General features: G+C 39.4%; 1 protein-coding gene across 1 annotated transcript; it reads right to left on the bottom strand.

Annotated features, from left to right (window-relative positions):
* Positions 1-6,296: 6,296 nt before the first annotated feature.
* pappaa (pregnancy-associated plasma protein A, pappalysin 1a) lies at positions 6,297-93,769 on the bottom strand. Its single transcript, XM_053340026.1, has 22 exons — positions 93,379-93,769; positions 86,315-87,422; positions 78,313-78,458; positions 77,749-78,042; positions 77,182-77,374; positions 76,762-76,883; positions 67,614-68,115; positions 58,793-58,921; positions 58,556-58,647; positions 56,135-56,331; positions 38,926-39,036; positions 38,273-38,408; positions 37,931-38,144; positions 34,267-34,441; positions 26,767-26,950; positions 25,557-25,758; positions 25,131-25,365; positions 23,501-23,651; positions 23,023-23,138; positions 19,535-19,606; positions 18,392-18,490; positions 6,297-6,401 (listed from the first exon to the last, which is right to left on the bottom strand). The coding sequence occupies exons 1-22, from the start codon at positions 93,767-93,769 to the stop codon at positions 6,297-6,299; spliced, it is 4,974 nt and encodes a 1,657-aa protein (XP_053196001.1).
* Positions 93,770-110,642: the final 16,873 nt, after the last annotated feature.

Here is a 110,642-nt window from a genome sequence, read left to right as displayed (position 1 = left end):
TTTTCCACCTCCCTCAACAAACTGTTCCTTTAAGCTCAGATCCAGTTTCTTTCCAGTCATGCAACATTAACTGCACTTTAAAAATCAGTAGCTTGATGTTCATTCTCACAAATTAGGCCATTAACGTCATTGGTGTGCCAGGAACAGCACTCACATTTCCATGCCAATGTATCAATGATGGTTTAAAGAATGAGTTCCTCTTGTATAACCATTTTTTGTGTTGAAAGTGCTCACTATAAATTTGTGGTACCTCAATGACTTCCAGAAGAAAGTTACTCTTTAGAGACGCACAGAGGTTAAAAATATCATGTTTATAGCGATGACCAAAATTAGAAAATAAAAATAAAAAATAAAAAAAACTTCAAAGAACTGACCACACTCATTCAGTTTATGTTCACTTTAACCAGTGTTTTATTTCTACACAATAAATGACAGCAAAATGAACATGATACTCATCTTTATGACTCTTCCTTATGAAAATATAGTACACATCAGACATGTTTTGCCATGTACCAGAGCACCAAAAATATATATAATTGCAACTGTGAAGACAGAGAGAAACATTGACTGAAACATAAAAGTCCAATCTGTTGTATATGTGCCTGAAAAAGTGCATACTGTGTTAAAACCAAAGAGAGAGGAGGCCATCAGAAGGAGGGAGAGACTACTGAGTCTGATGGCTACCTTTACAGTGTTGGTGAAATTATCAGCAAACTCATAGGCATAGGAATAAGACTCAACAATATACAGTATAAAGTAAGGAAAAATTAAAGCTGTTGGTTGGTGCCAGTTAACTAAGACAAATTTGAAATAACGTCTCAATGCATAATAAAGATCAGTCAAGTTTGATTATGAAGATCGATTTCACTAGACTCTTAAGACCCAGAAATGATCATTATGACTTTATTCATCTTGACAACAAATAAATAATTTATGACTCAATGGATAAATTCATGGTTTAGACAACTGACAACAGTGCTTGTACTGAGCCATTATGAACAAATAAATGCTGACAGCGAGTGGTGTGGTAAAGCATCACAGGTCTTTTTTTTTTTCTTTTTTTACTGTCTTGCAGGTGATACTTTGACACAATGCACAACATATTCACGGTTCATCTCTTTGTATAATAGTTATGATAAAAATCAATCCAAGAGCTACTCCCAAACAGTTAGTACATTGTTTGCAAATACAATCATCATATAATATTATTATTTACATCTTAAAATATATTTGTTGAGCAATTGGGTACGAAACATCGCAGTAATACCACTAGATATCCACGTAATATGTAAATACACTTTTTTTTTGTACTTCCCACTTAGAAAAAAGGACAGTTCACCTTTTTTATTTATTGAGGGATTAGGAAACAGACATATGTGGACCATTCTATAACCAGAGGCCTGTGAGAGGTACTTCATGTGTTACAATACACAAAGAAAATGTCTTACAACAAGATGGCACATCAGTATTTTTCTCCACAATTATCTGAGCAAAAAACATATGGGCTTCAGACACTCTTTCATATACGCCCTGTCACTTTGTAATGAGTTAGACACCACAAAGGTTCTGCCATTTTTAGACAAGCAATACAACAACCAGGTGTTAAATTAAAAACAAAGGAGTGACTGTTGGTGGAAAATGTGGAGAGGTATCAAAGCCTGTCAAAAAAGACTGCCATACAAATCATATTAAGTGATAAGCTAGGCTCTAGGTGAGGAGAACTGTGTTCCTTCAGCCTAACTTCAAAAGGCTCTGTAAGCTGGGCAAACATCCTCTCCCATTTTCACAGGGCCAGCTTGACCCTGGCCGCCCTGTGCAGGCATACCTGACAGTGACAGATGAGGCAGTGTGTTGAGGATTGGGAGGGTGGAGGTAGGAGGTAGGAGGGGAGAAGGAGGGGTGGTGGGAGTCCCAGAGAGGGATGGCTGCCACCCCCAGGAGAAACTCTGACTCACTGGCCTCGGCTTGTTGCCAGTCAGCGCTGGCAACCCCTGGTCCAGGGGCAGCCTCTGTGAGTACACATTTTCACACCTGGACAAATACCTAGACAGGCCAGGAAAAGCAGCCCACCCATCCCTGCCTCTCTCCTTGCCCACCTTCTACTTTTACCCCATCCAAGAACACTCTATCTGGGGCACAATCGACTGCCTTCTGACCTCCTCTCCTTATTTTCCTTCATTTTGATGCCTCTCTTTGCCACTTGTCCATTTTCTCCTGCCCTCAGCCAGCCGTGTACATATATTCCTTGTGCCTTACACTGGCTCTCAAAACATAGTTTGCTATATTATGGATTTATGTACTTGACCATTATATACTTGGTTCTTTTTTCCACAACTCTTTGTATGTATGGCTGTGTGCATTTAAAAGAAAATAAGCAAATGAAGAAAAAAAAAACTTTACATTCTGGTTTTAAAGGGGAAAAAAAAGATACACTGCATCAGCAACATTTACACATGTGGTGAATCCTCATTGGATGCAAGCAGTGTCCATCTACACTTAATGACCAATGAGACAAGTTTGTGATTGCGGGCCTGAAGTGTACTGTACGTCTGATCAATGCTTGACAGCAACGATCCCAACAGATTGTGGTGACGGAGACAAAATGACAGTTTTGACTCACAACCGATAATGTTTTGTAAGAACAATGTAAAAAATAACTTACATGGACATTAAATATAACTTAAAAAAGTATAACACTCTCAATAAATAGTTCTACTATTTACACCATTGTTATGAGACGCAAAAATGTCACTAAAATACCAAAAATATAGAAGCAGCAAACATTACAGGCATGAGGTACAGCAAGGGATCCTGTGATGACTACAGTAGAGAGGTGATGTCCTCATCCAATGCGCAATCTTATATTTCCTTCCATGAATATATTGATTAGCTATGGCTTATGGGTACCTTCTCCAATGTTAAGAATATAATTTTTCAAGTTGACATGCAGTCACATTCTGTAGCCTGTATCCCTTTCTGATAGCAATAACAATCAGTTGTTGTATCCATACATTGGCTGATGATACAAGTAATCATTGAGGAGGATATTTCTAAGTTAGTCAAAGTAGGTGGAAGCAACAAAGGGTTATAACTCAGTATATAGAATGAAAGGAAGGATCCAATGACAGATTTTGGATTCATCCATTCAAATGGCTGGAATGGCATTCCAGTTACTTCAATGGCAGATGATGAACCACAGTACTGCATGTCATTGGTATAGTGTAGTGATTGCAGGTCAGTCTCTCCCCACTGATAACAGTTCTATGTAAAGCAGCAGTATCTGGAGTACTAATATTACATATCATTTTATAATATCAACATAATACAAGTCTTTTTTTTTTTTTTTACCAGGGCTATATATTTTTTTCATATAAAGTGTTAAATGCAATCTTTGAAGATGATGTAGCCGTTAGAACGTCCTTACAAAGTTTCATATTTCATAAAAGTTACAAAGTCTCTCAATAGTCCCTTTTTGATAGGAATTTCTTCATTTAAGCTTTCCTTCTCCTTTGACATCTCTTGGTTTCTCTGCCAAAATTTACACCTTTAACCTAAGATGATGTATTACACAAACATCAGGGCAAAACAAAAGACAAACAATTTGCAGTCAAGCCAGACCTTAAATATGTGACAATGTTTTATACATAAAAAGCATTGGTGTGTACCCTATTTTGGGGGGATTTGAAGCCTCTGTGGACAATGGATGGGGTTGGATGGATATATGGTTCATAGTGACAATACCTCCCTACTTAAATGACAACATCGAATGCAAAGTCAGTTTAGGTTGGAAAGGAGCATCTAGTGTGTGATACAAATAAAACACAAATGAAAGGAAAGCTAATAGCAACACAGGGAGTCAAATGACTGAATATCATACAGTTTGTTTCAGATCACCATTCTGACAATAGCAGCTTCTAAACATTTTTGAAAAGATATACTTTTTTCTTCTTACATGGCAACTAAAAAGTGCAGTAACTGAGGTCAATTATACAAACACTGATTAAATATGACATGTTGTAAAAATGAAATACATGAAACAAAAAAAAAAAAAAAAAACTAAAAACATTTCAACGCTCCTGTCCATAAAGAACATATAGTAATATTTACATGATTTTTTTTTGTTTGTATTTGGTGGAAAATAATACCTTTTGAACTTTCTCTGTATTTTGTGGTTTTGTCTAAGTTGGTTTTATGACATGAAATTGATCTTATGTTGCCACTTGTACAGCTTGCTGTGTATCATGATTCCCCTACTGATGAGAATGATCTGTAGCAGCCTAATATGAGTCAGAGGGACCGTGCCATTGGCCCAGATGAAATGAAAAGTCATAATCATGCTGATTGTAACCACAATTATGATTGCAGCCAAATTAGAGCAGCAAAATTTGGACCAATATGCCAAGCAGCCTTCATTATCAAATGTGCATTAGAAAAAACTAGTGTATATGTGTCTGGAATGAAGAATAACAAAGTACAAAGCGATGGTAGCAGCCATATAATCTAATAAAGTTCATTGGTGGGGAAGGACACCCAAGTTCACAATACTGAAAAGTGCAGAACAGCCAAGTGCACTTTTTACTGCAGAGACAAACATAACTGTTAAATGAATTACTTAAACACTAGACCCAGCAGAGAATCTAAGGGACCTTTGATAATATTGTGACTGCAAAATGCTGTGTTGACATATACATCCAAATGTCATTTTCATGTACAACGTTGTTGCCTGCAGAGCTACAGCTGAGAGTCCAATATGACTGGGAAGGGAGAGAACGAAAGAGATGTGTGTATTATTTGTGCGTGTTTGTGTGTGTTAGTATGTGTCAAGATGTGGTCTTGTTCCACCTATACGCATTCTTATGGAGAGTCATGGCCTATATCCAGCCCTTTATGTCTGTACTCTTGGGTGACTGTGCTGTGCTGTGCTGTACTGTGCGATCAAAAAAAGCCACAGACTCCTGACACGTATTGACTACATTCTGAACAGGGCTCGGGTCATTTTATTTTCAGTTTAAACATTTTGAATCAGTGCTTTAAGTAACAAAGTTCTCATCAAGCGCCATGAGGGAGGAGTTCAAACTGAAACTAAAATCACCCCAACCCAAAGTGAGGTGTTATTGATGACATTCTTCGTCGTGGTCAATGTATGTAATATGTTTCTTGGGCAGCTGGGATGGATGGGAATAACAAGTGAGGTTCTGGGGTTCTTAGTGCATTTCATATGTGGTGTAATCAACATGTATTCTGTATTCATGTGAGCTGAAGGTATGTGTACTATCAAGCAAGAGTGAATGAATGCTGTAAAGAGGTACTGTAAGCAGCAAGGCAGACAAAGCTGTCAAACCCTATTAGATATTAGAATGTGAAGATGGCGAGTAGCAGCAAACACAGTAGCAGAAGCCATGCTAAAACGGTTTTTAAATATGCATTCAGTATTTTGCTTGAAGGAAAATTGTTTCTGTGGTTGGTCAACAATTATCATACAATTATGTGTTTCATTTTGGCTTGTTGTGTTAAATCTGTGGCTTGAAATGTAACAATATGGCTGTATCATTCCCCACCAAGCTAGGTATAACCTCTATAGCCTCTGGTGTGCCTATGAAGGAACACATGTTTACTGAAAAAGACAGAGATACAGACTGTCTGACCAGTTTGAAACCAGGAATGATATAAGCACAAACTTCTAGCCCCTCCAAAACGGTGGTGGACATACCTTCAAAGTGTCTAAGGATTTTTTTTTTTTAACATTTGTCTTAATTTCCTTCATATTTGCAAATCATAGATCCAACAACAACACAATCCCCCATTTGCACATTTTGATTTACCTTTGGTTCAATCATGTGATTGTAGAGCAAGGTCACACTGAAGCCAGCACATAACTGAACAAAAGGCATGCTACCTAGGCTTGGTTATGTTTTTGTTTACTTTTTTTTCTTTTTCTCTCAAAAATGTCTGTTTCATTTATTTTTTCCTCCTTCCTGTATATGTTTTTTTATTGTTTTTTTTAATGATGGTATTGCAGGGGGGTTACTTTCCTTTTTAGCTGAGAAATGACGTCTTCCATGGAGTCTCATGAGTCCCATCCCTCTTTTCTAGATCTTTCTATCATGTGGTGGTGGAGGCATTTTAGCTGGTTGGGGTTGCAGTATGGATGGAGAGGTATGCCTGTTAAGCAGCATGTGCAGGAACTTGGAGGCCGAGAAGAGGATGAAGGAGGGTGGTCTACCTCGGCCACTCTGGCTGTGTTGTGTTGGAGGAAGGGTCCTGGGACATTGAACAGAGGTCCCTGCACAGGTTGGTCACCCCAGGGAATGGACGTGTTTATCCTTTCTGTTCTCAATAGCGTTGGGATCCCGACAGGAGCACTCATCCCGTATGTCACAGGACATGGGGAATGGAATCACCTGAGCGAGAGAAACAAAAATACTCACATTTATAACATGTAATTGCATGTAACTCTATAAGCCGTTGGCTCAATCAGTGCATGTATTAAAAACACATATTGGGTTATTGGGTTGTCAAAGGTGGTTTTCATCCACAATAACTAAGTCAAGTATCCCTTAGGGGACAATAAAAGCAACTGAACATAACTTTAAATTTCAAATCAAGAGGTATGAATTCTATCTGGCAAAACTACCTGATTTGTTGCCTCAAAGGAACAATTTGCAATGTGATTCACGTCTGTCTTCACTCACACAAACATACATATTGTTCTTTCTCTCTCTCTTTCCTCATAGCATGTGGTCCAGATTCTCACAGATATCAAACAAGTTTGAAATTGAAAATGGCATGGTTCTCGTTAGATTATTTGTCTCATTTTGTATTGGATACACAAACTTTGTGTACAAAGTGTACCAGAACTCAGAGCTAATCAGTTAACACTGCATGAACCTTTAGTACTGTTGGTATCTTACATTTCATACACATATATTGCATGTAGTGTGTATCATTGAGGTCAAAAATGGTGGTACATTCAGCATTCATAGAAATGTATCACAGTCTCAGAAAATCAGAACAATTGATATCCCAATTCCTCCATTACTCTGATGTCAAAGTCAAATATTTGAAAATAGAACAGGAAAGATCAGTGGCCACTGCCCCCGGTGTTTGACGTCAGTGGTTAACGTTGGAAATGCATCACCAGCAACAGCTGCTGCTGCCTTGTCTGCACACCTCTTGGGGGGCCTGCTTCAGCTGTTTGGGTACACAAAGTGTGTCCCCCATCCCTCGCCAAACAAGGAACACATGTGGTCCAAGTCATGGAAGGTGGCTAGCAGATCAACAGCATGTCTGCATATGTATCCTGGTGACTTATCAGATCAATCTGTTGGGGCCTGTTGCCGGTGTCATTTTTTCTTATTACCGTTACATGGTATTGCTTTTTTGGCACAATGGATCCCAGTATACAATATAAATGTATCAACAATACTGGCAACTGAAACCAAAACCAATACTACTGTAAGTTGACAGTCTAGCTCATGCCAAAGACAGCTATTAGTTCAATGCTATTAATGAGAGTTATGTGGCTGCTACTTTCCAGGGGAGGGTCTGAATATGGAGCAGCTGCTGTATAATTACACATACTACTACTGCAATGCCATCAAACAAATTGCATCATCAGCTAATTCTATCTGGGAGGGTAAGTCAGGTAATTACTGAATGCATTAGAAAAGAATGACTAAGAAATCCCATGGAATGGGACTTCGAAGCTGACTCACTTTCTGACTGACTGACTTAACATGATTAAATTCAAGTTCATCTTGTTATGCTGGATATTAAAGATAATCTCATTGTGAGCTGTGATAGGATGCTTAATGAAGACTAGTTTAGATTTTTTACTGATTTGCAGACAAAGTATGATTTCTTTAAATTAGCATATCCATTTGAACTGCTTTTCAGCATATAAAAATGTGTTGTTCCTCAGATTGGGAGAAAAAAGTCTACAATGTTGTGTGGCAAGAAGTATATAGCCTATTTATTCATTTTAAATTTAGATTATCTAAATATGACATTTACACCTTTATTTATAGTTATTGAAATATACACTAATACATTTTAGGATGTGTTAACTTAAAACATAAAACCCTTAAACCTGCATTAACAACAGAAACATGTTGTGAACTTTTTCAGTTAATATGGAAAACTTTTTGGAAAACAGTTGCTTATTTACACCTCCAGCAGTTATGGAACAACATTATCATTCATTTGGAGTCATATTTCTGTCCACCTGGAGAATGCAAGTCCAATATTCCCTCTTTTAGCACTGTCTTTGTTCTCTATCAATTCCTGGGGATATATATGGGTCTTTAGCTGCTAAATGCTCCACTATGCTCACCAGCTAGTCGCTAACTGTTTTCCTGCTGTTTGATGTTGGCTTTTTTATGACTTTTTTCTATGAAAGCAGCTGGCTTCTGTGGCCAAAAACAATGCTTTGTGAGAGATGAGAAACAGTACACTTGCAGGCTTGACAGCAAAACATTGAGCTGAAACTAGCTATTAACCCCCATAAAGCTGAGGGGAGCTGCAGATTCAAGTGATAATTCTTTGTATATTCATCACTACAAGTCACACTTCTGACATTACATGTCATTTGATACAATGTTAGATTAAATCATTGTGGCTATAGCTGTAATAATAATCATAATAATAATAATGATGATGATAATAATGATAATAATAATAACAATAATAATAATAAATTTGTATATACATATATATATATATATGTATGTTGCTGAAGTTAGTCTCTGGGTTAGTCTCTGGGTACCAGTGTAAAGTAAATGCCTAAAATGAAAGCAGGTATAGTTGGTGTTAAATGCTACAAACAGGAAACACCACCAGTAGTTTGTGAGAATCAGACAGCCAGCCAGCCTGTGGAATGACATGGGGGAGCATGCTAGTCACTGAGGAGCAGTGACGCAGGCTCCCCTTTGAAATGGGGTATAAAATAAGTTGTTTGTGTCGGGGGGTGTTCCTAATGTGAGGGCCAGGTGGGGAGTGGGCAGTGCCCTGACTCCTCTGAGAAAATGAGGCCTACATATGATGACTTTACAAGCCCAGGGCTGGACACACTTCATAAACAGCTGTCAACCGCGTGACTCACGCGTGTTTCCTCTGTGGCATTTTGAAGCCAAGAGCACAGGACTCGTCGCTCCTACCTGACCCTTTCCTAGTTTAATTACACTATCTCTCAATTTCACACTTTCACTTTGTCTCCTTTCAGACTCTCTTAGTTCTCCTTAGGTTATTACTCCTTACAGCACACTTCCCCACTAACCCTCCCACTTCCCCTCTACACCTCACCTCCCCTCCGAGGCCACTTCTGTTTATCTCTCTATCTAGAGAATGATGGTGGGTGGCAAATTTGACATGGTTTCCTTTGACCTTGACCTCAAGGGTGGCTGGGCCAGCTGCCACATCTGGCCCTGACTTGAGGTTCTCTCAGGGTGGCTGGGAAATGGGACTGGCTGGCCTTGTGGGCCTGGGGGCCCTCATGCTGCTCCATGTCCCAGGGCTAGAGGAGGGCTGGGGGAGGACACCCACTAACTGCAACATGAAAGCCCTTCTAAAGAACGCAGACCTTGTCAGAGCCCCATCCTTCCATCTCAGGAACAGGTCAAAATAACACAGAGTTCCTCTCATTTCTGTGTGCGCAGTATGTATATGTCAGCCTGTGCTTAAAGGGAAGAAGGTGTTTAAGAGGCACAAGACAGGGAAAACGGTAACTGGCTGACCTAACCTTCAGAGAAACATAACACACTGTTCATTAGTAGGTAGCAATGGTTATCAGATTGAATGATACTTAGTGACATTTTCTCAGTCTTCAAATTATATCAAGAGACAACTTTTGTGTTCTAGGAATGTTTTCATGTAGATGAATATATACATATATCAATAAAAAAAAAGTATGATTTTGTTCACATGAGTCAGAGCCCATACTCCAACAAACTCATGCTAGAGTCACTTTTGCATGACTGGTCCATCACTTGGTCATGTCAACTATATGGGCAAAACTTGAATAGATGTCTAAATGAGAGATGGAAAGAAACAGAGAAAGAAGTATGTTTTAACAGATGAGGTTAGAAAGGGCAACTTAAGAGCAAAATAACACATTAACTGTGTTTGGCAAAATAAGTGCAAGCACTTGGCATCTGCTAACAGCTAAAGCGATAAAAAACTGTGGGGAGTGCGTCCCCACTGGTGTGTAACTACCTTTGCTCAGCTGTGTAGAAAAGCCCTGCTCCACCCTTCACATTACCCTTCCTTCCCCTTCCAGCTAAATGTATTTTGCGCCTCCACCATCAACCTCCACTCCCTCCACATACAGGAACTTACACACAGAAAAGTTGGGATTTAATAGGAAGCTATTGCATTCTGCTGTTTGCATTGCAGTGGCTTGACTACAAAAACGAGAAAGTAAGAAGGTAAAAAAGCGACTCTCAATGCCGTGACCAAGAAATCCCCCTGCTGCATGTGCGGGCGCCTGCCCCTATCTGTGCCCCGGCCCTTTCCTTCCCTTTAATTGCCCTGGCAGAGCTTTGGCAATGGGAAAGTCAACTTAGCTGCCCTCAGATGTTTAAAAAATAAGGGGTTGTTGATGGCATGTGCTTTTGGCATCCAGTTATGTGAATAATTGATATAGAACACGTTAAAGCAGAAGATTAAAGGCTTTCAAATGTTGAGAAATAGGAATTAATATTATCCCCAACTGATAAACATCTATCTATCCATAGCAGCTGGAAAAGATGAAGTCTGTTCGAAATTGTGGATTTTGTAGGAATGCGTTAAAGGGAACATATCATGCTTTTGTGATTTGATGTTGTTAATATAGTGTTATGATGTTGGATGACTATGGTGAACATGGTTAAAGTTCCAAAACTTGAGGTTAACGTATGCAGAACTGCAAGTCAAAAGTCCAGGCTTCGGCCTTTTCTAAATGCTTAACTTTTAATGTTTTTTTCTACTTTGAGAATAGGTTGATGACAGTCTGTTGCGCGTGATCATAAACATCCATCTTTTCTGTAGCCTTTGTTTCAATGTTTTTTTTGTTTGTGTTGTCCACTCTCATATTTTGGGTCGGGTTTTGGCTTGAACATGTTTTGATATTTTTGAGAAGTTTCAAGTAAAGAGTAAGAGAAAGAAGTGAAATTCCACTACTGCTGTTTGTTTACATAGCTGCTCGAAGTAGCTTCCAGTTGCTAACCAATCAGAAAAGATTGTGCTCATTGGTAGAGGGACCTTAAAGAGGCAGAAGCTAAAACAGCCTGTTACAGACAGAGGCTGAACTGAGGGCCTGTGTAAAGAGTCAGTATGAGTTAAATGTGTTTTTCAAACTAAATAATGAAAAGATATTCCAGTAGATCCACAGTTACAAAATATAGAACTGTAAATGTGCATAATATGTCCCCTTTAAATGTAAATCTGGTAACAGCCAAAACCCAGAAAAATGTAAATTGTAATTTAAAATGTAATTTACATTTGCATCTATTTTTGAAAGGAAGCAAAGGTTTTTTTTCTACTTGAAACCAACAGAGAAATAAGTGGTCAGTGGTGGTTATCACGGACCATCAGTTTAGACACAAACATCAATCATGACACATTGCAAGTCACGTATTGAGCATACTTGTGCCAGACTGAGACTTGTAAACATGGTTGAGTGACGGGGAGGGATCCCAAGACCCCACCACCAACGCAGACAGAAAAACATAGACACATTTAGAAAAAGTTGTTTTGGAGGGGCCAAGCCATATAACTATATAATCGGTGCCCTCTGCATACTGCTGCAAGATCCAAGAAAGGAATTCCTTCCAACCAAGGGGGGTGCGGGTGTGTGTGTGTGTGTGTGTGTGTGTCGGGGTGGGGGGGGCTACAAAAAGGGTCTTGCGCAGACAACCCTCACAAAGGCAAACTCCATACCCCTGCCTCCTCTCCTCCCTGCCTCTCCAAATCCAGCCAACAGCTTGCAACTATTAAGGGGAGATCCTGTGGTGACCTTACGTGCAGCCAGTCCTTGCACCTTCAAAGCTCCTGTGGAATAATACACAGCAAGTCGTCCAGAACTCCTTAATACACAAATCTTTACCAAAATACAAGGTGAGAGCTGCATTTGCTGGGAAGGGGAGAAAAAGTAAAGGAGCAGCTGAGTTTCATTGCTTTTCACAATAGTGCTTCTTTTTTTGTCTGGATGAAACACTAAGTTGACAAGTAGGAGGAATCTGGAAAACTTTAATAATTGATAATAACCTGACTCCTACAAAAGTTTAAGCTAGTTTGGAAAAAGTAGAAATTGCTCAATAGTTGTATCTGGAAGAAATTTTATTACATTCCTAAAATTATGATTTTTCATATTAAACTGTTGAATCATTTCATATTTGTGCAAAATGGTGTTTGATGTTGGGAAACAGTTATAAACAATCATGCAGCTGCTGTGAAGAAGTCACTGAAGCATCATCTGCTAAGGAGGGGTTAGCAGATGTTTCAGCAGTGTTATATTTCAGTGGACATAAGACATAATGATGGTATGAGCTTTTTTAAATAAATAAATTAACAAATGAGGCAAAGGAAGAATGATTTAACCTTTGGACAATTTTCTGTGAGACTAGATGATTAGGAGAAAATAGTCTGATGTAAAATTTATTTTTGGTCCTATTAATTTTTTCACCTCATTAGTGAAGAGCAGGGGGGGAGGGTATAAGGTTTTGGATGAGGTAACAAATAATAGGCGTGTGTCTGTGTGTGGTTTTATAGAAGGCGTAACATCGCTGTTCTTACGCACTGTGTCACAACACACTGGGGACATACACTGAGCAAGATTCCCATTGATTCACCAGACGTCTTTCACTTGTGTTTGGTGTGTCCGTTCATGAGCTGTATGGCTGTGTGAGTGTGAGTGTGAGTGACAGAGAGATTGTTAGTAAGAATGAAAGTGAGAAATAGACACTGTGAATGAGTAGAAGAAAAACTGAATGAGTGAATGAATAATTTCAAACCTTTATTGAATTTGAAGCCAATAAAGATGTATTAAATAGGTATGGCTGATACTATCTTACAATATTTGGATTGTCAAAAAAAACAACAAACAAAAAAACAAAAAGACACACGCACTAAAAGACCGAACCAAAAATATTCTTTTTAACTTTATGACTTTTCAACCCTGTCTTAGGCATTCAGCCCAAAGCCCATTTATTCCTACTAAAGATGTAAATCTTTAAAAACTGGTCATAAATATATAGTTTCATTTTTATTCATTTTATTGCTTTTTTTTCTCTCCATGAGATTTATTGACAATCATAAAAAAATATACTGTAAAATATCACCAGACTGTTAATTTAAATACACTACGCTGTTTAAATACAGGTGTTTTTCATTTATGTCCATTTGAGAGAGCAGATCAGGCTCTAATAGATGTATGGTTTCTAGAACACTTAGGTATCTTTTACTCTACCTCTAAATGTGAGTGTTTTTTATAATCAGACACTAATATTTTAGGTGTTTGATGGAGTCATTTATCAAACTTTACCAAATAAATGCATGAAATCCAGCCCAAAATATAAGTTTATAAATGCATTATTTGAACATTCATTGAACTTATTAATGTGTTCTTAGGTGAGCAGACCTGTTAAAGATATAGTAATGACACAATATCTGTGTATAAAATAAATGTTAGGACAAGCAATAAATGATCATACTTGACATGGATTGATCCCCTCTATGACGCAGACAACAAATTCTGTGACAACAAACTGTGTTAAAGAACAATTAAACAAGTTGGGACAAAGTCTTCACTTGTGGTCTCGACAAAAACACTGACTTCCCGTTAAAGAGGAAAACACTGGCTGCCTTTGTCACCCATCAAGTCTATTATTCACCATCTCTGACTAGAAGGACTGTCATAAATGAGTTACAGATTCCTTTTGTCATATATTGTGTCATTTTGTTTTGCTTTTAGAGGTTTTTATGCAACTGCGTCCTTGGTTGCCTGCCACGCATGTGTTCAGCTTGGGGAAAATCAGAATCAGGTGCAAAATACCCTGTTTCTGTTTTGACTGAGTTGATCAAATAGGGATGACTATGAGGATAAGTTTTGCCCAAGAGGAATAAACAACTAAATCCAAATGCCTAACCAAGCACAAGTACCCGAACAAAAATAAATATGGAGAAAATTTAAATGTGGACGAAAAAAAAAATCTAAGTAATGCAATAAAAAAAAAACAAAGTTGTCGAGAAGATTGTCTGATAAGTAATTTAAAACCTATATTTAGGTTAATTTGAGTTTCATGGAAATAGCCTATGTGTATATGAGCCGAGGCATTACGCTACATGTGTACGCAAGCAAACAGCATTAATTAGGCAATGAATTTACAAACTAACAATCCAAAGGGATTATATCAAACATCTTGCTTTTCCTCAGCTCCCATATCAATTTCCCAAATCAGTTTCATTCCTTAGTGTTTCCTTTTTGTTTCTCACCCACAAAAACCTTCATTGACCCTTGCTTCTGGCAGCTGATAAATCAAATTATCATTGGCTATTTCAGAGCAATTTTTCGTATCTTTCTGAATCATTTCCAGTGGACCTAGAAGTGGAAAACACCGTCCAGACTGTTTTCTTCATATAATGCCAGGGCAAAATGCCTTCAAGTAGGATTTGGGCAAGCGGTCTGGAGTTCTTGAGCCTAGGTGATCCACTTACTTTATAATACTGAGGCCACCCACTGAAAATAACCTTTTTTCAGTTAGGGATGTCCCAAAGAAAGTTTTTTTAATCCAGATTTGAGTCCTTTAATATTGAGTCAGAGTACACAAATGCATTATAACTACTTAAATGTTAATTTAAGTCCACCTTCATTTAAAAATGAAAATGTATTTTTCTTATTTCACTTAGATGCTTGAGCTCCACTGTGCAGTCTGATGTACAGCACCAAAAGTGTGCATACTTCTCATTCAAGTAAATGGTAAGGTGTGTTCAAACTTTTGACTAGTACCGTGTGTGCACAGTTTAACACTAGAAGCCTGTTTTCACATTCATCTGCTGAAAGTAGAAAGTTTAAGGCTGGCAATTTTCTGTGTTTTTCTTCATGTCAACAAATCTCATGTTGTGAGCCAAACCAACAATGAATTGATCCTATTTACAAGTATTGTGTGTGTATCCAAGTCCTGATATGGTATCTTACTCCTCTGTGCTGTAGACCTCCGTTGTTTTTCAGAAACTATTCAAAACACGTCAATGAGCCAACACTGCTGCAATGGGTGACATGTTAGTTCATTATGAAGAGTTTGGAAATGTCTCCAAAGACTAACAACGGTAATCATATTTTCAATCTCCAGAGAGTAGTTCCGTGTAAAGCAGACACCACTGTGCATGAGCAGGAAAGCAGTTCCATTTAGAGCACTACATGTTCATGCATTGTAAATTACTTTATTTATCTATTTATCTATTGTTTTTGTTTTGTTTTTTGGCTGTTGTTTTTTTGTTTGGGGGGTGGGTTCTTGAGCTCATCCTAGCCCCTTTTTGACCAAAATTTCAAGAAACATCAAAGGAATTTCATTTCATTGCACTTACGCCCAAACAAAAGATTTTCAGTCAAACTGACCAAGCCTCTTTTTGATGTAAAACATAAGAACTAAATCAAACAAGACCCATAGTCTGCTCTCTTCTCACCCAACTCCACCCCTCGTTGCTGAAGTAATTCAATGGAGTCTATCCTCCCTTTGGGGTCTGTCAGTAAAAGTGAGTTATGCAAGTTTTGGCTGAGCCCCTGGACTGGATTGAGGCCAGAAGATGCAGAGATGAGATAGCGTCAATCAACAGCAGTGAAACCACTTCAGGAGTGAGGTCACTTCCCAGCGGGCTGCTCACTGACTTTCCTGCTGCTATTGAACTTAGGATAAAATACTTTACATCTGATACTGAAGTTATGAATAAAGGACAAAAACAAATCATGGACCTCTGAACCTCTTTTCAGTGGGAGGTGGGTAATATATGTTTATAGCTGAGTAGCACAGAGTCACAAATATATGAAAAACTGTTATTTGGCCTGTTAGACTCTATTTCTTCAGAAAATTTTTTTTAACCTGACATCCAGTAATTTGTGATCATTGCAAAACATATCAGTGATCTTAACCCTGCACAAATCAGCCTTCTTCATAATTTACTTGGATCAGTCTGTCATGTAGATTGTCAGAAAATATTACTTCACTCGTTATTTTTTATTTGTGTAGTTTTATTACTCATTATTTCTAATAACCACTGGCAGACTATAGTCAAAACTGCACATGGGATAGACACAAGAAGCTTTATAACAGCATAGAGACCGTTTCATGGAATATATACACATTTTTTAAAATGTGTATATATTACTTTTTCATTTTTTATTTAGGGGTCTGCTATAGCTTTGATATTAGAGGGTATTTTTTCTGTTGATTGGTGTCAAAAAAGCCTATTTTAAATTCAATGTTGATCCCATGGGATGTTAAAACTTTTTACAGGCACTGAATATATTTTATAAATATAACACTGCAAGAAGTAGCGTTGCAATGATTAGTTGATTAATCAATAAGCCAATTGTAAGACAATTAATCAGCAACTGTTTTGATAATTAGTCAATTGTTATTCATTCATTTTAAAGCAAAAAATGCCAAACATTTGATGGGTTGCTTCTCAAGTGTGACAATTATTGAATATCTTGAAATTTTAAACTATTTGTCAAACACAACAAGCAAATTGAAGATGTCACAGTGGCCTCTGAGAAATTGTGAATGCCAATTTTTCACTACTTTTAGTGATTAATCAACTAATCAATAAAATATTCGATATTTTAATCAATAATGAAAATAAGAATTAGGTGCAACCCTGATATGGGACCATTTGCATGATGAGCACTTTACTTTTTTATCATTTAAGTCCTTTTTTCAACTACATGTACTGTAGTAATACTGTAGTTTTACTTATGGAAGATTTTGAAAGTAGGACTTTTACTTGTAATAGTATGTTCAGTATTGCTACTTTTACTTAAGTCAAAGGCCTCTTCTTCTCCCCCCACTGCTTTAGTTAGCCATTTATACACATGCAGGGTCATGGTGTTCCCCCACATCATCATTATGGTAATAGACATACTCTTACACACTAGACCTTGTTACTCTAGTGAGGACCATGCCTTGATTATCCTATTGCCAGAAGACTGGCAGACAAAGGTTTACATATGGAACAAATACTGTGATAAATAAGATGTCTCCGGAAAACTACTGCTTTCAGATTACAGATTATTTCTGTCTTCATGACTCAGGACTCGAAATTGCATAAATAAATTCTTTGAAAGAAGACCGGAAGCAATCACGGGATCTTTGATTGTACTCTGGAAGATGGTGAGATGTGCCTTGTATGTCCCAAAAGAGGAAATGAAGAGGCTCTCCAGTCAGACACACTGACACAGCCAGTGAGACACATAGACTGCAATATAAATCCAGCCAGACATACAGATGAATATGCCAGGAGTACAAGAAAAGTCCCCTGCCAGATTCACAGAAAGAGGCCAGGCCAGAGAAGCAGATGCTGCAGCACAGAAGCTACAATACACTTCCAATCAGACCCCTTGCCAGCTGGCTAGAATGAGCCAGACAAAGTACCTCCCTGAATTAAGAGAGTTAGTACCACAGGGATGACCAAACTTTCTGACATGCGCAGCTTAATTCTATGAAATGTGACACGGCTGGTTGAGTGTTGACAAATTTTAAAAATATATATATAGTGTTTAATCTTAAAATGAAGTAAACAGTATGGCAAGTTCTTATAGTCAAGACACTCATTGTATACTCTGTGACAGATAAATTGGGTTAAAATTACTGCCCACCTTTTGAGTAGTGGAAAACTTCACGAATACAGGTACAAAAATACAAATATAGATGCTGTATTACACACGAGGAAATTGAACACCACAGAAAAAAACAAAGACCATTGATGAAGTCTGAAAACTCCCACTCTCTTGGATATGGAATCAGTAATCTGTCTACCAGTAATCTAAGTTTGGACACAAGGCAAAGAAGGGAAGAATCTCTTTAGAGATTGTCCAAGACCTGAAATACAGCAGTTTTCAACAGTGTATTTATTTGTTATCTCAATAATACATGCCTTCTATGTGTTTAAATTATTATTTATAAATGGAAAGGCTTGATTATGATAATGATACAATAATGAGAACATAAATTAAATCCAAGTATGTTAGGCACAAAAGAGAAAACACTCATATGTGGGAAGTGGGATTTATTCCTAAACTGTGTGCGACTCCAGAGTTGGGGAGCAAACATTGACTGTTGATCAGTGTGACCAGTACCAAATCCAGCATCATCTCTTTGTCTGAGGGGTGATATTTATTTTGAGGTACAAGCATGACACTAACCTTCTTGGTCTTGACAGTGGATTGGCAGCAGTCTCCTCCATCATAGTTACAGAAGGCTCTGTTGTTTACTGAATCACAGTAGTTGTCTCCCATGAATGGCTATACATATATATGGAGAGAGAGCATGTCAATTAGACAAAAACACACCAAGACGAAGGTGTCATATACAAAACAGCTATTAATCAAGTTTATCTTCAAAATAATTGATAACGGTGAATTAGTGCAGAAATCCTTTGTTCTGGTGGTAGTTTTCTTTTGTGCATTCCACGGCCTTTTAGAAGTCTCTGGATAAATTTGCTGATGAATCTGATACATTAAATTTCCCTCATCTTTCAATGTGACTTTTTAAGCCCTTAGTGGGCCAGACCTGTAAATCAAACTGAGGACACCATAAACTATTCACTGCACAAAACACTCCAATAAGGTGATTTATAGGGTTGGCCCCACCCTCTCCACTTGGGTTACCAATCAGGTTATCCAACTGGCCTAAACTGAGCCGATGACATCATCCTTCCATGCAGTGGAGTGGAATTCCTTCACATGTGAATGCAACATTTTTAGAGGAAAGACAGTTTTAGCCCATGAGCACATGACCTCAGACCGACCTGGAAGTATGCTAAGACTTGTAAATTCAAATATTCTGACAAGAGGTTCAGCCTTCACCTACAGGCTGATCTAAGTGTTTTACTTGTCCTATATCTGCCAGTATGCGGTCTGTTTAATCTCTAAACTAAAAGTAAAATGAAATAGCTATAAGTAAAGTTTCATGAAACTACATTTGGAGGTTACTAAACTAGTGATTTGTTTGAAGCTAATAAAACATTTTGGGTGCGTGTATTAAGCATGTCCATCTGTATGTGTTTTGTATTTCATTTTGTTTGATTGTATTTGCATTTGTATGTATATTCACCATGAAAGTACAGCATAGTATTGGCCACAACAAGTCAATTCCCAAATCTGGCAAGTATTTGTATCAGGCAAATTTCTCAGCACACCGTTTAGTTAAAGTAAGCTTTCTGTACATGCACTTCATGTATCTAAGATCAGTCAATATGGTAGGATTAAAGTGTTAAAGTCACATGTGATAGATGAGACCATGGTCTACATATTGAGGGGAAAAAAAGATTTAAGAAAAGTCCATACCTCGCATCCCTTGATGCAGTGGAGCAATTCTGGGTGTGGATACCACTTCAGTCCCATTGTACAGACAATACTCTGTAAGATAAAAAAAGTTGAATTAATGAATAAATACTAGTGCATTCACTGCAATTCAGTCCACATAAGACTAACTCTAACCAAAGTCATGGGGCACCTTTTAAGCATGCACGCATGTACGCACACACACACATGTGCGCACTTTCATTGTGAAGTCTTCTTTGATTTACACTGACCTTTCTTCACCTTAGAACAAAGCTGAAAAATTGATTTTGACAAGATATAACTTGATAAAAAAGGGTGTTTTTTATTACTAAGTCATGGCCCCTGGAGGGCAAAGAGTTGAGAGCAAGATAGAGAGAGAGACAGAGAGAGATAAGAGGTATAGAGCAGAAATGTTCTCAAATATCTTTGCAGAATGTGTGGAATCCCATCCTGTTCTCCCACTGTGCTCTTCTTTGAAATGCAACAGAGAACATTTATGCTCAGGGGAGGTGGGCATCAGCATGCATTGAATGTGTATTCATGTAATGTGTAGAACCATGACAGTGCATATGTTCACATGACTCTGGTATGTGAGCATGTCTTCATATTGTGTGTGTGTGTGTGTGTGTGTGTGTGTGTGTGTGTGTGTGTGTGTGTGTGTGTGTGTGGAATAGGGACAGTTGTATATGAGTTTACTAAAGCCAGCAGTCAGAGAAAGGTTTTGTTAACAGCATAATTGTGTTGTCACCAGACTTGCATAGTAGTGTGCATGATCAAAAGTGCCATGCACAGCAAAGGACTGGCTGACCTCAGATAGTCCATTTCTCAGACCCCCTGTGTCCCAATATCTCACAAAGTTGACGTGCTTTTCTTTTGTTGCTGCAAACTAAGGTATTTTTCATTTCAGTGTTGTCAGCAAATCAATGCAAAAAAGAAAGATGGGAGGTTGAAGGTGGAGAGAAAGAACAACATAACATCTGAGGACAGCTGAGAGCTACAGGAGCAACACTACTACTCCTATGTGGTGCAGAGGAGCAGAATGCAGGGACGTCTGTGGTGTGTGTACTGTGTGTTCAGTGGTGAGGAAAGTGATGTGGTATGTCCTTATATAGCGGAAGATTAAGCACATTATATTGTCTTAGAACTGAAACTTTTTGCAACTACTGTACTTTTATTCTCTCTTTCTTGTTCTTGGCTATGATGATGTCATCCAGAAACTCCTTCTCTTCCTCTCTCTCTAATTTTCTCACTCTCACTCTTTTTTTCCCCCTCTCTCAGCAAGGCCGTAAATCATGATAATCCATGATCGTGGCCTGGCCTCACCCTCACTACGTATGGGATCCTCACCCTCTGAAGCCTCCCCGGGGCACTGATACCACATAAAAATAGATCCCTATCTCAGCGCCACCACAGACGAGGTCATGTCATATAGACAATGACTAATTCCACAGCAAGCCTGACAGGGTAATTTTGCTGGTAAAGGGAGAGGAGGGTGCTGGGGGCACAGAATCGTCAGAGATAGAGGGACAGGAAAAAGAAGAAGAGGAGGTGGAGGTAGAGAAGCAGGAGAGAATTCTAAGTGGGTCATACTAAGAACCGAAATACAACTGGTTTAAAGGTAATAAATCATCATTGCTTATTAAGGTGGGTAACATTAACCTCCGACTCAGCAAAGTAGAACTAGAAAGTGTATTTTGGGGACATGGATTCTTTTGTGGACACTGTATGAAGAATCCCATCCAAGAGGGGAGTTTAGAAGTACTATATGTTATGATATCTAATCCTATCTACTAGACACCTACTGTTACTACAACTTGCCATTGCAATGATTGATTTCTTTCTCGACCACAGCAATCTACTCCTGGTCTTGTTTCTTAATACCATTTCCAAACAGTCCTGTGCATTTTCTCCTGCCCTCTGCATTTTTTAATTTTTATCTTATAATGTATCTCGACCATTTTCATCTGTTTTGATTAGTCCTTGGGAATGTATTGCTTTTTCTGTTGCATCTATATTGCTATTGTTGGAATTAATTGAGAGCGCTATCAAGGTGAACCATAAAGGATCATCTAGCCTTATATTAGTGGCAGTCTTTGTGATTGATTTCTGTCTGCTCAGCATTAGTGTGTCTGTAATTATTATGTTTACTATTGAAAAAAGGTGCTTATGTGCTTGGGCATGTGTGTGTGAGGGTATGTCTGACCATCCTTGCAATGCCTACATATATCAACACACATAGCTATTAGGACAGGTAATGGCACAGGAAAAACATGAGACATGCAACAGTGCATACCACCTGTAAGAATGTTATCTTCACCAAGACTTCTAACCATGGTGCCACTGACCTCCTCTAAAAAACACTCACCCTCCCTGAAACTCTCACTTTCACACCTTCTCTTCTGACTTCTCCTATGGAATCCACTGCCCCAAACTATATAGCCTCAAGTCTAAAATTACCACTGAGCACAAATCATATCAATTACACAAATCCATGAAAAACAGATCATTTCATGTCCATGTGGTCCAACCCATCCCTCTCTCAACAGCCACCACAAAAAGCTGCTGACTCAGTGTGACTCTAAAACAAAACAAAAGAAGTTGTAGGGGGAAAAATACAGCGAGAAACACAATGTGTTCCTTAACTCGGCTGTAGCTTCACTTTTCTCTTTCTCTAGTTACAAAACGTCCTCCTTAGTGTCCTCCTCTGACACTAAAGCTTAAAGGACATTCAGCTGATAAGCACTAGAAACAAACTGAACATCATTAACAATAAAGGTACAATATATGACATTACTAGATGTCAGCAAACAACAATTTACTACATAAAGATATAGTGAAATGATGGCATCCTGAGCAGAGAACAATGAGGCCTGAATGTCATCAATAGCAGTTTATTACAGTACAATTAGAAGAGTAGGTGTAGTCTAATATGATACCACACACACAGACACACACAGACAAACACACACGCACACATTCCTTGCCACTATCTCCACCTGTTGACCCCATCCACAAGCTTCATAGAAATCCTAAACAACATCATTGCTGTGTGAGTGGCAGCCCCAAAGGGACATGGTACACAGGCCTCTTTTAATGACCTCTGTCAGTATAACCCCTAACCTCCAATCATGTTATTTTTGGTAGCATGACATATACAAGATAAATTAAATTTTAAAAGTGGCATGATAATTTATTTGAGTATTGGGACAACATTTAATTCCAAGAGGGAAATGCCATATTAAAGGCGGGTATGCAAGAGGACAGCACGTTTTTGCACTTTGAATCAAAACTAGGCTAAAAATGATTGAATGGTTAGTTTGCTTCTAAGACAAAATCTCCATGGCATTAGGCACAAAGACAGGCACAAGATGGCATTTTGCATTGTGGGTGATAGCGCCAGGATGTAGACACTAAACGTGAAATTCCTTACAGAAGGGTTGTGGATCACAGAACTTTGTGAAGTGCGTCTGTCAGAGCTCTGTGCAACTCACCTTGACTTTGTGCGGGTTCCTCCAGTGCTCCTTAAGTACACTTTCTACTGTCATGTTGCTAGGGAGGATCACCACGTCGTTGTTACTCTCTCTGCACGTCAGCTCACACTCCTCACCTGTGTGTGTGTGCATATGTGTGAGCAAGAGAGAGACTGAAAACTGAAACCACAGCTAGATCAAAGATCTTTCAAGTCAATGCAAATCTTTTAGCACTGATTCCTCCCTTCCCCTCCATCACATTCAAGTGACTGTGACACTATGTGATATTCAAAGTGCTAGGTTACATAACTGTGGTTTAGAGATTTTGTTGATTCTCATTAGGAACAAATTAAAATGATTATAAGCAGTACAAACTGAAAAGGAATGAGTAATGCAAACAATCAGGAATAATAGTACATTCATCAAAAGCAGTGGGTAATAGGAACAATGGAACATGACAGAATTGTAATTATGTAACAATAAATTTGTGTATACAGACCTATGCCGTGTCCTCGCTTGCATGAGTACTGTAGGCTATAATGGAGGTTTTGAGGTAAAGAACACTGGCCTTTGCTGTGTGGGCATAAGCGGAACGACCCTGTCCAGTTTCCATCCTTCCTACAGCGGATCACATTGGACCCTGCAGTGCCCTGAAAATAACACATATATTGATATATAAATATTTATGCACACACATGGACACACAAACACTGCTAGACCAAGGACACTGAGATGGCATCTACTGTAGTTGCAAAGGGGGAAACACAATCCATTTTTTATCAGGCATCCAACCCACAACGCCTGAGAGGCAGAACAGATTAAAAGGTGTATACATTTCAGAAGTCTGTGGCGGCAGGACTATTCTGGAAATCAATAGCAATCTAATTAGCATGGCGTCAAATTGAGTAGGGCTAAGGGAGACAGGGAGAGAAACAGGCATCAAGAGACAAGCATTCAGACAGTGAAGGCAGTGTAACAAGTATCTGGTAAAACATGGTGAGGATAGTGAGTGTTTTGGGGTTTTTTCACTCATTAATTCAGCATCTTATCATCAGCTATCATAATATATAATATACCTATATATTAGACAAGAGTGTAGATCTGGAAGCTAAATATCCAATAAATGAAATACGGATTGTCTTTTACCCCTTGTACCTCATTTAAAAGAAGTGTTTCCTAGAGTTCCTAGGGACAAAAATGTCTGTGTCAAATATTCATTCATTTTCAGGATTTTAATCCTTTGTTTGTTTACATATAACAACAGGTTATTTTTTAAATTCACAAAAAGTGAATTATATTCCATATACTAAATGCAAAGTGAATTATTATAAGGGGGATTATCACAGTCTGGGAGATGTCAATGATTAGTAACAATGTTGATTTTGATGCATTTTTGATACATTATTTTTTGTGCAGTGTCAGATAAAAAAACTCCCTCTGGCATCCTTAGGGACAAAGATGTCCCCATTGAAACCCATTAAAACTACATTTTTTGATCCCCCTGCCAAAATATGTCTCTTTCATGTATTCCTGTGTTCTGGGCTGTCATCTTAGAGTCCAGAGAGAGAGAGAGAGAGAGAGAGAGAGAGAGAGAGAGAGAGAGAGAGAGAGAGAGAGAGAGAGAGAGAGAGAGAGAGAGAGAGAGAGAGAGAGAGAGAGAGAGAGAGAGAGAGAGAGAGAGAGAGAGAGAGAGAGAGAGAGAGAGAGAGATATTTAGGTATAATGCTTTACATGCAGTCCTGCAACAATGCATACACACATTTACATACACACACTTTTTTTTTTGATACACACATACACACCACTCTCTGACACCCATAGAGTCGTTTTTTGGCAGAGGGGCTCAAAAAATATATTATAATGGGTTTGAATGGGGATATTTTTGTCACTACAGGTCTTAGAGGAACTATTTTGTCTACACAGTGAATTATAGACCTGTAACTGTATAAGTATGTACAATTATTTTGTACTCATGTGCTATCAACACATGTAGAGCCTAAAAGTGATAAAAAGCAAGGAGGTGTAGAGGATAGAAGAAGAGAGAATGTCGACTTTTTATACATATGACAAAAAGGAGACAAGCACATAGGTAAAACAAGGATAGAAAGAGAGGAAAGAGATGGACAGACCTGCTTGCATGGAGCGTGCAGCAGCCTCACCGTATGGGCAGAGCCTCCTGTGGCGGCGATAGCAGTATTACCAACAGGATCAGAGCAGTTGAGTTTGCAGACACTGTCAAAGCGGAAGCCATCGCTACAGTGATAGGAGCCATGAAAGATGGGAGGCGGGGGATCACAAGTCACTGGCTCGCATGCCCCCTCTAACCAGCTGCCATCCTCTGTGCACTGGCGCTTAAATGCACGCCTGAAGAGATAGGAGAAGATTAGCATATAGTTGTAGATTTGTAGAGGTTTGGTGGAAGTTTTTAAAATAAATATAATTTACATGGAACTGATTCCAGGTCTTTCTTTCGAATGGAAATATTTTCTGATGAAGACTGAAAGACTTTACGAACCAAATAAATTAACCACAACAGTTTGTTTTTCTTTCTTTACCTCTTAGGTTTGTTGGTGACATGGTAGCCTGGTTTGCACTTGTATTTGCAGAGTGTGCCCACTTTGAGGCCTGTCTCATTGCAGCGCTTAGTCTGAAGCACAGCATTGGGTACAGGTGGAGGGGCTGGGCAGCGAAGCTCACAAAGAGCCTCAGGGAAGGACCACAGACCGTCTTCTAGGCAGGTAAGAGTGTTGTTTGTACCTATAGATGAAAACATTCAGTGTTGGTCAATGAAAAGAGATCAAAAGTAGACAACCCTCCAGAAATAGAGGAAAATGTGCTGATTAAAAGGACAGAATATTAAATGAACAGTTATTAAATGACCAATACAAATATTTTGATTACAAATAAGTCACTGAAAACTAAATGAATGAAATAAATCAGACTTTCAATTATTCCAATGTGTACGTTATGAGGTTTTTCATGTGAAATGTGAGGTGAAATTGTGTCAACATTTGAAAAATAATACACATGCATCTATCTTCTATCTATGTATAAATGACAGGAACGTCTGTCTGTCTGTCTGTTATTCGCATATCTCTCAAACTGTTCATCCGATTGATTTCAAACGTGACAGCTGTCTTGCTATGGGCACGAGTTAGTTCAGTGCCAAGTTTGACGTTGTTTGGATAAGAAATGTAAAAGATCTCGATAAATATATCAGTAATAGAAGCACACATTGATTTGAAACTGAAAAGAAAATGTTGAAAATGTAAAAATGAAAAGATTTGCATGAAAACAAATCATTTATTCAAATTACAATATCAAAACTTGGAATTTCAGTTTCAAATCACTTTTTCGAATGAATAAAACATATGACCCTAATTAGCTCCATAATAAGGCAGCGGAGCTTTGGCAGCTAAAATGTGAAATACACTTCAGACCCTCAAAAAAATGGATGAAACTGAAAACACTTTGAATAGCCCAGGCTACTTTGTAGTAAAAACACACACAAAAACTGATTTTGCACGGGAAAAATTCCAGTATCTTAATCTGAATTAAGTTTTTGAGACAAACAACAACAAAATAGAATTAACTTATTGAATTTATATACAGTACAGTCTGCCAGTGCAGTTGACTTTAAAATCAGTTTTGCCTAATCTCATGTAACCTACTGTATAGTTTTTGGAGAACATGACAAAGGATCTTTCATGGTCAGTCAAAATGCATATCTGCATACATGTATGCGTGATCCCCTATGCATCTCACCTACGAGCTGGGCAGGTTCTCGACACTGGAAAGTGCTCTTCTTGCCATATGTAGTGCCCTCAGGGAAGTTAAAATGGGCAGGATGAACATGGTATTTGTCTGGCAGACCACAGTCCACAGGCTCACATGACACCTGCTTGTTCCACTTGCCGTTTGCACAGGTTATAGTGACTGAAGAGTCCGACTGAAAAACAAGACAAGATATAAAGTTAGTGTCAGACCACAGACACAGACCTATCACAGTCCTATTGTGAAGTAGACGATTCACACAAGCATTCAATTGTGCATTGATGTGACAGATTGATGTCCAAAACACATCCTATAATTGTTTACCTCACAAAAATGACTACAGCAATTCAGCACTCACTCCAAGAAGTCTCTAATCAGCGTGTAACCCAACAAAGCTCGATCAGGCTTAGCTTACTATATGTCAGTAAGCACCACAGGCTACTCAGCAGCTCAAGTAACTGCTGATAGCATTTGTAAGGTCAAGTCATGCCACTCAGACAACTGATATCCAACAACTGCACAATCAGCCCTAACACAAAACAGATTGACTTTGGTGGAAGTGTGATAACTTCTGAGAAACAAATACAGATTGAGTGATTCTTCCACAAGTGGAACATCACTCTGTGAATTTATCACCTATCTTAGTGTAGTTCCTGTGTGGTCAGGATACTTAGAGAAGGGTTATATTTAGTCAAAAATAAAAAATCTTGACATCTGATTTATAACGCAATCACTCAGTTTTGTAATCTAACGCAGCAGATGGTTTGTTACACAGAACCATCTGAGAAGTCAACCATGGAAACTGTTTGGAAAAGGGCAGGAGCTTCCAAAAAGTACTTGGCGTGTACTTGGCGGGTGATTGGCTGAACTATCTGTCAATCACTGGCTATCACCATCTTACCTTGCAAGGCAGCTGGATTCACAATGCTGATTACTCCAGACCACCTGTGGTTCATACACAAGTACATAACTTGAAGCCTGACAAGATGGATGCTCATATGATCTTGTGATGTTGTGAATCTAGCTGCCTTGCAAGGTAATTAATTTAGCTGTAAGCTGAGAAACAAAGAAAATGAAAGAAAAAGTCGTTAGGTGGCTGTTGCCCAAATGGTAAAATAACACACACCAGCTTTGCAGACAAATGTGTGCCATGAGTTGTTGTTTTTTTTTTCTTCTTGTTGTCTCATTAAGCTGATGTCATTAGCTAGGCTGCATGGCTTGGTGATTGACAGTAGTCAACTATGCAGTTGCCTGTCAAGAGAAAAACTAAATTCTTCCAGTGTCCCTGCGTAGGCTGCTCAAAATCAAAGCAGACTGTCTCACTTTTTCAAGCCTACAAAGTGCATCCTGTGTGATTGGGCCCTTACATGTTGTTGGAATGTGGGAGGAAACTGGAGAACCCAACGGAAATCCACATATGGAGAGAACATGCTAAATCCACAAGAAACTGACTCGGGACAGGAGTCAAACGCAGTCCCTTCTTGCCCAGGGGCAACAGTGGTAACTTCACTCAACTATGACCAACAAAGACAATGGAATGCCCAAAACTACAGCATGATATACCCAGTATAATAGATTAACATCCCTTCCCATTATGGACCTATCATAGAGACAAGCTCTTGATTAGAAACAGCAGCTTCAGGTTACTGCTGAAGGAGCTGTGACCTCGTAAGGTTTGACTGACACTTGCAAAGCGCACATGTTCTGCATTCATTTTGTAGAATTGTGTGTGTATGATCTCAGTGTTTATACACCGGGTACGCATATAATATGTGTTCCTAATCAACAGCAATAAGATCAAAGTGAATTAGTGAAGTTAACATTTGCTGGTATGTGAGTTTGGACACAGAAAAGGCAACCAAAATGGTTCCAAATTTTTCAAAATGACACTCTATTATTCCTAATTTTTTAAGGGCTCACCGGAAAATTTTCCTGATCTTAGGTCTATTTTCTATTACAAATAGCTCTGATTCCTGTAAATTATTTGGCTTGTGGTACGATATTTGCAGAGATGAGACCAAAATGGGGAACCACTGCATCATCCAAACCTCAACTGTTTTCATCCTCTTCCATTAAATTGCACCATGTAACACAACAGGAATGCTTAAATCAATTGCAGTGCCAAGAAATCTCACAACAAAGCTGTGAGAGCTCAATCATTTTGACTTTTCCTCCTCAGAGCAAAAAAGGGAAACCTGTGTTTTTACCATGAATTACATCTTATCCCCCCTTTTTCCTCACTTTAATTACACACATCTTTTTAAAGATTGGCCAAACTTTAAGGCCACACAAGCTGGACTCAGTTAGCATTACGTATCTGTTGCTTCATACCCCCCTCTCTCTCTTCCCATGTAGTTCTATCTTTCATCTTGATCCCATTATATGATACTGCATAACAGTATCAGGTTCCCTCAAAATAAATAAGCTTCTTTCATATTTGGATATCCAACAAAGTAACATATGCATCGCATGTGAGTGCCTGCTGAAAAATATCTTGGTGTAGAGTTGAATGAGTCAGTAATGAGGGGAAGTTGTGAACTAAGTCTGCATGGAAGAAATGTGGAAGGATCTATTTAGTGTTAATGTGTTGACTGTAAATATGTGTGCACGCAAATGGAATGTTAAGTAAGTTTGTGAAATTGTGTATGAGTGTGTTAAGTTACAAGTTTTGCCCATCCTAAAACATGTGTGTGTAAAACTGTGGTCAAGTGAACAAACGCAGATGCACACAAACACACACAAACACATTTACACTTAAGTACATCTGCCATGAGCTGTTTTTGCATTTAATCACACATGTATCCGCAAGTCTTTAAGTATATACCGTATAAGGTTGTGCGCCTGTGTGTATGTGTGTAAATGTGTGGGAATTTTCCTTCCTTTAAAAAATTTACAGCTGACTATTTGTCTTCCAGTAGCGATTTTAACAACCTTTGGCTACTCTGCCTAATTCAAGCCAGGCAGACTAACAGACAAATGAACCGACAGAATGACAGCCTCTTCCTGAAACCAAGGCTTTGAATTACCTTGGATAGCACACAAACAGATAAGCACATGCAAAATGTATAGTAAAAGCACACAGTTGTACATTGATACGTAAAGTTATTATAGTATTGCTCAGTGGAATGAAGTATGATTTATTATTGTCAAGTCCTCATGGAAAAGCCTTTAAGAAACTGTTTTGGAGAACAGAAATCTGCTTTACCTAGAAGGAGAGGGGGGTTTTATTTGCTTGGAATATGCACATTTTCTGAAAGAAAAACGACTCAGTTACAGAGTTACACAAACGATTCTGGAGAAGAATGAGTTCAAAGTAGTAACATGCAGCTGGGTGTTACAGAGAATCTAACAGTACTTAGAAGTAGTCATGCTTCTAAGTACATAAAATTCTGGGAGAGTGTCTTTTTTTAAATGATAATCACATCAGCCTGGACCATGTGGATTTCAAACCAACTTGTGTAACAAACCATTATTGGATAGCTTTTCTTTTGAGTGGAAGAATACGATTTTGCTTTAATGAAAATGATGTTTTTCCGAGAGAAACTCTTTACTACTTCATGAGCTCTGGACTACTCTGATGTGTTCTATATGATTGACCTTTCTTTCCTGCAGAGCAACACACTAAAATTTGGATTCACATGCTCTTTCAGAACCTCACTAATCACTTACATCACATACAACTTTCACATACAAGCTCAGCATCCATAAAGTCAGCTACTTGAGGAGCAGCACGGTAATCATCTTTAAGGGCTAGGCCTGTGCTTTAATAACAACAATTACATCACCTTCGTTCACACAAGTTTAGGTTGTTATAAGCCTATAAGACTTATAAGGGAAAAGCCCTGTGTAGTCCTGATGTGGCATGATCATGAAAGAATAGAACTCAGACATGTAGAAACAAGATGCCTTTCTAAGACCCCTCTGTGCAATTGATGGGAGGGTAAAAAAACACATTTAAACATAGTCAGATTTATTTTAAACAGTAACAAAGCAAGAAAACGACAATCCCACACATATTTGTAAGGGGGCACAATGCACATACACTTTAACCATAGGACCGTTGGAAGCTGCCACAGTTAACCAAGTAAAGTCAAAGGCCAGGTGCCTAAACCATCACTATACTGTATCTGCCTTACAGTGAATGCAAAACACAGATTATATCGATAGAAGGGAAAATGATGGTCAGTGCTATCAGTGGTGGAACCGTATGGACTTCCTGCACTTGTTTGATTGCTGATTTACATTTGGAGCAGAGGACATAGTGTTCACTACCTCATTTCCTTGCTTGGACACAAAGGATGTGAGCCATGGGTGAGGTCTTTAAGGGTATTTTCAGATGTGGACTGAAAAAAAAGTCAATATTTCTCTTAATAGCTCGTATAATTATATTGGAGATAATGGCTAAAATTATGACAATACCAGGATATTTCTTAATGTATGTGTCTAACAGCCAGTGAGATCAAGTGCAGTACATGCATAGTTCCTGGGCATAAGTAGCTTTCAGAATGAGGTTCATTCACTTTGACGAAACCTGAAGATTCGAAGGCCATCTACTGATATCGAATTGGGATAAGGCAATCATATAGAAAGCAGAGAGTGGTGGTTTGATGGGCTTGTTATAATATGCAAGTTTCAGTGAACTGGTTTATGATGGACAGTAGTCAAGCCTACAAGGCCTGTTAGAGGAAATGCCTATGTCAAATAGAACTGACTTTTTCAGTGCCAGAACTCAGTGTTCCCTAACCACTTCAAAGAAAGAGAAAGTTATGGAAGACAGACAGCAATAAATCACACATATACAAATCAAACAAGTGAGGGAAACAGATTTGTTCCGAAGATAGCATTATCTAAGAAGGTGGTGTTCCCAGAACCACTTTGACATCACTGAAACAAGAATGTAATTGACTAATGAAAGGAGACAAGATTGTGCTTCACCCTGCACTTTTCAACCTTAGTGCGGAGATGTGTGCCTTTTCAAGCACTGGCGGAAAAAAGAAGGAAATGTATATGTAAAGAGGCACACTGCAGGGTAAAGGAGAATCTGACAATTTTTCTTTTTTACTCTGTTATACATTTGTTGTTTCGCTATCGTTGTTGAACTTCAAAAGTCCCTTCACTTTTTATGCACATTTTTCATCTATCAGCCCATTTGAGGGGGAGATGAGAGCAGATGTACCCTGTGAATCTGGCCTGATCGATTTATTGCTGGCATGTTGACACGTTCCAATAAATTTTTTTAGTCGTTTGATCTAGAATAAATGTTCTCTGTGTTTCTTTCAAATCTGTATTTGTGCTATTATTCCTTTTTCTGTCCAGATTTGTCCTGAACGGATTGGATTCTGTTATGGTAATTATAAACAACATTCAGTCTGCACATCTAGTTTGCAGCCTCAGCTTTTTTTATCAATGACGCAAGCAATTTACTTTACTTGTACTTATTGACATGTACGTGGCTGAGTTTGAAGTGATTTCGGAACTAGGGAGAAGAGTTTGGTGGATCAATTTATGTCACTCATACAGAGAGAATATGTACTGTATGTATGTATTTGCCAATTTATGAATTTTGAATGACATGATCCATCATTTTAATCATTCCACCAATGAAATATCAAAAAAACATATTGTTCCAAAAAGTAGAGATTCAACATTTTAATTGTAGCATTTCAAAATAAATGTAAGATATAAATGTAATTCTGCAGGGCATTATTCATCAAAATAAACAGAAAAATGCTCATTTTATATTAGACCAACAAAACGGACCAGATCACTTTTAGTAAAGTAAATGGATGCGATGAGGATGAGTTGTTCATAAATAACAGGTCCTCTAAATACCCTTGAACTGTCAGTCATAATTTGTGAGAAACCTTCACGGCCCAAAACCTGCCATTCAGCAGCCCTTCTTCTTTTTCTATTCTCTGCTGTCCCCCCTTCACTCCACTTTCTCTGTACTTTTCCTGCCTCTCCCTTTCTGAAAAGCATAATTTATCACTAAATGAATTGGCATTGATGAATAGCCACATAGTGCACTGTCAATCAAAATCTAATGCAATTATAACTCTGTGCAGACTCAATGGTGGACTATTCTGATAGCGTTTGTAAATACTGCATGTATGTATTTGGATGTAAATGTGCTTCCATGCATACACACACACACACAGTCACACACACGCACACACACACTCACACTCACCTGTGCTCATTCCTGTGTGAGTATGTGTAAATACAGGCATTAAGGGAAAGACAGAGGGACAGATGAATGGTTTTGCAATTCTAGAAACCCTTCAGTTATTGTATGACAAGTTACACATCCCAGCAATAGCCATGTGAAAGATGGGAGGAAGAACAAATTGTTAACACTGACCAAATACAAAAAAAGTCTTCATATTCCCTCTTTTTAATTCTGTAAAGCTCTTTTTCTTTTCTTCAATTTGCATCTGTTACAGGCACACACACCCTTACACACAAACAGGCATATTTTTCCAGGACTCAAATACGCATAAAGACAAAATTTACCTTGTTCTCTGAACCTCCCATCTCTCTGAGGAAGCATCAACAGATTGTCTTGCAGACTGCTTTACAGAGCCATGGAGAAGGATAAAGCGTTTATAGGGCCTTTACAGCAGCTTGGACCCAGTCCAAAATGTTTATGATGTGGTGTCAACTACCCTGTTTGTTTATTTACTTGTGGTGTGCACGCATCTGTGTGTGTACTGCATTTGCCTGCATCTGTGTCCTGATTGAGATTGTGATTGTCTGTACTTTACTGTATGTGTGTTGGTGCCTACAATTCATGCAAGCATTGACTGTGTGCTGCTGTGTGAGAGCGGTAGCAAATCGCTGCCCTTTAACAGTGACTTCAATGTGTGCGAAATGAGCAGGGATAGAGCAAGGGAGGGAGAGGGAGCAGACACTATGCAATGATGTCATCGTCCCAGCGGAGTAGCGATACAAAGTGACTGTTTGAGGTGATGGTGCAGCATGCTCAGCAAGAGACTAAACACCATTATGTCTGTGCTACAGAATATGTGAGGTGTGTGCACGTGCATGTGCATGTGTGTGTGGATGTGTGTTTGCATATGGGTGTATGTGTATGTGTAGCTAGCCAGCAAGAGGAGGAGACTGGGGCGTCTCCACTCCTCAGTGCAGCACTCATCTACCTGGATGTCCATGATGTCATGCTCCCTAGAGGCTTGCCTTGCCAAGCCTAGTTTTTGCAGGTGACAAAATAATTGCCGAGATGGAGAGGAGAGAGAAACTGTGTTTGTGCTCCTCTCTTATGGCCATATGTGTGGTGGACTTTGCATCGTTGCATGTTCATGTATGCATTTACAAATTCATGTTTGCACACACGTCCCCATATGCTGTTGAGATGCTTTTGCACTTAAGTGTTTGCATGTGTACATTTATGCATTGATGTGCCTCTTTGTGCACTGAGTTCTCTAATTGCATGTGTGTGTTTAAACATGTGTGCAGCAGTGTGTTTGTGTGTACCTGGCTCTTGATGATGTCATCATCCTGGTGGATCTGCAGGACATATCCAGAATTGCAGGAGATGGTGCAGCGGTCTCCATTGAAGAAGTGGCGGCCAGGGCCACTGCACTTGAGCTCTGCATTGCGGATTAAGGGTTCCTGGCAGTCAATGGCTTCGCACGAATAATGTACACAACTATGAGGGAGTGTGTGCATGTGGGGGTGGTAAAAGAAATTGAGAGAGAGAGACAAACAGAGAAAAAGAAACTAAACAACACATTCAAAATTACAACCAACATAAATTTAGTGTATAAATAACACTGCAGACACTCCAACACGGAAGCAGTCACACATTTGCTCACAAACAGAAAAGCTACACATTTAGTCAACCACATCCATCCATCAATGACTGCTTAACATATCAAATCAATAAACCACATGGAGAAAAGATTGCCATATTTGCTGTGCACATGAAAGGGGTGTCTGTGTGTGCACACACACAGCAGAGTGTAGTTTGTGAATTAAGAGCGACAGGATATATTATGTGCAGGCTACAATAGCAGTGTTTGGCCACAGCTCTGCGTTGGTAGCCTGATGGAGAAGGCATTTAATGCTCTTGGAATGCTTGGATGCCCAAGGCACCTTTTTACAACAGTCCACATTCTACAGTATAGGGTTCCCTTATGAAGTCAACAGAGAAAGAGGGGTGGGATGGGGTGGGGGCGTGGGGGTGGTGGAAGGTATGGGGGCAAAAACGGAGAGGATGTAAGAAAATACAGGTCTGGAGAAACATTGTTCAAGTTGCTCCTGCAAGAATGGAACATCTATTTTGCTTTTTTCTATTTATACATTTCCGTTTTACTGCTTCTATTGCAAACACATTTTTTCTTATTCCTATGTTTTTCCTTACTCAGAAAAAACAAATTAAAGACAGTAAAAGGCTCCATTTAAAAAAAATTGTCTTTTAAATACAATAAAAACTCATGTTAAAAAGATGTTAAACTGAGTAGGTGAGAGGAACCTGTTCAACTTCTATATGCAGGGACCCGTACTCCATGCATATAGAAAACAGAGAGTAGCAGTTCCTTACATCTAGGCTTTTTGAGGACAAACTAGGAAAGCCTTCTCTGTGGACATTTGGGCTTGGAACAAAATGTCTTTGTGGTTTTCTGCTAGTCACTCTGGAATTTCTGACATAAATTACAATTAACTACCTGGAAAACTATCCTCCTCCCTTGTGAATGAGAAGGACAGTACAATACAGCACACAAAAAAGAGAAAGACAATAGAGAGGACAGAACATAAACTTGCATGGATATCCCTCATACACTAACAAACATTACTCCAACAATACTCTATGTAGGAAGAGACCATAAGTATAAAATATAATAAAAAAACACTGAAGTGAATCAAAACTCAAGCGAAAGACTGAGGGAAAAAAAGGAAAACATACATGTGCATGCGCTTGCAGACAAGCATGGAACATAAAACGGAGTAATGTTAATAGCTGCTGTTGTTAACAACTCAGGGAAAAGGGGATGTGGTGTTTTGTGGAGGCATAAGTATTACGGGAAATGTGCTGCTCAGCCCAGGAGAATGAGAGAGGGAAAGCGGCAGCAGGAGGCACAGAAAGGGGAGAATTAAGAGGGAGATGGCAAACAGAACGAGATGACGTGAAAGTAAAGGATGAGAACACAGTGTGGGATAACAGATATGATAAAAAAGAAGGAGGAGGGGAAATGTGGAAAAGCAAGGCAAAGGAAATGGGAATGAGAGAAAGGCGGAGAATTACAATATGAGACAAGAAGCTTGGAAAGCAAGGTATGGACAACGTACAATGTTGTAAGCACAGACTGGTAAATAATAAGTGGTTAATAATCAACTTGTAGAGGGTAAACATTTCTAAAGATAAAGAGTTTGCACATTCAAGTGTTTGGAAATTAGATGAAGTAGAAGGAATATAAAAGAAAGGAAAGTCAGCAAGAACTCTGGGAAAGAGCAACTAGTCTGTGTGTGTATGTGTGTGTGTGTGTGTGTGTGTGTTTGTGTGTTTGTGTGTGTGTGCGTATGTGTGTGCGGTAACAAATAATTTCCTGGCTGATGCAGATACACAGCAGTTTTAATCTATTTAGGTGCTCTTGGAAGTCTCACTGGCACACAACAAAAGCCATAAACAGCTCTATCTCTCCACACAGACCCCCAACCATCCATTCTTTGTGTACGGGTATGTTTATTAGTGCATTTGGTGTTGAAAGGGTTGTGGGAGCATCATCAGCATGAATTGTCTCATGCATGACGGTGGTGTGGAAATTGTAAATTGTGACTGCGTTTGCGTGTGTGCAGCCTGATTTAGCTATGTTTGTGAGGAGTGGCTTGACATCTTCTGGTTAGATGTTAAAATGAGAGGTATAAGAAAACTCAAAACTGAGAATTCTTTAGCTAAATTGACCTCACTTGAATTGGTAGTCTTTACAAAAAGAACATTGAAGAGTTATCAAAAACTGTTAATGGCTTTTTTACTTTGATCTTTTTTATTTCCTGGTTCAGATTCTCAGTTTTCAGCTGTTGCAAATCGTTTCATCACACACACACACAAAAATGTCCAAATACGGAATACTTCTCTACACTGGCCATTACCTTTGATGTTGTATCGACATGTCATTTATTTATTAAACTAGTTCGAACTGAGAAAACAGCAACTGGCAGCCTCAGTGTGGAGCAATGCAAAAGCTTTCACAGAAGAGGCATGTCCATGTTGGCAGGATTTTACAAAGAAAACAAAATTTGTATACAGCGTGCACTTCAGCCGAACTTAATACAAAACAAACTGAGGTGGTAAACAACATGTAGGGCTGGAGGCAACGCAGTGGCTCCTTTGTTGAAGTTTTTTTTTTTTTTCAACTTTATTGTAAATTTCCAGTGATACTCTATTTGTTACCTATAACATTTTACTGTTATGACTGTTGCTTTTGGGCAGCTTGTTGGCATCATTAATTAACGCATGCCTCTCCCTCTCGTTGGCACAAATACACACACACATAAACGCAGCTTTTAGCATCTAATATATCCTCTTCCTTTGTGTGAATGGTGTCCTTGAGTTACATGTTGTGTGTACGTGTAGTCTGTTAACTTTCCAGGTCTCTGTGGTAGAGAAGACATTTTGTGGTTGAGGTTCTACTAGTTCTTGGCGGCACCTGGAAGTTGCTTGACGTCCTCTCTGATCCACTCCAACTGTTTCACATCTTGTCTGAAACTATATTCTACCTACCTCTAACTTATTAAATGTAACAGTTACTTAATATAACATACTATGCACATTATTTTCTTTATATTGGATTCTTTTTCTCCATGTTGCAATTATCCATGTTACATAGGGACTCCGGTAACAAGGGTAAGAATAACCTATGGTGGTTTTTAACACTTATTTGATAGTGTATGTAGCTTTAGATGGTTTGCAGCACAGTAGATATAGTACATGCATTCCTATATAGGGACTTGGAGATGGAACATGGAACATGATTCTAAATCAAATTCCCTGCACCTTTGAGGCAAGAAATTGTGTAAGCTGTATCTGTATTTCTGTCTCTGTCTGGCTACATGCATGTGTAGATAATGTTATGACTTCATCTGCATGTCTTTTGTGTGTAACATGTGTAGGCCTCATGTGCACCAGTGTTGGCCTCACCTCTGGCCTGTGGGGTTGTAGATCTCATTGCTCTGGCAACCACTTATTGTTATGGGGTCGAAGGACTGGAAGGAGCGCAGGCCTACGCCAGAGATGGCCACAAGGCGAGAGGCAAACATGACCAGGATAGCCTTGGTGTGGTAGAAGGCCACTGACAGATCATGGCTCACTGGGATCACCAAAGGGTTGGTGCGGCAGCTCAGGTGCCAATCACCTGTGGAAGGTTATTGGAGGAGAAGAGATTAAGGGTCCAGCTTTCCATTGAATCATAATTAGCAATCTGACCCCAAAGGTGAATGAAGTGGTTTTCAGTTTGGAAGTACAGTGTATACTTTAACTCACCAAGACTATGGATGCCTTCCTTGGTATCAACCAGCTGAACAGTGATGTTACACTGAGTCTGGTCAATGTAGCCCGTTCCATCAGCAGCCAGGTGTATAATCACTGCTGCTGCCACCATGGGATGAGAAAAGTGGGCCTAAATGAAAGAATAGAAAATACATGTATAATATATAGTGCATATTTCTTCTGCAATGGCTTGTGTTCATTAAGTTTATGAGTGTTGCACTCTCTAAACCACCATAAGGATGTCATGATGTACTATTCTAAATCATCAGCACTGTACTGAGGGTGGCCTCAGTCCAGAAGGTAGACTGAGGGAACACAAAACTCAAAGTAGAGTTGTGAAACAGTAGCACACACCAATATAAAGCCTTCACAAGAGCATCAATAATAGTCTAAATCTTAGTGACATCTTATAATTTTCAGAAGACAGTCTTGTGTTCAGACCAAAAGCAAGGAAAAAACATAGGTCTCAAGCTTGTTATGCCTACACCTTCAGGATATGAAGCTGATCTTTGTATTTGTACGAGAACCAAGAACCATACATTTATACATAAAGTAAATGATAAAGGTCATTTTTCAATTCAAATTGCATTAGCTTTCTCAAAAGATGTCTGAGATGTCACCTGACATTTGATAGATATAGGTCTTACTTTGAGCCAATAGTTTGGATATCCCCAGGATGACTCACGGGCCTCACGGCAAGGGAACCAGGCATACTGGGACACTCCATCTGATAGATCAAACACCTTGGACTGACATGTCTGGGGAAACATATGAGGGAGAGAAGATCAATATACTTCTGAAATACATCCCATCTCAAAACATGTTTATCATTTTTTAAATAATGTAAGTACAAAGATTGTGTTTAGTAATATACTGCAAGTAAAGAAGTAGTGAAAATAAATTTAGGGGGTATGCTCAGCAACAGTTGGAATGCCTGTGATCTGTGATATGGCATCTCAATTTAATTTGTTTCTTGTTTTACTTTTCTGAAATAGCAAACAGGGTAATTCTGGTCAGCAAGCAATTACACTTTGAGAATTGTTGTTCCTATTAGTTGTTGTCAGATATCATCTCTAAAAAGCTTGATCCTTCTCCCAACTTGTTTCTCATCACAATACACCAGACCGTAAAGTTGGAAAAAGGTGCAGAGTGGTAAATTCAGGAGATTACGTGCTAAAATGAAGTTGTAATAGCAGTTTGGTAACAGTCTTGGCCTTTTGACAAACCTGTGACCCCTTTATGTGCTGTATTTCCACAACTGTCAGCTGTTTGCTGTTTGGGCAGATGTGCAGCTGACGTGCATTCTGTGTGGTAGTGTTTATGTCATGTGTCACATGCCCCATATCTCTCTCTCTCTCTCTCTCTCTCTCTCTCTCCCCCCTCTCTCTCTCTCTAGTACTTATCTGTGTGTCTTTGTGTACTCACCTTGAGCAGCCTTTTTAAACCCTGTCATGCCACACCTGCCCACTAGACACCCTCAGAGAGTTTTCATGTTTCTGTGTAGCACCTGAATAAGTCACCTGTGTCACACATATGCAACACATTGACCAATTTTGAGTAGTAGCCATTATTTGGCAGGTGATCTAAGTTTTCTTGTGTCATAAATGCTAATCTCATGTAATTGGATATGTCTAGAGTTTGGTTTGTGTAAAATCGGTTCTGTAATACAATAAGACTCAACATAATATTTTCAATTTCAAAGTCCCAGAGGATTGCATATGAAAGTACACTTAATGTGACCAGAGGTCTATCCCACCACAGGAAAATAAAGAGTATTTACATTTTGAAACAACAAAAACATTCCCATCATTAAAATTGCAAAACAAAGACAAAACAAGCTCTGGCTGCACTACAAAAGTTACAGCTAATTGTGCAAAACCAGAATGATCCAGTCATGAACCATTTTTCAGCGTCAACTAAAGAAAAGGTATCTTTATTCTTCAAACTGATTACGAATCAATGTCAAGAAAGAGGGTGCAAATAAAAAATGCAAATAAGTCTTTGCTGTTTGTTTTCTGAATTTTTGTCGTTTTCATTTTGCTAACTGCTACGGCAAGCCACCTGTATGCACATAGAATATTCAAACCAAAACAGCTGAAATATGGGGACTGGCTGCAAGACCTCTCACTTTATTGCTTTTTCATCCAATTAGAAACAGCATTGGGGGACTGACGGAGCTTTAACTACTTTACTCAGTCATCATAAATTCTGTGATACCACAGTCACCTCATTATTGAGGCTTTGCTGACATATAGAAGATCAAAGGACCAACTCTAGGATTTGTGCCCCACACATCATCACCTTATTAGCTATGTTAGGAGGGCAGGCCATGTTCGGCAAGGTAGGGTGAGAACTAAAGCAAGAAGGGATGTGGAGAAAACAGGAATGATGTGAACAGTTTAGAATAAAAGAAAGGTGGCACAGACAAAGAAAAAGGAGGTGATAGATGGGTACAATGGTAAAAGACTACTGAAAATAAACAAAGACAAAGGGGAGGGAGGGCAGCTACCCAAGGACGGCGAGTTTCGCTCGCTGCCCTGAGCTAGTGAAATGAGACACCAGTAACATGAGAGTTTTGCTAGAGAGGCTACTGTAAGATCCTGCCACTGTGGAAAACTGGCCAGACCAGCTATCTGTCCATATATCTGTCCCCTGGATCTGTTGACGTGACCTTTCTGCTTAGAGCTGAAGCAGCAGAAATGAGAAATGCAGGTGACAAACACCTGAGATCCATCACCATGACACTTTTTGAGCACAGTCATGTGCATCTCCATTTTGTTTTGAGGTTTTGTGGACACAACTGCAGTTAGATTTCCATATTAGCATGCAGTTATCAGAAAACGTTAATGTTATCAGAAAAGTTGATGTAATAAATACAGCAACTTTTTTTAACCTGAGAGTTATTTTTCCATGGAAAGTGCAAGACATCCTCAAGAAAACCATACTCTGAGTTACTCTCCATGACTGTGTGACTTAACTAAACAATGCTCCAGATGCAAGAATATGTTCGTATTATCCTTCTTAAATCTGTCGTACTTTTTTCGTGAGGTGGAATTTACGAGTGTGCCACGTCGGATTCACTAAACACTCGTATCACCAGGAAATGGTCGTAAATGACATTCGTAAACATGATGAATCCCACCTGTTCTAAATGAACGCGCGTCCCAAGAATAGTAAAATAACATGAATGACGCCCCCAAAATACCATATAAGGTCAGACATCTGGCAGGTTGTAGAGAAGCTCCATTCATGAAAATGACGCAGACTAAGAAGAAGAACTTTACCATCCCTCAGACTGAGGTCCTGCTCTCAGAAATAGATCAACAGAAACACATATTATTATTTAGTGTTAGTAGTGGAATGAAAGGTCCTGAGAAAGACAAAGAATGAGGAAGAATGACCCATGCTGTGCAATTTAATGAACGGGACATAGTATACACTTGCTCATTGCCTACATCCCCTGTAGTTCACACCCATTACTCAAGAGCTTAGCTCCCCCTGGCTCAAGGTCAGTGGCGTCTTCTACCACAAATGTTATGTTGGTGACAACCACTGATGTTACACTTGCTGCTGGTCTGCTGTCAGCACAGGCCTGCTAACACCCGGGATGACAATGCAGGACAAGCTGGCAGAAGAAGTTGGAGATGGGGGTAACAGATCAACAGCTGTACCTCTCTGTGTATTTGTGCTGATAAACTAAAATACAGTAGACTACATCACTCCGCATAGTATAGCTACTGTATCGTGCTTGGCTGTATTGTATCATACAGTGTTGTTTGGTCTTGATATCCGTGTGGAAGTGTTATGTGTTCATTAATTGATCATCATATCTTGCTTATCTATGTCAGCTCCAAAAAGACATGAGAAAATTAGACAGTAACAATCAACGAGTGGTTCTTGCATCTGGCCCAAAGTGATTTAAATTGACTATATGTCTGGTGGTGAAGAATTTAAGTCAAGAGGAGTTGGGTTCCATTGCTAACGGTTTTCTGACAGAGCAGGGTGACAAAACCCTTGCCATTTGCAAACTGATGACTTATTGATGTAAATACAATACTAGCTACACCTTCCTCCACACCCCTCCTCCTCCTCTCATCTTTCCGGGTGTGTGTGTTTTTTTTTTTAACAACTTACTGTTTGAGACAGACAAACACTGCTTGGCATGCCAAAAACCCCTTCCCTCAAGCAAACATCCCCCCACCGTAAACCATCACACTGGTGGGAGGCAATTCACAAGTCTCATATGGCTCGTTACACTTTCTACATCCTCCTCCCCATTCAATGGCACGAGTCAGAGTACTCTAAATAGATTTGCCATTGATTTGATTCAGTCATTAAAAGAGGAGCAGAGGGTGGTGATGGTAATACACTTTTGCACCTCTCTAGCTTAGTTCCATGCTTTCAGATTTTATCCATTCATCCATCCATCATTAACACCTCCTTTGCAGGGTCATAGGCTGGAGCCTATCCATTAGGTGAGAGGCGGGGTACACCCTGGAAAGGTTATGAGTCCATGTGGACTGCAGGAGGAAATCAGAGTACCTGGAGGAAACCCACACAGGCCCAGAGAGAACATGCAAACTTCCCAGCTGGCCAGGTCTGGATTCAAATCCAAGACCTTCTTGCTGTGATTTAACAGTGCTACAGTCTGCACCAAAGTGCTGCTGCCTTCCATTTTTATTCTGCACCCTCTCAACAACATCTTTAAACAGCTCTTACTGATTAGGACATTGAAATAAGGCTGCAAATAAAACTGCCTCAACAGTAAAGTTGGCACCCAGATTTGTCTCTTTGGCTATGCATTTGACCTCTCTGACACACTGCTATTTCAGTAGCCAACATTAACTTAAGGCTCAAATCTACATTCCCAAACATTATTTTGTAAAAAGCGTAAAACCTAGCAAACGTTTCTTTTTATTATAATTTCAAAAATACTGCTCTTGAATGCTTCAATGCTTTTGCATACGTAAGAACATTCCAGTCCCTCTTTCTATAAAAGTACCAGTGTTTTTCTCTTGAGTGCTATGGTTTATCTTTTGAGATTTAATTGATTTTAATTTAATTTAATTTAACATAATTCTTTTTTTTTCTTTGCTATGGTTGCTGCTGTTCTTGAAAAATATAACTAAATAAGTTGCTGTAAATGAGCTCACAATGATGCATAAAAACTAAATGCTTTAATGCTCAGTTACCTGGATTTTACACTGGCAATAAGACTACTTTTCACAGAAACCTAATATTACACTAAAACCATGAAATCTCTATTGGATGACAGAAAATCATTATGTATTTTCTATGTGTAAAATATTATGAGATAAAGTTTCACCTCAATGCTTTTGTGCTGCTATGAAATGTGTAAAAACATTGCATGCATCCTGTCAGTTCTTTAGACTGGGACAAATTCAGACCGCTGGAGATCACGGATAAAAATTCCTGTGGCTCATTTGTACTATGATCAGGTGTTATTTAAGGACTGGGGTAAATGCAGCCTCAAAAGTAAGTCCCAAAGGATAGTAAAAGGCACGTGCATTGATTAATGCACTGAGGAGAGAGGGATGGGAGCCCAGAAACATTTATAGCACTCACTTTATCACGGGTTAAGTACCAAAACCTGATCATTTTACGCAGAATTTGCAAGTTCACAACATATGGCTACAATTATTAATACACAAAGGCTACTTTAAACAATTTAGCATCTGTGGCAGCAGCATAACATCCCAGTATTATCGCTGCATAAACTTATTCTTGAATACAGAATATACATGTTATTGACAAATACAAGTCAACCTGTCTCTACAATGCCCTTGGCCTTTTTTAAGCCTAACATTTGCAGAACAAAGTAATTGGACAGATACATTATTTACTGAATCTTTGTAGAATATGGTATTCAGGGCCACCATGCTGTTCATATGATGGAAACAAAGTAAAGAAACAGCACATATGCATCTGAGCTAAGACATGTTTTTGTTTACTCTACTTCAATCTGTTATGGCTATAAAACATACCACCTGCCAGCAGACCTTTAAATGGAGTGCTTGATTAAAACTACAATATCACAGCAGGATCAGTTAACAAAAGACAGTCCAAAGATTATACAATCTCGCAGCTGGAAGAAATACGGGGAGGAGATGGTAAATCTGTTGTTTGTGAAGTAAAAAGTGGATGATTAAAACTGTTAAAAGTGAGAGGACAACCTAATGGTATATTGCTGATAATGTGTAATACTTGGATTTGCCTTAAAGCAGCACTTGTTTTACAAATCTGAAAAGAAACAAAGGGGATACCCATTTTGTAAAACAACAAAATGAAAATCATTAGTGCTGATAACCTCTACCTCTAATTTACACAAAACACATGTCTCTTGTTCTATTTCACAACAAGGACTTTACAGTGTCTTTTTGCAAGTACATAAATAAAAATGTTGAGATGTCAATTTGCCTCCCTTAGAAAACTATCAGCAACACGGAAGATGAGTTCAACTCCTAACTCAAAAACATACACACACAGACTTAATTTGTACCAGCTGGTTAGTCAGAGTGGCAGACAACAGCTAACCCTGGTCTCTAGACACAAACTAATGTTTCTAAATCACAGCTTCAGATAAAAGGAGAGCTAAGTGTCTTGAACCAAGGGGAAACCAAAGGAGATGGAGGTGAGGAGAAAGACAGAGTGCAATTCTTCAGACTCATTACTGTGACAATATGTCTGTACAGTAACATGTTCATTAAGGGCAAGAAGCAAAATATAAAGTGTAGGGAAATAGAGAGTGGTGCTGCTGGTAAAGACAGAGTAGTGACAATAGTAATTGCTCTAACAGCACAATGTAACTCAACCACAGCCTTTCCCCTTGCGATAGAGATTTGGTGCCAGTGTGAAGTTAGACCACATCTCTAGACCACATAATGCATATCCATGTAAAAACACCTACACAGACTCAAGCAAATATACACATTTTACACCCATCTTGGTGCTGACATTGATGTTGAATCCTCTAGGTTTCCTAAATCTTGGATTCTAATAAATAAACCCCATTGGCGCAAACACACATAAACATTGGCCATATGTCCTTCAAAGACTCTTGAGGCCCTAAGACATTTAGGAGGCCCTTCAAAGGTCCTCCCTGTATCCTCCAAACACTATGGCCCAGGAGACTGAGGAATACCTGAGCTTGACTCAGTTCTGTGACACTCAGTATAGAGGTCTCTTTACTGTACACTACACTGAATACAGCACAACATAAATAAGAAATAAACAGAGAGAGAGATTGGCCATTTTTCAAATTGATACAATGCCAGTCCAAACATAACAAGGTCAATAATTAAGCTAGTTCATGTGATACATCAACTAGCAAATATTTCTATGCCAACATATTCAAATATCACCTGAGTTATAAATATGAACTCACTCTTAAACCTAGTTGTGGAACTTGTATGTATAAATAAATGTCCATGACATTTAAGTCCTTGCCAAACAAGTTCACACAATGCTGATTAAGCCCATCACCGCTAGATAAATCTTTCTGTATTTCACAGTATACTAGAGTTTTCAATCTGGTTAATCTTGACCATATTTCACATAGATCCGACATCATAACAGTATAAAAATCACATGATGTCCCATTTAACACAAGGCATTACCATTCAGCAAAAAGCTAAAAGAAGTAGACATTATAGAAGTATGGTGCTTCAGTCATATATTGTGTATCCCATCTACACACAGACATCAGGACGCCATCATGTCTCACATACTGTGTACCATGTGGCAGAATGCATAAGAGTAAAATTCACTGATTTTATGATTATTATCAGTGCATTGACTTTTGAGTGTTTTTGTTGTCCAGACTGCCACCCAATCACTCCATCAGGAAATTTCAATATCCTGTGCACGGTTTTTGCCTTCATTCATTCACATTGGCAGTAAACATTTAAAAAAATTACAGCGACTAAACTGTTGATCCATTTTGATCCATAAATCCAGTCACTTAATATGACTCAGTGTAAACACTGGTACACCAGAAGTCACAAATACCTGCTAAAAAATTGTTGCAAGGTGTAGGTGAGGTCAGACAGTAACCTTTTTTTCTGGATTTATGGAAATTTTGGACACATTAAGAAAACAATTTCCTATGTGTCACAGCCCCTCCTAAACATGTTTATTTCCAAAGGGTATGTCTTTTTCTTCTTTGTATTGCCCCCATCTCTCTTTCTTAAAACCATATATATGAATTTGAAGCCTGAGCTTGGGAAGCAGGAGTGAGCATCTGTGAGGCATTTGTGGAGGGAAAGGGAGAAAGAGCAACAGAGAGAAACTAGTATGAGTTTCCAAGCACCATCCCATGGTTTACTGGAATGCTGGTGAGCGCCTGGTGTGTGAGGTAATGTCCTGTCACCCGGCCCCACCCATACCCACTGAAACTCACCGTCTCATTGGTCCGGGGCTAATGATCGGCGACTTCCATGGCCTACTGAGAACGGGGCAGTAAAAGTTAGTAAGTGAGTGCAATTATGCAGTTTACCTATCCCCATCTCATCAGGGCATACATGAGTAGTGACTGGGTGGCAGGGAACACAGACCACAAACTAATGTATAGGGATTGGTGAGTGTACAATGCCAGCAAGTTGAAAACAGATGGGTCTGCGGAGAATATAAATGTCCCTCAGTCAGTGGCCCCCTATGCTCAATAAAACAGGGCCAAAACCCTGCATATTAACAGCCTGAAAATGTTATGGGGGGTCATCAGTGCCATGAAAAAATACACCAGCCACAATGAGGTTTCCACATGGCAGAACCACAATAATAATTGAAACGGGAAAAGTAAAAGGGAAAAAGGAACGCCATCCCAGAGGTTTCTTTTTAATGTTACCACACGCTTATGTCACTGGCACTGTGCCTGACGAGGGCTGTGCGGTTTGAGGGAATGTTGGTGAGAGAGACACAGTGCCAGAGAAGCTGGCCTTCCTGTACTGAAAGCAACAGCTCAGCTACTGTATGAGCTTTTGTTTTTGTGGGCATGTGTGTGTGTGTGTGTGTGTGCATGTATGTGTGTGTGTGTCTGTCTGTGTGTGTGTGTGTGTGTGTGTGTGTGTGTCACAGCTGGTGCGGCGGTATGTGCAAGTTTGCCTGTGTTGTTTGCTTGCACATATATATACAGGAATATGTGTGGAAATGTGTGGAAATGTGCACTGTAGGAGCCTTTATACATGTATCCGTCACTTAATATACACATGCCACCTACATTTTTGAGATATATATATATTATAGGATGAAACTCGGCCAGTTATTGATTCCTTGTATTTACAAATCAGAATTGGTTATTTTACAGTGCCTTTCCTCTTCTTTTGCTTTTCCTCTGAAGCATTACTTACCTACGGATGAATATAGTACGGGTTGTTTAACCCAAATCCCATATGTTTGTTTTACATCTCAAGATGGGTGAACTTCATATACCGGGCAATTTCTTGCAGCGTGAGAGGACTAAAATGTTATCCCTTCTGTTGCTTATGTATAATTAAGGTGAGTGTTCTCCAGGGGTGCCCAGGGGTTGCGTCAGAGATTGCCTGGGCAGCAGCCCTCTCTGGAGACATCACCTGGCTTGCTGTTTGATCTGTAAGTTTGAATGCACATGCGCACTCCCTGCTAACACAAACTCAACTACACACATGTACATGAAGGCAAGCAGTGTGCACATGGGCACTCACACTCATACACACACACAGGTTAGTTGCTAGGGCCAGTTCTTCAATCCAATCCCCCTAGAGCAAGTTGAGCTGGCTCACCATATTCCATGGTGTGGTAGTGGGGGAACATTATGTTCTGCTCCACAAAGACAGCAGTAGTACATTTCAGTCCCCTATGGACCTGCCCTATAATCCTGCATGGAGTCGGCGCGTGTGTGTGTGTGTGAGAGAGAGTGTGTGTGTGTCTGTCTGACTATGTACTTGTGTGTGTGCTAGATCAGGAAAGGGAGAATCTTATAAATAATCTGAAGCCGCCTCGCTGTCACTAACAGGTAACCCCTTATTACAGGTTTTCTACAACATTTTGTCATGGATCTGAGGCAAAAGGTTAAAAAAAAGGAAAACAACACAACTTTTAAACCTGGCTAGAATGTTACATTGGCAATCAGGCATTTTTTGTGATCATTAATGGGTCTCAACTTTATTAACTTCATACATTCTCTGGTGTCCATATGGTGTTTTGATTGGATCAAACTGTTCATATGACGACATTTTAATGTGGGAATGGCCAACGAGAGCGGTTTTGAACCATTTTCCACTTTCACAACAATTTTTATTCAATGATGTATTTTCTTGTAAATGCAGTAAGACTGTCAGTCAAACTAATTTCTAGATTGTTTTACCTTCAATTACAACCACTAACCCCATATGTCATTTGTCAGTGTGTTTTGACTCTGTACATTATTGTCTATGCCATTTCCGTCTTTATCTTTTCTTTTACTTAGCTTTTTGTAACTTCTAAGCCATAGACAATATTGCTGCATTGCCATTGTAAAAGCTGTCTACTTCAACACATACCTCTACAAGTGAGTAGGTTCACATTCATTCAAAAAATAATGTTTTGTAATCTAAAAAATCTAGGTAGATCTAAGGTAGACAGTAAGCTTTGGAATATAGTTTACAAAAAGAGCAATATATATTTATGGTTCTATGCACCATTTATTCCCATGTTAATATTCTTATGCAGCGCCCTCCATCAGCAGTGGTTCAAATGTGGGAGCATTCATCCATCCTTCTTCTTGGCTTTGCTCTGGTGCATGAAGATTTAGAAGTTAAGAAAAAAAAGCTCAGCTCTTGTACATAAATTCTGCATATTGAGCTTATCATTCATCATGTAATATAATGGATACGTGGATATATTTCGGTATCCCTGTCTGTTTTTACCATATATTTCAGTATATATCCTGTGTACACACACACAAGTACATAGCATTTGAGATTCCGTGCATACACATGAGCTGTTGTTCCTTTCTTGCATCCGCAAAGATTCCTATCACTGCTGCCCCTCTCATTCCCTCTCTGAGACACGCACACACACACACACACACACACACACACACACACATACACAGTATCAACACTGTTGTCTACTAAACATCAGACGGAACTGATACACAAAGCCAATACAGGACTTGTTTACCAGATCAGAAGGAAATGATGTACTGTCCGCTCCTCCTACACTTTACACTTTAGCATTATCCTGTATCAGGGAATTTTTAGCCCAACTCTACCTAAGAGCTGTGAGTCATGAACATGGAAACATGATTAAATGATATTAGTAAGGCAGGACAATGTGCTGTTGGTTAATTTCTAAAACCAGTTTTTCAAGTGCTTCATAACATGGTGCTCATCCATCCTGTAGAGTTCAAGAGACTTGTAGAAGCTATGCCAAGGAGCACTGAAGATGCTGCACTGGCCCCACACCTTACCAAGACACTTAATGTTGTTTTTGGTTGGCTAGACTGCAACAGCGGAGCCAGCCCCATAACTCCAATTGTCCGTGACTGACTGGTGAGTAGCTGAGTAATGAAATTACACCATTGGTCGGCTGAAGGCGCCAGCCAAGTATCCCTGAATACATTTTGCACCAAATGGAGGCGATGGTGATGCCAGCTGTTGTAAAGCTGTTGTAAATTTCTCGGTAGGACTGTTAATATGTCACTTAGTTTTAATATTTTTTCAGGCGAGAAAGTAGTCATTTACATTCTTAATATGTGGACAGTTTAACCAAATAGCACCAATGTTTTTTGAAAAGCTGCTGGCCTGCAAGCAGCCCAACTCCTCTGATGACCAGCCAGTCAAGGTCCATCATCATCCAGGGGCAGAGGAGTACTGGCTATCAGTAGCCGAGGCTGGTTGCTACATGGGCCGCTTGAGCAGCCTGTTATACAAAAGCAAGAGCCTCATGTCTTTTCCTCCCTTGATGTCACCAAACATTGAACCTCTTGTTTAGACTGTCTTTATCTTTAACTTCATTTGGAAAAATAAGCCACACAACCTAAAAAAGGAGATCATGTCTTTGTATCTAACAAGAGCAAGGCATTTATGTTTTGGACTTTCTTTATTCAATTTAAACTGAAATAACCAGATTGCCTGTGGAATATTACCCCAAACCATCTTTTTAAAAATAGGCGGTGTTCATTTTCTATTAAAGTGCCCTCATGCTGTTGGTAAACTTCATATCAACCTCCTCAGCTTTCATAGGCAAACTATTTTTTCTCTTTTATCTATTTGACTGTGACAGTATTCTTTATTCATACCAACATTTTATAAAGAAGTAAAGTGTTCCTGTCTCCCACAATGAGCACGGATCTATAATTAAATCAACTGGCATTACATGCTTATCACGTATATTCCTAATATAAAAAGACAAATGCTTTTTTTTAGTGGAAACACCAGAAAATGTGTTAATTTGTGTGAAATATTTCATACATGATCCAGCCATATATTAGGTTTTGACCTAGTGCTGTTTTAAATTTGTCATCCATTTTTGCACTCATAACCTCTTTCTTTTGCCACTCTCTATCAATTCATCTCTGTCTTTTTCTCTCTCACACACAACCACATACACACCAGCAACCAAAAAAATGCTAGAAGGACAATAATGGTACATTTTGTGGGATGGATGCTAGTGGTTAACCAGACACTAACTCCAACAGAGAACTCTACTGTCATTTTGGCTTTGTGCCGTGGTAATGACATTGTCTCGGGAATGTGGTTAGCTGAGATCAAAGGGTTACTCGATGTGCCAAGTCCCCAACAAGAAATGACGGGTGCCCCCCTGTATCTCTATTACTGATCCTGTCAAGCAGAAAAATCTCCTTGTACTTCTGTAGTATGTGGTAATTGTTCCTTCACTTATAGTAACTTTAGTATATAGGCATTGGGTAGGATGAATGACAAAGAGAAATTGAGTGTGTTGTAACCACATTGTGAATGCTACAGTATTAAACCTAAGAGCCATTCCAACAGCAGCTTAGCTCCTGGCAGGGTCACCCTTAAGCTCATTTATGCATGGTCACTCAACGCTCTCAACAGTTGTTTCTTGAGAAGCTTGCTATGTCGTAACATGGTCTGCATTTATAACTTGGTGTCATCATAAACTATCCAGTGACACTGGAAATTTCCAGCAATATTACAAAATTCTAAAAGTGCAATATACATCCTTCAAAAAGTTAGTACGCTGAATTCCCACAAGCTATTATGTCTGCATAGAACAATTAATTATCTTAAACTAACTCAAGAAATCAGTTGTCTCTCGTAAACCGGTCAATATCATTATACATTTCCCTGGTGGCATGCAGACGAGATTTAGTCTCAGTAGTTACTGATCTTACTTATTACAGAAGGCATATTTCAAGGACATCAACTATGTTCAACCACAACAGAAGGCAACTTATGAGGTGAGTTCAGAATAATTTTCCTGTTCAAATGTTAAGTAAAAGTGTTGTCTCTACTGAACACAGGAAATAAGCTTTCATTCCCCTTTTCTCAACCCTCAACGTGTTCATATTACTGACACTCATCTCAAAGTTGCCATGCAATTTAGTACCCCAGCAGCTCTCTAACTCCTTGTCATGGGCAACATGTGGGTCTGCATCAGCAAAGGCACAGTGTGACTACATTACTCAGAAAAATCAAAATCAAAATCTCAACAAAGATCAACTTCTCAAAGTCACCATGGAAAATCAAACCCATTATTTACACAATCCCCTACAAACTGAGGAAACTAGAATGAAGTACACTAGATGGGGAATGCAATCCAGATGCCTGAGGAATGACTATTCATTGGGCACTCTATGGCCGATTAAAATACCAGATGGCTAGACATCACTGAAAGCTTTGAAAATAGGTAACATCTTCAGCATCTTTGTTTTCCTACTGATCAGCCATGCTCTGCTGTTTTATATGTTTTTTTTCTAAAGTGGCCACATTTAAACTGGATCCATGAACACATACAAGTTTACTGCCTGGTATTCATCTCCAGAGCCAATCCTCACATGCTTCATCTGTGGCATGAGCCTCTAGGACAATTGCCATGGCCACATGCATGCAAGCACAATTGCTTAGGAGCCTGAACCAAAATCTCAACTCAGTTATTTGAGGTCGTGTAACATTGTTTTTGTTTTTTGAGGGACTACCATAAGCAAACAAGTCTGCATAATTCAATGTGCATTTATGTGTGCATTTATGTGTGCATTTGTGTTTGAACAGCAAGGGCAGAACAGTGTTCAGTTGAAGAGATGGTATTTGATGCTGCTGTAGTGTATGTCACTGGAGTGGAAAAATAAATATCAGTGATTACATCAACATGTACTGGTGTTGGTGTGAGGAACGGAGCTCTGAGGACACCATTTTTGATGTAATCGTGAACCTGCCAGCTTTGTTACAAATTATTTACTGGATGGAGTGAAAAGGAGAAACAAAGAGGCGGGGAGAGATGTGTTTGTTGTGTTGTGTTTTGTTAACCTGCGTTTGCATATTTTCCACACGTGCACATAGACTTGTGTGTCCACATAGAGTGTACAGTCAGTGGCCTTGTAACGAGGTGATCTCATCACATATGACCCTTGGGGAACAGTGTGTTCTCAACAGTAAAAGTGCTTTTTGTATGAACAATGTGTCCTTCACAGCAGAAATCCTTTCTTTATGGTTATACGGACATGTTCCACTGGTGTCTCATTCCTCTCTGAGAATAAACCATCTGCAATGTTGTTGGTTGGAACATGTTCCCCTTTTCACTCTGATAGAAGTGGTGCCATATACATATTAAATGTGTTAAATGGTATCTCCTGCCTTTGTGTTGTGTGAATCCTTGCCAAAATGTGCTTGAACAAGGCACCTGCCCACAGCTGTTCAAGAATAACTACTTCACTGGCCTTGTAAAATGCACCATCAGTAGTGGAAACAAGCTCTACTTCCAACATTACACACATGACTCAGAAGAGACACCAATATCAGTCTAGTGTGTGTGCAGCCTTACAGTTTCAATGCCTGTATTTAAAGTCGATCCTTTGTAAGAGGTTTCAATTTTTCTGTGCATAAAATTTAACAATGCATATTGATGTCACTCTTAACATAAAAGCAAGATACTGCCAGATTTGATGTTTTTCGTATTTGTTTTTTTAAAAGCAGAGACCCCGAAAGCTATAAAGAAATTGGACAATATTGACCCGAAATGTTAAATTTGGATTTAAGGGAGATAGTGTATTTTAACAACATGACTTACTTCAAGAGGGAATTAAATAAGATTGAGCCCAGTGCACTTTTATGTACGTGAAGCTTTGTGTGTCTGTACATGAATGTATGCATCACCCTAATGTTTTGGGCAATCAGCCCCTCTCTGCGCTGAGACAGCAACAGATCAATGCTTCCACCAGGCTTAGGTGGAATCAATGGCCTCTTGTCCCGTCTTCAATAAGCATTACTTTAATGAGAGTGGCAAACTTCTGCATCCACCCTGGGAGACATCTAATTAAATATACCAATCTTTAAAATTACTTCACTGGCAAACCAGCAAAAGAGACTGTTATGAAAGTGTCTTGCCAAAAATGAGGAATCGTTGAGACATTGATGTGTAAAATATTTATGGATGAGAAAGAAAGTGTTCCAAAGGCTCAAAGCCTGTGACCCAAACAACTAAGCAGAGTGCCTGTGAACTATTATATTCTGATTTGTTTCATACTCTTTCATTGATTGACAGGTTACTTATAATTTCATGTCTACATATGGAGAATTTTAAAGCTTGATGCTTATTGTCATATTTTTTTAGTTGACTTGGTGTCGCAGAATGTTTTTGTCACATCAAAAATGACATATATATATACCGGTCAAAAGTTTTAGAACAACCCAATTTTTTCCAGTTTTTTATTGAAAAAATGTTTTCAAGCTTACCATCTTGGTCTTTTTTCCTAAGGTAGTTCTGGCATAGCTTGGACTTATGTTTTGGGTCATTATCTTGCTGTAGGATGAACCCATGACCAACTACATGCATACCAGAGGATACTGCCTGAATGCTGTGGTAGTCGACCCTGGATCCAGAAAAACAGCCCCACACCATCTTGCTTCCTCCTCCATATTTTACAGTTAATGTCACACACTGAGGAACCATCCTTTCGCCTACTCGACGGCATACGAATCTCCTGCGTGACGATCAGAATATTTTAAATTTTGATTCATCAGTCCATAACACCTTCTTCCAGTCTTCAGTAGTCCATTGGTGGTGTTTCATGGCCCAGGCAAGCCTCTTCTTCTTATTCTGACGTCTTAGAATGGCTTTCTTGCTGCAACTCGACCTGTCAAACCTGCAACTTGAAGTCTTCTCTTCACAGTTGAAACTGAGACTTGCTTACTACGACCACTATTAAGCTGTGCTTGAAGCTGTTGTCGTGTGAGCCGCCTATCAGACAAGCTGTGGACTCTCAGAAACTTGTCTTCTGACTCTGTTGTGGCTTTGGGTCTGCCAGACCTCTTCCTTTCAGAGTTTCCCCCAGTTTCTGAGTGCTTTCCGATGGTGAAGGAAACGGTACTTTCTGACACCTTGGCGTTCTTCGCAATTTCTCTGTAGGAAAGACCTACATTTTTAAGTGTTTTTATATAATTTTCAGTTTTGGGTAACCTTACCCAAAACTGAGCCCACTGGTCCAGGAAACCGCTGGATCGCTCAAAGTCTTCACAAACACTGTCACCGTCATAATAGTAACACATGATTGAACAATTTCAGTCAGGCTTCCGTCCCCTCCACAGCACTGAGACAGCCCTAGTGTAAATCACAAACGACCTCCTGATGGCATCTGACTCTGGACTGTTTTTTGACACTGTTTCTCATGACATCCTCCTGGACAGATTAGCCTCCATTGGAATCACTGACATCCCTCTGGCTTGTGGTGTTCCCCAGGGTTCTGTTCTTGGCCCCCCATTATTTTTTTTCTGCCTCTTGGTCACATTCTCAGGAAATTTGACAAACAATTCCCCTGTTACGCTAATGATACCCAACTCTATCTTTCCACTAAGCCTACTTCCACTCTGCCACCCATAGCTCTATCCGACTGCTTACTGGAAATTAAATCATGGATCTCACTCAATTTTCTTAAACTCAATGGTGTAAAAACTGAGGTCCTCCTCATCTGTACCAGATCAACCTTAGCAACACTCAACACTTTCTCCATGTCCATCAACAATTCCACTGTTCCTCCATCCCCTCAGGTAAAGAGCGTGGGTGTCATCTTGGACAGCACACTATCTTTCGAAGCCCACATCAATAACGTTACTCGGTCTGCATACTTCCATCTACGTAACATCAATCGTCTCCGTCCCTCACTCTCACCAACCTGCACTGCTATCCTGGTAAACATCCCATCTGGACTACTGTAACTCTCTCCTCTTTGGTCTTCCGTGGAAATCTCTCCACAAAATCCAACTGGTACAGAACGCAGCCGCTCGTATCATCACCAGAACTCCCTCTATTGAACACATCACTCCTAATGTCACTTGATTTATATTGTTTGATGTACTGTTGTTGTCTTATATGTGCTTTGTAAGGTGACCTTGAGTGCTTTGAAAGGCACCTTAAAATAAAATGCGTTATTATTATTACCTTTTTTTTAACCTCTGGCAGTTCACCACTTACCATTGTATCATTTCAAGCTATTCATTAGTGTGAACTGCTTGACATTCAATAAAAAACTGGAAAAATTGGGGTGTTCTAAAACTTTGACTGGTAGTGTGTGTGTATATATATATATATATATATATGTTTATATATATATATATATATATATATATATATATATATATATATATACATACTGTGAATAAAACAAGCTGTGTTGGACCTTACCTTTGTAACAGCAGGGTATCCAGCAGCCACCTCACCAGAGCAGTAAGGCTTCTCCTCATGGGACACTTCAACAGTGGAAGCCCACTGGTCCAGGAAACCGCTGGGGGTATAGAGGCCACAGTCTCTCACACCTGTCTCTCGCTCAAAGTCCTCACAAACACCGTCACCATCATAATAGTAACACATGCTTGGCTCCTCTGTAGGTGAAAAGACAAAAGCAAAAAGTTGTCAGGTCAAATAAATCGGTATTTGTGTTTAACCTATATAGTACAAGTTATTTTTAAGTAAAGTGATGATTGAGTATAGATTCTACATATCCTCCACCCCACTCCTTGTCTAACGTGTCTTTATTTGAACAAACCAAAACAGGTGAGTTTTTACACACTCCAAAATGTACTCTCTCTTTCTTTTTTTTTAATTTTTATAGAACATGCCCCCTGATCCTTTGGAATATCATTTTAATCATATCTCTATTATGTTGTAAGGTGTAGAGGAAGAAGACCATATAGAAGGGAGGGAGGTAAAGGATAAAAGGTGGATGGAAAAAGGAGGATAAATACTTGAGCATGCGAGGCTCTGAAAACAAAGATGAAAGATAGGAAGAAAGAAACAAAAAAGAAAGTATTAAGGGGGGGGGGGGGCGATGACATGAGAGCAGGGAGACAAACACAGAGAGAGGAAGGGGGTATAGGGGAGGAACCAGACAAATCCAAGAGGTAAAGAAAGATACAGCAGTAATTTTTCCAGACATCCCACCCGGAGTTAAGGTCTGGAACTGGAAGCTTATGGGTTGGAGGAGAGGGGAGCAGAGCAGGGAGGTTGCCTGGGCCTCATTGCTCTCAGCTAAAGCAGTGTCAGTCGGTGGGGTTCCAGTTAGGGGGAAAGGCGGCATTCTGTGCCAAGTTGGCCGGGGCCTCCTCCTCGAAATTCCAGCCCTCCCCAGCACAGCCAAAAACTAAAGTCAGTTCTGTGCTCTGGCAATGGTGAAACGAGGGGCTACTGAGGGGGCATACAGAATACGCTCCCGCCACTCACTCAGCAGGAACAGAGGCAAAGAAGAAGGGAAAGAGACAAGAGGAAGCTCAAACAGTGGCTCATGAAAGCTGCAGGAGTTATACTGTAGGCAGAGTGTGAGCTAAAGAGAGGAGGAAAAGGATGGAAAAGGAGAAGAGTATTGCTTCTTGAATTTGGACAGGGATAGAATAAACAGATAACGGAAAAAGTGGAAAGGTGATTGAGTGCAAGAGCAAAAAGAAAAAAGACCAAGCGTTAGAGGAAGAAATAGAGAAAAGAAAGTACAGAGGTTGACAAAACAAACATTTTGACAAAACATCTTCTACAAGCTACATTTAACAACATGTTGGGCAAAAACTGACATCCAAAAATATCACTTTTGTGACAGTAGGAACATGGCTAAAGGAAATCAGATTGCATTTTCTTGTTTTAACTGCACCTGTGTTTATTGTGGCTAGGAGCCCTATAGAGAAATAGCCACTGGGATTGTAATGCCAGACGGAGTCGTGTGAACACAACTTGTCCGTTTCATCAATTGCAGATATAATTCGGCTCGATCACGTGCATAGTCTATTAAAGCTCATCCAGACTGTAGAACCCTGGCTCTGTTGTATACTTTACGTCAATTCTCCATCCAACTCTACCTTTCAATTACCGACACGCTGACAAGCAGGCACTCTTGCACACATACAGACAGATGGACAGAAGGTCCCGTCATTATAGTGTCCGATTTCTGTGCAAAACTACAACTATGTCAGGCGGTGTGGGACACACACAAACACAGACACTTGCACACATCCCTGAGCACTGCAGTTGGTGGAAAAACAGCACAGCCAATGCAGTCATCCAGCAATCTGACAGGGATTAAGTGGCTACTTCACAGAGGCTCACACATGTGTGTGCATGCATGCATGTATTGTACATGCGCACACACAGACACTATCACAACAGGGGGCAAAATAACGGTCAGGAGAACTGGACAGGAATTCATCCATCTATTTATAAAACAAAACAACACAGTAGATGCCAATCACTAAACTATGTCAAATAAGATGACTCACCCTTTTAAAAGAAAATTATTTCCAGATTTGTTTTTTTCGTATTTTCATTTTATTTTATTTTTTACAGGAGGTCAAAGTGATTATGATATCTAATGGCATTTTTATTCTTGAGAAAGCATGAAGTATTTTGGTAAAAGGTTGTATTACAACCACATCCTTCTACTAGTGGCAATAGAGCAGATCTTCTTAAGAAATCAGGGATTAAATATATTGATCAAAGGTGCATTGACGGTAAATGTAGATACATTTCCAGTATTTTCCTCTACAGTAATTCAGAGAATACAGAAACAGCCAAGGTATTTACTCCTATTTCAATTGTAAGGTTATCTTTGTCCATATAACTTACCAACACAGTTGAAGTAGGGCTCTTTCTTGCATTGACTGGAGCAGCCGTCTCCATTCATAGAGTTCATATCATCACATTCCTCTCCATTGAAACTAAAATTACAGGAGGCAGTTCTTAGAAAACATCCACACACTGCCAAACCTATTAATACCAAATGAAACTGGTATTCATAACATCTGTATGCATTTTAATAGATATTGTATAATGCGTGTGTGTATGTGTGTCTGTGTCTGTTACCTCTGTATCCGTCCATCCCCGCAGTAGGTTGCACCCAGTTCGTGCACCAGAGGTGGAGAGGGTTCACTCTCACTCTGGCTGGATATGGTTTGGACCTGATAGGTGTACACAACACGTGGCGCCACGTCCCTGCACAGACAGCGGTAAATATCACAATGAGTCGGATGTCTAACGCAGGAAAATGTGAAGCCTTGAAGAAATGTCAGGTAAAGAATTACAAATAAAGAAAAGAGAAAAAGAGTAAAAGATTGTATACTGAGACAGAGATGCTGACCAGGCCTGCAGGGAACCGACTAGCATTAGGAGTGCTGCTCTGTTTGCCGGTGAGTGTGTGTTGTAGCAATCTTTTAGCATCTAAGGTATCACAAGCCAACACAAATAAGAACATCTGTCTCAGCACACACTTCCGCACAACAGCATTTACCTATCCAGTAAACCATTGATATGGCTGAGTTTACCCTCTTTGGGTCCAGCTTTGATTTGTTTCCTTATCATAGTGATTCAAGGAACCATCATGACGAATACACAATGGACAGGAGAAATATTGGGGACTACTCACTTTGTCGGTGTAAGTCGCCATGATGGTTTCTTGAGTCATCATGATAAGGAAGTCTGAAAAAAAAGTCTGAAAGGAAAAAAAAAAACATAAATGAGAAAACCAAAACCATAAACAAAAAAATCAAAGCTGTAAATGAGAAACCAAAACCATAAGCAAAGTAATAAAACTAAACTCAAGGAAAGAAAACTGTAAATGAGACACAACAAGTGCAAGTGAGGGTGCTGTCATGATATTAATTGTCCCAGTTTTATGATGTCAAATAGTTACTTTTCCACTCTCTATTATTTGCCTTTACATGTTTCTTATATTTCTCAATGGGTCAAATAATCTCTGTTGGATTTCGATGAATGGCCAGGTTTACTGGGTCCTGTAAACTATTGATCAAGTGAGTGACAATCTTGTGATTTAATTGCTTAAAGCAAGTACTGTATAAACATAGAACATGGGACAAGTAGCCTGCACTTTTTGATTAGCTCCCACACAGTGTGTGTCATGTAACGAGCTTGTTAACCATAAATGGAACTAAAAATAAAAATTGGAAAAACATGTAAAGGCAACCACAGAAACAATAAGCATTTATTTTATTTATCTGTATAGACTATTATAAACAATAGAAATAGGATAACTGATTTCACATCAGCACTCTCATTTGCAACTGTATTGTTTACAGTTTTCTTTCCAGTGTGACTTTCTTTTCTTTTGCTTATAGTTTTGGTTCATCATTTATAGTTGTGATTTGTCGCTTATGGTCAAGGTTTCTCCTTTATGGTTTATATTTTTTGGCTTTCAGAGTTTTTGGCTTTATATTGTGTGTGTGTGTGTGTGTGTGTGTGTGTGTGTGTGTGTGTGTGTGTGTGTGTGTGTGTGTGTGTGTGTGTGTGTGTGTGTGTGTGTGTGTGTGTGTCTTTGTGGACACATTACAGATAAAACTTTACAGTCTTAACTTTTTTATTTAACTGTGCACTCATTCAAATGAATCAGGCATATATAATTATATAATTATAATTACATATAATATTTTTATTCTACTTTAATAATTGCTTTGACTCTCATTGTCAACGTTTCCATTTAACTTTCATGTATTGGTGTTCTGTTTTGTTTGAATGTTGGGTGATCACTATGTCAGATTACAATGGGGAATCCTGTACGCCGACTTATCTATTATGGGCCAATTAATGACACTGATAAAAACACGGCGGTATTTGCTAAGTGTAACTAAGTCAGCACAATAGAGAAAATAATTGGGTGTACTGTAATGTGTGCTATGTTATTTGATATATAAGTGGAGAGAAATGTATAATTGTTTTGTGTCTTTGTGGACACATTATGTGTCTTTGTGGACACATTACAGATAAAACTTTACAGTCTTAACTTTTTTATTTAAATGTGCACTCATTCAAATGAATCAGGCATATATAATTATATAATTATAATTACATATAATATTTTTATTCTACTTTAATAATTGCTTTGACTCTCATTGTCAACGTTTCCATTTAACTTTCATGTATTGGTGTTCTGTTTTGTTTGAATGTTGGGTGATCACTATGTCAGATTACAATGGGGAATCCTGTACGCCGACTTATCTATTATGGGCCAATTAATGACACTGATAAAAACACTGCGGTATTTGCTAAGTGTAACTAAGTCAGCACAATAGAGAAAATAATTGGGTGTACTGTAATGTGTGCTATGTTATTTTATATATAAGTGGAGAGAAATGTATAATTGTTTTGTGTAATCATGTCTAGTATTGGTTAAGTACATGGTCAAAAAAAATAATGTACATGGTTTAGATACATCATCAGTAAATGAGGATAAATTGGACCAATACGATAGCCATAGATCATTTCATGTGGACAATACAGTATTGTTGACTTAATTTTGGAATGTCTTTTGCAATCCTATAAATACAATGATAAACATGCAAGGATAGTGTACTGATCAAATAAGTACCAGGGCATATGTGGATTCATACACAGAGCAACTCACAGGCATGCACACACATACACTTACATGCAGATCATACAAAGACACACACACTAACAATACCTTTGTTATTAGTAGCTCACTGCCTGCCAACTGAGGCCTTCAAACTTAAACAAGAGTACACAGGCATAAACCACTATTCCCACTGCTGCCATATAATCCCCAGTGTGAGTGCAATGCAGCACCAGCAGCAAACATTACTCTGGTACCACAAAGGTTTCATCCAAGGCCAAAGCTACAGTCAGCAATTACACAAAGAAAGTCTTTGAGTGATGTGTAGAGAACCCATAACCTTCGATGAGCTTTAAGTCAAACCATTCAGTTAAATTTCTTTTTAAAGTAGTGAATATGAAGAAGCAGGTCTTCTGCATACCCATGGTCAAACATGATACACAGAACAGTAGAATGAAAGCTATGCATGTTTGTGTGTTTGTTTGTGTGTGTGCATGATCTTGTCCTCTGTCTGTGGTGATTCATGTTAAAATGAACAGAAACAAGAGATTTACAACAGGAAGTTTTCTTCATGATATTTCTGACTAGGGTCCATCACCTATGCCCGTCCCCCTTCATTTTCATTTCTCAATTTCTCCATTGTTTGTTCATCACATTCCCGGCAGACAAAAGTAGACAAAGTTCAAGTTATCACTGCTGTCTCAAACATAAAAACCAATGGACCTTATGATCAAATAACAAAATGAATTTCCCCACAGCAAAAATTGTGCCTAGGATGAGATATTTATGTTGGCTTTATTATTATCAACACAGAATGTTTGACCTGACAGACTCTCTTCTATGTTACAGTATGTCCTGTTCTGCGATGTTGGCTCATGTCGGTGCAACCTTAGGCTACATTCAAACATGCCCCCACTAATTGAATTAGTTTAGCCTCTGGAAAAGTCAAGCTGTAGGAGACTTTATCTTTGAGTAGACCAAACACACAGAATAGACAGAAAGAAGAGAGAAAAAGATGCTGCAAGGAAGCACTTTAATTCTCTGTTTATGCATAATGGTACGTTTGGGCTGGCATTATCAAACGTACTTTCACTTTTTTAAGCAGGGCCCACAACTTTTTTTTGTTGAGGCCTTGGGCTTACATTGAGCAACTTCAGGAGTGTTGTCCCAAAAGTCCTTTTACTAAATATCCTTTCCTTAACTTTCAGGGTCATTGCTTTAATTCAAAACACCAGTAGCTGAACTCTACTGGACAGCAACAGTACACCAACCCATACTATCCTCAATTGTTTCCCCAGACTGCACTAATAACTCAGATGCCTTCTGTGTCATGCATCACTACAAAGGCTGCTTCCTCACCCTGCCAAAGTTCTTGCAGGCCTTAAGTATGGACTCCTCTGCATTCTCACACATTAAAGCACTTTCTTTGTGGCCTTTTTCTGTGGTCTCAGATATAATGGTTGGTTGTGGAGCACATCAAGCATGGAAGCATAGCATCTAATCAAATTCAACTGACCACAGTTTGCAAGGTGGACATACACCTTTCCTAGTGCTCCCACAGCACATGACTGCGTTTCTCCAATGTAATTGCTCTGGTCACTATCACAGGTCTCCCTAGACTTATGGATAACATAATTATTCAGTCAGCACCTCAGTCTTGAAGGTAGCCATTGCCCTAAAAATGACCTGAGAAGAAGCTTTACAAGGAAGGAATTGACTATTATCAGTTTGAAAGTCTTTGTGTTGGTTTAAAAGGATCATGCAATGGTCAAACAAAGTATTTCTAAAGGAGATAGAGACAAGATAAATACAGATCCAAGAGACAATCTACTAATCCACTAGTGGAGTTCCTACATCCTGTGCTGGACTGAGATTTAAAGTATGCCTCTAAGCAACATATGTTACCTGGGTATCATAATGCACCTTTGGTTTTACAGGGTCAATAGTTCTACTCCTCATAGCGTGATAACAACTGTTTCAACATGGCTTTCAACCTGTTCCCAATTAGAAGCATGCTTGATTCCTCCTGACCTCGCCAGAAATAGCCATGCTGTGTTAAGAAGAATGAAACAGAAGATGTGGTTCAGATCTATCACAGTTCTATAAATGATCCACCCCTTATAGAACCTAGTGAGTAGAATAAATAAGAACAACATTTAGAATGACAAAGGCATTAATGTACAATAATTTGACACATGATGCAGGATTCATAAAACTGATATGATATGTAACTGGTCTGATATGCAACTCATACTACAAAGGACTCCAGTCGCAGACAAGGTGTCACGTGATAAGATTTCATCATTGGTGCTTCTTTCTGTCATCCAGACATTCTTTTGAAGACCCCTGTAGGAATAGAGGTTTTATCTTGGCTCACTCTCAAAGTCAAGCACAAGTCAATGCAATATGCCTTTCAAAGGTGTTTTGATAGGACCAGGTGATTACGCATGGAAGCATGTGCGAATGTATGTGTCTGCCGCTGAGGGTAAGAAGAGTGTTGGTGTGTGTGTGTGTTCATCAGTGTGTGTTCATGCCTTCACTGATTTGTGCACTAGGCTTATGTGTGAGCATGCATATGGATGTGTTTCCGTTCTGTAGCTGCTTGTTGTTCTTGGCTGAGAGAGCCTAGATGAGAAAAGTAGATAAATTTAAGGAAGTTGAGAAGAAAATCTTAGATCGCACCTGCAAGAACAATAAACAAGGCAATAGTACTTTTGTTAGTGTGGCAGCTGATATGCATTTGAGGTTTCGCTGCCATTCATTTTACACCTACGGTATGTCAAACAATGTAATTTGACTTTTATAGGCACTCTTAAAACGATAGGAGATCATTTTAGTGGCAGAAAATGCATGCATAGAAGGCCTCTGTGTTGCTATTGTCAGCAGCATTTCATTGACATACTGTAGGTATACTTAAGAAATATAAATACTACAGTCCCCTCTGAAATTGACCTTTACCTGAACCAGGGCTTGCAGCTCACCCCAAGACCCATGTACAACATCATATCCTGTATGTTCCAACCTATGCAAACACACAAACACTAGAAAGCTGAAGATTGCTTTTAATACATTAGACTGCTGATAAGTCTGCTAATTGTTGCTATTGATTACATTTGTGAGAAAGAACGAAAGAAAGTACATAATAAGTTGCTGTGCAGCCGCATTCCAAGAAATTCAACTTTCTTCATTCACGCTAACAAACCAACATATTGGTTACTGACATAACTTTGCTGGAGTAAGGCTAATTTTCTCCCTATATGATACTGTATGCTGTATGGACATCATTTGTGTGTTTCCTATCCTGGAATACATAGTTCTGAAAAGATTTGGGTGCTCCAGACTACACTACAGTATTCACTTTGTCTGAAACTCATAAATGCTGTATGGTTCATATTAGGAGGATTATGCAAGGCTTATTTCTGAAGTCCCACATCCTATTGAGCATTGTTTCTCAACCATAGGTCCGCAGACCCCTAGTGGTCCGTGGTGTAATTGCAAGGAGTCTGTGAAATAATAACATCATATTTTTAAGATTCAGATCCTATGGCCTTTACACACATACCGTATTTCCCCAAATAGTGACTAGGAACTTTATTTACCTCAGCTGCAGAAAGTAAAAGGCCTTTATTGGAAGGAGGCTTGTATTAGAGGCAGGCCTTTATTTCTAATTCACTCTGTTTGATAACTGCTCCAGGTTAGCCAGTTAAAGTTGCTTCATTACTTTGTTAATAAAACTCAACACTTCCTGGTTTGGTTAGGGAGTTGTGTTTTATGCAGATGTGTTACAATAAAGCAATGTAGGTCTTCCCTATGAGTAACCTAAGCCTAATGTAATTTCTGTTACTATCAAATAGTTGTTTTGTTTTGTTTTGCACCTAATTTATTTTAAATATTTGTTCATATTTTTAAAATGACACTAAAAGTTATTCTGCTATATTAAGTTCTTATCAAAGTTTTATCAAACAAATATCAAGTTTGCTTCATACAAAAGAAACAAAAACAACTAGTTTGTGCAACATGTTGTCTGGCCACGTTGGGAGGCAAAAGTTTTTGTAGCTTTTTAACGTAGTTTCAGACAATCTCTCCTGAAAGGCATTTAAGTGTTGCCCACTTTTTTAAGTACATGGAAAGTTCCTTAAATAGTTGTGCAAAGAATGAAAACATAGAACTTGATAGAGAAGTTCAAACCCTGATTACTCTCACCACCGCACAACTGCTGTGAATCAAATTGTGGATTGCTTCTTTCTCTTTGTCTTACACTGTTGGAGTATACTGATGCCTTTACTGGTGCACACACAAGGTACCCACAATGATGATTACTAGAGCATTAAACATGGACAAGAAAATCTTGCAGCAGGCATAGGTAGACTGAGTTCTCAAGCAGCAGCAGACTTGTCAGCAGAGGAGTCCAGGGGATGGATGGAGGATATAATAGAGAAGAGTTGTGTTGAACCAGGGTAGAGTCTGATTACAGAGGGGGTGAAGAGTCATAGTGATGCTGGGGAAGTTCCAGTCTGTCTCTTTTTCTCTAGGAGGTTTCTTCACATCAGCTCTGATGGGCTTTGACTCAATGACAGCTCTGAAACCCATGTCACAGAGAGGATTAGCCTGGGCTGGGCTGCCTCAGAGGGATGGGGTCAAACTAACCATAACCCCCTACCCTCTCTTCATACTTTCTTGACCCCTTAATGTTCTCCTCCATCACGTTGCCCCTCCTGAGCCTATCAATGATTTAAATGGCCCCAACCTACAACCCTTACATCTCCTCTTCAGTTCACCCTTCTTACTCCCCACCATAATTTACCTTGTTGCCCTGACCTCCCAGCCCTTAGCAATTCCAAACAAACCACCACCCATGTATGGAGCCAAAGGAGCCAAGATGTCAACCATTCCTGATGGTCAGTTTGCCCCGGCTCAGGTAACGGCCAGTGGCCTGACAGTGGGAGGTCAATCACCCCCTTCATCAAGGCTTCCATCACTCTATCCAATCCAGTGGAAACATGCTGGAAGAAGAAGCAGCTCAATGTGTGGTCACCAAAAGCATTTCAGCAGCTGGACCCAGGCGATCAAACAGAGCACTTTACATTGGATTTGTGGCATGCCAGAACATCTGGGGGATCTTTGCTCTTTACTACTCAATGTCAAAGGCTATGTTTGTGGTGAGAAAGTCAGTGTGATCTTTTAAAATTCCTCTTTTTTAGGTATTGTTCCATAATGTTTTTAGATAAATGTTCTACAAATATATAAGTTTTGTTATATTTGAATTAGTTAGATTTTAATGGTTGGAACACACATACTTACTTGCTACAAAACTTCTCTGACCATCTAACAGAGACAAGATCCCATATGCTCTCACAACAGAAAATAGTCAGCCAGTGCCACTGACCAATACCACTGGAATGCAACCACAGCTAGTGAAATATACCACAGCTGTAAAACTACCTACAGTACATCAATAATCACTGAAGTGTGCCAAAACCCCCAAATAATATATCCTTCTGCAGACAGCCTTCCACAGACACTGCCATTCAACCAGGAAGTTGTGTGAGGGTACTTTATGGAAAACAGGTATCATCACTCCATCGTGCATAACATGCATACTCATCCTTTCGCCTCTTATCAAGCACTTTCCTTCTCATGTGAACCACACTGACAGCACAATAGTGAGATGGCATAACACACAGCAGTGCCATGTATAGCACAATCTTTATCGAGTCAGCACATTCCATGAAAGCAAAGCACTAAACTATCACCACAGTGTGCAGATAATACCTTCAACAAGCCATCTGTTTGCCCTTGCTTCATGGAACACGGGAAAAAACAAATGTGGGCAACGATTGACCTGTGACTTAGGAAACAAATGTTGAGCAGCAGATTTGAAACTGCAGAAGCAGTGGTGGCTTGCTAGTGCTCCTGTGGGTATTAAAAAAAGGATATCTGGTATTACAAGCACATATTTTTGTGCATAGTTTCCACAGATAAACAAACACCTTCTCACTTTCAGGTCTAGAAATCCCTAATTACGTCACATCAAAGCAAGAACCAAAATGGTAACCACTCAGCAATTCTCAGCTTATAAAATACTTTGGACAAAAACAATTGTCTCAAACCAAAGCATGTCCAACATATTGTATGGTTTTCTTCCTCTGCCTGGAGGAAAGGTTGGTCTTTTTCAAACCCTGAACACGTTTAGTTATTTTTCAACTCAGAAATGTCAGAGAGAACATATTAAATATTATGCAAAGCACTGACACAGTCAGTTTTGACTGATGAGCAACTTTGTGCACTCACACAAAAATATTCACCTACCAGCTCACTCACCTGTCTTTATATCGGCGGGAAGGTTCATTCAAAATCAGACCGTGTGGTGCATGGGTGAAGGGTGGTTGGCGCAACAGGCGGTATCGGAGTGGTTGGCAATGCCTACAAAATGTGCAGTCTGGTTTTGATGCCAACAGGGTGGCATCAATCTCTAAATGTTGTTCCATAGTGAAAAACTGTACCCCATAAACTTCTTCCTCTATGTCCAGCTTCAAAGTCAGTGGGGTGTCACAGAACACATTACTGGGGCCCAATGACCTGTTCTCCCCACTGACAGTCAGTAACAAGATGTTGTGGATAGCAGGCAGTGCTGTCTCTTCAGGGCTGAAGAAGGTGACCCACACAGTCAGGGAGTCTGGTACCAGTGGGTAGGGGAACTCCAGCTGGAGCATGCAGCCCTGGAGGGGGCACTCAGACAGGCCAACAACGCCCTGCTCAGTCCCTGCATTGGGACTCCAGGTGCGCACACTTGGCTCACAAGCCTGCTCTACATCTGGAGGGCCTGTGGGATAAAATTACAAAAAGAGACACAGTGTCACACCCAACTTGTAAACAAAAAGGGGACAGAAACAACAACATCACATTAAATATAAATCAGACACAGTAAGCAAAAGCCACTGTGCCATTTACCACAAAAACATAATGAATGGTTGTTAAATTACATAAAGATGTGCAATGATTTTATGACACAGGTCCCGAAAAATCATTTAAGGATGCATGAAAAGCAACGTCTGTACAGGTAAGGCAGCTCTTAAACAAAGCTCATTGCATTTTTATAAGTGCTGACAGATCAAGTATTTGCATCAATTATCCTTTTAGCGTATCTACACTTCTTGCAACTTCAAGGTAGAGGTGAAACTGAGAGTTCATTGTGAGTCCATCTGCAGAGGAAAGGCAGAGCTGAGGTGTGTACCTTCTGAGAGAGGCCCTGTGCAGGGTTCTCACTTCAGCGCAGTCATTACAACCTCTAACAGTCACACTCCAGCCATATTTGGAGTCCACACACAGCTAACTCGCATTATCCCAAGTGACGTACACTAACATTCATCAAGCACTTTTAGAAGCCAGCAAGCGGCAGACACTATGTTCTCCCTCGATTTCCTTTTGTGCATTTCCAAGCTGGCAACCAACGAAGCCATTTGCTAACCTCATTTCTGGGCACCATGCAAAATTCCAGTGTTTAATCAAGTGAGGACTGAATATGGTTTCCAAGCCACATTATCTCAACACATTTATTATTGTACTGTAAGTGTGTGTGTGGCCAGAGCGGAGGTGAATTAAAGGAAAAGAGAAAGAGAGACAGAGAGAAAGAAAAAAAGGGGGGAAGCTGGGAGAGAATGAACTAAGATACTCCAAGAGCTTGGCTTTGCTCAGCTCCCCCCTCATGTAGTCCTGGCTTTTGCAAGGAAAGGAGCTGTAGCCACTGAAAATATTTTGTAATGTCAGCTGTTATGATGGGCCCTACTCCTGCTCTGGCGCTGTTGCTAATGTGGTTGGAGATTTAAGAGGAGACAAAATAGGAGTGTCATCCACTGTGTAACCTAAGGCAATGTAAACTATATTTCAAACATGCAAAGATGCATTTAAGAATATACTCTGAGCAACCAAAGGGTTTGTAATCCAAAATCAAAACCTCAATGATTTACATGTAATCAACTTAAGTGTAGATATGGCAGCAACCTGCAACAGGTCATCAATATTCACAGTACAAAAGTAGATGGTGTAAATCATGCAAAAGTCTCATAGTAAAACACAGGCCCCCCAAAATGGATATCAGCTGCTTACTGCTATATAAACAGCTCAGCTCTGAAGTGTTTGACCTATAATTCTCTTAGAGCTGAGAGAGGGGGCCTCAAGGTGAGTGAACCATCCAGACCCAAGCTTTGAATATGAGCCTTTCATTCGCTGTTGATTAGCTGATCCAATCTGGATATTATTGTGTCAACAAAAATACCCATTCTGGAAAAAAAATAGTGAAATACAGTAGTAACTGCAGTGTAATTGCTGCTAGGCTAAACATAGGCCATTCCCAAAGCTCTTCAGTATGACATGAATATTAGATTAGGTGCAAAGGTGGAGGTCTAAACAGATATGACTGAAATGGACAAGGTTACATCTCACTGGAATTTGGGAGATTGGTAATGATAGCCATCATGTTAGCACACTGCTTCTTGCAGAGTACAATGATTACAACCGAATTATGAAAAATCTGACTGTCCCCTGACTGTTACATATTAAACAATAGGGATTGTGGAATTAAAAGATTACATTACAAATCAAGATTTATCTCATTTGACAACTTTAATATTTTTGATAATGACCTTACAATGGTTGGGTCAGAGAGCAACAAGTGACCCGTCATTTCAACTGTGGCCAAATTGACGCACAAGCCAGTACTCCCCATGGGATTTGGGGCTATAGTAGAAGCTGTGTATCTGTCACATTGTTTTCATGATTTTCTCCCTTCCAGTTGTTTTCCATTTTATCATCTCAAAGAGAACAGTTTTTCATGCAATGCTAATCTGAATTTAGTCTTAATTTTTGACGCCTTGTTTTTCTTTTAAATGTTAGACATAAATACACAATACTAGCATTTCTTTATGGAGTTCCGGCTGATATGGGCAAAGGAGCATGGGGTTTATAATGGAAAAGATTTTAAAACATTTAGGGTGAACACTTTCTTTTAAATTCCATTTCCAATGCTAACTGATTTGACAGTGTTGTACTCTGCTGGGATCATTTTTCCAGAACATGTTTTGATTTGGCCCTCAATCAATGATCTATTTTTCAAGTCATCAGATAATTGTGCTACACCAGAGAACTGGGAATTTCATAATCAGAACCTCTGCAATTAAACAATCTTTTTAATCCACATGTTTTGAAGCTAGGATCGGTATGATCAATGTTTGGTACAGCTTGCAGAAATCAGCTGATTGTTGAAGCATGACTCCAGAATAGATGCTGGTGCCTGCCCACTATCCAGTCATAATCCTTCTGCTCTGGAGAATCATAGTGATCCACAAAAAGTTCAGAGAGCCGGATGAATAAACAGTCAGGGATATGTCCGGGCATGCACACTTTATGCTTTCTAAGAAGTGTCTGGCTCTGGCTCTCACTATCGATGACTCACTGTCACACACTGTTACACACTTCCTCACTCAGAATGCAGACATAAACCCCCTCCAACCTTTTTGCCCTGACACACACACAAACAGAAAGACACTTCACAGACACACTTGATAGAGGCAAAAGACACTCTATAGCTTGGGAATCAATGTCACATCACGTTGCATTCAGGGTTTTTCAGAGGTTCATAGCTGTTGGTAGATGGTATTTTTTTTAAATGTAGAGCAGATAGCACAGATGCAACTTTTGGGTACACATCACTACAGATTTTTTGATTAAAAAAACAGAAAAAAAATAGAACATTGGTTGTTTCAGCAAATGCCCAAAACTATTCACAATTAAGTAACACAGGCCACTAGCAACCTAGAGTTATATTTCTATAATTATATGATTAAATATAACTAGAATTATATTTATTGCCCACCACAGCGATGGGGGAACTACAGTGACACAGTCTGCAGATATAGGAGGTTGAGGTGGATGGATGGATAAACAAAACATCAGACTTTTACATTTTAACATGGGAGGCTGCAGTTAATTTCCCCTTTTCTGTCAACAGTTAACATTCGTTTCTTTCAACCATGACCATGGCCATTCTCTTACTGTAACCAAGTGGTTATTAGTGTGACCATGACAACGAAGATCCCCTTACCTTAACAAAGTAGTCACTTTAACCAAAACCACAATCTTTCCCTAACCATAATCTTAATCAAGTACTTATTTTAACCATGATATCTTTCTAAATGTAAATAAGTTATTTCTCCCATACTACAGAATTGTCAGATCAAATGTGTGTATATATATATATATATATATACATATGTTTCTTTAACTGTGATGCAGTCCTGCTCATCAGGGCAAAAAAGGCTGTGTCATTCTGTAGGACATGGACCAACTACGCGTTTTTGTTTAATATGGAGGACCTATTGGATGGAAGGAACCAAGGAAAATCATTTTATAAAAATGGGAGCAAACTATAGGAAACAAATTTAGACTATATTTACTTATATGTAGTTCATTATTTTAATCTAACTACTGATTTGCCAGAAGAAACTAATTAAAGGGGACCTATTATGCTCATTTCCAGCTCTATATTTTCATTCTGGGACTCCACTGGAGTAACTTTATCTTTTCTTTATCTACCTTATACTGGCCATTCATACAGCTCCTCAGTTCAGCCTCTGTCTGTTTTAGCTCCTGCCTCTTTCATGCCCCTCCCTGCCAAAGAGCCCACTCTGTTTTGATTGGCCAGTTTTCTGGAAGCCTGCAGCAGGGCAGCCATTACGAAGTTGTGTTAAGTTACCATCGATGCAAACCCAACATTTAGTGCTGCATATTAAAAGTACTTAAATGACGAAATAATGGGAGGCTTTTATTGTAAAAAAAATGAAAGGAAATTAAATGTGTTCCTCATCATATTAGCAGAGCTTCATTAGTGATGGTAAAAATCAGGTGAGACATCTAATTGAAATATTTGGAGCTCTGTGTTCAGCAGATCATTTAGAAATAATGCAGAGATGAATAGCAGAAATAGTTGGATGAGGAGCTACAGATTACCAGCCCACCTCCAACATGTAAACAACTTACTTTACTTCACTGTATAATGGAAAAACACACAGTGTGCCAGCTCAACTTGAGTCATAGCTCGGAGTACCTATCCCCAAAACAATGGAAAAATGCCATATTGTTAGCAGAATGGAGCAGTGAACTTGCACACTGTGTGTGGAGCAGATTACCATATTGTAATTTGTCACAAACTGACATTGGCTAAGGTTGAAGGTAAAAAAAAATCATTGGAAACCAAGCATTAAGATCAGTCTGAAGCTGGTGCTTTTTGTTCACTCGGATTACTTCTATATATGTTTACCTCTTTTTTTGACACTTGGTTCATGTTTAATATGAACATTGTAACATTATAACATGGTGTATAATGTTTGCCCCTGGAAAGATATGATTTTTGAAGGGGCTATGTGTTTTTCTCACTGAAAAGGGTTTTTGTAAGGTGCACGCATCAAATGTAAGGACAAAATAAACATTAATTCATCTACATCACACATTAAGACATCGTTCTCAATATGGCTCATGTGCCTGGACATGAATGGGAAAATATTTGATCACTTGTTTCAGTACAGCTAATTCTTTGATATAGTAACAAACCACCATAAGTGATACATTAAACACAGGCATCTGACCAAAATGCTAACTATGTTCCTTTTTTTCTATATCAGATCAATCTTGGGCAATATTCAAAATTGAGGCATAGAAAAGTGAGCATCTTTGTTCTGTTATTAAAGTACAACTATTTTGCAGTTAATTGTTAATTAGACAAATGCATTAGGTAAGAATACATCTACTGAATCTAGGTAATCACATTGTCAAATGATGTCATGATTGTTAAAATCATGGATGAACTTTGGCAACTTTGCTGCAATGAAAAGGTCGCTCGGTTGACCAGCGAAAACAACCTGTACATCAAGGCAAGTAGGAATCACTGAAGGAAGTCTTCAAATATTTCAAATTTTTGTGTCATACGTAACAATTGAGATAAGGCATACTTTTTGTTCATATTGGTGAGTTGTCCTCATTTGGACTGTTGACCTTTCATGCTACAAGTTAAGCCCTCTGTTATTGAATTAAGTCAGTGCATCATGTAAACCAGCAAGCCTTGACACTATGCTTCTTATAAGGAGACTTCTAATAATATCTCAGACCTTGATGGGTTATTCAGAAATACACATAGAGACACATGCTTGTTGTGAAGAACGCCATATAACCAAAATTATTTGGTAAATGCATATGAAAGACATATAGTACTTCTTCACCAAACACCTCCAACTGCACTTCTGACACAACAGGGACTTGAATATATGAGCTACACACACACACTTGTACATATATGATGGCAAACATGCACATCTTGGAACTTTCACTTCCATTCATGCACACTTCTGTTTTCAATCAGCCCAGGATCCTCCCTTGTGACTGTCTCTAACCACATGCAATTCTCTTAACTATCACCCAACCTCTCTTACCCACTCCCTGAATCCATATCCATTTGTGTTTTTGCCTTTTCTTTCCTTCTTGATTTTTCCTCTAGCCATATTTCCCTAGGGCATAGAAAGATTTATGAGAGGTACTCTGGCTCTCTCTGACCACGCCAGTGTTTCCTCGTCAAGTAGTGTGAGGACACAGCCCACAAGGCCTTCGATAACAGGTGCCATGTGTATGCATGAATGCTCATGAATGCATGCAGACACAAATGCAAAGTAACATAATGATGTTTATCTTCCAGTATATAAGCCAATAGTGAATATGCAAATAATTCAGTTTACAGTCAGTTGTTTAGTGTCACTGCATTAACAGAATGTCTTTTGGAAGCAAGTAACTGCTGGACGCGTATGCACCAACACAGCAGGAAACAGCAGCTGTGATATCCAGTGAGAAGCTGGCCCAAGCGGAGTTAACAGGGAATGGGGAGCTGCCACAAACAGGGACCCCTTCCAAGAGGGAAAATAGAGTACAGTTTACACACACACACAGCATGTTAGACAAGCCCAGACTTGCCTCTGGTACACACTATAGCCAGTGTTAAGGCAAGGTTCAGTGACTTTAGCGAATCTATATCACACACACACACACACACACACACACACACACACACACACACATACACATACACATACACATACACATACACATACACATACACACACACACACACACACACACACACACAATCAGAACAACAAGACTTGAACACACACCTTCAGAAAAAAGCCACACAATTAGGTCTAAAAGGTCTATATTATTATCACCAATAATAATAATATTATTATTATTATTATTATTATTATTATTATTATTATTATTATTATTAGTGTTGTTGTCAGTAAATTGATAAAGTCTGCCGTGCCAACATGACCTTCCCGAACATATAGATCGCCTACAGTATATAAATGAATCTGATGCTCCATGAAAGAGCTGACAGATTCAGTTGATATATTTTATGGGGGAATATAGCTCCAGAGTGTACGCGCCAAAACACTGATTTAAAGGTGTGATAATGGATGGATAATAGACTTTGGTCTGACTAGCTACATGACCTTACAGTTTTAGCATCTCATTAATGATGCTGAAGTTTGACTGTGCACAGCCTTAGTCATTAAAATACATGCTACAATTTACTAGTAACTATGAATTGTAGCATGAACCTTACATATGGGACCACTGGCTACATTTAGTTAAGAGTTTAAAGACACTGGGCAAACTACATGTTAAAATCATTAAGACAATGAAAGACTCATTCAGGAGAAAATAATATACTATGTTATCTATGATAATCTTGGTGGATTTATAGCGAATTGGACAATTCTTTAATCAATCCAGACTCTTTTTCACTGAGAAAACTATGGGCCTTGTTTCCAATTCCATTGTCCATTCACATGTTCAGACCAATTTTCCCAAAATATGATTTACTAAGATCCCAAATAGTGGGTACTAAATTGCGTGCACGGTGCAATAGATTGCTTGTTTCGTTTGCTTGAGTTTTGTGGGTGATCTACTAAGAATAACTGCGTAAATGAAGACAGGTGCAACAGGGTGGAGACAGTCAGTATTTAAATGAGGGTTTTGCATGTCTTTATGGAGAGTTTGGACGAGCAGAAAGCTGCAAGCGTAAAATGAAATGTGATCAGATTCTAGTGGAAGAGGTTAACAAATATATTTGAGTTATAAAAAAAAACAAATATTACCAGAAAAACCGACATATGGGAGAATATTTGTGACAAGGTCAATACTGTTAGTAAAACCAAAAATATTCCACTACAAAATTATAACACAGGTGGAAAAACTCCGTCCTGTGCGTATTCTGTCATTGTGCCTCCGTCTCCTCCTCTCCACAGTGACAAAAGCCGGTTAATACCTGCCCTTCAAAGGTATTATTTATAGACGCAGTTAGCGTCAGAAAAAATACCTTCAGGTTTGGTAAATCACAATGCGTGTGGTAAATAACATATTTGCATTTTCTCCTCCCTGTATTTTGCACACTGGGGTTGAAACGCCCCATATTACATATTCATTATGGCAAACGTACTAAATGGACAGCGCATACTATTTTGCACAGTTGAAAGACGCAAACCTCAGTGCACTGCAGTGCACTGAGCTTGCACATTTTAAGTTTGCACACGTTTTTACACATGCAGACCTTTAGTAAATCAGGCCCTTAGTGTGCACATATAGCTGCACATGAATAAAACCCACAGTATGCTTGATGCTGACGCTGCCAGAACTACAGTGGTCAGAGGTGCACAGATGGGTCAACAACAACTATTTTTATAGCTTTAATACCTCATCTCTAATGCCAATCCTTGTATAGTTGTTCTAATATGGATTTGCTACCAGGGCAAGAATAGAAAATCCTGCTAATTTCAGCATTTATTGCACTAAAATCCCCCTAAAGTAACTTTTTTTTTAAATGTGGAATTACATCTAAGACATGATCTTTGACATTGGTTTTGGGCTTCAGCCCTCATATGGGAATTGTGGTACCATACAGCATCATCCATTGGGAAGCGACCTCTTCGATCCTTCCATGTTGTCCCACGGCCCAAGTGTCATGAGTCCACTGATTCATTTGCATGTTTTGGGGATGAGTCAGTCACAAAAATGTTTGCATGCTGAAGTATTGACTCATAAAGCCAAAAAAAGACAAACCTCAAATCATATTATCATACTGTATACTGTGGATGTGGTGTAGCTTTTATACTTAATTTACTTTTTGCAGAAACAGCTCATTGTAAATCAACAAAACTGACTTAGGACTGAAATTCAGTGCAAAATGCAAGATAAGGAAGGAAAAATATTCCCATTTTTATTGTGATAGGCATCAATACACTTGACGCCACTGTATGTCATAAAGAACTGTACGACTTGCAAATCAACTACCAATGACAATTACAATAACAGAATTCCATGCCATGAAACCAAACACCTAATACATGTATTATATGGTATTGCACTGTACCTTCAGCCTCACGTGGGGACCAGTGTCCAGAAGGAACACATGGTCGTGGGGAAGAGGAGTTGGAGGCATACTGCAGTAGAACTCTCCCCTCCGTGCATTTATCACACACTGATCCCACTTCTCTAGGAAACCAACAGACAGGTACAGCAACCAACTTAGATATAGGTCAAATACACATCATTTATACAAGAAAGATATACAGTAAAGATTATAATGTAAAATGCTGTTACAATGAATGAGAGTTAAACGTAGATTTAAGATGATGCTTTCAACTACTTTAGTCTATAAACACATCATAGTATGTTAAATCTCACTATCCTTATATAAATTCACACAATAATCAATAATGTAATAAATCTCAGTCAACTTTATTGCCATACACACCCGCATCTGTTTGGCAACCTAGCTAGTTCATTTCACCTGTTGTAAAAGTGTCCAGAAATCGGTGGAAACCATTCCAGGGTGATGGAGTTATGATGCTGCTCAACCACTTGGGGGGCCATTGGCACTGGGGGAGGTTTAGAAGTGGGTTGCCAGGTCTGGTAGATGAGATCCAGGTAGCAGTGCATTCTAGCCACCTGATTCAGAGTGAAGGAGTCTGTACAAGCATCATCTGCAAGAAAAGTCAGTCAATATGAGGGGTGGAGATAATGTTTTGGATTGATATACGGTAGACGGTAGTGGAGGTTCTAGGTCACGCGAATAAAAAGAAACCACCTGCTCTTACTTAGCTGTATGGTTATTTTCCATGTAACCATGACAACAAAAAACATTTAACCTTTGCACAAAATGGGTGACATCAAAGGATGTCCCCCCTGCTGTGTTTTCCCCCATGAAATGTCCCTGCTAAATTCCACACCTGTCTCAGTATGCACACAGAGTCTACAAATTCCTCTATGGTGATCTCTGTGCGTCATTTTTTTTGCATGTGAGAGGTATAACTGTGGCCAGGTAAGTAGGAAAACACATGCAGAGACTCAACCTCACCTGCATAACTCATGTAGTTGTTAAACGGCGTGTGTGTGAAATGCCGACAGCCACAGGTTTCGTTGCCTGGTTCTGGATCATGGCAGCCTTTGTATTTGGGCGTGGGGTTGGTGTCAGCACACAGATCTCCGGTCTCCATTGAGGGCTCTGTCTCCAAGCATGCATCATTACATGACTCAATCTCTGATATGCCTCGAAACACGTGGTAAAGCCCGAGACTGTGACCAATTTCGTGGACCATTGTGTCAGTGTGACCGAATGTGCCATAGAAGGAAGGGTTCAGCACGATTCCACCTAAAAACAATACAGACAAAGAACACACACATAAACAAGTACATGAGTAAGTAATTGAGGAACTAGGGTAAGATTCATACAATGCATTATTCATGGGCCACCTCAGCTTCATTATCACCTTCTTCCCTGGTAGAGCAGTGATGAAGACAGAAACTGCTTGGGGCTTGAACTGTAATTACTCAAAATCAACAATCTGGGTTGCCAAAGGGGGGGGGGGTGTGCATATGAGTGCGCATGCATGCATGCATGTGTTTTTTATTTGTCTTCTACCCAAATGTGTGAGGGCTTCTTTGTCCCAGGGCCAAGTGGCAACCCCCGCCAGATCTTCATCAGAAGAATTGGCAAAGAAGACATTCAGGTGAGTTGAGCCATCCAAATGCAGAATCTCTTTCAGCTCTTTCACATCCAAATAGGCTCTGGAAAATAAAAAAGAGAGAGACACAGAGTATTTTGCATTAAGTTAACAGCTTTACAATGCAGATACAATACACATCTCACCAAGTCACAGTTTTACAGACAACAACAGTCTCCCTTGCCAAAAAAGAGTTTAAGCAGTGTGATCTCTGAGGAAAATAACTCTGAATTAGGCTTCTGTTGAAATCAAATAGCCCTAAATGGCCCATAAACCAACAAAATAAAGGTTGAAGGTTGTCATTTTTGACTACACAAGCTAGCACAGATAATGACCTAAGCTCCCACCTATGTTTCCTCACTTGAACAAGAACAACAGATTTTGATCATTTCTGACTAGAAGCCCTAATAACAAAATTATGTATTAATAATTACATATTAAAAGGTGTGAATGGGGCTAGTAAAAATGTTGACCAAACAAGTAGTTTGTTTTCATTCCATTAAGTTTAACTGCAGTCCCTTTTCACTTACACTTGTGTAATGGAAAAAAGATTACAGACCATGTTGTTGATGTTGTCTACAAAGTACAAAGAGGCAAATAAACAGTACAATACCCCAAATATGCAACTATGGGCGTATGGAGTTCTTTGAGTTGAATTCTCACTTATGGAGACACTAAAAGCCAAGCCACAATGTTGTTGTGTGCATGATGTCGGATGTTTTATGTTGAAAGACAGTGAATCATCCCATTACTAGTACAATAAAACATTTTCCCCCATTATTTTGTAACAGTAAGAGATGTCATAGCAAGCCACATAAATACCAAACAGGTGCTGGTTGGAATAAATCTACTTTACCAGTGGGACTGAAAATTATCTTGAATTTTTGGATATCATAATATTGTGACGTAAATGTTTTCTCATGGTCTTACAGGCTGCACTACAATAAAATTACGCCTATTTTGTTCAATTTGACTCCTGAGTGAAATAGTGAATGGCTTTTTGCCATCTTATCCATATATGCTATTTGATATTAGACATTAAAATCTTAACACTAGCCCCAAATATACTGCATAATGTATTATACTCTATCGGCATAACCATTAAATAGAGCTTTATGATTGTACCTAGCACAAAATGTATTGCCAACATCTCAGATGAGCCTGACTCATTCAAATCTGCTTGAGAGTTCAATTAATTGCTCAGGTATTTTACCATTCTTATGCCTCCCTATCCATGACATAATGTTTTATCCCAAGCCCTGGGAATACTAATGGCAGCACTAATGACTGCAATCATTCAACACAATAAGATATCTCTCCAGCAGTGAAACTGTCATTCATTTTATGAACACATCAAACACATTGTTCTCTACGAGCCTGGCTGGTGGTCCTGGCAAACAGCATCAACAAGCTCAGTCATCTCTTGGAAGGGTCTATAATCTGTTGCATATGCTCAAGTGTCAGTATATTCTGTTCCTTTGGCTTTACAAGGCTTTGGAAATAGATATGCAATGGATACAAAAACCCAGAGTTTATCAGAAACAAAACATAGCCTTACTATCACAAATTAGATCCTCTTTGGATGTTTTGACCTAGTTTTCATGACCCACTTGCCCGTTTCATTTTTTGTACTCATATTTCGTATGTTCTTGGATCATAAGATTAAGTGCAACAACACTCGGGCTAAAACAACATGCCTTTAAAGCACCTGACCCCATACAGCTGAGAGAGGCAACCATGCATTTAACCGTCCTCTCTGGTTAAATGTGTGATAAATGGTAAACTACCAAATTCACCACATGCGATTGGCACTCCATGCCATCTTGACATCATACATGTTTAAATCAGTAGCTAAATATTGGAATAATGAGTTGAGTCTCGTTTGGCATGTGATGGCATATAAACGGACATGCATGAAAGATTGTTGGTGAAATAAAAGTGGGGTGCTCAGAACTGAACCTACATGGTGAAAAGCGACGTGAAGGAGACAAAAGATAATCACATAGGTGGTAAACATACTAATAATTTACAGTGTGGCATTGTAGGCATGAGGTACAGTGTAGGAATGACCTCTGTGTGCTATCAGTGACAATGTCTCTAAATAAGAGATTGCTTATTCATATATGAGTTGCTAATGTTATGTTGAGTGTAATTGCACTTGTCCTGCATTATCACATTTGGTTTACAATAGTACTACAAATGAATGATTTTGTAAAAATACATGCTGTGCTTTGGTTTTTGTGTGCATATATTTATAGAAACCCAGTTAAGTGAGCCCAAGCAACATTTCAAAGACTGTGAAGTGTATTATTCTTCCACTCAACAGCTGACTTAAAATAAAGTATATTCACACAATATTTTGCATTTTGGTTTAGTTTCAAGGTGGCTCACAGGCCCATTGGAGTTATAGTCTCTGTAAGCTATATTTTCAGTTATCGCTGACAGCATAGCCTACACATTGGTGAAATGTAACGACTGTGATATAATAATAATTTATGATGAATGGCTCTGTGATATCAAAGGCAGTATCAACCAAAATAATGATAAATAATAATAAGGTCAGACTGGAGGGGATCAAATTATTTGACAGCTGTCACTTTATCTAGGTTACACAGGGGAATTTGTTTCCTAAAGTGGTACCACTGCCTGAGTGGTACCCCTTTAGGATCAGCGTTAACTTTGTTCCTGTCTTTTGGCAAGTTTTTATATATTATTTTTAATATATTATTTATTTTCTTCGATCAAAAGACACAAGATTGTATTTGGACTCTGGACTCAGAAGTTGATTATTAGACATGCAGGATCTACGGACTCAACATTTTTAAAATGTATTTAATAAGCACTTAAAATGTGGCCAGCTGCACCAATGTGTTCTTTTCGGTTAATAGTTCCATGTTTGGAAAGCAAGTGTCTGCATAAAATATTAAAATTTGAGTGTAAACCCAGGATGTCTCATAGCGTATGTTCAATGTAGCCTGAAGGAAGCAATTTAAAAGTCAGTAACACTGGTGTTTTGGCAGTGTTCTGGAAGAATTTACACCAGTGAGAAATGTTTCCCACCGTGACAAGCCTGCTAAGGTTACCACCAATGCACATTTCATATGCAGCTACACGAGATGTTTCATAATATCTCTACAACCTTTGCTGGACAAGTCTCTCTGACTCAAATCACAAGTTGGATAAAGAGCTGTTTAGTGAAGATGCAACATTCCCCTGTAACAGACGTTTTAAATAAAGAGTTCAGTGCAGCAAATGCTTTTTGCAAGCCTATGTGATAGCAACTTTGGGGCCACTTACTGGGGCCAGGTTAAAGGAGCGAAAGAAAGAACAGTAGATATAAGGTCCCTCTTCCTAATAATTTCAGGAATTTCATTATTTCCTTAGAAAATAATTTGTCCAGAGTTTTTGGACATGCATGAGGGAGAAAAAGGTCAGAGGAGTTTGATGCTGAAAAGATTGAATCAGCAGTGAATGAGAGCAGATACTGTAGGGTCAAAACCTTACTAATCTAAATTCAATTATTTCAACACCCTTGGCCCTGTTACAAAAACACAATGTGTATCACATGCTGGATTGATGCACAGGCTTTCAGAGTGAAAACATACAGTTTTTGGAGTGATCAGATTAGATAAATAAAAGGTCCTTTGTGTGCCGGCATTTGCATGTGTGCCAGCATTTGCACGTGTGCGTGTGTGTGTGTGTGCATGTTCTGCAATTCACACTACTGTCTAATGAACACGTGAAGATTTGGTAGAGGCCTTGATCAGCTGCAAATGTGCAGAGTCTGTAGATGTACCAGTGACCTCACTGTGAGCGTGTTTGTAGTCACAACATGAGCAGTTTGGGCCTTTCTGTCTATCCGTCCACATCTTACTCAAACCTCCTTGCCAATAACCCTTTACCCCGCTTTACCCCGCCCCCGGTGTTCTCTCTCACTCTCACACACCCCTCAAATATTTCCCCATCCCATAGCCCCTGTTCCCCGCTCTTGCTTCTCATCATACATTTTTTTCAGCAGAGATGAGCCACTTGGGAAGGACAAGATTTTCCATGCATTTAACCACACCACTTTTCAGACATATCCTGGGAAAAAAAAACAACTTTGAAAGCAGAGAGAAAGAGGGAGAGAGAAAAATTAAGGGAGGGAGAGAGAGGAAGGTAAGGTGAGTGCAGAAAACTGAGCATCATCACTGCAGGGCATCTGTTGTAGGGAGATCCAGGGGTACGTGCAGCAGCTCAAACTGCTGTGTTAATGCTTTTATATCTGATACATATTAAATGGGGGATTATGACTTCATCCATTTACACCCATATATAATTCATATAAGCCCATAAATTTGCCTCGTATACATATGTCTGGGGCAGCATAGTGTGAAAGCAGGGGTGAGCTGGCATGGCAATTACAGTCTCACGGCCAAGAACACTTTTAAAATTGGAGGGGGCCCTCAGTGCCCCTGTCATCAAGTCGGTCAACACCACAGCCCCTAAACCCATCATTCATCTCCGCCTTTATTACTATACTTGAGCGCTCCTCTTTAACCTTCCAGCTTACTTCTCTGTTTTTTTCCCCTTCCAAAGCAAGACACATGCATAGGAACTGAGTCTGCTCAGATTCCAGAGATCCTGCCATGACTGGTTGTTGATGAGAGCAGTCTGAAAAGGGGGGATTCAAATGGACGATGGGACCAAAATCCTCCAGTTTCTATATGAAGTAGGAGCTCCTAACCAAGCACTGGGATTAATATTCCCAGTCCTGACAGAAATGTGTCAACATCTTCTGAACCTCAATTACTTAGCTAAGGCATCCCTCTGTTACATTTTCAGTATATAGTATCTTGCTGCATAGTATCGTATCAAAGCTAGCTACAACTCCCCTGCCTGCCTAGGTGTCCATGTATGGCACCTGCTTACTTCATGCTCCCTTCTCCCTTATGCAGAGGTTGTTCTATCAGCCCCTGTGAGAGCACAGGTGGAACTTCAACAACAAGTGCTTTTGTAAGTGTGCTATAGCTTTAAAGCGGAAGTGCAAAGTCCTGGTATTCATGCCCAAGCACTCCATTATGTTTTATGGGATGGGGGCTTAAGGTTTAGACGACCAACTGTAAAACACCCAAGTTTAGGGCCCTGGAGATTAGCTCCCCATACTGAGCTAGAATACAGCAGTGAGAGGAAGTGAGGGAGAGAGAAAGGGTGGTCTATCCATTAACCTGCCACAGTGAGAGGTATTGACTCGGGAGGGGGAGAGAGAGACAGAGGCCAAGGGAAAATGGATGACAATTTAGCCTCTAACAAAGCCTAGCCAGAACTTAATTTCCCAAAAATATTTTGAGGCTGAAATGGTCCTAATATCTACGTTTATCCAACATAGCATTTTAATTTCAGGTGCTCACAGTCATATATGTCAAAACATATCTTTCACACTGTTAAGCATGGCTGGATCTACTATATGGGCAATCTAGGCAAGTGACTAGGGGGCCTTGAGAAGAAATGGGCACTTAATGATGGGAGAAAAAATGTGTGCTTTTTTTTTTGTTTAGTTTGTCTGTTTGATTTTTGCCAGACTTCACAGAAATACAAAACAAGGCTTGGCCCATTCACTTGATGATGATAATTATGGTCGCTATCGGAAACCTAGTATGTCCAAGACAAAACATGGAGTTATGAAGTTTGTGGCCAGCCTGTTAAGTCCTAGCAACAGGTGCATATGATCCAAATCTCTCTCTATCCAGATATTACATTAATCATTCATGCTTACCATGCACATCTTCTCAAAAAAACATATCCCTTGTGCCCTTTGTTTTTTGCCTTTCTGCACACATCATATAATTTCATACTGTATGAATTACAGCCACAATTTCAGATGTCTAGGTCCAGACAAAGGAATGTTCAGCCTTAAAATAAGTGCTGTCAGATAACATCAAATACCACCAAAACCATAAGAAGTGTCAAAACCAAGGTCTGTGAAAACAATGCAAAATATTTCCCTCAGTAAAATGTAGAGGGAGGGGGTGGAGGGTTATTATCAATGGTATTTTCAGAGGAGAGACTGTGTCAGCACCACAGAGCTGCCTGTGTCCTATGTTATCCAGATTTTTTGAAAACACTACACGTAAGTGGTAACAGGTGCAAATGCTGCAAAAATAAATGCAGGACCTCACAACTATTGTTCCCCTACATACACAGTACATTGTTCATCTAGAATTCCATAATCAAGGAGGAATGTCAAAATGTTTGTAGTGCAGCTCTCTGCAAGTCTCTCCAGACATACCATAATCAAAGCAAAATAAGCAACCACTTTGGGAGATTATATCTATTTCGTTAGACTGAGAACTCTCTTGTCCTTTCTTTGTCTCTTTCTCTACTCTTGCTGGTATCCTTCCTTTCACAAGCCCATCCTTCAAATGCCCACAGGGAGATTTGAACATTGCAATGGCAAGCTTTTTGCCAATTGTTGATGTCTACATGAAGTAGTTTGCCCACCAGTTGATGAATGGGCTTCTAATGATGACTAAGCTGAAAGGGATGTGGTGGGAATTGAAAGATCGAAGCAACGGCAAACCCACCTGCTTTCCTCCTCTGATGTTGTTAATTAGATGTCATTATTTAGCTATTTAGTGGTCATTTTAGACAACAGGATAGTGCCAAACAGTCAGCGCTTGCAGCTTAACTGTGATTGAAAACAGTTTCCTTGATTCCTCGATTCATGCTATCAGAAAGACCCAAACAATCCCACACTCTAGGTCTACCAGTTTTTTCCCTTTTGCTTGTCCCTACGTGACAGTGGCAAAAAAATTACTGCCAAACATCTGAATTTCGGTCATTTTTGTCTCTTTTTACGGCGTAACCATAAAGACTCCCTGCATTGTCCACAAAAATGTCTCAGTCTACTGTGTTGAGTTTCAGTGTACCAAGAAACAAACAATCCTACAATTGGAGGTCTGGCACAAACCTTATTACAGCGAATTCCAGAGATTTATTCTCCTTGCCAGCTTTTACTCATTATCTACAAGCCACAATGAGATTACCTCAAAAACAAAAAAAAACTTTATGCATTCATGAAACCTCTGTATTCTTCTAAAGTAGCTACATAAAACCACATAATATTTTCCTTTATGTACAGTACACCTGGAAGAATCTGTAGTACTGGTTTTCCCATGTAAACTTCCTTCACTGTTTTTCGTGGAAAATTCTTTTACGCACCCACGTTTTGGGGCCTATACCTGCCTCTCCAGGAAACATGTCTGTCGGCGGTTTCCTGGAGAGAGTGGTATGTCTTTGAAATTATTTCCATTGCTAAACGCAAAAGCCATACTGGACTCTCTTTTCTGACCTCTATTTGCTCTAACACTCTGTTTACAATGTCACTCTTTCCAACCCAACTCCCTTCTCCAATCAAGCCAGCTTAATTATGACCACTGGGTTTTAGAGACAGAGTAGAAAGAGGTGGGGAGAGTTGTTGAAAAATGGATACGTAAATGAGCGGTCTGGCCTGTGCATTTGCTACCAGGAAACTCATCCTGTTGCGTTTGTTTTGCACTGCTTAAGTGTGGAACACTGATTGAACCAGGCCAAAGCTAGATTGGACTAGCTGCCCCCAGAGGATTTCCCAGGCCACACAGGCTGGGAGTTGAGTTACACTCAGCCTCAGTCCAAATGGTCAGGAAACAGTGGGACTAGGCATCGAAACTTCTATTCAGGAAGACATGTATGGAAAGACTTGTAGTTTGATATACTCTAGGTAGGTGAGGCCAAGATGTGGAGTTGCTTTATCAAAATTATTCAATCATGTCAAATATGTATTCAAATAAGCTAGGAAAGCTGTGGTTAGTTCATGCTTTTTGGTGAATTAAACAACTAGCAAAGAGGATTATCAGTACTGAAAATATGATAACATGCAAAATCTGAAAAAAGGGATCTTACTTGTGTGGAGAAGAGCGGTTGAAGCAAGTCTTGGTCACATCCGTCACATTGGGGTTACAGCAATCACCGAGGTCATAGAAGAAGTTTTCCCAGTTACATTCAGGGTCACATACACCGTTACCCTGCTTGTATTCTTGGCAACGGCTCCAGACCCGGGGATCCCTGCAGTCACCTGCATCAAACCCTGTCAGCGGATGGTTGCATTCTGGGTCACAAAGATCATCACCAACTTTGCTGATATCACAGTTAGCTAGAATCAACCGATTACGAAGGGAGGAATTGGTCACATTATGAATGCTGAGCTCCCAGGTGATGTTGTAGCGGCTAAAGGCATCATTTAGCTGCTGGTGTTGTAGGCTAATTTGGTGGTCTGATACGGTTGGCTTGGTCCGTGCGTCATCCCAAATATTTATCACCCGATACCGTACTTTCTTGGGCCGTCGGAAGCTCCAAAGCTGGTTGTAGTTTTTGATGACCTCAACATTGTCACAAACAGTTTGGCCACAAGTTGGAGGCTCCAGCGTTGTGTCCAATAATCCTTCAGCATTCCCAATTCCACCACCACCCGGAAAACCTAATCTTCCGCCTACTCCCTGCTCAGGTAGAGGAAAACTACCATCTTTCACAGTCAGCCACTTTCGGCCTGCTTGCTCGAATGTTTCACGGATGACCAGCTGAGGTATATCGTGGAGGTCCTCATGGCCCTGCATATCCCTGATAATCTGCCTTTGCCCACGGGCCTGCCTCCATAGACCCACCCTTTCCACTGCCCCCCTGTAATTATGATTCAGTGCATTCCCCCCAATCATCAGCACTTTGCACTTTTTGGTCAAATGACTGAAGACATCACCTGATTGCTCCCGACTGACACCCACTTGAGCGCCATTGACAAAGAGCTTCATGTATATGCCATCATATGTGACTGCGACATGTGTCCATTGGTTGGGTATGTAACGAGTATTGGAGTGGATGGAGGTCACTTTGTGGGCACGATCAGTTTTAAGGGAGAAGAAGAAGCGAGGGTCACGATTCCCGTGTTCACTAACTGCCCGGATGCCAAGCAGCCAGCCTCGATCACTGGAGGCGTAGAAACATTTGTCATAAAGGCCTGGGGAAAAAAAAGAAAAAATTGGTCAATCATCATGTGTAAGCCTGTGTGGATGTGGATAAGAACAAGACAAATTAACATTATTACCAAAAAAATATTGTTCATTGTTCACCTGCAAAAGATCTAATTTATCATGGAGAAAACAACAAACTATTGGAGAAATGCATTAATGACTTGATATGTCATTTTGACACCCTCACCACATCTTCCATTTTCATTAAAAGCTTTACTTATGATATGTTCAAGCCATGTATTTTCAACTTTTAATGCTAATTCAGAAGTGGTTAGTCAATATGCCAGAACGGTTTCAATGTATACATTTTAAATACTGTAACTCTGAGTTATTGAGTTGATATCTAAAGGGTGTCCTGGAAATTGGGTTGAATTGCAGGTTTATCTAGGGGAGACCCCATGGAAATCTCTCGTATAGGCTTTTCGTGAACACTGAGTGCATTTAAAGTTGTTCATGTAAATGTCCCTTGCCAGTGGGGTAGCCAGAAAAGGCTAGTTTTCTGCTAAAGCCTTGTTTTTGTAGAGGCACCAAAACACCTTTTTCCTGTTTCACTTGGACCATGTATGTCAGCTTCAGCATGGTAATGTGTTTTCCCTTCTTAGGGGATCTCTGAATGCTTACTGTTTGTTTGTTTAGCACTTGTTGAGGTACGTATGTGCAGGCGCACAAGTTCAGGTCTATGCGTATGCATGTCTGTTTGTTAATGCACATTTGTGACTATAATGCATAGATCCATACAGTTCAGTCATGATGTGCAAAGATTCCAAAGCAACTAAACATGTCTCACAAGGTCCATCTTAGCATGAGAAAGTGTTTGTGTTGATAGGTGATCCTAGGGAGAGAGCTGGAGTCCAGCCATGTCACAAGCATTCATCCCTCAGATTTGCTAATATCAGGCAGAGTAGCACTTCAAACTATGAGCTTTCTGGCAATTATATCAATCCACATGTGTGACACTCAATCTGTGACCTGAACACCCAACCCATATAGGTGTGAAGTGTTCTTTGCAGTTGCTTTCTCTCTTTCACTGTGCATGGAATTCCTGTAAATACCCTTCAAAATGTTCTCTGCTACCCTCAGTATGGTCTGAAATTATAAGCTGGTTATAACAGTAACCATCACATCTTCGCTTCAACATACTTGTCCACTTCAAATGCCTTTTCTCCCCCATCGATTAGGCTACCTGAGCCTGGAATAAGTGGCTGGCTAATGGTGATTGCACTGCCATCTTGGAAACTTTGACCTGTTTCTAATTGGTTGCACACTCCAGGATGCATTCATTAATTTGGTATTTCAATGGACTAACGTTCAAAGAGTGAGGGTTGGGTTCAGCATCAAGGTCAGTCCTTTGGTGGATGACGTTTTCGGGCTTTCCACTACACTGGAAGGAAAAAGCCTTCCATCTGTCAGCTAGTGCACTCAAGGCTAAAAGGTGTGCTAAAATGCTCGCAGGGCTCCTAGTGTAAACAGCTGTCATAATTCTGCCATGCTCAATTAATCTAACACACTACACTTTTCCAGACCCTGCACTGTGACTGGTTGGGTTCACAGAAACACACCTACACACTACACACACATACTTACACAGACGTACATATCTATATATGTATATATATATATACATATATACACACACATATACATATATGTATACATATATATATACATATATACACACACATATACATATGTATGTATATATATCTATATATATATATATAGATATATATATATATATATATATATATATATATACACACACATATATATGTATATATATATGTATACACACACACACTCTCATGCGCACAGTCAAATTGAAACACAGAAGTACACATTTGTGTCCGCTCAGAAATGCGCGCATGTGCACGTGCCCGCCCACACACACGCACACACACACACACACACACACACACATAGGGACACACTTAGGGATTTGCATGTGCACACGCTACGGTGGAGAGCTGTTCCTGTCAGGTTCAAAGGCAACCTTCCTTGCACTTGCCATTTGTCTTCTTCCAAGAAAAACACACTCAGGAAAAAAGAAAAAGTAAAAAAACACACATACACACACAAAGAAAAATGTCACAAGGACTTGATAAAAAGCAGGGAGGAAGGGAACAATGAAGACTTCGTTTACTTTTGAGCTGTTCTGGCTCTGAAAGGTCAAAGAAAGGCACTTTTCATAGTCATACCCAAGTGACCGCTGCAGCAATTTCCCTGAAAAAACAATGGAAAATTCCATTGATACTTAAAAAACAAACTTAACGAACATAACAAGGACATTGATTATAAAAATGTCATCATGTCACTTAAAAACACTTGACTTGAAACATTTAACTTGGCTGTCAGGTTTGAATCAATTCAACTGTTAAATGGTGGTTTTAATGAGTCATAAATGATCTACCAAAAATTTCACTTAAAAATCATTAGATGACCTAAATTAACACCACTTTTTGCAATGTAATTTACACTATGACACTGATATCACAAAACAATATTCCCATAAAATATAAGGACACAAGTTGGGATTTATGGAATATAACAGCTCTTTTTCGAATGTTTATATTAGCACAAAAAGACACAATGATAATAATGGTTCAAACTAATAAGATGCTTCCGGTTGGGGTAATAATCACTGAGGATAAGTGTTATACTCAGCCATCAACCCCTCTACAAACTCCAACCACTTGCCAGGTGATTAGTCATGTTCTCAAGATTATTCATCGTCCTCTTAGTATTCCAGTTACATCTGACTATAATAAAACAGGAGAGGATCCAGTTTTTAAGTGTCCATGAAAAAAAGGAACTCTTAACAAAGAAAAATTTGTTTTTACCTCCATCATCACAGTAGATGACAGCACCGAGATATATCTGTTATCGCAGCAATTATCTGCCAACGTCTGCATATAATTGTCCCCAGCAGGTCATGGAAGAGAACCTCTGTTCCTTTTGTGATTTATATTGCTCTTCCTTTGATGCGGGACAACCCAACACGACCCGGATACAAGGCTAATAGGGCACAACAAAGTTTGCATAACATTTGGACACAGAACTTGATGTTCTGATTGTGTGTGTGTGTGTGTGTGTGTGTGTGTGTGTGTGTGTCTGTGTCTGTGTGTCTGTGTGTGAGTGTGTGTGTCTGTGTGTGTGTCTTAAAACGGTTGAAATGTTTTTAAACCTGGGATCACTTCTGACCACATATAATCATATTAGGGAAATGGCAGCACAGGACTCATATTTTTTTATTGTTATTCACTTAAAAGGGCACAAGACTTGTATTTGAAGATGGTTTGATCAGTCATATTTAGAGTGTAAAGTAATATATATTGATCCTCTTTAAACCCAAAAGTAGTCGAACAAGGCACCATCTAAACCAAATCACCTAAACCTCTCCGAAGTACTCTTTTAAGAAAACCAGCTTATTGTCAAACAAGAGCAAACGCATGTCCAAATGCAAGTTCAGTAGTCTGTAACTGTAGCTTTTCTCCTTCATATTTCTGGATAAATTGATTCTTTCAGGAGGTCAATTACATTCCTCTCATCTATTGTTCCTAAATGGAGTCAGGAGAATCTTGTGGGTGCAAGAAACAACTGAAAAATAAAAACAAGAATACGTCACCAGGATTGGTCAAGGACGCAGAGGTATACTGCAGGGCTTTGAGTATTCATTTATGAGGCAGAGACTGCACTCATTGTACTGTATATGTGTCTGTTTGTTATCCTGTATGATTCCCTAACTTAACAAATGCACAGAAAACACAAGAAAACATGTAACAAGTATGAAAATTCAACTTTGAAAGGAAGAAAGAAAAAGAAATAAAGAGTGAGAAAGAGAAACTGCGGTGGTCAAAACAACACCGTTTTTTAAAAAAACAGCTGCTACAAACAACACTGTGTTGGGATCAAAACAAGGGGATGGAGTATTTTTAAAGGCGCTGGGATTTTTTAGGCCTGAATTGGATTTAAAAGATTAGGCTTGATTGAATTTGTCTGATCATCATATTTGCTCTCTTTAGGGCCCCTCTGGCACAATGCAGCATGATGGGAGCAAATCTTGAAAAAATGAACACATAAGATTACACATAAGTAGTAATCTCTAGTGGGCAAAAAAGCCAGTATGAGATGGGGGTGGGGCACAATAACAATACCTGTACTTGCAACAACACCTGCGTATATACATGCTCATGAACAAATACACACAATAAATTCAAGAGTCATGACATACAGTAAATACCACATCTGTAAAAGGCTATAATGATCATTTCTTGTTAAGATTTGTGTCAAAAGAAGGTTCTAATTTTGTGTTGTTGTTGTTGTACTGGCTTGCATTAAACTGTACAGATGTTCCTGTTATTGTGTCCATCCTCTGTAAATCTAAGAGTCACTCAGGTCACAACAGACCCTCTCACCCCCTTCCCCCCACCTCCCTCACCCAATTTGAGACTCTTACAAGGGATTGGCTTTGCAGAGCATGTCCCTGCCAACTGGCTAGCAATACCTAAAAGTGTACTGCATCTCAACACCCCCCAACACACCGCAACACACACACACACTTAAGTGATTATGTATATATGTGTGTTTGTGTGTGTGTGTGTGTGTGTGTGTGTGTGAGAGAGGGTGGTGGTGTATGGGTGGGTGAGTGCATGGGGGTGGTGGTGGGGTTGAGAGAGCCAGACAGCTATATTATAAAGGGACAAGTAAATTTGCTCATTTGGTTTAGTTATGTCCCTAAAACCTGCAGACATACATACTGGAAGCTGAGGAGGACTGAGTTCAATTCAGTTCAGTTCAGTTCAAAGGCAGCCATCTGCACAATTACTGTAGCAGGCAATGAGTTGTGTATGCAACGCTCCCTATCGGCAAGGCACAGCTACAAAAAAACCTGTCCTATACTGTAATGCACAAAAGCGCTATTGGTCAAAACAGATGATGCAGAACAGCTTTAACACCTCTCTGGTGCTCCTTTACGCATGGCTGCAGACCTGGCAGCGCAAAAAAGGAGTGCATACAGATGACATCTACAAAGTGTCAAGCTTTCCTCTGACGACAGGGATATACTGAAGTGTCTGTGTATCCTCCTCTGCGCAGTTAGCAGAGATGCATCATCATTATCTGATCGCGCCCTTTAATTACACTCTCGCCCAATAACCCACGATTTTGCTCTGCGTTATGAAGAGACACCACCGGTCACCATGACCACGAAAGCGCACCGACATGCACTGCAAAAACATAAGCAGGACATTTTTTGTGCGAGATGGGGGGGAAATCCTGGATCTCTCGGTGATGTCTCGTAACTCGGGCAGCCAATCCAAGGGTGTCGATTTTGGGGGACACTCAAGATTGCGGCTTGCGCTGCAAGCTTTGAGCGCCTCAGCGACTCTCTGCCGCTTTGTGCCTGCCGTGACGTGCTCGCTCACAAAGTTTTGGCCATTACATCATAGTTTTAAAATAGCCAAGTCGGTTCATAGAAATTACATTTTACGCACAGTGACATCAGCTGCCGGTCAAATGATGCAGTAGCCGATATCTGCTGCCTATAGCTACTCCTCACTTAGATTTTTTTATTACCATAATACTGTCGTTGATACATAGGAAGATAATGCATTTGGAGATTAAAATCATATTACAGCTATATATCTGCGTAAGGTGGCAAACTTAAATGTGATCAAAATCTTCACTGACCCTATGGTTGCACTACCTACACTATCCGCTGTACTTTTCAGAGCATTACATCATTGTCTAGTCTGATAGATGAACTCATTTTCAACTCACTGAAACTGCATGTTGCTTTGTGTGATAGACTACATGACACTGGGATAAAATGCTGCACATTTGCATGTTTTGCTGTCTCAATCCAATTTCACTCACCAGTTTTTGGAGTTAGACTATTAAAAGGAGTTGGGTTGACAGTGTGGATTGAGGATGTGCAGACTACCCTACCTGCAATCACTGTGGGTGATCGTTGACCTCCCTCCGGTTTGATCCACATCTCCAGAGTGAAATTTCCTCTGGGTATCTCCACGGCAGGCTTCAGCCGTAACTGATCTCCCCTGCCGGTAAAATAGACAGCTTTCCCCCGGTCTGGAGAGTTCACCTCCGCCTGTGTGGAGCGCCGACGCTGGCGAAGCAATCGTCGCTCCAAGCCGGGCAAAGACCGTTTGCCCCGGGGCAGACGTGTGGCACAAGCCCCTGGGAAGGTGGCTTTCGCCTCCCTAATGCGCACCAACTCCCTCTTGGATCTCCCCTTTCTCCGGACTGTCCCGCACTCTGATCCAAAACACAAGATGAGAATCACCAGGCAAGACACCCAGGGAGATGTCCAAAGTTTCATTTTTCGGGAGAGAAAATTGCAAAAAATATTTAAAATAAAAGAGAAAAAAAAGAAAAAACGGAATAACTAGGGAAAAAAATGTATGTCCAAAATGTTCTCCTCTTTGGAATCCTCTCGAGTTTTTCCTTCTCTCTTTTTACAGCGGTACAATGTCAAACCGTAGAAACTGTCTAAATAAACCTATAAAGCTATGCTGTTTTCCCCTCTTTATAATGCTAAGCCACGACCCCCTCTCTTAAGCAAAACTACTCTGGAGACATTCAGGGGACACAGGAATATTTGATTCATGTATGTGTTCCACGGTGCCTTTTCAATGGGTCCCATTTAGCCAAAGGGATGACTAATAAGTAATCAATCAAGAGGGGGGTCCGGCCGATGCCCCCCTCATCCCCTTTGGACGGTAGGAGTTACTCGCAGAAATCCACAGTTGTCCGCCAAGCTCTTGTCACACCTTTTTGTTGTTTCCTTATCCTACCCGTAAAACAGCATAAGAAATTGCACATATTAAATTCCAAAGGAAAGTGACAACAAACCGACCTCTCATATTTATTACAGGAAACAAGAGGTGAATTGTGGTCAAAAACGGTATCCAAACTTCCCTTTAACCTATGTGCCTGCACAAAAGTTGAAATGCACTATAATATCTGGTAAGGCGAAAGAGAGAAAGAGGGACAGAGAGCTGCAGAAGTAAGCATCGCGGTCCTCATTGATTGCCTGGAGCAGATACACTTGGAGGAGTCGGAGCTCGTCGTCCGCTTTAGAGGCAGTTTCTCCCCTAAGTCTTTTTAAGCACAACTCATGTTTCAAATGTTCCGGGGCTGTGTTTTTTTTTTTTCAAAGTGGGAAGTCACACAGGTAGGCAACTCTCACTGACGGCAATTCTCTCTGTGGCACATAGTGATAGGATGGTGTTTACGGAGTTTGGAAGGCGTATATGTATCCCTCTAGCGGTTACAATTTAAACAATTCAACACTTCCACTAAGTCCCATACACAGGACCATAATAGCCATGCACTCTGAGGACATTAAAGAAATATCCAAATCCCTCTCATTCGTAGTTGAAACCTCTCCTGACAGCTCTGTTTTAGAGTTTATATCGTGTTTTCACATATTCTGGCACATTCCTCAAGATTTACATGAAAGGTTAAATGGATGACTCCTCCTTTATGTTAATGTTTAAAATATACATAATGTAGAGACTGCCCCGAATGATTTAGAGATCAAAGCTTGTATTTTGTAATTTTAAAAAAATGCTAATTAAAATTATTATTTGTCATAAAAAAAGACGGGGGGAAAAACAAACATAAGATGCAAAATTAAATAATAAAAAAAAACTTTTGGCAAAACATGACATATTCTATAAAGGTAGACCTAACTGTGAAGTCAAAGTCATGTTTCCCATTAATGTTGTTTCAAAACAAGTAAGCAGTATATCAAAGAAGTAATGAAACAATGAAAAACTAACAGCAATTTTTGTCCTGTTTTTAATTAACTTAATTTAATGGATCATATGACATTTGTTCTTTTGTTGATTTTAGCCACAAAATGACAAAAAAGTCTTATGTAAGTATTCTCTAGCTGTGCATGTTTACCCCAAATTACTATTAGCATCAGGATTTTTGTTAACTGGATTTGAAAATGTAAGGGATTTTTAAGTTTCAGTTTGACTCATACATTGTAATATTTACTGACCCGTCACTTTAGATGGATGTGAGTTTGAAAACCACACTCTCTGGACTAAGGTTTGTGAGTCTTTGACACCAGTGACAAACCTCTTTGTAACTCTCAGCTGCTGAGTGAGATGAAAACAATACTTTGGTCAGTGTTACTGTTATTCCAAGAATATTTTGACACAGAAAAGGGGGACTTTTTTTCTAACCTTTAAAAGGCTTTCCATAGAAACAGTCAGCTGGAATGTCAATGTGTCCTCTCTGTTCTCCCATGGTTGTTTGTTGTAAATGTGTGTTTAGACAGCCAAAACTTGCCACCTACCATAAAGGGAAGAGGGAACAAACATTCAATATTTGCTTTCTTCTTCATATGGTGTTGCGACTCTGGGCCACATATTTCCCTTTGTGCCTCAAGCAAGGGGAAGAGGAGTGATATATTGAAAGGTGTTATGACCTTGAAAGTAGCTGGGAGCAAAGTTTCACATGGACCACAAATTTAAAACTTGTCCAAGGAGACAGTGGATAACTTGGAATCTCTAAACCATCACACGACAGGTTGTTAACAAAATTCTCCTTTCAGATTTGGTTCCATCTCTTTGAGAGTTTTTGTTTGAGTGGTGGTTATTTTCATTATTGATTAATCAGTCAACTATTTTTTCAATTAGTTTTTTGGTCTACAAAATGCCAGAAAATGAAAAAAAAGATGTCAATCACTGTTTCACAAAGCCCCAGATGCAACCTAAATGTCCTGTTTTGCCCTGAACAGCAGTTAACAACTCAAAGAAACCAGCACATTTTCTCAGGATGTATCCATTGGGTTAAATTGCAATGTAATTATATCTCATAAATGACATTATAGTTGCATTAGCATTATGGTCATTAAATGTGCTCACATTGAAAATTTAAACTTTTTTTTTTCAATTAGCAAAATACTACTGGATGACAGAATTGATTGTAATGTGTTGTGATCTACTGCAAGTCGATTCTCATTAAACTGACTTGATATCGGGAGTTAACACTGTAGGAAAATGGAAATGCAAACCTACTGGAGGTGCCAGAGTATCATGACAGAAGGTGAAAGACTTCTGCAATCCTGTAATTACATTCTGCACTTTTTTACCCAAGACTGTCACTCTCTCTTTGTCTGTACAGGAACATGAATGCTGAAGATAGAAAAGATGACCTAATGTCTTACAGTCAGCATCCTTTCAGGTTGGTACACTATGTACAGACTAGAGGGGGGGGGGGGCTCTGAAACATGCCCACATAAAGGTCATTCACCATCCCTCTGTTATGCAAGAAGATTGAGTTGAATTGTTTTAGTTTAGTATTGCACCCACCATCCAAAACCCCTCAGGGCATGGACCAATCAACATGCTCAAAGTTCAAACTGGATGCTTCCCTGACTCCACCATTTGCCAGTAAAAAGAGCATCACAGTATCTCTCCTTTTCAAAAACCAAGCCGATACCCAGTTATTCCTGGATTCAATGGTCCAGGAAGACAACATCCCATCTTAACCCAATGACCTGTGATGGTTCATGTCATGGAGCCCCGTGCAATTCTGCAAATCCTGCCACAAATCTGAGGGAGTTCATAAAGTAGAATCCACTGCACAGCTTTCAAATGGGCAGCATGTTAAGATCAGTCAGGGGTCAAGAGTGAATAAAACAACACTGGACAAACATAAAGCTTTGATATTGTAAGCCTGTGCTATGGACTAAGAGTTTGCTTATCATTGCATTTCAAGTAAAATATGTAAAACTATATAAAGTCTGTCTAACAGTATATTGACTCTAAATATTCTCAAACTCTAGCTACTGCTCCTCTGTGCTCCCATAGTGATGTGACCATTGCTGTCTCCCTATCACTTCTGTTTGGAAAAAAGTGGTTGCAGTATTGTAGTATAATCCCACTACGTCATCCGAGTGACTGTGGAGCAGTGCGAGATAAATAGGAAAAAAAACATTGTCCTTTAATCCATTAATGCACCAAGCTTAATCTGTGACTGTGGCTGTTCTAAAGTGCAAACCTAAATGCGTTTGCCTCTTTTTTTCTTTTTCTTTTTTCTTTTTGTGGATGATCTAGACAATAAAATCATATATGTCAACAATGTTTACACATTCAAGAATAAAGAATGCAGATTAGGTTTACATTCAATTTGGGGAGATTTTGAATGCTTGTGATAAATAAAAGGGGAAAAGGGGAATAAAAGCTGGAGCGACAATAGGATTCCATGATAGAGCCCAGAATATTGTAAGGGTGGTTCTTTCTAAATATAATGCCGTTACAGAATACCCATTAAAGCCATTAAGAGTATAATCCCGTGCTACCTACAAACTCATACAAGGTTGAACTTTCAGTGATTTCATGTCACGCAGGTGTCCTGTGCTAAAAAAGAAACCGCTTCCCAAAAAGAGTTGTGCTAGCTGAGTTGGAGGTGTTGTTTGTTTAAACAGAATATTGCAAAGATTACAGAGAATATATACATTCACATAAATCGGGATTAATCTTTTCTAATGCTTATGACAGCTGTCATTTATATGCACTTAGCATAGAAGGGCAGGCAGGCATACTATATATGAGGGTTGAAAATAGAGACTGCTGTTGTTTTATGGTTTAATCAAAACATAAGCAAAGTGTTGGCACACAGCAGAATGGTACGTGAATTCATAGCAGAGAGTGGTCAGATTACTGTCTGGTGTGGATGCAGAAAATCAATAAATCTTCATACTTTGTAGATGAAAACTGAAATGTCAACTATTCCATCTTACTCCATGTGAATAAGCAAAGGAATCTACTGTTTTATTGACATTAATTTATTACATAAAATTGAATCAAGTCAGACGGTAGATCATTCTAGATCACAGCATACAGGAAGAAGTTCCTGGTTTCATATCTGTAATTTAATCATCTCTCCTACATGCATTTGTATCATCATGCTATGATACACCCCCCCCCCCCCCCCCGACTGCTACAGTCTGCCCTTTATCTTTCCTTATCCAAGTGCTACATCATTTATTCGTCATAGCCTCTAGCTGTGGAGCAACGGAAAGTAAGAGGAGGCAGGATGTGACTATGTTACATTTCTGCCTCAAGCTTTTCTCATCACAGAGAATCCTGTCTTTCTATACTCCTAGTCAGGCTACACCTGTCCGCTCATCCGCACCTTTCAGGCAGGTTTTTGCTATTAAATTACAACTCTTTCCAAGAGTAAAAGGCAGTTACAGTCAAGTTGCTGTCTACCACAATTCAGGAAGAACAAAAACAATTGACAATTGACATTTATAAGAAGTAAAGACATCACATTTTATAACATATCAAACCTGCACATAATTAGCCCTCAGTAGTTTCTAGTCATCATGACATTATACACCCTCAACCATACACTACAAACTTTATATATATATATATATATATATATATACATACTATTTCATTTAAACTCCCCAGTTTCATTTTTAGATTGTTGTCTCAAAGTTTGCTTATCTGCACTGTAAGACTAAAAAAAACACCCCCCACGAATCTAATTTTCTCCACCATTTTTGTTAAATTGTTATATATTATACTATGTGTTAAGAAGTCTGGTTGAATGATAGATTTATTTGTGGAACTTGGCCTGGCATTAGCAGGGTGAAACCAGTTCTGCTGCAGCTGACTCTCTCTGTGGTTGCTTATTTTGCATTCTAGCAGAGCAACCATCCAACCATCCAATCATCCTATTTTTTTTTTTATGTCAGACTATTGTGCTAGTAAATAAATGCAGAGTTGGAGGTGGCAGAAAGTCCGAAGTGTATTGGTCATGTTTGTAAAAGTTTAATCAGTTGGATTACATTATACCCATGTGAGATGCTATAACACTATCTGCTTTGGAGAATATTTTTAAAAAGCTCTGTTTTTTGGTACTTGGAAATGAATAACAATTAAATGCAAAAACTCAGATAAACAATGCTTTTGTTTTTTGTTTTTAAAGAAAATGTAGAAGTAGTTCATCACCACTCCTGCATGGCTAGATTGATTGGTCAGTACAGTAATTTCATGCTGAATTGTCTCTTTCCATGCCAATAATTTTGCATTTTTGAAAATAGCAGATCAATTATCTAAAAAAGGTAGAAAGAATGAAAACTGGAAGGCTGAAGCTCAAAACAGTCCCCAAGTAAATAGATATTTCAGTTGGACACTTCAGGAAATACAAAACCATGCTGAACATCACATCATTGTCTACGTATGTAAATTTGCATAAGCAAATGTTCCTCATCATCTTCACATCCTGGATTTTGGCTGCTGTTGTGAGCTGTGTGGTAAACAATAATTCATTATGGGTCCCCAACGGCAACCAAGGCTTGCCCTTGGTTTAACTCTGCTGCTTGTGGGGAAGAATTATATGCGCAGGGGTGCAGAGTACGGCACAGTCAGCACACCACCGCTTGCCACCACTACTGCCCCTCCGTCTAGACGTTAGAGCAAGTCCATATGGAGATGGTTAAAAAGCTCATTAGCTGGCCTACTTGAAATACAGTTGCAGTGACGCTTGTCCATAAAAACACAAAGTAGAGTGGTTTCTGCAGTGGTATTAACCAGGTTAAGGCATCAAGCCCCCAGGACTGACAACAATTTGGCGGAGGCCTTAAATTCACCAAATGATGGCTGGAACTGAAAGCTTTCCAAGAAAGGAATAAGGAAAGAAATTATTTCTTGGAAGATTTCTGGAACTTTTTGCTTGAGGTAGCCTGATCCATCTGGGTGAGGAAGAGTGGAAAAATGTCTGGTAAGGTGAATGGGATATGGCCCATTGGAAGAAAAATGGCTTGGTCTTATTAAAAACATTTAGGGTTTGCTTGCTTTAGGGCAAGGGAAGATTTGAGGAAGAGAGAGCAAAGACTAAATTCATGCAACAGCCATTCCCAGTTTGTCACTACTGGATTTTCAACCTTACATTCACATGTTGAACTCATTGAACTAAAAATCAAACTCTCCTTCCTTCACTTGTGAGATGTTCCACATATAAATATTGACTAGACTTGCAGGTTGTAAAATACACTCATAAGGGAAAAAAAACGGATAAACTCTTTTGACATTTGGAGAGTTGTAGATTAAAGCACATTATGTCCTTTCAACAGCTTCTGTAGTCAAGTCAAGGTCTACACAGGCCTGATTTGGGCTTATTAGGGAAACTGATACCAAATTGTGCAAATAGGAAAGTCAGATATGCGTGAAAAATTGCAGCCCTCAATAATTTGACCACATTTTTTATATTACTATAAGTAAAACCAAAACCGATCCCAATTTAAATCAAATTATTTAAGTTACTTATTGTAACTTTAAAGCTGCTATAAACAATATTTTTTACATTAACAATGGATCAAATGACAATGCATTGTCCAAGGTGTTGCTTGTAGACCTGGACCCATGGAGAATCATCATCCAAATGAGTTCCTTAACTCTACAGAGCTTCAGCATCTTTTTACTTGTTGTTTTGGTTTTACGACCCACAACTTTACTGTTTTTCTTCACTCTCAACCTCATTTCCAGGCGCAGCAGGCAGCTGTTTTCAGCAACAACACTCTGTAAATCCACTCTACACTATCTGCCCAGAACGAAATGGCAGACACAGTTACCGACTAGCTTGTGAATCGAGTGGAGCATTTTGAAGCTAAAAAGCCAGAGATTTCCCACAGGAGTTGGTGGAGAGCAAATTAGAGCTAAAAGGAGTGTGAATGTTGAACCTACATCTTCAGGTGAACACAAACAGACTCAAAATAAATGCTAATATCAATCTTTATTTGCGCAATGTCTAAAATAAGCCACTATATGCTATTATAACACTTTTGTCTCATCAACTTTATCAAGTGATACCACTGTTGTTTTTACAGTTGCACTGCCCAATGGCCTAAAACACAACTGATACAGTTTTACCTGAATGTATTTAACCTATACAACCTATTCATTAGGAACACCTATACAGTCAAATATTATTCCCAATATTTTGCCCACTTCATGTGGTGGAAAAATATTAGGATTATTTTTTCAATGTAATGCAATTTGGTACAGCACTGCCATTCACTACAAGCTCAATAATAAATATAAAAGTAGAATTAATCACCTAAATTATCATCTTTCTGACAATGCATATGCTTTGTAAAAGTACAACTGAGGGAGAAGCTGTTGTATTGGAAAACTTTACAAAATGACTCTGTACACTTGCACACTAACTGCATGAGGTTGCGCAGAGGCTTTTAAGGGATGAATCAAATTTGACAGCAGTGACCACAGAGCAGCACAGTTACACTGTTAGGCACTAAGGACAGAAAACCACAAACATTACAGATAAAAGATATATGGTTGATAGTAGCTGTTCACCACTGTTTAATTGGTTTCAAATGAGTTTGCCTCATCCAAACAACACTAAACAGTGACCATTTTTAAATAAAGCAACAACAAAAATATGATAATTATAATAATCACAGAGACCACTGGAAATCCATGTCTTTTGCGGTTCTAGCCACACCTGTGTTTTCTATAAGTCTGCAATTTTAAATATGAGAAGAAAATATGATTATCTGTATGTGCTACTGAGCTGAAGATGCAAGAATGGCTCAAACCAAACCAGCAGCTGTCAAATGTTGGACAAAACCCAACACAAGGACCTGTCAGCAAAGTCAACATTCTCTCAAGAATTCTTTGTGAGCACATCTCAAAGCTTCATACCTATTAAAGTTTTCCCTTTACGAATATAACTGAGACTTATTGCTCAATATCTTTGATGTTGTGTGTTTCATTGGCAGGGCATATTTACACTCATCCAAACAATAAAAGATAAACTATGTGCCAAATGTTCATAAAACATCAGATTGAGAGAGTGGCGCCAGCATCACAGCTCTGCACTGTAGGTGTGTATGACTATGCATGCTTGCACAGCAGTGTTACTGTGTATGACTGCATTTGAATGGATCGGACATGGTTGATGGAAGTGTGTTTTTACCTGTGAGCAGAAATGGAAACACCCACACAGTGCAGGTGTTTCCATGCAGCCTGTGTTTAGGTGCATACAGTGTGTCTATATACACTTTGTGTTAGAGTGAATGTGTTAATCAGAGCTAACTACACCTACTTGTGGAATGCAGTGTTTCTCCTGGTGTCTTTGTCTAAATCCCAACGTCCCTCCTTCTTCTTGACGTGTGCAGATGATACATATGTCTAACAGTAGAGGTATAGTTCTTACCTGACTATAACTAAGGGAATAATGGCTGGAATGTCTAAAATGTGGTTGGTAAACAATGCTAACAAAATGAAGTGAACTTTGTAAAGATCCTATATGCTCTTTGGGTGTGTCATTAATAATCAAAGTCCTCTGTGGAGTATGTAAACTGCATTGTGGGTTTTTTGGTAGATACACTGTGTTTCATAAGATGTAATGTATATTTGACTTTGGCTGAGAGAGGAAACATAATGTGTTTAGTGTGATAGTGAAGTCACTAAGCAGAAAAACACATGCTGCAGTATAAGTAAACAATACATAATGCTACATCGAGATGAGCAAACAATGGGCACGTGCTGATTTGCAGTCAACAATGCAATGCTGCACCTTAATGTGTCTGGGCCAAACAATGCAAAAGCCGATTATGCAAATTGGGGTTATTGAGGGCGCTGCATCGTAACAATGGCACCAAGTTGATTGAGCTGGGCTGTGTTTGTGCGTACACTACCCATCCCCTTGGGTTTCTTTTTTTCCCCACAGATGCCCTTCCCAAAACCCCCTATCCCATGCTCTCTGTTCTGAGGCCTCATTATATGGGCTGCTGTCAATTGGAAGGTCAAGGGTCATGGCAGAGGATCAGCTTGATCAATACCCCCTGGCCTGATCAATCAACTTGTCTTTTCGTTTCCACCAATAAGATACCAGCTCCCATCAAAACAAAGGAGTGAGAAGAAAAAGAATGCCAGGAAGAATTAGGAGGAGTAAGAAAAGGAAGAATGTAAACAAGCCTGCCTCGCTGAGCAGATCCCAGAAGCTTCTTTTTTTTTCTTAGTTCAGAATGACATTGTCAAGGACTAGGACATTGATGAGTGCAGTGCGTCATCATGATGCACCTGTAATGCCCTTGGATCCCTCTGTGTTTGCTCCACATCTGAGACACCTTGTGAGATTTAGATCTCTGGCTGCATAGTGATCAGTACATAATGGAAATAACTATCTTGGTCTTCTTTAGTGGTAGCAATCATTTTAAAAATGGGATGATATTTGTAGAAGTGCACACTCATCACAAATCAATACAGTGGGATAAAGCAGCTTTTATAAAGTAAGTCTAACAATTAAGTTTTACGATTATAAAAGCATACCATCATTTAATTATAAATCACCTAATTCTGTATATCCAAATTACAAGACACAAGCAGCCTCTCCTCATTTCCTTTTAGCAATTGCAAAGTTAAGAAAATTGAAATTATCCATTAGCTTTGATTATCAAACTTAATAAATGGGTCATTTTGCAGTATTCTCTCAAATTAAAATTGCTCAGTATGTATTTTCAATTGAGTGTCTGCTTCTGTGCCAAGGAATTATTCTCCCTAAGGAATAATTCCAGCCACCAAGTAGTTACAAATCATGGAAATGAGATGATGGAATATAGAATAGAAAGGCACTCAATGCTAAATCATTAAAAATGTCCTTTCTTTACCTCAGCTCTGGAGCAACGTCTTGCATGACATTAGTTGGCCAAGAGCCAAGCATAAAGAGTGAGCTGGCCTGCACTGTTCTGTGGTAAAAGATAATTATTTTAAAACTAAAGGCAATATCCTAACAACACAGTCATGACATGCGGCAGTAAAACAGATTTAAAACGTTTGTAATACAATTTGAATGCTCTAAAAATCAAGCAGTATACTTATAGTTACTTATACAACATACTTAAACAATGGCACTTGCCAGAAGTGAGAAGTCCCTGCTAAGCTATGCTTAAAATCTCCTGGTTTTAGGTTCACATTTAAAGCTTTAGTGTGTAAGTTTTTTCCCTTTTTTATTTTTTTATTTTTTAGCTGAAATAAGCATATCTTGTAGAGGTGTGTTGTCAATGATGTCTCTGACCCAGGCTCATTAAACAAGCGGCAATACAGAGACATTCTCCTCACAAGTTTTTAAGTGAGCCTCGTTCTTCAAACAAATCAGAGGAGGCCAAGCTTTTAGCTTAAATTGTAATGGGTTACTCAAAGGCAATCTAAGAGCTTTGTTACTTCTAGTTACGAAGGACAAATCAATACATTGGACGGGGGGAAGAGAGAGGAGCAGAGTAGTTTGCTTTTGAGACTTGTGTTCGCACTAGCTTCATTTTCAGAGCTTGCATATTCTAGCTTTAACAAAAAAAATGAAAGTGGTATCAATCTTCTTATCTAACTCTCAGCAGGAAAGCAAATATATGTATTTCCTCAAATACTTTTTTTATAGATATGAGTGAGCACAATGCTTCTTTAAGTCTCAAATTAAGTAACCAAAATAAAACTTTTTTTTTATTTAAAAAAAGGAAAAAAAGACACATTTGGGAGCATTTAATGGCCTAAGAAATGTTTGAAGACAGTTAAAAAAAAAATTAATCCCATAATCAATCCTTCTGTTCATACTGACCATTAAAAGACCTCCCTATAATGTGTCTACAATGTCCAAGAGTTTCTTTCTATGCAAAAAGTATGAACAGATGGCATTATTACATGAACTGGATAGAGGGTCGCCATGTTACATGTATATGTTTTAGTTTAAGGAGCTGTCAGCACAGCCTAAGGGACTATTGTCAAACAACTCTTTAACTCAGAAGGAAGAGGGGGAAAGTTTGAAATTTGCAGCAGAACAGGGTAAGCTGAAGACTGCGTAAACACTATAGAGGAGGGACACAATGAGGGAGCAAAAATCGGCAACAGAAGGAACAGATTGGATAATGGAGCCAAGACAGAGGAGTTGATTATTTTCAACTTCTGACATTTCATAATAATTTACTAGCCAAATAACACAATTTTAGTGGTATGTGCAATGTTACTTGTCAAGCCTTAGGTTCCTGTGGTACACGTTAATTGCGAAATAGAGAAATTATGTAAATGAAAAAACATGCTTTACAAAAGGCAGAGTCATTTTGGGAACACAACCACTAATATTCCTTGGCAATAACAATTGTTGTAAAGACCAGTGTCAGCAATCCTGAGTATAGCAGTTTAAGACAAGGGCAATGACGTCTTTACATGTGACTAATGGGCCTGTTTCATTAAATCCTAAAATACATGGTCTTCAATGTAAGAATTTTAAATTCAGGTGAGATATTTGTCCTCCTCTTGTCATTGTCTTCAGCTGACTGAACTTGCATGGTAAGGCTGGATATGCTCCCCAGATCATGACAGCCATTAATAAATAATAACGGTGAGATCAAGGGGACATCACTGGATGGCTATTTATATCTACAGAGCAAATTTAACCTTGACCTCCTTTTTTACAGTGACCACAAGAGTCAAACATCATATTTTCATCTCATAACTCTGACTGAGATATGAAATATTCAAATGCTGCTTCGCCTGCTGTAATAGGCAGTGAAATACCTCATCACAAGCTTTGCAGACTCTGTGCACTTTGTTTTGCTTGAAGCTGCCAGTACCTGTGCACTGATACATAAGGGAAATGCTAAAAAGCACCTGGACACTCATGATGTGTACCAGTGAAGGCATCATTGTGTAAATCATATTACTTATGTGGCATTGGGCAGAAATTCTGAGAGGTGCTTAAGCAAGGAGCCACAAACTCAATATTCTGGCCTACTGTGGGAACAGATTTATTCTGAGTCAGTGTATGATGTCCGTGCATGTGTATATACAGTATGCGTGCCTGCACAGGTGTGCAGAGGGAGCCGAGTAGGCAAGCGAATAGACAGGCGCACCGGGTGCCTGTGAGGTCAGGGGCTAGGTGGAGTGTTAGCGGGAACGACACCTGACAGCAACTAGGTGGATGTGCCCTGGCAGTTCTGTACATTCATGTCACTTCTGATGAAAGTCAGCACCTGCTGAGCAGGAGAAAACACAGTGCCAGTGCCACTGGGTCCTCCATACAGGACAAGGAGAGAAGGATGAGAACACTTCCTTCCGCCTGTCCGTCCATGTCCCTCCAATGCTCACTGAGCAGACAAGTCAGGACAGCTGTGATGGCCATTGGCTGGGCAGGGGTGAAGGTGCCAACCTTGTCAATGCCAGAGGTGGGAGCAAAGATGCATGGCACTACCTGATTGGGCTTTGAAAATGAAACCTGGATGCCTCTCTTTTGGTTGTGTAACAGCCAAGGGCAAAGGGAAGTCTACAGAACTTTCTCTGTAAGTGTAGATGTAGCTTTAGAGTAAATTGTGTAGGTACACTGTCACATATAGTAGTAGCTCATTGAGTCACAACTATAAACTTCACTTCATGTCTTTTTTATAGTGTTTGCAAATGTTTCAGCTGTCAGGGATTACTCTCACTGTCCAAATGTGTATCATCTGTATTGATAACTCAAAAGTGCACATATATTTATGAAATTAACTCTTCAATTATCTAAATTGTCCTTCTGCACATTTGTTGTGACAAGCCATAGCCTAGTGACAGTTTGAAAGGGATTAGGTTAGTGGAGAGTGTATGTCTGTACACCTAACCCAACACAGTAAACATTCCTTTTTCAAGTATTTAATCAGTAAATATATGGTGAATTATAGTATATTATTGGGTATTTACCACTGTTAATAAGTAGGTAAATACAGAGGAACTACAGCTGAAATACTAAGAAAAACCTGCACTACACCTATCAACTCAACTAAGTACAGCGTAGTTGTGACAGTTTATGTTGAAAATAAGATAGATATAATTATGTTATGATCATATTATGTTATATGAGTGGTGGTGGAAATGTACTACCTTGCTTTACTGATACAAGATATTTTTTGGTAAAATACTATAAAATACTATAAAATTATCCCTAGACATTAGGGTTGTGAAGTTAAGTTTTGGGAAAGTGAAAGAGATCTTACTTGAAAGTAGACTAATAATGATTTATCAGGACTTTCTTTATTTAGGAAAATGATACAAAAAGATGGGAAAGGCACTGAATGTTCCTAAAGATACAGTTGGAAGCATAGTTCACAAATTTAACGTTAAAGGAACAGTGGCTACACTACCAGGACATGGCAGAAAAAGGAAGCTATCAATGGCTGCCACCAGATTCCCGAGGAGGCAGGTGGTCAAAAACCCTCGACTGACTGCAAAAGACCTGCAGAAAGACTTGGTTGCGGCAGGCACTGAGGTTTCAGTTCACAAGAAAAGTCGGCTCCAATATGCTCAAAACTATATACATGTTTTGGGATTCTGAGGAGCTGAAGCTTGGACGTCATTGGACCTTCCAACAGGACAATGATCCCAAGCATACCTCAAAGTCCACCAAGGCTTGGTTTCAGAAGAAGTCCTGGAAGATACTAGAGTGGCCATCACAGTCGTCTGACTTGAACCCGACTGAAAATATCTGGTGGGATTTGAAAAAGGCAGTTGCAGCACGCAAACCCAAGAATATTATTGAACTGAAGGCCTTTGCCCATGAGGAAGGGGCCAAGATCCCTCAGGAACGCTGCGGGAGGCTGGTGTGTGGCTATGTATCATGTTTGCAGCAGGTCATAACAGCAAAAGGGTGCTCTACTAAGTACTAAAGATGCTTGTCATGAAGGGGTTGAATAATTTTGAGACTGCAGTAGTCATTAAGTGTATAAAGTGGCATTTTGTGTTGAATGTGGAGAAACCACTTGTAATATTAGTTGTTTTGGTTTATTTAAATTGTTCTTGTTTGTTTTGTTTATTGCAGCTGCTAGTTTGTACATTTTGGCAATTAACCTAATTTGCAATGGGGGTTGAATAATTTTGATTGCAACTGTATATATATATACAATTTTATATAATTTTTGTAAACTGTAAGAGAAATGTCAAATGCACTGTAATAAACCTGACAACTGTTTCATTAATCACTGGATCTTCTCATATTTACTCCTCAAAGCCCAGGTAAACAAAGCAGCATCATAGCCCACTGAATACAAGTGCTACAGTTGAAAGTTCATTAAGCGTAACTTTTCTTTGACAGTTCTCCCGTTTCAGCTTACTTATTCAATAAAATGTCATGTTTTAGTTAGTAACACTAAGGAACATATGGTACACATTTATCTATATTGCATGGAAAAGGAAACCATCTATTTTGATGAAAGGATGTGGTAAAGACTTTGTAAAACCATGGGATTAAACATTGCTTTCTTTTACAGTACAATTTAAGTTTACTTTGTAAATGGTAATGTCTTACTTAGTAATGCTGCAGAACGTACATGGTACAGTTTTGCATTGATTTTCATGGAAAAGAAAATAACACCATTTACACGGAATTTATTAAGAGCCTCTTTATAATATGTAAACATGCTAGTCTTTTTACAGTACAGTTTCAACTTACTAAGTAAATTGTAAAAATATCTGCAAGAATGTCCCCAGTTTGTAAGATCTACTCTAGAGGAAAACTGTTCCTGCAGAGGTTGTTACCAGGTAAGTACAAGGTGACTCAAATAAACCCTCTATTTATGGGTGTAGCCATGAATAATATTTATTTAAAAAAAAAAAAGTAATTATTGGAAAGTAATATCTCAATTTCAAGATAGCGCATAATTAAACTTGGGCTTTTAACAACATGAACCTTAAATATACAAATGTAACTTGAATTGATGGGAAATGGGTTTTCTTAAAAAATTGGTTTTCGAGTTATTACCAACCTAAAAAAGTCACAACTACATAGTACTTAGTTGAGTTAATGGGTAATAGTGGAGGCTTTTCTTAGTATTCCAGCTTTAGTTTCTCTGAATGCTTATTACCAGAGGTAATTACCAAATAATATACTATAATTTAAGTAAAAGGAAGGGTTACCCACAACACTAAAATGAGACCAAACTTGCTCTACACCCAAAGAAGTGGCAGCACACACCTTCTCTAATTGTGGAGGGCAGTAACTTTTCCATAAAGGTTTGTGAACAAACCAAAATTAACATGATGTCACCTTCAAAATTACCTTATGTTACGATTTTTTCCAGAACAGTTGTGTTCCCAAATATACATTTCTTTAGGCTTAACTTTGTGAGGCTGGTGTTGTAGATTGCACTTTATTGTAGCCTACATTTGGTTATGTTTTTAAGGTATTCACTGTGGCTGATAAAAAGCCAGATACTGCCACCTAGTGTTCTTAGATTGGTACACAGAGGGAACCCCCTTTCTATTCAGCTGCATTTATGACACACTTAATTCAGCTAAAGCCCAAATTCATGATTTAAGAATTAAAAAAAACCCTAATTGTATTTATGAGACTTGTGTGCATGTTTGCTGATTGCAAAAAAAAGCCCCACATACTGCTCCTTGTTACTTTCCTTGAGAAAAAAAGGACCCAGAACGAAACGGAAGCAATTGTCCAATGGGTGGGTTGTTTTCCCTACATTTCGTTGCTAAATGACTGAAAATGAGGGCCCGGCTCACAAACACTTGGTGCTGTAAGCAAAAACAAACTTTGCATGTCACTGTAGTAATAGCTGGTGGAAAAACGTCACCTTCAGCAGTGGGGTCTGGAGGAAGGGAGGTGGTTGAAGTGTGTGAGTGTGTGTGTGTGTGTGGTGGGTGAGGGGGGTTGGTGGGGCAGTGGAGGAAGAGTGGGGGAAGCAAACTTAGATGCATATGCTGCAAATTAGGCCTTTGGTAAGCAGCTCTTGTGTAGGCAGCAGTGTAAGAGACAAGAGTGCGGGTGTTTCTGCATGGCTGCAGCACCTTTGGGGGATGACTGACCCGGGTGCAAGAGAAGGAAGAGAGGCAGCAGACTGTGGCCAACACTTGCTCGCTCTTTCCCTCTCTCTGTCTCACTCCCTTGCTCTTTTGCCCTATCTGTTGCCCGTGGGGAACCCTTGCACGCACCTCTAAGCAGCCTCTGTGTATTCACTCCCCATGTGTGAGTCTTCAATCGCTCTGCCCTTATATAAGGCCTCTTTCCCTCTACATGTGTTTGAGGCCCTACGTCTCTCCCTCTCAGCCACTGTGGAAAGCTCTGCTTCATTTCTCTCTAGGTGGGAGTCCTCACATTCATAGTGAAAATAAGCAACCAGCCTCATTTTTACAGGGAGGCAGTCAAATATCTTCTCAGGTTCTCTTGAT

This window comes from Scomber japonicus, chromosome 19 (genome assembly GCF_027409825.1).
Source record: "Scomber japonicus isolate fScoJap1 chromosome 19, fScoJap1.pri, whole genome shotgun sequence".
Lineage (NCBI taxonomy): Eukaryota > Metazoa > Chordata > Actinopteri > Scombriformes > Scombridae > Scomber > Scomber japonicus.
This window is presented reverse-complemented; position numbering and strand designations above follow the sequence as displayed.

Excerpts from the sequence above, each read along its gene's own strand:
- pappaa (XM_053340026.1), bottom strand. The coding sequence starts at position 93,769 with ATGAAACTTTGGACATCTCCCTGGGTGTCTTGCCTGGTGATTCTCATC. Across the intron at positions 23,652-25,130 it reads TGCACGCTCCATGCAAGCAG|GGCACTGCAGGGTCCAATGT; the intron begins GTCTGTCCATCT and ends TGTTATTTTCAG. Across the intron at positions 19,607-23,022 it reads GGAACCCGCACAAAGTCAAG|AGTATTGTCTGTACAATGGG; the intron begins GTGAGTTGCACA and ends TTTATCTTACAG.